Genomic DNA, 144,179 nt, shown 5'->3' with positions numbered 1-144,179 from the left:
TCTCCCATCTCAAAGAAAATCCCAGGACTGGATGGTTTCCCTGCTAAATTTTGGTAAACATTTAATGAAGAACTAATATTACTCTCCTTAAGTAAAATAAAAATTAAAGGGAAATAGCTATTCCACGTACCTTTTATAAGACATTATACTTACATCAAAACTAGACAGACCCACACAAAAAACCATTTCAAGCTAATATCTTCAATGAAGTTAATTGCAAAAATCTACAACAAATTATTAGCAAACCAAATCCAACATCACATTCCAAAGATTCATCCCTGCAATGGAAGCGTACTTTGTTAGACATAAATCAATAAGCATCTTATACCACATAAGCATATTAAAAACCAAAGCCTCACATTACCGTCTAAGTACCAGTAGCGAAAGGATTTGATAGCGTTTGTCTTAGTTAGGTTTTTACTGCTGTGAAGACACACCATGGCCACGGCAACTCTTAAACTCTTATAAAATAAAATATTTAGTTTGAGCTGGTTGACAGTTTCAGAGGCTTGGTGTGTCATCAACACAGCAAGAAGCATGGTGGCAGGCAGATAGACACGGTACTGGAGAAGGAGGTGAGAGTTGTACTTTGTCAAGGGCCATGCAGGAGAAACAGCAAAACAACTCATGGAATGTGGCCAGCTGGTTACCATAGCTAAGATGGGTGTGCCTCAGAGAGGCAGAGCCCTGAGGACAGCGTGTCTTGAGGACTTTATGCTGTTGTGGAGTTTTGCTCTGCTTGTTGTCTTCATAGGCATCACATCCCTCATAACATATAGGGTGGCATGAAAACTCTAAGGGGGCTTCCAGCCCCTCACTGTGCAGTGTCATTGGCACTTGTAATAATAGTGCTTGGTCTTTTTCAAGCATCGCTGCTGGAGCAGATTAATGATTCATCCACCACCCTCAGAAGAAGTTAGAGGTACCTATTGTTAACACTGACCACCACCCTTAGAAAGAATTTGGAAAAACAGAACGCTTAGTAAGGTTAGGTTAAGGTGTTTTTGTCAGGGACTCTGATGTAGAAAATCTTGAGGAACAATTAGAAGTTCAGGAAGTTGAGCTAGGGACTTTTTGAAGTTAGGGAGCAAGAACAATAGCCCAAATTAGCACTGGGTGACATGACTCACTGAAGCTGGGCTGGTGATTGAGATGATGATTAATTTCTTATATCCATTTCTTTGCCCTCAGCTTCCTGATAGTATTTATCAAAAATTGTTAATTAGGAGATGTGAAACTTGAGGATTTAAAGTAGAAATGACTGTCTTTTATACAATAGTTTAGATTTGTTGTAAAGTTTTTTATAAGATTGCTTTTTAAGGTAAATAATATATAATTGATTCTTTCTGTGTAATGGCAGATTGCAACCTGCCAGTAAGAGAAACTGGCTGTAAAAAAACAAAAACAAAAACCTGGCTTGCTTACAGTGTTAATTTATAAGAAGCTGGTTATTTACAAATACATGTGGGTTCTTGGGAATAATTTGTTTTCCACCTATAATACATAAAACATTTGTTCATGTAAGGGTATTGGGGAACATGTTTTTCTAAGTATACTTATTGTAACTGTTGAGTTAAAAAATAGAATGTAACCACATTATGCTTTTTGTAATGCTTAAAAGATTTTGCTGGAATTTATAAGCCATGGGAGACAAAGTATATATATATATATATATATATATATATATATATATATATATATATATGTTGGAGCTCATTCTTTGGAGTTTGCTCCATCCACCCAATGTGTATGTGTGCATATGTACGTAATGTTGATTGGAGCTTTGCTCCATCTCCCCATTGGGTATGTCCATATGTATGTGTCTGTGGTAAGTTGTCAGAGCTTGTTGAAGCTTGCTTTATCCATCAAGTGTGTGTGTGTGTGTGTGTGTGTGTGTGTGTGTGTGTGTAATAGTCATGTTCTCCTTTCTCTCTTTCCCCCACTGGATACAAGCAGTTCTGGCCCAGAGAATTAAGCTTTGTACCCTCAGAGAAAAGTCTGCTGGGTGATCAGTCCCCAACTCTATGCTGAACGAGTTAGCTAAAAATAGGATTTAATTCATGATAAATAAAGCAGGCACCAAATAAATGTACAAAACATAGTAATGCTACTATACTCCTATTGCAACCCCAAAGGAGGACAATTTCATTTATAAAGTAAAAAATAAAAATAATGCTAGCAGTAAATTTAACCAAAGGAATAAAGACCGATGAAATAAAATGAAGAGAACATGATGAAAACAAACAAACAAACACTCCATGCTTATGGATTAGAAGAATGAAGTTCACTAAAATATCTACATTATGCAAAGAAATCTACAGATTAAGTATCTCCTCTATCTGTAAGCCCTTGGAAACCAAAAAGACAGTCCTAGTCCTGAAACTCATATGGACCCACAAGAAATCCCAAATTGCTGTGTACCATGGATTTTGAGAAAAGGAAAAAAAAAAAGAGTTGTAGCTAATGTATTGCTAATATATTGGATAACTTCAATAGACTCTACAAAGTTTAGGCAATCGAGACAGAATGCTGTTCACAGAATATAGATTTTATAGTTAAGAAAACAAATAGAGTCTTAAATGAAGTCTGTATATCTACAGTGACATGATTTTCTGTAAGGGTAGAGTACCCTAAAATGGGACTATAATGTTCCTACTAGACACCACAGGCTAACAAATAAAAAGCTCAGTGGCAGGAATAGATTCTCTGTTTTGGAATTGTGGGTCGGTAAAGTCTCACAGACCCTCAAGCATTACTGGCTATCGCCAATTCTTGTGGTTAATAACTAAAACTTGATGGTAAAACATAACTGTTGAAGACACTGCATAACCCCATAGGCCCATCTGTTTGAATGTTTGTTTCCCAGTTGGCTAAATTGTTTGGAAAGGATTAGGATTTGTAGCCTTGTCGAGGCGGTGTGGCCTTGTTGGAGGAGGTACGTTCCTGGGAATGGGCCTTGAGTTTTCAAAAACCCATGCTAGGCCTAGTGTTTCTCTCTTTGCCTGTTGTCTATGGATCAGGATGCAAAGCTCTCGGCTGTTGTTTCAGTACCATGCCTATCTGGTTCCTGCCATAATGATCATGGACTAATCCTCTAAAATGTAAGCAAGCCCCAAGTTAAATGTGCTTGTTCATAACAGTTGCCTTGGCCTTCTATTCTTCACAGCAATAGAATAGTAACTAAGACACTGAGTCACAGAACATGGAGAAATCAAGTTAGGACTTCTAGGAATCTTCGTCACTCCGGGATAGTTTTCATAGCACTGGAAGTTGCTGTGCACACTGCCAGGGAGAAAAAGCAATCCTCAGTCTGATTCAGCTTTGAACCATACGGGTTCAAAATGTCTTTTCATAGAATGTGTTGAGGAAATTGAATTCACTTGTACAATGAAGCTGGATTCTGAGCTTTAAAAATGTCTAGTCAAATATATTAATTATTACAAATATAAGACCTGAGACTCAGGAACGATTACAACAAAGCATAGCATAAATGCTGTATCATATTGGGATAAAGAATAATATTTGGATAAGCCCTATAGGACAAGAAACAAATGCAAAAAACAAATAGAATGCCATCATTCTAAAATGCTTCTGAGTATCAAAGGATACAATCAACAGAGTTCAGAGATAATCTATAGAATGGGAAAATATTTATGAACTATGTATCTGACATAGAGTTGATATCCATAATACCTGTATGATGCATTTAGACATACAAGCTGTATAATAACGCATATATACATTGTAAAAGCTCAATAATAAATAATATTCCTAAATATCTGATTTTTAAAACGTGTAAAAAAGTAAGACAGATATTTTTCAAAGAAGTCACTCAAATGGCCAAATAGTATAAGACAAAGTGTTCAAGATCACTAAGCAGCAGTTCAATGCAAATAAAAGTCATCCCGGTACATTAAATTCTACATGAAATATAGCATTGCCAAGAAGAAAAAAAAGGTAAGTACTGAAAAGTATGTGGAGAAAGGGAAATTCTTGAATACCGTTGTTGGGTTTGTGAAGTAATAAAGCTATATGGGAACCAATATGAAAAATCCTCATACAATTAGAGTATGATGCTATGATGCAGCAGGGTTACTATAGATGACAGTATTGTGCCACATATTACGAAAACAAAGAAGGAGAAAGAGAAGAAAGAAGGAGAAAAAGAAAGAAGAAACTCTTCCAAGTGAATCATGAAGAAACAGCAAGATAAATACCTTAAATACAATGTTAATATTATGGAAGTTATACATGATACAGTATTAATATTTATAGTGTTTCCATGTTAGGTAGTTTTACAGATAAGTTTAACTTATTTTATGACATCGGGACTTCATGTAAATACTTATATATGATAAGGAAGTACTCTACTGCTGAGCTGCACACCCAGCCCTCCTTCATGTTTTTGTTGTTGTTTTATTTTGTTTTAAGAAAAAAATTCATGAAATGCCCCAATTTTAATAAGGTCACATTCAGTGATGTTGTTAAGTAGGATTTTTACCATATGCTCTTGAGGGTCCAAAATTTAAAATATTCTTGACTGACAATTTCTGATGCCATAGACAACACTATTTTCAGTGACATTGATGATTTCAAATATCGCTCTTTCTTCTGTCAGTTGCCAAAATGCACTGGATTTACATGTCACCATTGCTTAGAGATAAGCTCTCAACGCATCGGAAATTCGCTTATAGAAAACAATTTGTTCCAGGGTAGAGTTAATTAATACACAGTAATAGCTTATTATTTTGGACAGGAATGACAAGCTGGAAGATAACTTTTCAACACCCTCCCCCCCACACACTAATCCTATCAGTGACAAGAAGTTACAAACTATTTTTTGTAAGGTAGAGGGAGCATGCTGGCCCACTGGAGGCAGCTACGGAACAGATTCCGGATTCCGGAGAAGCTGCAGAGATACACTGTTGGATCGTATGCCTTCTGATCCTCTCAGTTAACCCTTCTTAGAAGCAATGTTGCAAAGCATTAAAGAGTATCACAGAGGCAGAGGCAGCTTCCTTGTTCTCTGTCCAAAGTTTACCTTTAAAATATAGGGAGTAAAATTATGTAATAAATACGACAGCATAAGTCCTCTTGGAAATTGAGAAGATCAACTGAACACGCAGAGATTTCATAGTTTAACTCTGAAACATCTGTTAGTGGGAAACGTGGGTGCAATGAATGATTGGCTGTTTTGCACGCTTCCCCAAACCAGAAAACTTGTGATTTGTGAAAAATGTTCTTTAGTATTACTTTTGTTTGTTGTTAGGTTGCACAGTAGTATGGTCTAGTGTATTCTCAGATTCAGTATTTTCAAACTTCCTGACATGCCCACTTGTAGGAACTAATTCCAAAAGTTGTTCTACTAAACAAACAGGCTGAGCATATATATATATATATATATATATATATGTATATATATATATATATATATATATGTACATTTTTTTTTGGCTGTGTACTCTCAGGCTGCAGCAGAATGAGCCACTCTGGCATTGTGAACTTTACTCAAGCCAATCCCAAACAACAGACTTGTGTATGCTTTTGTAAGCATCAGTACTCTTCCAAAAGGAAGGTCTATGGGTTAGGTAGATATAGCCCCTGGCAGCTCAGTGTCCAAGTGGATCCCCTAGTGAGGGGTACAGAGGCTGTCTCTGACATGAACTCAGTGGCAGGCTCTTTGATCACCTCCCACTGGGGTAGGGGGTTCAGCCTTGCCAGGCCACAGAGGAAGATGATGCAGCCAGTCCTGATGAGACCTGATAGGCTGGGGTCAGATAGAAGGGGAGGAGGGCCTCCCTTATCAGGAGACTAGGGGAGGGGCATAGGGGGAGAAGAGGGACTATGAATGGGACTGGGAGGAGACAAGGGAGGGGGCTGCAGTGGAGATACAAAGTGAATAATTGTAATAAATAAATAAAATTGAATTTAAAAAGATTTTTTAAAAGACCTTACATTTAAATACAACTTAAAATTGATATCCTCAAAAGATCTCTGAAATTTATATTTGGACAATTATCAACATTGTATACAATAGTCATTGTCCTGGGTAGTATTAGCAGCCAATTTAACACAGCTTAGAACCACCTTTTTATTTTGCTATTTTATGTCATTCAATCTAATAACTGTCTTCATCAGCAGGGTCTGTTGACATGACTGTGAGAAACCATTTTTCCTTAATTGTGTAGAAAGGACCAGCTAAATTTGGTGGTTCCATTTCCTGGGCAGGTGATCCTGGGCTGTAAAGAAAGCCAGCTAGCTAGGCAGGAACCAGCAAGCAGCATTCTTCCTGGTTCCTACCTCTGGATTCTTGCCTTGAGTTTCTGCCGTGACATCCCTCCACGATGGATTGTGACCCAAAAACATAAGCCAAATAGATAATTTATTCCTATTTGTTCCTGTGTTTTATCACGGTTACAGAATGCAATTAGAACAATCATAAATGCTGCTTTCCTTTCCCGAGATACAGTTTGTTTTACTTTTCTTGAAGATTCGGTATTTCCCTTAGCCTTCATGATACTGAACTCAGGGAAACATTGCAAGGTTTCAACAGTGTAGGTTTCTTGCAAGGTCTAAATTTCCTTTTAACAAAGCAGCCAGGCATTTGCTGGTTTGCATTCATAACATCCTCCAAGATTTTCTGGTCAGCTCTAACCTGCATGCCTCACTTGCTATGCAAGGTTCATCCAAGAATTGACCTGAAGATAAGGAGAAAGCAGAATGGGCCAGAAAAACAAATCTACCCCAAGCGTGAGAAATTCTACCTTTGGAACAGGTTGGATAGGTTGGATGTGCCCCAGACACCAACACCAGGACTTCCTGAGAAGCTATCTGGAGGGAGTGCTCTGTGCCCAGCTCACACTCATATTAAAGACATCTGGTTGTCGTCACGTTAGAGAGATGCTTTTCGCTGCCAGCCCACTGTATGGGACGGAAGTGAATGTGCTGCAAGAGTGGAGTTAGAGGCTACAGACCTGAAGGTGACCTTCTTAGGAAGCCTTTCATGGCATTCTTGCCATTTCAAATAAGCATAAGAAAGCAAGTGCTGCTTTCACTTCCTGTGATTAAATGCAGCATACAGGTTATGCTTTTAATAATAACACTTTATTGTGGTTTTGTACATAATTTTTACACTGTAATGTTTTATTTGTTTAAACAGGTTATTATCACCACAAGAACAATACTCTTATCACTTACATTTCTATATTTATGATAGTGTTATTGAATATAAGGGCCACAACCTGTGTCTCAACTCAGCTCTGGTCACTCTCCTAAATAAGCCAATTAAAAGAGCCAAATCAAAAGTAGAAAGCAGAAAAGCATTTATTCAGTGACCGTATTGAGATGAGGGAGAAAGAGACCCAGAAAACCCCTCAAGTCCACCTTTGAGGTCCTGAAGTGATAACAAAATTTAAATAGTGAGTCAAGGTTTGAACATCTAGGTGGTCCGGGTCAAGGTGTGGTCCTGCCCACTACTGACCCTTCTTTAGCCGGACTTCAGTCTCGTCTTACAAGGTGTTCTGAAAAGTTGTTAGAACTGTTTGCAATCTCTTTGCAGGAGACAAGTTCCCTCTTTGACTGGTACAATTTCCTTCTCACAGCAGAGAATCTTGGAATAATTCCCATTTCTTTGGGGTATATTGTTTCAGTGGCCTGATAGTCTGAGAGACACAAATGTCTATTTAGAATATCTTTATTTCTGCCAGACCATTACAATAGCATCATTAATTCTAATAATGTTTATTCATAAAACACCTGTCATGTTGTAGTTGATATATAATTGTCTGTTTCATATTGTCTTATAGTTTGTGATGCTCTTTCACACATCATGAAAATATAACTGAACAGAAAGACAGCTGTGCCAAATTTATTTCCCAAACTCAGGGAAATAAAGCATTTATTTATAGCAAATAGTTAAGGGACAAAAACCTAAATCAGGACAAGATTCTAGTACTTTTGTCATCTTGATTGCGGGAGAGGGAGCAAGGTGAAGGTCCTTAGGCCACAATGTGATGAGGCTTTCTTCCCTCCTGACCTAATGAGGCCATTCTCCACTCACATTTAAGCTAGATCCTGCTTCCTTTCTGGCCCATGAACTGCTGACATCCTAAACTTCGCCATAAGTCACTGTATCATTGACAGCCTTTGTGTCATGTTAGGGGCCTCTGCTTAAATGACATTACTAAGACTTGGAAAAATGTGCAGTAAGCACAACAGAGACCTGAAATGCAAATGTGAGAACAGATGTGTGTTAGGGGATTCTCATAACATCTCCGTGGGCCCTGAGGCCCTCACTGTGTAATTACTTTCTCTTTTCATGGGACGAAAAGTTCACAAACTCTGAGCTTTGGGTATCAGAAGAACCAGCCTCTTAGTGCCCCTTTCAAGACGTAGTTAAGTCTACACTTCTACTGTTCTAACCTCCTTTTTAAAAATAGCATGTCTCCTTTTTTAAAATAGCTAATTTATATAATATTTTATGAGCTTTATAAAAGTAGCTCCATTCATCAGAAACGTAAATTGAAGGAGACTTGATTGAAAGCCAGCAGAAGTCTGAGCTGGAGATAAGGATTAGTGGCAGAGTGTTCTCATAACACGTGCAACGGCCCAAATTAAATTTCAGTATAAATAAATAAATAAATAAATAAATAAATAAATAAATAGAAGGAAGAAAAAGGGAGGAAGGAAAGAGGGGTAGAGATAAGAAACAAAGGAAAGAAAAAAATGTAAAGAAGGAGACAGACAGCATGCAAGCCAGTGAAATTTTACAGAGTATGCCAAATGAAGGCCATGGAGAAGTCAGGAAACAAATAGCTGTACTTTGGAAAGAGCTCACTAGCCCCACAGAACAGCCTTGGTGACAGGACAGCTTGCAAACATATTCCTTGTGTCACTTCTATTCCAGTGAGAATACCAGGAGCCCTGCACTCAGAATTATTGGGGGGTGGGGGTGGGGCGGGCCCACCAATCCCAGAGCAGTCTGAAGTGGAGACAGTTCCAGTGCATGTTTCATCTTGCTTAGAACCATGGGAAATAAAGACAGCGTATGCCTTTGGCAGGTCGATATTTGTAATTCTCAAGCATGTACCCCCATGCCTTATGCTCTAGCTATAAGAATGGAATCACCCTAATGTTCTGCAAAGAAGATTGCTGTTCTGAGTAGTACCGGGCCTTTTAAGTACAGACTTGTCTTAAGCTCTATCACTTTTATTAAGAGTCTGGTCCCGCCCCTTTCCATCTTCTCTAATCCCTGTGCTGTTTCTCAGTGCTTTATCAGAGGTGTCTAAATGCTCTTTAAAGAGCCCTCTGGATAAAAGTCTCTTCATGTGGAAAATAGGTTTTAGGGATTTAAAGGCTCCTTTTTTTTCTCTTGTCTGATGTGCCAGTTCTCCTTTGCTATAGCAGTTAAACGGAACGAACTAAGGTGATGTCAGCTTTAGCAAGAGGTTTGAGATCAGTGTGTGTCTTTTTCGTACTTCCCACAGAAAAAGTAAGAACATAAAAGCTAGGTACTCGCCAAGATTGTCGTAACAATCCCTGTGTGATGACCGAGACATATGTTTAACTGAGGTAGGTTAAACATATGTCAGAACTCTCCCTTTCAGTGGACTAGGGAAAGGGGATGGGGGGGAAGGAGAGAAGGTGGGACTGGGAGGAGTTGAGGGAGGGGGTTTTAATCGGGATATATAATGAATAGATTGTAAAAATGTTAAAAATAAAATTTATTTTACTTACTAAAAAAATAAAGTAAAGATACAGTCATCTTTACCATCAAATGGACCACCATCCCTGGTTTAGCTGATGGTTCCTAAGAATAAAAAGATAAGAACCTGGGTTTCACCTGTCACATTGTTGAAGGGACCTATTTTAGCAACTTCAGAACAGAAATCAAATCACAACCTTGAAAGTTTCTGTGGCTGTGCTCAAGCTGGGCACTTACTTGATTTAGCTTGTCTGTGTCACTCTTGGCAGAGATTTTTATAAGGCACAGAGAACATGACATCACGAGCACGTGGTGTCCGAACTGAATCCAGACAGTTTGAAGTGGAAAAGAAGGCTTACAGGAGCCTCAGAAACCGCTAAGTTTTAATGAGTAAGGGTAGAGTAAGCAGCATTTGGCAACCAGAGCATGTCAAAGTTTTGCTGCAATGTGACATTTCCTTCCAATCACACACCTGCCTCTGCCTCCTGCCTCCTGCCTCCTGCCTCCTGCCTCCTGCCTCCTGCCTCCTGCCTCCTGCCTCCTGCCTCCTGCCTCCTGCCTCCTGCCTCCTGCCTCCTGCCTCCTGCCTCCTGCCTCCTGCCTCCTGCCTCCTGCCTCCTGCCTCCTGCCTCCTGCCTCCTGCCTCTGCCTTTGCCCCTCTGTCTCCTGTCTCCTACCTCCTGCCTCCCGCCTCCCGCCTCCCGCCTCCCGCCCCCTGCCCCCTCCTCCCTGCCCCCTGCCTCCTGCACTGCATTGCTGGGATTCTATCTGGTAGTCCAGGTCCCCGAGCCCACTGAAAGCAGTGCGCTGGAGCCATTGACAAGAAGCATGCTGTTGGAAAGCCCCCCAAGGGTACAGTATTTATGAATCTAAACTTGGAGAGTTATGAGCAGGTTCTTCCTTGTTAACTGAAAAAAGAGTTCAACGGAGTCTTCCCACACCCTCATTATTCAAAGTACAGTCACTTCTACCCAAACCATTTTTGATGTCTCTTTATTCCTATATGTGTATAGATTTAAGAGAATAAATATATAAACAAAAAAATCTAATTAAAAAAATCCACACTTAGTGGAACATATTTTTTTAATGTGAAAGAGTTTTGACATATTTATGGAAATAAATTTTCTCTTGGAAATTTTGATCTGATTTATAATTCTATTCCAATTATTGGAAGACTTCATAAAATAATGTGGCTTTTTACCCATGCAGGAAGAGCAGGCAACACTTCACTGTCAAATAAAATACAAAACAAAAAGAAAAAAAAAAAAAAAAAACTGTGTTTGGTGAAAGCTCACATTAGGCAGTAAATGGTAAAACAAATGACCGCTCTTGAACTCTTTATACTAGATGCACTTGCTCTCTGTCTTTTTCTGTCTGTCTGTCTCTCCCAGACCCGACCTCTCTGCCATGCCACAGTTTGAGAAGCACATATTTATTTAATTTTGAAAATTACCTTGGGCAGTATAATTTCCCTGATTGATTTTTAGGTACTTAATTATAATGATCAAATGCAAACTATGTACAGGAAGAAATTACAAAAAAAGTTAATGGTAGACGATAGTTTTGAATTGTCTTGTATTCCAAGGAAATAATTATCTCTGTCTTTGGAAAATGAATTGCTTTTCAGAATGGAAAAATGCCCAGTGAATAGAATGTTTTAAGTATGCTTCCCCAATAGAATAATGTGCTGCTATCTGTACATTTGTGCTATTAAAATATAATGTCTATGTCTCTCCATGGTTTTTACTGGAGAAAATGGATAACAAACATATATTTGATAGAAGACATATACCTGTTAAAAGCATAGCCTTGAAAATTGTTATAATGAAATGCATTTTAATTGCTTCTTACATAATATAGAAAAACACTCAAATAATACAGACATCATCCTCAATTATAAGATATTTGTTTTTTTTTCTTTAATAGTGCCACTATGTCTATTTCATGCAGCGATGTCAAAATAATTTGGGTTTTTTTCTTCTTTTTATCATTAACTACGCATTCAGACAATTTACAACAAAATGTAAATTATTAACTAAAACTTCCTCTGCGTGGAGTGCAAAGACAGGGGACTCTTTGTTCTTTCATATTTCAATTTCAGTTTTAACAAAAAAAAAAAAAAGAAAAATCAGGGAGGAAATGAGACACAAGGCTGCCTTGAATAGTTTTTGTCCCAGGAACACAAAATTACATTCATTTCTTCTTACACGATGCTTGCCAAGCCTGCAGTCCTTATTATGCTCTTAACGCGTAAGATGTGCCTGGCAGAATGAACGCCACCCCCTCCTTCCTTCTCATCAAGGGCGTAAGTGAATGGAGTGGTGTGAGTTATAGTTCTGACTAACTTACTGACACAATGCATCGTAGACACCCGAATGTGGGGTTGTATCTGTGGAACCTTGTTAAGTAGTCACCTAGAAAGGGCCGTCATTTTACGCAGTCCTACTGTGTGAAATCCAGTTGGTGCTTTCTTTGGTAATGGTGGTGTTGACGTTGGGTTGCTTGTCACTGAGAATATTCCTCTTTCATCACACACAGCTCTAGCTTAATGTTATTGTCTCCTCTTTCCTTCCGTTATTTAACACCTAAAATGAAAGTTTTGTCAGCATTGCCAATGTTCAAAGAATGAGAAACCAGCTCCTGCTTTCATAGATTGTTGGACCCAAGCACCAAAATGAAATTTGGCTGAAATATTAGCTACCAGTTATTGATCTTTCATTTAATCCGGATATATTCCAAGCCTCTTCATTTGCGTTTCCTTTAATGATCAGTGCGAATGTACAAAACGAGAACTACCATGATCTATATGTAACATCTTAGAGGAGGACTCAGGAGATGTCATGTGTGACCACAGCTAGTAAAATGTCCTGCATCGTGATATTGGCATTGCTTATTTCTGAATGTTTATTTCCTGATATTTTGATGTACGTGCTCTGCCTGCCTTTCCAATACCATCTTAATAATTTTTCACATTATATTCAAAAATATTAGAAAGGTAAAATCCAATGGCCCTGCTTAATGATAATTTTAGTGTTCTTTTAAAAACTTGTTGATTCAAAAGTGTCTGTTTGTGCCAAATTTCTTTACTGATAATGCCACATCCACTCAGACAGTGGTTTTGCCAAAGAGAAGCTATTAGAGAACTACAGTGTTTATCTCCATCCCACCTTGACCCTTTTCTCTTGAACTATAATCCCAGAGATGTGGTGTAGGCCAACCGTGTCAGCTGAGCACTGTACCGTCTTTCCCAAATACAATATTTCACTTAGCCTCTATTCAATAGTGCACGGTATGTTTCCTTCCAATTTCATAAAAATAACAGGTTTTGGAGACAGATACAACCCATACAAAGTCTAACCCCCTCCCTTTCACAAGGTAAGACAATATTTTTGCTTCTCTGTGTTGCTATTGTCATTCTCTCTGTTTTGGTAACCAAGGAGAAGGCTAGTGAACAGGACTCAGTAGAGGATTCCAAGTCCTGAAGGCTAAAGACAGTGCTGGTATTCAGATTCAGCTAGACTTTCACAATTCCTAACAAGCCGCACCACAGGTTAAGGAAGTCTCATTATTGCATGTCTGTAAACGTTATCTTCTCCTCATTCTCGGTAACTATGAAGTATGTCATAAGGAGAGACAGCTCTGAAAAGGTGGTAAGAAAGCATGGCTGGAAAAGCTGGAAGCCTTTTGCACAGTGTTAAGTGTTAGGAGCATGGCTCACCACGTTCCTCCTCTCCTGAACTAAACAAGACTTGCATTTTCCACCAGTGCAGATTTACTGTTATAAACCTGGCAAGCAGGATGCCCTGTTAGGAACCGGAAATTCAAATCTGTTACCAAGTCCCAGCCCAAATCAATTTTCGTTCTTTATATTTGATATTCCATTTTCAAGGTTAACATATTCGATCCCCAGTAGATTGAATCCTTGTACAAGTTTCTGCTCAGAACTAATTCTGAATGTGTTTATCACGAAGAGACTTGGCTGGGTTTTGGACTTGAGTATCGAGATGTGAATAACCCGTGTTGCTTTGCACAACACACTAAATTGTATTTCTTTCAGTGTGATCACTGGCATTGTGAAGCCTAAGTCCTGAGGCACCAAGGGACTATAAAGCTAAGTCGTTTCTTCTCAAATGCTTTGCCATGGATGGAGTTTCCTAGTTCTCAGCAAGAAGGCAGGTCTAATTCAGCCTCAAGCTATTTCCCCAAAGGGGGAACAGAACCATTCTGAGTCGCAGTATGATTGAAAAGGATACTTTAGTTTTGTTTTATATATAAAGCCCCCCACCCAAACTTACATGTTGCAAACTATTTATCAGCAAATGGTGTTATTAAGTAATGACTGGAGTACAAGGGCCCAATATTCAATGTAGTAATCTATTGGTGAGTTTATTAGGGAGTGGGCTACTTGAAAGTGGTATGTACTTTAGAAGGTGTGCCTAGGTGACAGTGAGCCATTGAGGAGTGCCATAGATGTTGTGTTCTTGTCCCCCTTACTTTCTTTTGCTCTCTGCCTCCTATCCACCAAGAGGTGAGTAGCCTTGATCTTAGACCTTCTCATAGACCTTATCATAGTAGCCTTATCATAGAACCATAGTGATGGGATGAGCTGAAAGTCCTGAATTAAAAGAGTATCCTCCTTTAAGTTATGTCTTGACAGAGCAATGCAAAATGACGAAACACATCACCTGAACAAAATGGTAAAATCCAAACAAGGCCAAACCATTTCGCTGCACTCTCTGGCCCTCCAATAGAACTTAAAAGAGCTCTGATACAAGTGCAGTCACAGTTTTAAACACCAGCACTTGGTAAACTAGGGCTAGTGCACTGGAATGATTCGAATAGCATTTAACGGAACTCTTCACTTACACATGATCCACTTCTTGTATTTATTCTAAAAGAGTTTTTTTTTTTTTTTTTTTTTTTTTTTTTTTTTTTTTTTTTTTTTTTTATGAATCCAGTCAACTTGGCTGTGTGAAAACCAACAAAACTTCAAAAGAAGGAATACTCTCAGCAAACAATGACACAAAGACTTACAAAGTCCATTCTTATAAAATAAATCAAGATCCAGACATGAGTAAATTCTTCTTCTTCATTCAAACAAGCAGTCTATAGTGTAAATTTTCCCAGCATATCTGTTTCAATACATTTTAGGAGGAAAACCCTCCAACTGGGTTTCATCATTTCTCCCACATTGTTATATTTTGTTCTTTCTTTTTCCCCCTGTATATACAGAGACTCAGTGAAAACTAAACAACACAATTAGATAATGTATCAGGATTTCATTGGCTTTGGTGTTCTGTTGTCTAAGTCATACAGTCACTGACACTGAGAAATCAATTTCCAACCCTAGGCGACTGGTGGAAGGTTGTGTATCTTCAACATGGTTAATGAAACAGCAAATTAAGTAAGCATAAAGACTTTAGCTCCCTCTACTCTGCTCTTTCAAATGTCTAGCCATTTCCTTTAATATCTTTCACAAGCTCATCTCTAAGTCTCCATCTGCTGGGGAAAGCCTATTCTCTGCACTTCTTCCTAACCAGGGAAGTTCATTCATCCCTAGAACTTTAGTTAACAATCACTTAGGTGTCAATGGTTGACTTACAGTATTTGAGAAACATTGTTCTGGAAGAGGTGCAAAATCCCGGGTTGTTTCAAACTTACAACCCTCCTTATCTCAGCCCAAGGTATCAGAAAGCACAGAGGTCTATCAGTCAAACAGGTGGGGAGCTCTTCTTAGGATTGGCTTGAGCTCTCTTTGGCTTTACAAACTAAATCACTGGGAAGGATTTCCAGAATGATCCCAGCAATTCTAAGCCCACTGTCAGTCGGCGGGCAGAAGCAGGGAGGTTAGTTAAAGAAACAGACAATTGTGCCTCTTGGAAATCTAGGAATCTAGAAAACACATGGTTTTCTGTGATTTAAATCTGAAATATACACTCACACATGAGGTGGGAGGTAACTTCTTCCCTCTTTAGCTAAGCGCTAAATCTTGTTTCATTCAAGGAAGGGTATTAGAATATACACGCCAACCTCTTGATTTGAAATCACTACATTAATTTTCTCTATTTTGAAGCTTGATTTAAGAGACATAAAAGTGTGACTTGAATATTAAATCCTACAGAAAAATGTGGTAGGATTTCAAGGGCTTGCTGCTTGGTGCTTCGATGCAGACTCTGGGCCTCAGTTCAGTTCCTGATGTATGAAAGGGGCTTTTCCTACATTCTAGTGTGATTGCCGTTAGTAAAGTTAGCTAATACAAATGGTACTTGGCCAAGTTTGAATGAGCAAAGCAGAGAAAGAATAGTAACAGGAGAAGAAACATGTCAGGGAAGGTTTTCAGTGATGAAAAGAATTCACTGTATTGAGATAGGTTAAGAAGTTAAGGCACCAGAAAGATGTAAAAGTTATATGAATGTCAAATTGTAGAATAAATTGAATGTATTAGGACATAGCCAAGTTTGTTCACATATTATCGATGGCTGATATATTTTTTTTTTCTATGAGACTTAAATAGTTGCTGCAGACCCTGAACTACAAACCTAAAATGCTTTCAATATGGGGACATTATCGATTTCCATTAGAGATAATGCCATAGCTCAGATATTCCTCAAACCTTCCCAAGGCTACACCAAAATATTTGGTAAAATATAGTATCCCAGTTAGAGCGTCATGTATCAAGACCATATTTTAACAACAGTGCCCCATTTTTACAGTTTTGTTACAAAAATCTATGAAGACCAAGAATGGAAAGCAAAGCATTTCCATGGTCTGCAGGTGATGTTTTCCTTCTTGAGCCATGCAGAAAGGTTTGGGACATGTGACTCTTGGCAGTGTAGAACGGTGAGCTGCTAACATCAGGACAGTGTTTTGTTTAGCTGACATCTGTGTGGCACAGGGATTTCTGGTCCTGTTCCAACTGGAGCAGTTGCCAACTCCCGTATTATAAACATGTCCACTTCTAGCCTAACTTCAGAAGCACAGACCATATGCTAGAATTGGATGAAAGGCGTAGGTATTATGTCCAAGTAATAATTACAAATGATTATTCAAAATTATACATGCAGTTGATTGCCAATAAGAAATAAAAATCATTCCTGGTTTTAACAGCCAGAAATTACAGCAGAAAAATTTGACTGAAAAATTACATTGTCAGAATCATGCTTTCACAGTAATAATTTTACACCTGCTATTCATTTTTAGATTTACTGTTAAATGACTGTCTAATGTGTTTTTATTTCCATTTGCTGACATCTAAATTCAAATATAGTAGTTTAAAACAATTATACAGTTGTACAGTCTTTCTCCAACACCTACCTCTGGTGTGAGAGTGCAATTGGTCAGGATGTTTCTCTTCTCTTTCTCGCTCTCTCTTTTCTTGAGACAGGGTCTCACCATGTAACCCTGGCTGTCCTGAAGCTCACAAGGTACAACAGTCTTTCTTTGAACTCTCAGAGATGCCTTCCTCTGCCTCCCTGTGGGGCTGAGGCACTGTGAAACTGGTCAAGAGCAGGAGTGGGTTCCAGTTAGGTCAAATCCAGGAAATCCTGTCTCAAGAGCAGGAGTGAGGCCCACTCCCTACCCTGCTCTGGGCCTGCATGTTCCAGCACACATACTCCTGTTTCCCTGCCCACCTTTGCCCACACCAGAGAACATCTCATATTTGTGGCCATGTTAATCTTCTCTCCTTAGGAGGTCATATCCAGCAAATTCTTGGATTTTTTTTAACAGTATATTCTTTTTACAGTATGTTAAGATACATAGCCACAGAAGGCTAAGGCACAGAGGTCTTTTTTCTGAACAAATGCATAGACTAGAGAATAGGAGCAAGTTACTAATTTGTATATGATTGTTGACTTATGAATTAGCAAATTCATAACTTGTTAATGCATGCAGTAAGTTATCATTGATGTTATGACCGTGAGACTGAACCAACAATTTGCTTTGTTGCAAATGAAGCATTTCAAGTACTTCATCTTCAATTCTTATTATACTGGGTCACAGAATTTCGGTGTTTATGGCATGGTTGTGTGTAAATAACTCTCCTTGGGAGAACAATGCTCAATTTAACCAATATTCACCTCCAGTGAAAAAGTAAACTTATAACATTAAACTCCTTCCTCAAAATTTAAATCAGAAAAGAAAATCAGGTATTTCTAAATAGTTTTTATGCTTTTGAGTATTTTCAACTTATTATCTGAACAAAACTCACTTCAAAACTTAGTAATCCTCAAACAGGAATTAAAATAGAATTAGCATCTGGTTATGTTTTCTCCTCACCTCAGTGTTGTGTTTTATAACACATTTTTAAAGATATCAATTATTTTTAATAAGATTCTCTGCACTCTGCCCAAAGTTTGGCTATGGGTCTCAGCATCTCTTTTATACCCTGCTTGGTCGAGGCCCTCTGTGATAGGCTCCTGTACTGCTCCTTGTTTTCTCCCTCTTCCGATGTCCATCCTGTTGTCTGCCTTTCTGAATGAGGATTGAGCTTCTTACCCAGGGTCCTCCTTGCTTAGCTTCTTCAGGTATACAGATTTTAGTATGTTTATCCTATATTGTATGTTTAATATCCACTTATAAGTGAGTACAAACCATGTGTGTCTTTCTGTTTGTGGGATGCCTCATTCAGGATGATCTTTCCTAGTTCTCACCATTTGCCTGTAAATTTCATTATTTCCTTGTTTTTAATTGCTGAGTAGTATTCCACTGTGTAAATATATCACCATTTCTGTATCCATTCCTCAGTTGAGGGACATCTGGGTTGTTTCTAGATTCTGTCTATTACAAATAAAGGTGCTACAAACATGGTTGAGATGCTGAGGCTCATAGCCAAACTTTGGGCAGAGTGCAGGGAATCTTATGAAAGAAGGGGGAGATAGAAAGACCTGGAGGAGACAGGAGTTCCACAGGGAGAGCAACAGAACCAAAAAAATGTGGCCACAGCGGTTTTTTCTGAGAACGATACTCCAACCAAGGACCATGCATGTGATAACTAGAACCCCTGCACAGATGTAGCCCATGGCAGCTCAATCTCTAAGTAGGTTCCCTAGTAAGAGGAACAGGGATTCTCTCTTATGTGAACTCAGTGGCCAGCTCTTTGATCAGCTCCTCCTTAGGGGGAAGCAGCCTTACCAGGCCACAGAGGTAGATAGTGAAGACAGTCCTGATGAGACCTGATAGGCTAGGGTCAGATGGAAGGGGAGGAGGACTGCCTCTATCAGGGCCTGGGGGAGGGGCATGGGAAGAGATGAGGGATGGAGGGTGGACTTGGGATGAGGGAGGGGGCTGCAGCTAGGATACAAAGTGATTAAATTATAGTAAATAAAAATAAATAAATACAATTTAAAAAGTAAACAAACAAAAATGCAAAGATAGCAATTAGCTATCCATTTCAATGCATCTCTAAACTTCTTTAAGGCCAGTACTGAATGATAACAAATAAAATTTCATTCCTGATGAATGAAAATGGATTCATTTGAATCCAATAAAACATCTAGTTGTAGAAATATGTAATGGGGAGGACAAGGTGTATTTCTCTTTGACAGAGAAAACAAATTTGCGTTTGCATGAGTATTAAACAGTCCATTTTAATCTCTGATTTGCATCTATCCTTCACAGAAAAAAATAAGATAAATACGAATTAGGAAGAAATCTTGTTTAATCATTTATACATTGATTTGAAGAAAGGGGACTTCAGAGAAAAGTAGAATTGACAGGCTTTAAAAACAAGAACAAAATAATAATAAAACTTCACATGTTCATCAGAACAAAGGAGCATGATGGATACCTAATATTAACTCTTCTGTCTCAATGCATTTGTGGCACCCAAGCATGCTATTTTTCCCATCTCCAATATTAATTAAAGATTTATCGTCTCCAGAACATTGTGCTACCAGTCATATATCCCAAGTGCTTCAAAGTAATTTGGGTGATATAGAGAGGTAAATATGGTTCTCCATTCTAATCTGTGATGGCAAATCAGGCTTGAATAGAGCTGGTGGTTAAGGCAGTAATGATCATACTCAGAACCACAGTCAACTGATCCAGTGAAAGATGATTCACCTTTAAAAGTATTTTGGCGGGGTATAATAATAATAAGACATTGTTAGAAGTGGGGGAGAAAAGCAGGAAGAGAGAGGTCAGAAAGACAGAGGTGATTGAGAATGCCACCTCTTATTAAGTCAAAGAAAGCTCATATCATAGGTATGTAAGTGTGTGGAAGTGCAGACACTAGCGGCTTTTGGAAAGGAGACACGTCATTTCAAAGAGGCACATTTTATTTTACCTTTGTGAAATCTATTCCAGTTAAATGCCATGATTTCAACATTTACTGTAGTAATGCACCCTTTCCTGGAATTCTAAGGGCTCATTTTCTCAGCATCACTAAATGATTTAGTACTAAGTAGTTCTCAAATTTAAATGTGGAGGTTACCTGTGAACACCATCCAGGGACTTACTAGACCCATGGATCGTTGGGCTCCATGGTAGATCTGCTAACTCAAAATAGTTTTCTCATCCCTGGGGGCTAAGATATGGAAACCTATGGGTTACTGTGCTTGCCAAAGAATTTAGGTGTATGACTAAACTCTAAGACATAGAGTTTAGTGTCCAGGGCCTCTGATCTTCACCAAGTCCTCATTAGTGGAGAAATTTGGCAAATCTGTCAGACAACGAGGGAGTAGACAACTAGAGTTTAAGTGAGACATGTTTTCCAAATAGTACTGTTTTTCTGTGTTAATTTTACTCCCTCAACTAAATTAGAGATTTATTTACAGTGTCATATATGTCCTACTTGTGCACTTCAGTAAATTGTACTTAAGTCTTATCTTGGTACCTGGAAGTGATCTAAATCATAGCCAGAAACATTCAAAGTAACTAATATAAGATCACAATACAGGACTCAATATTATTTTCTACATTGCAGGTCATGCTGTCTGGGCTTGATACTCTTTATCAAGTTATGAGAATAAGTTTGTTTCTGGAAAAGATTTTTTTTCTCATATTTCCTTGGATTTTTATAAAGGCTCAAATGTCCACTTACGCCTCTGGTTACTTCCTACTGTTTATAAGAGTGGAATAATTTTTAAGCATATGAGTCAGAGGTAGAGTAACTGGCTAGGGCAACAACAGAGGAGGCCAAGAAGCAGAGAAGGGCAAGGAGGAAGTGGGAAGGACCCAGCTCCTCTTCTTAGTTAGCACTGCTTTTCATTCTAGCCTTGGCAGGAACAGGGGAACTGCTGTCACCATGTCATAACATTCTAATCAGGTGATCACAGAAGGGAGAAGAACTTCACAGAGTGGTGCCTGTTCCAGGCACACATCTGAGCCAGCTGCTGTGAGTAAACCCTGCAGGTCATGGGGACGAATTCTTTGTTGGAACTTTTAAACGTTATATTCTGACTTGGATCATTTCTTATGACCTCCAGTGCCCTAAGTCCCATCATCTTATTATCTCAACAGGAGTAACTATACTCTCCCCAGTACACATCAGAAGCCATTTTATTCCTAGCTCTACATCCTAAATCATTATACCCAATTCCGCTGCAGGTATTTTTTTGTAAATCCAACTCTATTACAAAATATATACCACTATCAGAAAATAATACTAGGAAGAAAGATCTTAAAAAACATAGAAACTTTGAGTATCAGCTTTCATCTTACAAGGTAGCCAGAGAAGGTTCACTTGTTGTGTGTGCGAGTGGAAAACCCAAGGCTGGAAAATCTGGCATTTGCTCTTCTCTCTGTTTTCAACATTTCTACTCTTTTTTTTCTCTTTCTGTTTCTCCCTGCACATAGTCAGGGAGCAATGAACATGTATTATATGCCATTTTCTTTAAAAATAGATTAATTTCAGTTAATTCCAAGACTATTAGCTTTTAAAGCTGCATAATGTTCTTAATTGATATAGGGAACATAGACAATGAGGTTAGGTGTGTCCCCTTGGAGGTGACAAAAGTTCCAAGGTCATCATCCTGAGATATGTGTGAGATATTGACATGAATCAAAACATCACAATAAATATTCACAAATATTATGTGCCAATAAAGACAAAATGATGGGCAAATATAGTTATCAAGTGTGTTCTGTAATGGAAGGCGAATGTATTATTTCATTACCCATTAAAGAGGCCTTGGGCTATCGAAATACCACAACCACTTCCTGGTAGATCTTAAATCTCTGCATTTCCTTCCGATCTGACATTAATATCACTTTCTGAGATATAGAATACCTTCTCAAATTTGAAGGTCATCCACATATAAAAAGCTGTCAAAAATTCTTTAGGGCTTTCAAGACGAAGTGTACCGGTACCTTTTGCCTCAAAACCCTTTTTTTTCTAACAACTTTCTCTTTCTCCTTTGCATTCCCATAAATGCCACTAGCAAACTACAAACTCTTCAAGTATGAACAATGCCTTCTGCCTGCCTGGAGTACTTTCTCTTCAACCCCAAGGGGATCCATACTTTCTTCTGGCCTCTGTAATTATCAGGTGTGCATGTGATGCACAGACATACATACAGGGAAAACACCCATGTTAAAAACGTAAATAAATAACACTTCAAAGACATAGTAGAGGACAATGCAGCCACTTTTGATGTGAACTGATAGACTAAGATCAGAAAGGAGAGGAGAACCTCCCCTATCAGTGGACTTGGGGAGTGGCATGCATGCAGAGGGAGGAGGGAGGGCGGGATTGGGAGGGGAGGGGGAAGGGGCTTATGGGGGGATGCAGAATGAATAAAGTGTAATTGAGGAAAAATTTAAAAAAAAGAAAAAAGAAAGAAAAGATAATTTAAGAACCTTAAATGACTTTCAAAAATGGAGGAAAACACGGAGTTAGTCAATTTACATGGCGCACGTCTCGCCCCTGGGGGCAATAGTCTCCTGAACCTACTCAGACCTCGGACACCACCACTGCTAGTTCTAGAACTGATGCAGAATGTTCCAACAAGGGGTTAAGGCTTCTCATAATATTTCCTATAAGCCCACACCTGTTTGTTTATATCCCCCATTTTTATTCATTACTAGCCAGATAGAGCCAAGTAATTGTGGTAATGATACTTGCTTTTTTGCCCAATGCTGGAATGCTAGTGAATTTAGGTATGCCCTGGTTACTCGCATGCCTCGCTGGGTGCCTGTGCCCATTGATGCCCCTCACGCTATGACTCTCTTCAGACAGAAAAGGGATCTTGGAATTACAGCCGCCATTGTTACTACCATCTCATTGACGGCTGTTGGAGCTACCACCAGGGCATTAGCCATGAGTCATACTGTGCAGACTGCTCAGACCCTGAATAACCTTTTAGCCAATGTAGCTCATGCCTTAGATGTACAAAAAGGAATTAATGCTCAACTAAAAGGAGGCTTGATGGTGTTCAATCAGAGGATTGACCTCGTGCAGGAGCAAATTGATACCCTATGGCAAATTGCTCAACTTGGCTGTCAATGAAAGTATGCTGGACTTTGTGTCACTAGCATACAACATGAGAATTTTTCCTGTGCTGCAAATCTGTCTAAACAATTGTCTAGCTATATTTTAGGTAATCGGACTGGAGAATTCGATACTACGATGGAGCAGCTGAGAGTGGCCATTGTCACGGTAAATTCTACCAGAGTGGACGCAGGACTAGCCACAGGATTATCATCATGGATTGCTGCAGCCATGTCATCATGGATTGCTGCAGCCATGAATCATCTGAAGGACTGGGCGGGCATGGGAGCGTTAGCAGGCCTTCTGGTGTTGGTCTCCTTGGTTTGCCTGTGGTATATATGCAAGATTAGAGTCTCACAACAGTGTGATGCAGCCATGATCATTCAGGCCTTTACAGCCATTGAAGCAGGACAGTCTCCCCAAGCATGCTTGGCTACCATAAAAAGCTAAAATGTTACGCTCAGGATGCGAGGCTAAGCACTGCACTCAGGGTCAGCCGCTTTCAACCCAGAGAAGAGCGTGTCTGATTTCATGCGGGTTGATGCCCCATGTCCTGTCTCTGAGAAAAAGGTATCGGATGGGTCTGATGCTCTTTGGGTGGATGACACCTAAATGAACATCGGTACAAAGTCCCAATTTATTTCTAATATCAGAGATCAGACCTCTACTCTTGCCTGATGCATCTAAAACAAAAAGGGGGAACTATAGAGAGCTGCGTAATGCCATACCTTAAAGATGGAGCTGGATTCCGCCTTCCACCTTCCCGATGTCACAAACAACTCCATATTTGGCTAAGGTTGAGGATCTAGCTTGCTTCCATGTATGTAGACCTATCTGCATTGCCCATGTGGCACTCTGGGGTTGGCTACCCAGAGGCTATTTAAGCTGTGGGCTGGCTTTCCCCAGGGTCAGAAGATTGTTCAAGGTTCCTGAATAAACTGCATTGAAAAAAAAAAGACATTTGGAAGATACATTTGTTTCTATTTACTTATTTGCTATGGGAAGAAAAAATTAAATCTAGGCTCAAAGAAGGTCATACTGTTATTCTACACTTATGTCAGAAGCTATATAGAAATTTCTCATAGCTAGAGCCAAGTCAAACCCCACATGTAATTTCAGGGACATCTCTTTTAAGCACATTGTGCTTAGTGGTTATAAACAAACAAAGTAAACTTAAAATTTTGATGACACCAAGATATAATTGTATTGTAGATCTAGTAGGAGAAAGTCTGTAGAGTTTAGAGACACATAATAAAAGTAGATGTTACTCATGAAATTGTTTCAAAGTAACAAATACACAATGTAGAAAGGCTCTCTAGCATGGCAGTTTCATCAATGGGTTAATAAGTAGGTGGTTCTCCTAGGTATATATCCAAAAGATGCTCAAGTATACAACAAGGACATTTGCTCAACCATGTTTGTAGCAGCTTTATTCACAATAGCCAGAAGCTGGAAAGAACCCTGATGCCCCTCAGTTGAGGAATGGATGCCGAAATTGTGGTATGTCTACACAATGGAATATTACTCAGCAATAAAAATAAAATAAAAAGGAAATCATGAAATTTGCAGGCAAATGGTGGGAATTGAAAAAGATCATCCTGACTGAGGTATCCCAAAATCAGAAAGACACACAAGGTATATACTCACTCATAAGTGGATATTAGATATATAATATAGAATAAACATAATAAAATCTGTATACCTAAAGAAACTAATCAAGAAGGAGGACTCTGGCTAAGATGCTCAATCCCCATTCAGAAAGGCAAAGGGGATGGACATCAGAAGAGGGAACAGGACAGGAGCCTACCAGAGAAGGCCTCTGAAACGCTCTACCCTGCAAGGTATCAAAGCAGATGTTGAAACTTATAGCCAAACTTTGGTCAGAGTGCAGGGAATCTTATGAAAGAATGGGGAGCTAGTAAGACCTGGAGAAGACAGGAATTCCACAAGGAGAGCAACAGAACCAAAAATTCTGGGCACAGGGTCTTTTCTGAGACTGATACTCCAACCAAGGACCATGCATGTAGATAACCTAGAACCCCTGCACAGATGTAGCCCATGGCAGTTCAATGTCCAAGTGGGTTCCCTAGTAATGGGAACAGGGAGTATCTCTGTCATGAACTCAGTGGCTGGCAATTTGATCACCTCCCCCTGATGGGGGAGCAGCCTTACCAGGCCACAGAGGAAGACAATACAACCACTCCTGATGAGACCTGATAGACTAGGATCAGAAGGAAGGAGAGGAGGACCTCCCCTATCAGTGGACTCAGGGAGGGGCATGGGTTGAGAAAGGGGAGGGCAGGTGGGATTAGGAGGGGAGGAAGGAGGAAACTACAGGGGGGATAAAAGTGAATAAAGTGTAATTAATAAAAATAAAAAATGGAAAAAAAGGAAAAGTAAGTAGGTGGGTAGTTTGTGACGGTTCTGAGCTTTCATTCCATTCTCTTCTTTTGTTTTAGTTTTTCAATGTCTGCTGCTGAAGAAAATGTACAATGTTTCAGGTTTTGTTCAAATATTATCTTATACAGTAGGATGATTAATGTATTAGCTTCTGACCTGTGAGTTGCTTATAGTATGAATTGTCAAAGTATATATTAAATACTAAGCATCTCACAAAGCTCCTAGATTTTTAAACATCATTTTGTTGTTACTGTAGTGTTGCTATATGGCTCTAGTCATAAAATAAGCTAAGATGAGTTTTCTGGAATTGCTCTAAGGGGACGAATAACAAAATAGGTCATGAAGAATTCTAAAGTGAGCTAGGAAGGACAGCATATGGCATTATATTTTTTCCTGAGTCTATATATTTGAACAAAACATTACTTTAAAGAAATAACTTGTTTCAAAAAAATAAGTGATATCATTTAAGGAGTGTTTTTTAACCTTACTATAAACATGTGTCTTCTAGAATGTACATTATTTCTACCCTCTATTCTGAGCACACTCATCTGCAATTGTGCATATTTTGACTGTCTCCCCATTTTCACATTCTGATTATTTATTTTTAACTTTGTGACTACAGAGAAACTTTGGCTTCTGTGTGTTCTCTGGTGTCCAAATTCATTCCTTGAATTTTATTGCATTGACTATATTTTTTTTTCTAACTTTTAGTTGAATGCTAGTCTTCATTTCTAAATAGTTTTACTTACTAACAATATTTTATTTGCTAGGCCTTCTGGGATGAGGTCAACTGCAAACAATATATATATATATATATATATATATATATATTCAGCTTAATGATAAAGTCGTATACCATGCAGTCATTCTTGCCACCCATTTCATTTAGTTTCAATTTAGCGGGAACCTCAAACCTAAACTAACTGACCAGATCAAAGTTTAAAATAGGGAAAAACCACATTCTGTTAAGTTCTTGATAGAAACAAACTTCAGAGATTTAGAGTGGTGTGATAGGTATTCACATGTATCACTTCATTTAAAAAATCAAGAGACATGAAAAATAAATATAAGCATGTACCTTGGTATAGTTTCTTCCTTTTTGTATCATTCTTAAATGTTTTTATTTCCACTAAAGTGATGTAAGGACCATGAATACTAAATTCTATAATGTGGAAAGTAGTTTGATAGATATGTGAAAATTTTAATAGCATGCATATTGGATTAAATCCTCAATTTACTACACTGACAGAGGAAGACCAAGATCATGTCTACGTCAGAAAAGAGAGTAAATGAGCAGGTTTGCAAAACCTGACACATAAGTGGCCCTGTGTGATTAGATATTAAGTAATGCTAGAGGGTGCCTTGCCAGAATGTGGATGAGTCAATACGAAGCCCAAAGTGTAAGTGTTCGGAACTAATAGCATTGCACACTATAACAGAGCTTAGCTGCCACACTTTAAAAAGAAGTTTTGCTGTAACTAAACAGAAGTATACCATTTTTGAGGCTGGTGATCTCTCAGACTCCCAAACTTATAAGTTCATGATGCGAAATAGAGGTAAGTTAAAAACAACTTCTTGGGCTCTTTAAAAATGAATAAAGTTTACCAGTCTCTTAAACTAGTGTTTAGAATCCAAATAAGAGGAAATGGACTCTGCCATTGTGCCAGATAAATCGGTTCTTATCCCCACCTCAAGGAAGATACACAGAATCAAGAGGTACAGAGCAGCATGAGCTGTGGCATGCTGCCTGTGGGCCACTCTCTTCTAGCCAGCCCCTGTTTTCTGTTTTCCTGTGACTTGGATCTTATCTTTAAAATTTTTAAACAAATATTTCTTTCTTTCTCTCTTTCTTTCTTTCTCTCTTTCTTTCTTTCTCTCTTTCTTTCTTTCTTTCTTTCTTTCTTTCTTTCTTTCTTCTTTCTTTCTCTCTTTTTTTTCTTTCTCTAATTGCAGTTTATTTACTTTGTATCCCATCTGTAGGCCTCTCTCTCATTCCCTCCCAATCCAACCTCCCTCCCTCATCTCTTTCTTGCCCCTCACTAAGTCCACTGATGTGTGAGGTCCTCCTTCCCTACCAACTGATCCTAGCTTATCAGATCTCTTCAGGGCTGGCTACAATGTCCTCTTCTGTGGCCTAGCATGGCTTCTCCTCCCTCGGGGAAGGTCAAAGAGTCAGCCATTGAGTTCATATCTGAGATAGTCCCTGTTCCCCTAATTAGAAAACCCACTTGGATACTGAGGTGCCATGGGCTATATCTGGGCAGGGGTTCTAGGTTATATCCATTCATGGTCCTTGGTTGGAGAAACATTCTCAGAAAAGACCCCCGGGCCCAGATATATTTGGTCCTTGTGGAGCTCCTGTCCTCTCCAGGTCATACTAACTCCCCCTTCTTTCATATGATTCTCTGTGCTCTGCCCAAGGTTTGGTTATGAGTTGCAGCATCTGTTTTGACACACTGCTAGGAAGAGTCTTTCAGCGGCCCTCTGTGGTAGGTTCCTGTCCTGTTCCTTATTTTCTCCTATTTCCAATGTCCATCCCATTTGTCTTTCTAAGTGATGATTGATCATCTTACCCCAGGTCCTCTTTCTTGCTTATCTTCTTTAGGTGTACAGATTTTAGGATGTTTATCCAATCTTATATGTCCAGTACCCACTTATAAGTGAGTATATACCATGTGTGTCTTTCTGCTTCTGGGATACCTCACTCAGGATGATCTTTTCTAGGTCCCACCATTTGCCTGCAAAGTTCACGATTTCCTTGTTTTTAATTGCTGAGTAGTATTCCATTGTGTAAAAATACCACAATTTCTGTATCCATTCCTCAACTGAGGGACATCTGGTTTGTTTCTAGGTTCTGGCTATTACAAATAAAGCTGCTACAAACATGGTTGTGCAAATGTCCTTGTTAGGTACTTGAGCCTCTTTTGGATATATACCTAGGAGTGGTAGAGCTGGGTCTTGAGGAAGCACTATTCCTAATTGTCTGAGAAAGTGCCAGGCTGATTTCAAAAGTGGTTGTACAAGTTTATATTCCCACCAGCAATGGAGGAGAATTCCCCTTTCTCCACATCCTCTCCAGCATGTGTTGTCACTTGAATTTTTGATCTTAGCCATTCTGATGGGTGTAAGGTGAAATCTCAGGGTCGTTTTGATTTGCATCTCTCTGATGGCTTCAATTGGATGTCTACATGCAGAAAAATGAAAATAGATCCATATGTATCACCCTGCACAAAGCTAAAGTAAAAGTGGATCAATGACCTTAAGAGAAAACCAGACACACTAAATCAGTTAGAAGAAAAAGTGGGGAAGAGCCTAGAACTCATTGGTACAGGAGACAACTTCCTGAAATGACCACCAACAGCACAGGCTCTAAGATCAACAATCAATAAATGGGACCTCATGAAACAGAAATGCTTCTGTAAAGCAAAAGATAATGTTGTTAGAACAAAACGACAGCCTACAAATTGGGAAAGGATCTTCACCAACCCTATATCTGACAGATGGTTGATATCTACAATATATAAAGAACTAAAGAAGTTAAAAAGCAACAAATCAAGCAATCCAATTAAAAAATGGGATACAGAGCTAAACAAGAATTCTCTTTAGAGGGATACAGAATGGCAGAGAAACACAAAGAAATGTTCAACGTCCTTAGCCATCAGAGAGATGTGAATCAAAACGACCCTGAAATATTTGTTTTTTAACAAAATAAAATATAATAAGATAAAACAAACCTCATTATATAACAAGACAAAACAACAGAAGGAAACACACCGCAAGAGGAGTCACAAGAACCAGAGACCCGCTGTTCACACACTCATGAGTCTTATAAAAATACAAACTGAATAGTGTAGTATGTATGCAGGATATGTGAAGGGAAAATCAGGTGGGAAGAGATTGGGGAGATGGGGCTGAAGAGGAAATGCAAGAATTGAGGGGTACTTGAGGGGTGATATGGAAAACTAGTGCAGTTGAAACCTCTTAAAATATAATAAGGAAATCCTAATGAAGTCTCCAAATAATGAGAAAGAGTCTCTACTGGCCATCTCCTGTCACCAAAGAAAGCTGCTAGTACTGGGACTGGATTACAACCAAATAAGTTGTCTGCTAAAGGGGTCCAGTGGAAATCCCCAAACAACCCAGGCTGTTTCCAAGACAATAGGATGCCTTTCACAAACTGACAGCAAGGCCCCCTTTCTGAAGACAACACCTATACAAGTCACTGCACAAGGAGGGGATGAGATGGTGCCAACACAGAAACTTCATCATTATGCTCTAGTGTCTTGGGTATGGGAAGGTACTCTGCAGGTTCCCAAGAACAAAAACCTTTGATCTACAGCTGTGTTTTTGGTTAGACTTTTCAAAGCCATTTAGCCTTTTAAAAATATCCTTGAGCTTGCATCCCAAGTTAAAGCCAATATGTTTGTGCTTCTGTGTGGGGGAAGCTTCAGCCTTAAAATTTAGTAGAAATTTGTCTTTATAGTTATACTTTAGAAGCTACAAATGACATTCACCTTTGACAAGACTCTCAAGTCTATGTATTGTAATACATAGACTTCAACTATGTTGTAATTTGGTATGTCACTTTTTCTACCTATGGAACTTTGAGTTTTAAATAATTTTCAAACTTGCTGTAATACAAATAATCTGCAGAATATTTAATCCAAAGCCAGGTGTTAACAGCTTATGTAAAAGTAAGCTACAAGAATTTCTTTTAAAAATTCTATGAACTTACAGTAAAACATACTTAATGTAACTCTTGCAGCAGAAATGGAAACGAAGAGGATGAGTCATGTCTCTTGTAGCCATGGAGACATATTGCTGTGGAACTTTCTCTGTGAACTTAGACTCCTGGCATAGTCTATAGCTAGGCTACCCATCTTTACAGCATCCTGTAGTACTAAGGACTGTGGCTACACAGTGGCTTTGGTGTAGAGAAACATATCTACATATAGAAAAATATTTTGCAAATGCTGGATAAGAGAAATCTTAAATGCATTTTCAAGTGCGCACATGTACCTGACCCACTGCTGACCAAATGAACACGTCAAGTGACAAGCACTGCTACTGTCAAATATGGAAATGTGCGTTTCAAGCATACTTTAAAGGTTTTAAAGTTGGGGGAAATGTCATCTCGCATGTATATGTGTGAATTCATGTTTGTTAGGTGTACATGTATGTTCTTGATTTTACTCATGTGCATTTGGAGGCCAGAAGTGGACACTGTGGGTCTCCTCGATCATGCTGGGCTTTGCTTACTGAGGCAGAACCTTTCACTGAATCTCAAGCTCATCAACGGATCAAGTCTGTCCAGTCAGCTTGCTTGTGGCTCCCTCCCTAGATTCTTTTCCTCCTGTATTGGGATTACAGGCATGCTAGCACACCCTTCCAGCGTTTATATGGGTGGTGGGGTGGGCGTCTAAACTCTCACCCTCATATGTGTGTGAGTGCTTCATGCACCCATCCAGCTCCTTGCCCCTGAGAAATATTTTTAATAATCATCTAATCCCTGATAATTACTAAAAGGAAGAGTGTACTTGAATAAAGCAACTTAGGGTATTATGATTAAAAAAAACCCAACAATATAGTATTTGTACAAAATTATTTAATATTCATTTATTAATCAAAAGTTAATTTGGACAAATATTTCTTTGTAATAGTGTATGTATATAAAAAGATAACAAGTTGATTTGTTTATAACTTTATCACTTTTGTTTTAAAGAACGTTTGTTTAAAGAACTTTTTAAAAATTTTTGCTTAAAGAACCAAACAAATTTTAATTTTTAAACATAATCCCACATTAATCATGAGTTTAGTTAATACAAAGCAACAATTCTACTTTAAAACCCTTAGCAAAAGGCACATTATTAGTCAACAGACATCCTTACAATGAAAATATCTGTGGAATAGTAGTGGCACAAGATAGTTTTTGAGTAAAGTAAAACTGAATGCACCTAAAATTCAGCCCTTGTCAGTATTTATTCACAAATGAAGACTGATATGTATTCATATTTTAGCACATGAGAGTGAAAGGATAAAAATATATCAGGAGAAGCATCTCTTGTGCTATTCTAATGCCACCTGCAAGAACTAATTAGAAACCATACTCAGTTTCCTTGTGTTTCTGTGTAGAAACTTAATCCCTGTGTAGATGCAAATGTGCATTTGCTAAAGTTTAACATCAAAACATGTGTATGTAACACCTTTCCACCAATATCAATACGGGAAGTAAAAGAGAAAAACGATCATTTGAAATTACATCCACCAAATCTGGGCAAGCATCTAGTTAAAGTTGTAACAATGCTTATTTTTTTTTGAAGTATTAATGTGTTTTCTCAATCTTAACTGAGGGGAGTGTCTCGAAGAAGACATTTTAGAAAAATATGTACACATTTGGACATAAGGGTGCTTTTGGGGAAAGACATTAGTAAGGAGATAATACAAATAAAGAAGCTGAAGAGAATCAACTGGCTGTGCAAAAGCCTAAATTACCCATCAGGCAGGTAGAATGAAGCACCCTCCACTCCCTACTTCCCAAAGAAGAGCACAGTGAAGATCTAAAATGATGTTTCTCCAAGCTAACCATATTTTCAGAAACTATGGGAGTTACTGTATGAGGTGGCACTAACCTTTTGCATATGAACCATTGGTCTTATTATAAGGAAATGCATATTATAAAAGATTGTTTTAAAATCAAAGTTTCTGTGAACTGGTTCTGTTCTCAAGATGAGTAAGAGGACTTTCTCAGCACTCTGCTTTAATATTCTTATTAGTGTGGACGGTTTCAAGTTCATCACGCTTACATTTCCAACAGGATCAGACCAGAACAACAGAACTTGGCAAGTTCCTCAATTACTATGGGAGGTTATAATGCTACTTTTGTAATGATGTGAAACTGAACATCTGTTTGGGATTCCTATTCATAAAATATTATTCATATATTGGTATTAGCATATAGCTGCGGTTTATAAGGTGAGACTGAGCCAAAGAGGGAGGAGATTTAACACTTCCAAAGCATGTTCTGAAAACAAGGCAGAAGAGAAGCCAGCAAAGCAATGAATGCTGTACCAAAATACTAGTTTAGTGCTAAAATCCAGCCTACAGTATCCAGTGCCATGCACATCTCGAAAGTACATAACTTCTGTAAGGTGTAGTTTTGTTTAACCGGATATCCTGGCTAGTACTACTATAAGTGTTCAAAATTGGGCTCCTTTTCCCTCATACCTTCCCTGCCAGTCTTTTCTTCGTCAAAGCCCAAATGAGCCATTCTGGTTCCCTCTCCTTTGCTATCATTGTCACAAGCCAACCAGGAGATCAAAACAGCCACGAAGCTATTAAGACTGGCCCTGCCAAAGTAGGTTACAACTGCATCTCCCCTCAGTATTCTAACTTTACCTACTACAGTAATTCAGTCCCAGTATGTCCTTGCTATCTATTTAATTCAATTAAACTTTTCCTGGTTGACTCCTTGTTAGGAAGTAAAGGCTTTCTTCAGTTCCAATAGAGAAGGTCTTGAACCAATTAGAACAGACATGTGATGGAGCATGAGTTTGCAGGTCATGACCCGGTTATAGTTAAGTGCTCAGAAAATGCTAGGTGTTCTACTCCATAGCCTCTCCTATCCGGATTCTCCTATGGTAAATGATTTTAACAATACAGACATTGGACAGTAGCAATCAAATACTGAATTTTAAAGACAACACAGTATTCTTCTTAGCAAGCTTGAAAGTATTAAATAAGATATTTGATGCATTTTTAAAGCACCTCATGCCTCGCCTCTCACACTATCTTTTGCTTCCTGAATTTTACATTTCATGAATAAAACAGGTTCATGTAAAGGTTTCTACACAAAACAGGAAGCTTTTCATTTCTTGACTTGACTATAACCAAGAAACTAAATATGGAAATGTTTCCATCCAGCCTGGTCCTATAACAATGAGAGACAAGGCCTGGTTCTCACAGCCACCATCTAGCCCTCATGAAACAGTGTGTTAGCACACCACATTCAACCCAAACTTTAAAAAAGCAAACAATTTTCAAACAAAGCATTTCTGCACTGGCATATCAATCACGAGTCTGAAGAATTTCACAGTTTTAGAAGGTTTTTGCATCAGATTTTAATTAAGGAATGATTACGAAAGATGGACAGCTGAGGAGGATGTGCAAAGCAGAACACTGCCCGGTTTTTAAGAGTTAGAAAATAAAGCCTGTGTGTTTGTCCGTAGTATTCAAGGCTGACGCTTAAGGCTGGTGGACAGCACACTTCAGGCTTAATAAAACCTGCTGGCCTATAAAATTCAAATGTTACTCTTTATGTGCAATGTTGCATAGGAAAGATAATAAAACAATGGCATATATTAAGTTATCCTACAGTATTTATCAACAAAAGAGGCTTTATTCTGAAGGAGGAATTTTGGTGTCTAAAAAAAAAAAAAAAACAGTGAAGTGATGTAAACATGTTTGTGTTTTAATTTCAGGTGTGGGATATGGGGCTGCTTCAGATTGTCCACAGCAGCTAACTAGTTGCCTTGTGAGTACACTGGCAGGGGTGGGATTCTGCCAGCTGACGATGGTTTAATTCTGGGAGTTCTAGACAGGGTATAGAAAGACCAGAGCCCAAAGAGGAGTTGTGGGTGTTCCTCCTGCTGGTTCCCATTCTTGCTGCTGCTGGTCTGGAACATGGTCAAGATTAAAGAGACAGGAAGCTGGAGATATCCTTACAAGATGAAGACTGCTCTTGCCCCATGAAACTCAGTGCCTCTAATCAGCAGGAAGTAGTCTAAAAAGAACTCAACACTCTCCCCACCCCAACCTCCTGTTTCTCCTACCTGGTGTTGGGGTGCTGGAAGGGATTGGGGTGGAGAAGGGTGGTAGATATAAGAACCCAAATCAAGTGTGTAAACAAATATGCCAACATGGTTGTGTTTTCCTGTATTTCTGAAAATATGAAAAAAAAAAATCACGAAGGTATATCAAAAAGCACCAGCGATGAGTAATATGAACTGCTTTTAAACAAAGACTTTGGGATGGATGATCAAAAATCCAAATGTGGCCCCTTCACTGTGGTTTCTTCTAATTAAACACAAGAGTTTTAGTAGATAGGAAACAATGGATCTTACATTTTAAAAAAGCTGTTGGCCTTTAAGAGTAAAATTTTAATGTGTTTGCTAGGGTAGTCCTTTGTAGGGTAACCAAGCACAATTGATTTTTGTCACAAAAAAACATCTTCCTTGTATACTGCTATCCATTTCTCCAGTTCTAATACAGAACACTCTTGGCATGGTACAAAAAATTACAGTGTGCTTTGGACAGATATTTACAGCCACATTCATTTAACATCGCAATCGCACTTTGAAACGAAAGCATTTCACTTGTTTTTGTGTATAAAGTTTCCAAACTTTTGCATGAATCCCCGGAACTTGTTTTCGTTGGGGTTGTATGAATGATAAGCACCAGTCTTGTAATTCAGCATCGGGCTGGCCCTGCCATAACCGCCGCCGCCCATAGGTGTGGATTTGACATCTGGGCGGCTGACATGTGTGTTGGTCACGCTGCTCGCTGGCTGAATAGAGTTCTCGATCTTACAGAAAGGCTCAAACCGACTGTAAACTCGCTGGTTGGTTGAATGAGACCTCAGAAGCTCGTTGGACTTGAGCGCCGGAGAAGAGGTTGGCCTTCTTTCGGGGGCCACGGGTGCGCCCATCTCCCTGGAATCGCGGTATTGGATCTGCTCGGTGTTGAATCTCGGGGCAGAGGCGTCTCCGGCCTTCTCGGAAAGCTTCCTCTCGGCAGGACGCGGTGAGGGCGCTATTCTCCTGCTCTCCTCCGCGTGGGCATTTATCCCTGGAGACGTGCTGACCGCTATGTTCTCCTTGCTCTTGTGGACGCTGCCTTGGGAATTCGACGAGGAGGAACGCTTTCTTCTGGGAGATGCATCGACTCTGGGTTCTGACTTCTTAGGCTTCTGATTCTCCTCCCCCTCGGAGACCAAAGTGTCCGAGCTGCTGCACATTCTGTAAAAGGCGGGCGCCTTGTTTTTAGACAGGTTTTCCCTCTTCTCTGGGGTGAGACTAAGCAAGGACCTTAATTTCTGAGACCCCTTTTTCAGAAAGCTTGGGGAGCCTTTGACTTCCTTCTTAGAGGTAAGTTCCTTGCTGGGGTCCTCCTTGTTGACGTCCAGCAAGGCGGCAATGGAAATGGATTTGGTGGCCGGACAACTTGGGGGGTCTCTCCTGACCTCCTCGTCTCCGTCCTCCTCTGAGCTGTGGGTCACATTGTGCATGCTCTTGGAACTCTTGAGCACGTCCTCCTTGGGTTTCTCGGGCTGTCGCACCCGATTTCTGGTTAGGGTACTGTATACGTAATTCTTGCTGCTCGCCTGGTCTAAATGGACTTTTGAGTGGTCGAAGGACGGGAAGCTTCGCCTTTTGAGCAGGTTCTCGCTCTGCTGGCTTTTCCCGTTCTCCACCTGCTTGTTTCCGCACAGCTTGGTGTATATACAGTTGTTGAGCTCCATCCGGCCGTTCGTTGGCTGGTTTAGGACCGCTGGGTGCTTTTCGGGAACCTGCAGGCTCTGTGGTTCCTCTGACTGTGTTGGGAGCTTGGGGACTGACCCGGGCGAGGTCTTTTCAGTCAAGGACGGTGCGTTTTTGGAGCTGTCCGGGTCCTCCCGGGGTGTGTCACTTCCTTGGGAACCAATGATGGTAGAATTTGAGGAGCCGGTCGTGCAGCTGTTGACCTCTTTTTGTTCAGGTAGGGTGGGTTTAAACACAAAGGAGGACCGGAGCCTCGAATGGGTGTAGAGCGCGTTGGCTTTCCCGTTCTCGGGTTTGTCGTAGCCCTCAAACCTGTCCCCCAGGGTGGAGCCGTTCGAATCGGGCGGGGCCTCGGAGTTATCGTTCAAGTAGGACTCGATTCTCCAGCTGCGCAGGAAAGACTTGGTGGTGCTCTCCAGGGTGGGCATCCGCTGCTGCAGAGAGCGGATGTGGCTGTCTGTCCCGTTAAAGGACCTGCGCACGTTTGAATTCCTGTCTGCCAGGTTGGTGGCTTTCCTCTGGGCCAGCCGGTCAGCGAAGCCCGGCGCAGGGGCGTTCTGCTGGCCCGCCCGGCCTCCCCGCAGCGAGGACGCCACACTGAGGCTGTCTGAAGGCCTTCTCCAGGGTCCCGGAGGGTTGTTGGGTCGGTTCAGAGCTCGGCTGAGCAGCAGGTAGGGTGTTGTTTCGGGTTGTTCCCCGGCGTAACTGTGCCGTTTCCAGTTCTCGTTGATCTGACTGGGCTGGAAGTGGCGGATGGCATTCGGCCCGTTGAAGTTTGGAAGGAAATGAGGCTTGTACCCGTGGTTCCTCACGCTGCTCTGTTTGTCATGTTCGTTTAGGGTGTATATCCCTCTGCCTTTGAAGTAACTGGAATCTATTTTGTGAATTTGGTCTTGTCTACCGAAAAGGTTTCTCTGGCTGGAGACGGAAGCTAACGAAGAAATGGAGCGCTGGTAAAGGCCATTCTCCCACAGGGCTTTGCCCGGCTTCACCCTGACTGATTCTTCCTGAGCGAAAGCGCTTGGCACACAGGACCTGGCATAGAGTGTTCGGAATTCTTCGTCAAATAACTCTACAAGGTGTCCTGTGATTACCTGAACCATGCTGAGGTGAGCTTTCTCAAATGACCACATGTAGCTGAAAGCAAAACAAAGAGAAGAAACTTAATTTTGGCCAGAAACTAACACCATACAGTTCTGCTGAAAAAGTCATTAAAAAACGGCCGAAGAACACATGTGCGTTTTGTTTTTCTTGGTAAGCATATTTAGAATATTTTAATAGCTAGATGATTATAATAAATACACATATATCTTATTAATTATCTAAGCAACTCTGACTACTGGTTTGAAGTCCATATTCCAAAAGCTGAAAGAAAGTGGTTGTATGTTTTGAATCTACACCTGCCAAGATGTTAGAGGGTTAAAAACATTATAACTCACATATTCCAACACAGCAGGGTGTGGGGAAAGCTTGTGTGACAGTGGAACTTTAGCGACTTGGCTGCCTCTGCAAAGCTGTAGCTAGGTCTGGGTCTACTTTCCTCATCTCCAAATTGAAGACCTGGGTAGCATCACTGCGGCTGTGGCCTCACAGGTCGTAACACACAGACACGAATGGATATAGTTTGAGCCTCGGCTCCTTCCGACTTTTATCTCTGTGGGTTATTCAGTGTGATTTAGGATGCAGAGGGCTATAAATAGAGCAACTCTGGGCCCCAGCTTCAGTTACTGATACACAGACCTCTCTGTCCTCCGTCCACACGGGGTTACAGTGTTCCTCATAAAGCACACTCTTTAAAACACCAATCAGGATCCCTGAATATAGAGCACTATTCCTATAAATTAAAGGTAGTAATGATTCCACAGTATTTTATACGAATTTCAAGCCCTTTTCTATATAGTTTTGAAGTGCAGGAAAACTTAAAATTCCATGATAATCTTTGATTTTAACTTATGAACACCTAAATTCAATAGAAAGCCAGGTGACTAAAAAAAATAAATTGTTAATATCTTTATATTAAAGAATATATATGACACATTGCAGTTTCTGGAAAAAAAAACAGGGAGATACTCTCTATACTGAATGAATGTAATGTTTATATAGGGAAAACAAATACAAATATAAACATTTCTTAAATGTGCTTATTAAAAATAAATACAATATCATGAGACTCTATATTTGGAAATTTGTCATTCTGATATGCTTAAATTTGTGTGTTATGTCTCATGAATTCATGGGATGAGAAACATACTTACTAGGTACTCTTTATGTGAATATGTAGGTGAGAAGGATGACAGAAGAGAAATGAAATAGAAATCAATAGTTAAAAAAATTTTGGCATGCAGTCGGAAGTGGGGAAATAAAAATAAAGTAAAAAAATAATCTTTTTCAATCAAACTAAAGCCATGAATGAGGCAGTGTTGGAAACAGCAAGCAATGGATAAATGTTAAATTAGCAGGGTCTCGGAGTTCCCCAGAGAAAGTGGGAGTCGAAAGGTTAGGAGCAGGCAGTCTGGAAGAAACACAATGAAAAGCAGAGGAGGCAGGAACTACCACAGTTTAGTCAGCATGTCAGCCAGCCAGTCAGAGACACACACACACACACACACACACACACAGTATGCTTATCTGGAAGAAAAACAGAGGTATGAGGGATGTGTGAAGTTTGTAGGTATGTTTGAAAGCTAAGCAGAAACTTTGGCTGGTTTAGGATTTGTCCCCAAATTCAGATAAATTGTAAGAAAAAGAAACGTTTGCGGATCGCCTTTCTAGTGGTTGTTTGTAGCACACACTAGAAGGATTCGGGACTGAATTTTCTCTAAAAATCAGAGCATCAGAATACGGTACAACCTTAAAGGTTATGAAATAACACAGGCTGCAAGAGTTCATTTCAGGAAACTGAGAATAAAGGACAACCGGATAAACGTTTTCTTTGGAATGCTGTCATAAAAATTGCAAGTTACAGTAAGACTTTCAGTTGAGTGTTTCCAAAGTGAGTCTGAATGGGCCAATAAGGCACTTGCAGGATGCAGGGAGGGACACCTGCTCTTCTCTGCCACTACAAGGCCCAAGGTACATATCTGCACTATTAGCACTTGGTCCTTTTGTGACTGTAGAATCAGCGTCCAGTGGCCGCTTGCAGCATGAACTCCTTCACAGGACTTGTATGTCCGATTTGTGAGCCTTCATCCCACATCACTTTTCCCCAGATCTGTCTTCCTTTTGGTCATATCTGAGACGGTGGTTTAAGCACATTTCATGCAATCTATCCACACAAAGCTCTCTCTACCTTTATCATATTTAAATCACTCTTCCAAGCATCCCTTGAGTGGTCCACACAAAGTGGGGAATCACTTTTGAATATTCTGGTCCTAGAGCTAGCAGTAAAACAAAACACCACCACCACCACCACCAACAACAACAACAACAACAAAAAAACAAGAACAGGATCTGCCAACATTGCTTCCAAAAATTCTCACCATTCCATGTCACCCACGTCATTGTGCCATAAGCCAATTTGAACCTTAGTTTCTCCATTTTTTTTTCATTTGTCAACGGACATAACATAAAAGCCATCTTTACAAAATAAAGACTGGCTCATGTCATATTCCAGTAGAAATTTTTCTAATTTCCCTAAAATAAAATTCAAATCATTGCCTGGCCTTAGAAAATGCTGTCATATGCTTTTATCCCAGGATGGCTTTAGGACTGTCATCCCTCAACCTCTTGATTGCTAGGGTTACAAGCAAGTTCCACCACACCAAGCTTGTTTTTCTGGTTCTTTCTGGATAGCTTACCCCCTGTCTAAGATTTTCAACCATGTATTTTTTTTTCCTTTTGTCCCCCTATCTTTGTAGTTGCCCTTTCCTGGTAATATTGTTCTCCCTCTGACTCTTGACTCATATCCCTTTAGAAATTTGCAGCCATTGTATCTAGAGAACTTATCTAAGCATTCATTACCTTAGTTCCCTGGATTCTTCTAGCATATATTACTAACTGATGCTTCATAGTGTACTTTGACTTTGTTAATCATCTCCTCTCTCCGTTAAAGTAAAATTCATCTCAGAGATCTCATATAGTTTGTTGAGATCTACATCCCCAGGTATGGTACTCTGAAGATGCTTAAAATATTTAATAACAAGTGATAAAATAAATGTATTATTAAAGTAAAAAAATAAACCCTAAAAGTCATAAATGCTTATATTGTCAGAAAATATAGAAAGTTCAATTAAATCTGTTACTGCACACATTGGTTTTTTTCTTTATTATACATTGTTTAAAAAGATAGCAATTTTCACAAGAAAGGCCACAGATGAAAACCAAACAACCAAACCAAACCAAACAACAACAACAACAACAACAACAACAAAAGACACAGTAAAAATAATCCAAAGTAATGGTAAAGTGGGAACTGTATCAGAGAATTTTCATAGGTTGACTGCTAATAATAACAAAGCACTGAAGCAAGGTAGCTAAGAAACCATCTTCACGTTCGGGTGGTAGCTCAAGGAAACCTTAGTACCTGGGAGGCAGAGGCAGGAGGACTTCCATGGAGTCCAGGACAGCCTAGATTACAAACTGAAATCCTGTCCTAAAAAGAGGCAAAACAAAAAGGAAGTATCCACAGAATATAAGAAAAGAGAGGTAAAGGGAATCAAGACACATCCCTACAAAAATGCCAGCACAACAAACAAAAAAAGATCACTGGAGGAAAAGGACTTCCAGCATGCCCTGAAAATAGCAACACCAAAGGTAGCTTCTTGCTAAGAATTTCTTCCAACGTTTCAACCAAAATACATAAATCAAAGGAATGGATAAAAATTCCAGACCCAAGCATTGGCTGACTTCGAGACTCACTTTAGACTAGCCAAAAACAAAAGAGTAGAAAAGAGTATCTTGAAAATGATGCCTAACATAATGAAACAAAAGCATCATGGTATCAGAAAAACACTTTAAAAAGTGTTTTTAAAAGCAATGAGAGACAAACACATGATGACAAAAGGGTCAATCTTAGTTTAGCAAGAAGATAATGTTTGTTAAAATCACAATAATAGTCATACATAATCAATGAGTAAATATCACCATTCATGACAATTGTATTTCTGCACCATGTCTTTGAAGTATATTGAGCATACTTGAATATTTGAGTCTATTCAAGGCAGACTTGAAAGAGTGACTAAAATAATAGGAGCTACTTTCAATAATGGATTTATAAATAGAGAGTTGAAAAACACTACGGAGCAACAGGACATCATAGAAACATTCTGAATATCTAGCAAAACAGAATGCATGTCTGCTCTTCTCAATGTCTATGAAAATGCCTCCCAGACAGACCATCTGTAAACCCAAACCAAGCCTTACTAAGGAAAGGAAGATTTGAATTAACAGAGTATCCTTTCTGAGTATAGTGGAGAAAATTCAACAGCCTGAGAAAAATTAGAAAAATTTATCTTAAGTTGAGCTATAAATAAGTAACTCAGAAAGAGACAAAGAAAGAAAAACAAAGGAAAATGGAATTTAGATATTCATAGATCAAAATACCAGAAATATGGACTGTCCTGGGACCACTGAGCTTGTACTCCTGGCTTAAACCCTGCTAGCCTACATTGCACATAACACATTGTTGTCAGTAGCTGATCATTTGGAAAAGTCATCCGTGTACTGAAAAATCTGTGCAATCAACTGTAAAACGAGAGGGATGCATAGAAGAGAAGGCAATGAATTAGAAAACGAGCAAGCAAGCAAGCTAGCCAGCCAGGCAGCAAACAAACAAACAAAAAACAAACAAAACCAAATTGAGCCTGTTGTAATGGCTTGAGGACAGACACAGACTAACACAGGTTGACTGCCAGGGTGACTTCTGGGATAATGAGATATTCTCTCTCAAGCAAAAAAAAAAAAAGCAAACCCAAACCCAACACACACACGCACACACACACACACACACACACACACACACCATAAAAGATAGAAGTCACCAGAGCAAAGAAAGGTATCCAAAGTTGTCCTTTGGCTTCTTCCACAGGCACATGCGCCTAACTTGCTAACACCTGTGCACACACACACACACACACACACACACACACACACACACACACACAAAATAAATAAATAAATAAAATGGCCATTAAATTTGTGAAGGAAAGTGAAACACTTCACCAAGCTCAGTTTTAAGCCAGTTTCAATAATATAAACCTTCTTGTGGTGGAGAAATTTGTGGCCATACTCTACTGGAAGAATGGGGACAAGAACGGAAAAGTGAACACAGGTGGATGAAAAATACGCCTCAGTCATCATAATGAAACAGTAAGGGATAATAATGGAAACCCATAAATTGGAAAAAGCAGCCTAGTGAGAATACTTAGGCGACTGGAATCGGTGCCAGAAGACCTAGCCAGGAGAACTGAGTAGCTGCATCTGGAGGCCAGGACCAAGGGCAACTAAAGGTTGAAAACAACCGCTACACTTTGAACTGTTATGTTTTTAATATTATTTACATTTAATATTATTGTAATGTAATATTGTTACATTTACATTTGTAATAATATTTACAAAGATATTTACTTGGGTTAAAAACATATTCTCACCCCCTAACACAACATCATACATCAGTCAGGAACTGTTGAATATAGCTATTAATCCATATACCAAAAGCAACTTATGAGGCTGGGTCCAGGCAGTAGGTTAAAAAATAAAGGCCATGGGATTCAAGCAGTAAAAATATATTGGTTGTAACATGAATTTCAAATGTGTCCATCTTCATGCCTGATTAAAAATGGCGCCACAGAGACACAAATTTAGTGAATGCCTTGTAAATTTTACAGGGGTAATATTAAAAAGAAAAAGAAGCTTACAGTATAATTCCTTTTCAGTGTGGTTTGGAGGCTAAATCTGTAACCCCAGTACTGAGCAGACAGATGCAGAAGGACCTCAACAAACAGAAAAATCCATCCTGATTTTAATTTATGGACAATACCTTATAAAGAGCTTCAAAATATCCTTTACAACTTCAGGTGGAGATGCCAAATTCACAATGCTACTTCTATTCATTGACTAAAACACATGTGTTTTATTTCCTCAGGACACATCAAGCTCCCAATTTTCGGGTAAGCCACCTTTATGTATCACATCTGTGACAGTGCTCACTGCAGAGGCTAGGCCTCTCTCCAAATGATGAGATTCTAGAGCCCAAGGGCATGGGAGAGGGCGGGTACTAGTTAATAAAGACATTTTCAGCTGGTTGTAGCGGCGCACACCTGTGATGTCAACATTGGCCACGCAAGATCTGGGAGAGTGAGAATTTAAAGGCAACGGGGGTCTGCATAGCTACATAGCTGCTCACAGGCAACCTGAGTGATAAAGTGACAATTTGACTGAAAAAAACAAACAAAAAGAACTAAAGAAAGAAGAAAATGGAAATGGACAAGGAAAGAAAACAAATACAAGGAAAATGGGAAAATGACACGCTGTGGTAAAAGGCACTCAAGCTGTTTTAACTAGAAGGGAATAGGCTTTGGCCAAAATGGTTCGTAACTACTACATAAAAACGTTGTAGAATATTTTGTACAATATGGAACTCATTGTACAGGGAGGACAAGAAGAGATGGCTTAGCAGGTAAACACCTTTACTGCTCATTTAGGTGGCCTGAGTTTGGTTAGCATGAGGTGAACCAGATCAACAAGAATAGACATGCTACAGTGGATGAGGGGAGGGGAAGTCCATGATGCTTAATGCTACAGAGAGTACTACAGGCAACTAAAGAATGCTAGGAGCAGGGGAATAGCCTTCCCAAGGGAAGAACACACCAACAACTAATTTTTTTTAAAAGAAGCCATGAATTTGAAAGGGAGCAAGGAAGGGTGTATGGGAGGGTATGGAGGGAGGAGAAAAAGGGAAACGATGGAATTTTGTTATAATCTTAAAATGTAAAACAAATGAAAAATCATTTGAGGCGATGAACAGGAACGGTACGGAGAGATGAAAAGGGAGGCTAAGGGAGCAGAGAGGAGACACTCAAGGCACAGTACACACTTGCACTATGTAACAGGTCTTCGCACAGTTAATGACAGAAGGAAATGAAAAGAAACAAAACTGACAACAACTTGCAACTAATAATTTTGAAAAGAAGTGTATTTAAAATGATCTTGAAATAATACAGAGAGTGGAATTGCTAGAAAATGGTTTAGATGAACCGTAATATTCTCTGCTCCTAGAAATTCCATAATCTCCTCCATTCCTCCCCATGGGCTGAGGCTAGAGGAGCTTTCTAGAGCTGGGCTGGCTTGGTTTTGGTTATTCTTTTCTTCTTTTTAATTAAGTACTTTAATCAATATCTCATATCAACCTTACTATCTCAGGTCCAGTCATTACAACATTCAACTCTCAACTCCTAGTGGCAGCAACAAACGAGGTAGATTCAGTATTGAATACAACGTTACACATCAAGTCAAAGAATAAAAATAGAAAGAGTAAATTGTGATGTGCTTAAATAAGAAACACAATCTATAAGTGAAGTAAACTCAAACTTAATTAAAAGTTCAATTAAACACCCTCTAAAACTAAGTGCATCTGAGCAAGTATATACGTATATGAAACCTTAAAATGACTCATTAATTTCAAGTCTAGTTGTAATTTTTGTCTTAACAAGGTTTCATTTGGAACTCCAAACAGCTTTAAAGAAGAGAAAGAAGGAAGGATTAGTGGGAGGGAGGGAGCAAGAGAAGGAGAGGAAGAGGGGGCCTCCCTAAGCCTACAGCAAATACAAGCAGAAAATAATACAAGAAAGTCTTAAAATAATAGTTAACATTGTTTGGGAGGTGTAATTACACAGAAATTACATGTAGCATGTTCTGTGATCATAGTAGTTTTATATAAACAAAGGCAATTGCAAGTTTGAGCCCTTCGCTCAAGACTTCAATAATATATATCAAAGAGCAAAGGCTCTACTCCACTGGCCAGCTCACATCCACAGCTCTCTAGAGCTAGCCCCATGTTTTCTAGGATGGACCTATAGTGCCTCATTGACCTGAGCTTTAGAAGCATTTAGAAGTTTTTATTTGCCTGTTGATACAGATTTATTATGTACCTCACTCAGAAATAATGGCTTTACTGGACATTACTGAGAAATTACTGGCCAAAGTCTATACTCCTGATCAGCCTGACCTAGACTGCCTAGCGTTTCTGGCTTTCTCAGACACTGAACAACCCTACAGGAGATCTCCTGGCAAGGTCTTCAGAGTGCTAAACAAGTTCTATTTATTTATTATTTATTTTTGAGCATCTGTTTTTTTCTGTAGGTGTCTAATATTTAATTTTTCAGATTTTATTAATTTATTTATGTTGTACATGTGTGTGTGTCACAGTAGATAGATAGATAGATAGATAGATAGATAGATAGATAGATAGATAGATATCAGAGGACAACTTGTAGGCATAGTCTATCACCTTCTACCACTGGGGTATTAGGGATCCTATTCAAAGCATCAAGATTAGCAATAAATACCTTTACAGGCTAAATCATCACTCCAGCCTTACTTTTGGTGTCTGAGACAGGATCTTGCTACTATCCTAGCTGAACCTGAACTCACTACATAGACCAGGCTGTCGTGAACTTTTTGATGTCCTCTGGCATGCTGAGATTATAGGCATAAATTACCAATACTGACTTAAGTGATTGTTTCTAAATTCATATTGCCTTTGCAGGAGTTCATCCACTTTTGCCATTATAGAGTTGAAAAGCACCTTGAATGTTAGCCAGCCCCCTTGCTGTTTTGATCAAGACTCTGAAGCCAAGTTACAGGATCGCCCATAGTCATGTGAGCAGCCTAAGTTCCATGAAGATGTTAGCAAGGCCCGAGTCTGCAGACTCCATGCTATAGATTCTGCATCATTTTTCCATTTTTAAAAAGGATTCTTAAAAATTTTTATAATTATGTATATTTATCCGTGTGTGGGTTTATAAACATGAGTGCAGTTCTAGAAGAGGCCAGAAGAGGGCACAGATCCCCGAGGGCTGGAGTTCCTGTTAGTTGTGAGCCTTTTTTTAAGGCAAGTGCTAGGAACCAAACTCAGGTCTTCTGTAAGAGTAATGACTGCTCTGAACTGCTGAGAATCCCCCATGGCCTCTTATTTTTTCTTATTTATAAGGTACGGCTGAGTTAATTCTGCTCAATTCTCAAAACAATAACTTATTTCTGTGGATGGAAATGCTTAAAATAAACACAATATTCTTACCTGTAAGAACCGTACATCACTTTCTGGCAATCAACTAACAAAAATTTCTGCTCCATTTTCCCGTGGAATTTCGCTCCTGTTTTTGAAAGATAATCTTGGCCTTTTACCGTCCGTACTCGAATGTTCTACAATTATATGTAAACAAAAAGTAAAATTATATCTAGAAGTGAGATTTTTTTTCAAAGTAAATAAATGACAATGTAACACAAATCAAAAACACTTATGTGAAACAAACTTTAAACACATAAATATTCATGAAGGAAAATTGCAAACATTTTCCTAAAAGTCGATACTCAAGAAAAAGAACCATTTCAAAAATATATTTAACACAGTTTAAATGGACATATGTTTTCTGTTTACGCAGAACAGTTTCATAAATGATATTGGATTTCACTGTGAGAAACGCTTTCAGATGATAATAGCATGAAAACCTTTCCATGAGTCAAATGTAGCTGTAAACATTATGTCAAATGCTTCAAGAAAGCAACACATACCAAATGGAGTCACTTTCCAGAAGTTTCAAAGATGTACATGTTAAACAGAATCTCTAACTATTCCTGGTGGCAAAGCTAATTCAGAAGAATACATAGGGATCCTCTATCAAGAAGCATATTCCAGGACAAACATGTCTTCCAGTCATTGCTGTCTCATCATTATTTTCTTAATATTTTTACTAGTATATCTTTTTTACTGTTTTATTTTTTCACTTTTTAAAATTTTATTTGTTTTTATAAATTACAGTTTATTTACTTTGCATCCCTGCTGTAGCCCCCTCCCTCATCCCCTCCCAGTCCCACCCTCCCTCATCTCCTCCCCTACCCCTCCCCAAGTCCACTGATAGGGGAGGTCCTCCTTTCCTTTCCTCTTACCCTAGCTTATCAAGTCTCATTAGCACTGGCTGCATTGTGGCCTGGTAAGGCTGTTCCCCCCTTAGGGGGATGTGATCAAAGAGCCAGACTCTGAGTTCATGCCAGAGACAGTTCCTGAGCTGCCATGGGCTACATCTGAGCAGGGGTTTTAGGGGTTCTAGGTTATCTCCATGCATGTTCTTTGGTTGGAGTATCAGTCTCAGAAAAGACTTCTGGGCCCAGAAGTTTTTGATCTGTTGCTTTCTTTGTGGAGCTCCTGTCCCCTCCATGTTTTCCTATCTCTTCCTTCTTTCATAAGATTCCCTGCACTAGTTTATCTTTTGTTTTTTAATTATAAAGCATATCCTCTATTTGACACTGAAGTAATCCAGGACATCATGTGCCCTATTCTGTATCTCTACATGCATAAAATATTTGCATGTAATTTAGAAAAATCAGTTCTGTTGAGTCAGAAAAACAATATCATTTCTTTTTTTCCATTATAATTTTTATTTTTTATACTTTTTATATTAATCATATGAAGTCAATAATTAAAATGGTAAGCAAAAGTACCTGAGAGAAAAAAATTGAATTCTTACCCTGAGACGTTGAATTTGGCAGCCCTGTTTTTCAGTCATAGTAAGAAAGTGATTAAAATTGGACTCATCAAGTAAAATGTATACAGATATTCCTCGTGTTGATGCTTCTACTATTTCTTTGAAAATATCCACATCAGTAAATACATCCATCACTATAGCAACCACCTGTTAAAGACAAAAATATGAGGCAGTTTTAGAAAAGTTATAACCATTGAGAAAAAAACAAACAAACAAACTTAGTTTCAGTAGGAACCAAAGAAAATGGAAGGAAATTAAACATATTACATAGAAATGAATAAACACTGTCACATTAAAATATGTGATAATAAATACAAATAAATATAAAATACGTGCATGTCTATTACTAGTCAACCTTTGTTTTAGTTTAGGTTAATGGGAATCTACATCTCAGTCAAATCTGCAATTAAAGACAAATCCTACTATCGTCTCTAGCGCTGTTTATAAGCTAAACATAGGAAAGCAGTTTTGAAATTTTTCTTAGAAAAATGGGATTGTAGAAATTGTAAGAATGAAGGAGATGGTGCTCTGGGTTACGCTGGACGATTGGCTGAAGAAAGAAGGATGCTGCAGGATGAATTTATGCTTTTTGAATGAAGGTGCTGGAAGACTGGAACAGACCCCTATCTAGGAAAGGACCAAAGACTGCAATGATGGAAATGAAGGGTGTGAAGAACAGGGAAATCTACACTTCACATTAGCTTCACAGACAGAATTAGCAAAAAGTAACAAAAGTAACACAGTCAGCAACAAGAAACACAACAAAGGCCAATAAGACTAAAACAGGCCACTATTTGAGGCAGCTGGTTTGTGTGCCTGTGTGTGCAGACGCCCTGAAGTGCTGAGAGCGAAATCAAGTTTGAAGAAAAAGAAAATCTCTTGATTGACTTAGGACTGACTTACCAACAACTTATAATGTGAGAGGCGGCAGGATAAAAGTCCCCACCCTTCTACATCTTGCCTTAACCTACAGAAAGACTATTTTGAGTGGCATGGAACAGCAGGCATAAGGGATCAAGTTGTGTGACAGGCTAGATTCAGGGATCCCAGGGACAGTGTTAGCTTTAAACAAAGTGAAGCTGTCCATGTGGACATCTTGAGGAAAAGTCATGGAAGAATGAAGTCATTTTTATTTACCCCTACACAAAATTTAGACAGAACACTGGACCATCCTTAAGTCATATGAGACGGTCACAGTCCTTGGACGGCCTAACACATTGCAATCAGGCTTGGGGTCGGGGCATGAATAGACTCTCACCGCAGTAGCATCTCTCCTTGCTTTCCTATACATGGATTGCTAGGAGGGGCCAGAAGAGGAGAAAAACAAGAGAAAACCATCTTACTTGTTGACTTGAGAACATTCCTCCTGATATCAAGTATGTGATGTCTTCAAATCACACTGACAAGTGTTAATTCACTTACTGTGCTTTAATGAATGGTTTGATGAATATCAATGACAAAGAAAGGTTTTAAAACTTTATGTTTCATAAGACAAACCCTAAAATATATTCCTGACATAATCCGACCGTACTTATTAGTGAGGAAAAAAAAGTTTAAATAAAGAAACACTACTGTCCAAAATGATATTTATAACCAGTATGTATGAAGTCATTTTAATTTACCAGAGACTCTCATGTAACAAGTCATTTTAGACTCTGAAAATGGTCAGAAGCCCATTTCATAGGTTCTTGTTTGCAAAAGTAATTGAAGTCACTCAGCCAGTGAACGATTCAATTACACCAAAGGTAGAACAAATGCTGGTTTTCCTGTGTGACAGATAACGGACTAAGCTGAGACCTAGAATGTGAGATTATGAGTCTTCAACAAGCGTATCTGGGGCTCACCACGTGGGCAGCTTCCTGGGTATCCGCTTTCTCTACCCTCACTTGGTGTTTTGAAGTTATACGAGATCTACAAAGCTTCAACTGTGCCATGGAAGGCAGGGTAAAATGAGCTGTTCTGTATGGGATTAGTCTTGATAAGGAACACTGATCAGAAATGATGTATGTCAACTTCACCTGAAAGTACTGCATGACCGCTTACTCACTGTGCTGTAGAAAATGACCACAACGACTAGATTTAACAACCACAAAAATAGTATAGAAATTTTATGTTTAGATTTGATATGACATACAGTACAAAATCTAAAGAGAGAATAGCTGGTTAATGTAGCCTACTGGGAAAAAGTGTCTGATAGAAATAAGCACGTGGAAAACGCCTAGTCTATACATTCATGTGGCGGAGGAGGATTGTGAAGCCTACTGAATGATGCCATGATGTTCATCTTCGTAAGCACATGAAGACGTAAGCATGCTCTCTTAGTTACTGCTCTACTGCTGTGACCGAGAAAGCATTTAATTGGGGGTGTGCTTAATGTTGTAGGAGGTGATTCATTATTAGAATAGTGGGAAGCAGACAGGCATGGCACTAGAGCAGTAGCTGAGAGCGTTGTACCCTGATCCACAGACAGCAGGAAGAGAAGAAGCGAGACTGGTCCGTGCAGGGGTTTTCAAGCCTCAGCCCTTCCCCCAGTGACATGCCTCATCCAATAAGGCCACACCTCTCAGGCCTTCCCATAGAGTTCCACTAGGTAGAAAACAAGCATTCAAACATTAATCTCCAGGGGTCATTTTCATTCAAACCACCACACATGCATAGTTTAAATCAGTGGTAACATATGCATACATACATATATATGAATATATAATATATATTATTTTTTTAAAGAAAATTTGGTAGATTACTGGAAAGAAAAGTGTCAACTTTGATGCTGAAGATAAATGCTTAAATTTCTTTGGAAAAAATGCATCACCATTTCTAGGATTTTCTTTTGAGTTTTATCTTGTTTTCTTTGGGTAACCTGCTAGCAATATGCTTACATAGGAACTAGTTACACAGTAACACATGGCTGTACCCTGAATCAATATTCTTCATGCACTTGGTTGCCACCACTGTCAAAATCCTTCATCTGAAGGGATTCTGACTTCCCTGGTAATTGTCTGAATAGACACAGGAGGAAGAAATAAAATAATTTGTAAAGATAAAATGATTAATGTGATTTTTTAAAAAAAGTATTTATAATAAAATCAGACACAACTGAAAACTTCTTTGTAATGAGTAATAGAAATCAAGGGAAATGCTCACTTAAGGGATATATATTTCTAAGTCTGCAAAAACCTGTCATAAATAAGAGCTAATGGGTTTCAAAAAACCAAATGAAGCTGATATGGGGAACAAATGTGTCTGGCCCTTATTCTTGCACAGCTTAAGTAAGAACTAATAGCCTGTAATTGTACATCAACTACTTAGATTTGTCATAAATTAAATGTTCTTGGAAAACTCACTGAAATAACTCTGTCTATACTAAAACAATTTTACTTAAAAAAAATCTTATATGGGTTAAATTCTGCAATTCTATATTGCAGCAACTCTTTTCTACTCCTGATAATGATGGCTAAAATATAATGTAAAGAGGGCTTCTGTTATGAAATACAATAAATAGCTTCATTTCCACATATTGAATGTAAGAAAGAAATTATCCTAGAGATCTCAGGATCTTATTACTCAAAAGCTGATTTATATACTGCAACCCAAACTTCATGTCTGTAGTCCAAATGATTTACAGCATGTAAGAAACATATTTCATTTTTCTTTATTAACTTAACAAGTTAATAATAATAACTTAAACAGTTAATAACTTAATTGTGCATAGTTTACAAAAGCTTGAACTATCACTGATAGGCAAACGTGAGAAAACTCTACATATAGAATATATAATAAAAATCAAAGAAGAAGGGAAGGGAAAGTAAGCATTGTGGCAATAGCTATAATTTATAAAACTGATACATCTGTAGGCAACTCATGGGAGAAACTGAGTAAGAATTTCTCACATTCCTTACATAACATAGAATCCAAAATGCTTAATGTAAACATGAGATTTTTGCTTTTACCTTTTTTTTTTTACTTAAACATTTATACCAGCTCCATTCAAGTAAGCACCCTTGCTTCTGAAAATAACTTTAGTGGAAACTTGAACAGTAGTTATGAGGAAAAAAGAAGATATCCTAGATGAAGCTGCAAAGGACCTAGAGTCCTTTCTTTGACTTAAAAAAAAAAAATCATCCATTTCACATGTTCCAATTTCTTTCTTAATGCCTCTCTCAATTTGACTTTCTCTGAAATCTGGAGTGGAAACTGTGCTTAGCATGAGCTCTCAAACCAATTGTGTTATAGGCCTTAGACGAAGCAGGAAGTGGAGGGAAAAGAAAACTTACCCCAGGACCCTCCAAGTCTATTTTCCACTAAGATAATCTAGCTATGTAATCACACCGTCTGCCTTACAAAACCTCACAGGGAACTGTGTGGAGAGGCAAAGGTTAGGGAGGCAGAATCGCGGAGGATGGAACACCGAGGCAGATTCTGCTCTACCAAAATCCAATCAATTAAAATGCCTCCAACTGTGTGCACGCCAGTTCTAGGAGCATCAAGGGATGTGCTATAAATAGAGCTCTTTTACCAGTCACAGGATTCAAGTAAAAATGGATAGAAACTTTCAGCATAAGACCATAAAATATAATACTTCCAAAGGAAGGCATGCCAGAATTAAGTCAGAAGCATAGAATGAGCAAGAAATTTTGGGGCAACAACCGAACTACAAATCGTTTTTAAATAGTAACTTTTTAAGATACTGAATATGGCGTGGTTCTCCTACTTTAATCTGTGAAAATGAAGTTCTCCAAATATAGACAAAGAACATTGCATTGCTAAAATAATGAAAACTTTTTCTAAATCCACAAAACTTATACAACAAAAGAAATCAAAATGGAGGAATAATGAAAAAATGAGAGAATATACTTGCCAACTACATGTTTGAAAATGGGCTGTCAACCAGAACATGTAGTCCACTCAAACATTTCAATAGCACAAGGACAAATAGCCTGATTTAAAAGTGGGTAAAAGAATACTCCATAATTTACCAGAAATTAATACAAACATTTAATAGGTATAAATATCAATAGTAATGCATATAAAAACTGCTCAACATTACTAATTATCAAAGAACTGTATATTAAAACTACAAGATATTTCTTCATATCAGTAGAAACTGATATTACCAAAATATTAACCATAGCAAGTACTAGTAAGAATGTGGAGCATACTGCATGGTCTTGGTGGGACTGTAAATCAGTATAGTTGTAATGAAAAACCACATAGGTGAGTGGGGACCCAGGACACCTGGTAGAATATATACAATCAAAGAGTGGGTGAGTACTGACACATGTTGGGGTGTCCGCCTGCAGAAGGACCCACAACAAGTGGCAAAAGTTGAGGAAGCAAGAAGCAAACTATAGCTAAGCAAGGATAATGCACACAGGTACACAGGGCCAACAATATTAGGCAAGGGTAGTGGAAATGGGGAGCAAGCTGGAGCTGACTTGGGGTAGGGTATGCAGGTGTGGAGAGCCACACTACAAGATGATAAAAGCAGAGATAAAAGTCAGAGGTGTGTTGAAGCATAGAAAGTGACTAAGTTAATGCAGATAGTTGGCGACTCAGGCGGAGATTAATGATGGACCCCAAAGACCTAAATACCAGGGGAGAGGACCTAAATTCCTCTGTGGAGAGGAAATCTACAATGGCGTAGACTTCTCCGAAACATTGCAAACCCCAATACAAAAAATAAAATGAGCAACCTGTATTTAAAAAGGATGAAAGTGAGAAGAAAGAGAAAGAAGAAAAGAAGGAAGGAGAGAAAAAAAAAGACTCAGATAACACTAACTCCAGACATAAAAGTGTAAAAAACAAAGATGACACAAAAAGCAAGACAACACCTACCTTCCAAAATGCACCAAACTCATAGTAATGGACTCTAATGATAGTGACTTAAAGGGATTTTTCAAAGATTACCAAAGAACAATAACAAATATGTTCAATCAACACAAAGATAGTATGAAGTACTCCGAGAGAACAACGAACAGCTGAATAAAATAAGAATGCCAATTCAGTGTGAAAGCAGGCTATAAAAAAGAGAACTGCTGCAGAAAAATCAAGTTGAAATGATATAGGAAGGGAAAAACGTCTGTGAAAAGCATCACCAAAAGAACACATCATATGGAGAGAACAAAATATCAGGGCTTAAAGAGGAGACAGAGGAATTGGGTCATTCAGTCAATGAGAAAATATAAAAGTACATGAGTTTAATGTAGGAGAAATAAGGACCTATGTGAAAGGACCAAGCCTTTGAAGTATGGGAACAGAAAAAAAAAAGAAAAAGGAGGATGAAGTAGGAAGGAGGAGGAGGAGGAGGAGGAGGAGGAGGAGGAGGAGGAGAAGGAAAAGGAGAAGTAGGAGAAGGAGAAGGAGAAGGAAAAGGAGAAGGAGGAGAAGGAGAAGGAGAAAAGGAGAAGGGAAAGAAGGGGAGAAGGAGGAGGAGGAGGAGGAGGAGGAGGAGGAGGAGGAGGAGGAGGAGAAGAAGAAGAAGAAGAAGAAGAAGAAGAAGAAGAAGAAGAAGAAGAAGAAGATGACGACTATGACAACAACAACAAAGATGATGATAATGAAGACCAAGAAGTGAAGATTGCTCACATGCTGTTACATGGTAGGGTAGGGTGACTACAGATTATATGCTCTACTTTCTCAAGAGGAAGAGATTTTTAATATTTTCATCATAATGTCAAGTGAGTTTAATTTGATATTGCAACGTATGCATTACATAGTACCCCATTAAGGTGTACAAATCTGTGTCTGTTTCTACCAGTTAAAATGAATGATTTTAAGAATTAAAAAATAGCAATTATTGCTGAACAACTACAGTGCTAAAGCTGACTTTTCAGAAATGCTGCCACAAATTCTAGGAGGACAGGAAACATACGTGGAAAGCTTTGGCTGCACACTCAAAAGCAACAGTTGATGTTACCAGGCAATCATGACACCCTCGTGACTCTTCAAAGCCGGCACCCACTGCTGCATTTTCATATTGCAGCGGGTACAGATGGTAGAGGCAACAGATGTTTGGTAGCCACACCCGACCGCAGATTTCAAGAGCCCAAGTATCACTTTGTAAACTATAATCTATGACCAATATTTTAAAATGTTCTATTTCATTTAACTCTGAAGATAAATGGCATGATTAGGGATCAAAACTTAGAATAAAATAAATAAACATGGTTATTAAATATATTTTTAACAAAGCTTGAAGAGAAGGCATAGAGCAGCTATATAAGGTAATGTGCTAAAAACATATCATTTCTCTTAGAGACTGAAAGCCATTCACTAAAATTAATAAGCATTTCTTTACTTAGCTGCTTGTCACATAATTGTACTGGTAATATTTTAAAAGAAAACTACTATAGAGAAAATAAATATAATGTAATATATTATCTTAAATCATTAATGAAAAAAAAAACAGTTCAAATTGTGACCAATGAGTAAAGAATATAACATTTAAAACTTCATTAATCATATATATAAATAACAGCTCTAAAATTGGAAACTATTAGAATTAACTTAAATATGAGAATAAGTTATGAAGAACACTTAAAAGCAGAAAAATTAAAATACCATTTTAGAGTTACATGAAAACTTCCTGTGTAAAATCATTGTTAGATTAAGTAAGAATTCATTTACAAAACCAGACTGTATTTCTTCAGATGTACCTAGCTTTTGAGGTAAGTATACTTGGCAAAGATCAAATGTTGATAATTTTGTTGGGATATAGGGTATGAATACCATTTCTTCTCAATAAGCATAGTCACATGAGGCATTAATTCATAGAACTATAAAACATGCCATTTATTGTAATAAAATTATAACCAGACCACTATAGTTTGTATGTATTTAATTTTTTTTTCTGTATTTTGCTCTGCTCCATCTACAGCATTAGCATTCCCAAATTACATGTGGCTGGCACTTAAAAATGCATCTCTGCTAATAAGAGAGAGAGAGATCTTCAAAGCTAGAAAGTATTGGAAATATTTTCAGGAGATCATCAAACTAAACTGGACAAGTTTATCCGTGCTACTTAGAATATTAGTTGAATACCCCACACTGTTTCCAGTTTCCAGGATTTTGAATATCTATCTACTGATAGACACTTTAGTGGCAAGCAGTACATTGGCACAGAACACAGCAAATGTTCTGAGCTGCCACCAGACTACAATTCATATTCCCAAAGAAGCTAAGTAACAAGGAGGGCCCAAGGGAGGGTGCTGGAATTTCACTCAGAAGCTGAAATAGAGCAGGCAGCAGAAGTGAATGAGGAGGACGAACAGGAGAGGAAAGGGAATATGGAGGGGAAACAAGCTGAGGGAGCAGATGTGGGAAGATGGGGGCAGGAGGACAGAGAGAAGAGAGACACTGTGGGAGGGAACATTTCTGAGACAAGCTAGAGTGAGGCTGGAGTAGGTTAGGCTCCAGGGAGGATATGGGGAGAGGGGGACTCTAGCTGAAAACCCTTGTAGCAGGGCTCATGGAGACTGAAGAGGGCACCCTGTAACTAGACAGGACTCCTAGTGGAGGGAAGCGGAACATCAAAACCCACCCACAAAACTTCGACCCCAAATTACCCTACTTACAAAATGTGCAGGGATAAAAATAGAAGAGAGATGGTGGGACTGTCCAACCAATCCTTGGCCCAACCTGAGACGCACCCCGTGGGAGAGAGCCAACCCCAGACACTAAGGACGGTCTGCTATGCTTGCAGACGGCAGCTTAGCATAGCTTTCTTCTGAGAGACTCCACACAGTAAAGGATTGAAACTGCTGCTGAGACTCACAGTCAAAGACGGGGTGGAGCTCAGGGAGCCTGGTGGAAGAGTTGGGGGAAGAATCGAAAGAGCCGGACAGGACAGGAACTTAACAAGGAGACCAACAGAATCAACTAACCTGGGCCCAGGGGTGGCCTGCGAAGACTGAAGCACCAACCAAGAACCATGCACAAACTGGATGTAGGTCCCCTGCGCTTAAATACCAGATGGGCAACTTGGCCTTCTTGTGGGTTCCCTATTAAGGGGAGCGGGAGCTATTTCTGACATGGACTCTGTTGCATGTTTTTCGATCACTTTTTCCTGGTGGGGCTGCCTTGCCTTGTCGCTATGGAAGAGGATATCCTCAGGTCTGATGAGGCTTGCAGTACTGGGGTGGGTTAATGGCAGGGGAGAGAGGCTTTCCTGAGGGGTAGTGGAGGAGGGAGGGAGAAAGAGAAGAAAAGGATGGGAGCAGGCGGGGAGAAGGATGGGGACTATGATTAGAATCTAAAGTGAACAACCGAATGAATAAAGTTAAAAGTTAAAAAGACTCTCCCTGTCCAATTCTTAAATTTATCTCACACTGAGTAAATGATAAAATATAACAACTTTCCCTCAACAGGTTCATAAAAATGTTGATGGTCAAAAGGCTGTTTTTGTTTCTTACATAGTCCACACTTAGGAACTGCATCATCAAGTGAGATAACATGCAGTCCAAAGTTCCCGTTGGATTAAACCAAACTGTTTTACTAAAAACAATTAGAGACAGTGTATGCCTATATGCACTGCCCTTCATTGGTATTCTACTTTCATGTAGAATTATCCTTGAAAATAAGTGATCCACATAAACAACCAGGAGCCCACAGTTAAGCCAGAAACATACCAGAGGCGATTGTTACAGAAGAGGAGAGCAAATATGAGACAGAATGGGGGAAGGAAATCTGTATAAAAATTATCTTGCATCAATCACCAAATTTGATTGCTTCAGCACTATAAAATCCAATTTCGGAACTTACTTAACCTCTGAGTGAGTTTCCAAATGATGAATAATTTCAATTTTCATACATATGCAGAAATATCACTTTAAATGTTGCATCTATTCTAGACAGCAAAATTTAAATTGGAATCTCAGTTTGGTCAAGCAGAATCCTTTCAGGGCAATTATAATATGCCTAAAATTTAGGTTATTTGAGTCTTTGTTGGCAAATAAATCAAAGAGTGAAACAGAAATATACAGATATTCTGTAAAGCATTAAGAAGCCAGGGAAGAGGAAAAATTATTCAAATTATTAAAATGTGAAGCAGGGCAGGGAGAAATCTACCCTTCAGCTTGGATTATTGAGCTGATTAAATTCAATGGTAAGCCTGGAAACTCTGGTGAATTAAATACCCAATGGGCTGTATCATTTTCAATAATTTAGTTTTAAGCTAAATTATAATTGATGAGCATGTAAAAAAGATTCCACCTCCATTCATATAGTGATTATAAAGTTCAGAGAGAATCTCACTGCTGTTACAGGCCTAATACTATGCCAGATTGTTCTTTGTTTATTTAACATTGAATGCAAAACACATATGTAAAATACAGAACACTTCTTTCAACTCTAGAAAGCCAAATATGTTCTAGTAACATTCTTAAGACATGGAAAACAAAAAATACTTCTAATACTCACCATGCAGTATGCCCTTCCCCCTCCCTTCCTCTCCTGAGCATGCAGATTCTATTAAGAGCAAAACACTTAAAAAAGAAGCATATCAAAGAAAAGAAACATATCCTTATTTTCTCAAAGAATAGTGTCTTGTATGCATTCATTTTTAAATGGGTAAAATAATTTTGTATAATAGTTTATATTGTGTATTTGTCATTATAGAGTATTTTCTTCTCATTAAAAGCTGCTGGAATGATCACACGTGGAAAAGCCTTTCCTTGAATGCAGTGTGAAGAATGCAGCCTGCAGATAAAGATGAGTCAAAACTTGTTGCAAACATGCAGAACAGAGCTCAGAACCTAACTGGCGCAGAAGATTTTGCAATTCAGAGTTCTGGAAGGAATCCAAATTTACCTAAGCGCTTTCATAGTTGAGACATTTACGGGAGGAAAAAAAATACTTACAGAAATGCATGCATTATTAAGGAAGAGGGTAAATGAGAGAACTCTAGCCCTTGGCCAGTAAGAGGGCAAAGGAAAACAAAGAAATTTCTCTCTGGCTGATGCCTCCCATTGGACAAGTTTCTCCACAGTAGGAAGACACGCCCCAAGGAAAGTGATGGTGGGGCTTCAAAACCACAAAGAAAGGCAGAGATAGATAGGCAGTAAATACATCCCACCACAAGGCTGGGGAGAGGCTGTAGAGAAACACACCCAGGGACTGTGAGCACAAGAAAAGCAACAGTGGCATTTGGGAAAGAGGTGGTGAAAACTTGACGGTCAACAGGATGGAGAGGCTTCAGGGGAGAATGTGCTCCCAGACAATGTCCACATTTTTGGAATGAGAAACCAAATGGTCGTGGAGACGTCAGTGACAGGAATATCGAGATTCAAGGATGGGAAAGGGAGCTTGGCTTTGAGTTTGTTAAGGCTCAGCTGTCTATGATCCGGGTAGGCGGAGGTCCTTTTAGCTACTTGTGATTAGGAAGAAAGCTCTTAGCCTTGGCTTTTAAAATTAGTTTTATTATGAGCATGTGTTGCATGCACAAGGAGGGAGGTTTCATCATGCTATTCCTACGAACGTGCACAGTGCACTTAAATCATTCTGACCCTCCTTCACCCTCTTCTGTCCTCTTTTCAGCCTCCAAATGCTTTCTTTTTCATGGCACAAAGGCCTTCCTCCATTTACAAAAATGTTTTCCATTTATGTGCATGTGTGTGTGTGTATCTGTCTCTGTCTCTGCCTCTGTCTCTCTCTTTCTGTGTGTGTGTGTGTGTGTGTGTGTGTGTGTGTGTGTGTGTGTGTGTCTGGATGTATGTGTCACTGAAGTTATATGAAATTATGAACTGTCTGCTATGGTGGTGAGAACTAGACTCAGCCTTTTCAAGAGTATCAGGCAGTCTGAACCACATTTCTCTGGACACCTTCAACTGCTTTCTTTTGAGAAAGAAAAAAAGAATGAAAGAAAGCACAATATTTGTCTATCTGAATCTTTGATCTTCAATTTTTCACCTAACTATCAACTATTTAAAAGTAATATATGAAATAATATGTAAATTCTTACATTTGGAATTGCTAGTCTGAATGCCTTTGTTCTTGGTTTAATACTGGTGTGGTTTGATACTGTGTTTAATATGAACTCTCTATAGTGGAAGTTTTGGTTATGTTACGTGAGTATGTGTTTGTTTTAATCCCAAGTGTGTGGTGTGGGAATGTTTTTAGTTTATCCACATCTGACAGTCTCATGAGAGGGTGAGTGATCTTTGCCAGCTGATAACAGCTCCTGGGAGGGCTTGTGATCTTTGCTGGCTGGGAACTGCCTAGTGTGTTTGTGTGTGTGTGTGTGTGTGTGTGTGTGTGTGTGTGTGTGTTGGGGGGGTGCCAGCTGAAAACCATCCTTGTGTGTACCTGAATATGGGATAAATAGAGGCTCCTAGAGAGAAAGGAAGGAGGCTGCTGTTGATTCTTGCTGCTGCTGTTGCTGCCATTTGCTGTTTGCTGTTTGCTGTTAACTGTCCTGTTGGAATCCTGACAATTAAGAGTGAAATTGCCCTCTCTCTTGCTTAGTTTCTTTAGATGCACAGGTTTTAGTGGGTTTGTCCTATGTTGTATGTCTATATGAGTGAGTATATACCATGTGTGTCTTTTTGCTTCTGGGACAACTCACTCAGGATGATCCTTTCCAGATCCCACCATTTACCTGCGAATTTCATGATTTCCTTATTTTTCATTGCTGAGTAATATTCCATTGTGTAGATGTACCACAATTTCTGCATCCATTCTTCAGTTGAGGGGCATCTGGGTTGTTTCCAGCTTCTGGCTATTACAAATAAAGCTGCTACAAACATGGTTGAGCAAATGTCATTTTGTGTACTTGAGCCTCTTTTGGATATATGCCCAGTAGTGGTATGGCTGGATCTTGAGGAAGCGCTATTCCTAGTTGTCTGAGAAAGCGCCACTTTGATTTCCAGAGTGGTTGTACAAGTTTACATTCCCACCAGCAGTGGAGAAGGGTTCCCCTTTCTCCACAACCTCTCCAGCATGTGTTGTCACTTGAGTTTTTGATCTTGGCCATTCTCATGGGTGTAAGGTGAAATCTCAGGGTTGTTTTGATTTGCATTTCCCTAACTAAAATGTCCAATCCCCATCCGGAAAGGCAAAGAGGATGGACATCAGAAGAAGAAGAAAACAGGAAACAACCTAGGAACCTACCACAGAGGGCCTCTGAAAGCCTCTGCCCTTCAGACTATCAAAGCAGATGCTGAGCCTGATGGGCAACTGTTGGGCAGGTGAACGGAATTTTACGTAAGAACTGGGAAATAGTAAGAGCTGGAGAGGACAGGGTCTCCACAAGGAGAGCAACAGAACAAGAAAATTTGAACACAGGGAACTTCCCAGAGACTCATACTCCAACCAAGGACTATTCATGGAGATAACCCAGAACCCCTGCACAGATGTAGCCCATGGCAGTTCAGAGTCCAATTGGGTTACATAGTAATGTGAAGAGGGACTGCCTCTGACATAATCTGATTGGCCTGCTCTTTGATCACCTCCCTCTGGGGGGGAGCATCCTTACCAGGCCATAGTAGAGGACAATACAGCCACTTTTGATGTGAACTGACAGACTAAGATCAGAAAGGAGAGGAGAACCTCCCCTATTAGTGGACTTGGGGAGTGGCATGCAAGCAGAGGGAGGAGGGAGGGTGGGATTGGGAGGGGAGGAGGGAGGGGCTTATGGGGGGATGCAGAATGAATAAAGTGTAATTGATGAAAAATTTAAAAAAAAATAAAGAAAACAAGTGATACAAAAAAAAAAAAAAAGAGTGAAATTACCCCAAGGAACTAAGTATTAAAAGGTCCATATGCCCTGTTTTTCTAACCTTATTTCTTTCCTACCTAGGGTCGGGGGTTGGAAGGGAGATAGAAGCAATTATCAACCCCAAATTAAATAGGTTTAAAAAAATTAAAGGTGACAACTCTCCCCCACAAACTGCTATGTTTGGACCATTATTCCCCAGCAAGTTGCACTATTTGAAATGGTTGTGGAACCAGGTGTAGAAGTTTGAGAGGAAAGAGCAAAAGAGAACAAAGACAACAAAGGCAGAGATACAGTGTTGGAGTAAAAGAATGTCACCTATTATTCGCCAGAAAGTTGACACTTCTGACTCTTTTCAAATTTCTATTTTTACCAATTATTAATGATGCTTTATGGTTATTTTGCTACTTTCCAATAGTAGCATTTCCAAACCATAGAACAGTGACAGCACTCATTTAGTTTGACTTAAAATATAAGATAAATCCAGATAATGCCTTTCTTTCCAAGGAACAGTTTTTAAAGGCTGGATTATATTTCTAGATAAAATTTTTGTTTTCATTTTGCTTTGTTGGAGCAAAGTTTTAGACTGGACTGTCATTTAGTTAGGGGCACAGAGGAAAATGGTTACACATCACATAGTAGGAGTAGACATTCTCCACATTAATAGCTGAGATTTCCCTCTCTTGGAACACATCACAGTATCAGAAGACAAGCCGACGAGTTTCAATGAATTGGTAACCATAAAAGAAGGTCTAACTACAAATGTTCACTAATATACACTCGGTGAAAGAGACTGTATACTACCCAGCTGTTCCCTGAGTGTCTGTTTTTGTATGTTAGTTATATTATAGTAGCATTTAGTTATAATGTAGCGGCAGAGTTTACATACAATTGTGAGCAATATCCTCTATCTGTATAATCATCATCCTTTAGGACAACTATTAACTGCAGAAATACTTAATAGCTTTGCATATTTAACTATACCAAAATTGTATTTTTAATTAAGAAAAATACTTTTTCTATCTTGGATGACAAAATCATATGAAATATATATTAAAACACCAACTCAATTGACTCCATATATCCTCTCCATATGGTGTCACTGGTATAGGTTTGGGCACTTTTGTAATATCTTAGTACTATAAATATTTAATCTTTTTCTAAGCAAATTATGCATTTTATATGTTGTGACTTTTTTTTGTAAAAAAACCAGTTATGTAGGATTTTAATTCTCTATAGAGATAAAAGAGCATGGCAAGTTGAAACAAAACACCTTCAGTTGAATGTCATCTGTGATTTCAACAAGTATGTGTTATGAATATGCACACACACACACACACACATATATATATATTCTACAATATATGTACACATACATGCAGAATAGTAGGTATATTGGGATGAGTAGAAAATGAGAAAGGAATTATATATATATATATATATATATATATATATATATATATGTATGTATGTATAAGCTACCCTTTAGGGAATGTTAATTATGAGATGAAAGTGCAAAGGTCATTTTAATAAACACAGTATGAGTAAGAGGCATTTGTTTTTCTACACAGGAAAAATATGTTTAGCTGTGCAAATAGAATTAGAAGTGGCTGGGTGTGGTGACACATACCTTTATACTGCCAGCACTCAGGGGGCAGAAGACAGTGGATCTCTGTGAGTCAGAAGCCAGTCTGATCTAAAGAGTTAGTTTAAGGACAAGGTAGGGCTACATAAATAACACACTATCTCAACATATAGATTGACAAATAAACAAATAAAGTAAGCTTCATAGTAGAGCAAGAACCATTTGTGAGGAAGGTTGTGAGGTTATATCAAATCTTGATACTGTTTTAGTTTTATGGCAATTTCTAAAATCTACCCAGATTATTTACCTTCTTACAAGTTTTGGGTTTGAACTTATTACACAGATTCTCCAAAGCTGAAATTATATAGAAGCAACAGATGTTTGAGAGCTACTGTACATCACAGTGATTATACTTCATAATAATATTTTGTATTATTATATAGATTTTAAATTATTTAACCAATGTCTAATTTATCCATAAGTCTCAAGTATTATATTGTAAATATCTAAATTATTTATAAAAACAAAAATTTTTATATCAGATAATGGCTGAAGACAAGGGAAAGGTGTAAAGAGGAATGTTTAAGTGTTTTTGTGGAGAGTAGCGATGATCTACATTAGACTAATGCTTAGTATTTGGATAGCTGTACTTATAATGGAAGGACATACCCATGGATTCCGTCCACAGGGTACCTCCAGACTCTTGGACCATGATGCTCCTTCCTGGTTTTGAACAGGCTTTATTCTAAGATAGACTTTTTGATAACTGGCTTCATGTCAGCTCATGTCCTTGGTTGTTCACTGCCTCCTAAGCCATTAAATGTCCGTGAGGATGAAACACATTCTTCTAAAGTGTTTTAGAAGAAATAGCATTTCATCTGTAATTAAAAAAAAAATAGTGACCTATTGTTTAATCAGGCATTGAACAAAATCTAAACAGAATTTAAACTATCTGGGGTTGGTCAAAACAGACATAAGGTGTATAGAAAGCTGTGTTGACCTGCTAGATGGAAACAAAAACAATGTTGCATAGTTCCCGATATCCCCTAAATACCAAGGATGAGTGCTGAGGATTCATGGGTGAAGCTCCGTGACTGTGCACACTGATAATAGAATATGTACATGTTTCTGATGTATGAACACACAGAGCAACTATTCTGATATTGTAATGGATAATGTATGAATATACAGAAAATGTCAAAGAAATTTTTATTGAAAAGGATTATGTTAAATAAGACAGTATGCTACAGGAATGCGAAAGCACAGGGGTAGAAAGTAATGTAGAAAAAGTAGAGTAAGTAAAAAACTTGTTCAGTGTGAGCTTTCTTGCTGATTTTTTCCTTCCTTTCTTTCCTTCCTTCCTTCCTTCTTTTCTTCCTTCTTTCCTTCCTTTCTTCTTTCCTTCCTTCCTTTCATTCATTTTTGAGACAGGATCCTATTCTGCAGCAAGACTGTATTTGAACCACTCACAGCAATTATTTTGCATTACACTCCTGACTGTAGGGATCACAACTCTCATGGTTAGGATGATTTTAGACTGGTTAGGATAAAATATACTGCACTAATAGAAATAATAAAATAAAGACCATCCCTCCCACAGAAAACTGGTGAAGAATAATACATGAGCCTCAGAAGTGAGACTCAGGGAGTGCAAACACAAAGGGAGCAAAAAAACTGTACGAGCAAAGGGACCAGTTCATCTGTGACAAGAAAGAACCATCTAGAAATGACAGGGAGTTGTATGATCACCTAAAGAAGACCTTCATGATGACATCAGTCAACATGCCAGCATGGATGGGGAAGCTTCATAAGACCCAGCCCTAGATGAGGAGATAAATGATGCTGAGAGACAGAGGGTAAATTTTCTCCAGGGAAAAATTATCTGATGGGATGTCTAATCCCATGTGGTCAGTGGTAAACACTTACACAAATAAGCAACACTAAATGGATTATTTAACTATAGATGGATATATGGATATAGATGATATAGTTATAATTACAGGAGAAGAAATCATGAGTTTGACAAAGAGTAGGGAGGCACAAGAGGAGCAAGGGTCATGGGGGTTAGAAATTATGTAAATACATTATTTATATATAAAATTCTCAAAATATTTAAATTAGCAAAGAAAGGTACCCATCACCTTCCAAAAGGAAAAAGAGATAACTGAGCAGAATTGTTAGGATCCCTCTAATCAAAACAGAGTTGAGAACTGAAATGGCACCTGGAGAGTCTGTAATGACATCTTCAGATAAGAAACATCCCAATAGTAAACCTCTTGACAAGGATCACAGTGCCAACATCAGATACAAAATACTGAACTACAGGTAGTGCATTTAACCCCTCAAATTCAACCCAAGGGGCGCAATTAAAAGCTACTTCTGAAAGTGATCCAGGTATATGACAGCAAACTGATTACAGATCGAAAGTAGGTTTTATCTGTAAATAAAGAGACTCAGGGATGGAAAGAGAATTGGTAGAGGAAATTCATGGCTTAAAGAAGAGAAATATAATCTTTAAGCTGTCCTCTAGTTTTAAACAGTATCGCTATTATTACATATCAACCTGTCAAAGTACAAAATTACTTGCATTACTTCTCTATATACCTGCTTAATAAAAACCATCTGTGTGCTCAATATGCAATCGTCTTCCAGGTCATGTCAAGAAACAACTTAGTATCTCTGTGGCATTCTTCCACAGAAGCTCCTGTTGTTTTCCTTCTGTTCCAGTTTCGTGGGAATGAATAAAGAAAGCAAGGCCATTTTTAAGAAGAACCCCCATATTACTGCTCATTACCTCGCAATGTTGAGTCACCATGGCTTTTTTAAATGTTTCTTTCTGTCAACATGTGATTCATTATACATATATATATATTTACATATTAGGAAATTCTTTAACAAGATGGGGTATAAGAATAAATTCTATTTGCTATCTTATAACAGACACAAAATTTTTGAAAAAGAGGATAACTGTGCAGAGACAGAAAGACAGAGAGAGACAGTTTTGTAAATACGAATACCATTGTTAAGTTAGATACATTTTACTTTACATTTACTTTGCAGACTTTTTTACATGGACATTTGAGTTTACTAGATTTCCCTCCTGCATCAATGATGTAATATAGGAGCACACACAGAGAATGGATTCAGAGAAACAGTATCTCTGTTAGGCTGAAAGTAGGAGCAATTAAAGTATATTTTGAAATATTTGCAATCTTTAGCCTCAGGGTCTGTTCAAACTATTCAAGAACCCTAGCTGGGTTTCCCAGACAGATGCCCTGTTCTTCTCCACATGAGAAAAGATGAGGTTGTCATTAAGTCAGCAAAGTTTTCCAGTGTCAAAGAAGTGTCATGCTCTATCGAAAAAATGTAAATTTTGACCTATGATTGCCTTTTAATGTCCAAATACAGAACTATAGCTGCATTCAATATCCAGCACTCTGCAGACAGCAAGTACTGATTAGCTGCACATGTGGCTACGGTTCTTGCAGTTCAGCACGCATATCTCCATCCTTTCTTAGCAGTAGCACGGGGTTGAGAAGGGAAGGCCTATCACATCCATCAGTGCAGGCATCACTCACTTTTCAGTTTGAGGAAATTATTTACAGTTTCTCACATTTGGCTATGAGCTATGGAGTCTATTAAGTCTTCCTAAGGCAAGCAACAGCAATCCGAGGCGCCCACGTGTGTGTGTGTATGTTTAAGTATGCATTCCCACACTTTCTCACTGACATACTCAAATCTACAGCAAATCTATAGCACTCATCGTTCACCAACAATTAATGGCAAAGATAGAATATCCAGCACGTATCCAGTATGTGATACGTACTCCACTTTGAGTGTAAAAATAATTTTGTGCTTGATAAATATAAAATAAAACTGTAAATTAAACAATTAAACTAAGGATTTTTCTTCAGGAATACCCCCTCTCTCTTCTCTCTCTCTCTCTCTCTCTCTCTCTCTCTCTCTCTCTCTCTCTATATATATATATATATATATATATATATATATATACATACATATATATATATATATCCCTGTAATCTTTAAGAAGAGCACAGTTCCATCAACTAAAGCTCTCATTACAACTGGTCTTCCTGCTGAGGCCAAAGAGATGGAGCAATTTGATGGTATCCCCAGAGACTCTGATGTGCTGGCATGGGGTCAGATGAGGTTGGGATTGCTCTCTTCTTCACTCATCACTCCATTCCACTGAAAGGCATCAATCTAAAAATAGACTGGCTCTTTGTTCTTGTTTTCTTGCATCCTTTTAAAGATTTGTTCCTGTGTATATGTGCATGCTTGAATGAGTTTAGTTTCACCACATGTATGCATGTGCCTTTTCCTAGGGAGGCAGACATTAGATCCTTTGGAACTTGATTTACACATGGTTGTGAGAAACTTGATGTGGGGGACGGGACCCAAACTTTGGTACTGTGAAAGAGAACCAAATGCTGTTAATCATTGAGCCATCTCACTTGCTCATATGTGCACTTTTTGTATTAAGATATCTGAAGGAAAGCCTCATCAGTAAATTCAAATGTGCTCTAACAGTGATATCATTCATGTCTTCATATATATATATATAATATATATATAACATATATATTATGCAAAGCTGCACCTCTATAATTGTTAAAGGTTTTAGAAGATTGATCGGTTAGTTAGAATTTCTACAGCTATGGAGAGCTGGGGTGTTATAGGTCCCTAGCTAGCGAGGAACACATATTATGTTGTGCCATATTTAGCTCACTAACTACTAGTTATTGTCACCTCTTGATTTGACCTAACATTCTCATTACTATAAACTAAAATCCTTCTGGGAATGAAGAAACATATCTCTAACCTCTACCATCCAAAGGCTAAGAATATCATCAAATAATATCCAGGGCCTCTGTCAGAGCTTTTCTGCATCCCTATAATGTATCTGATCTTCTCATTCATGTACTTTTAAGTACTTTGATTTATGACTTTCTTTGTTCTATTAATATACCAAGCTGATAAAACTGCAACCATGTTGGAACATTGTATTTGGGGCAACCTGAATTGGCTACGCTGAGATATGACCTCTCATATTTGGCTTGAGAATTAATGGATCTCTATTATCTTTGCAATATGAACTGTGCTTTTGAAATTATAAAATGTCATTGCTTTGTATATATCTAATTCGAATTTCTGGCACCAGGCAGTTTATTGGCTCCTTCCACTATGAGTAGATGCAGTAAGAAGATGGCAAGTAACAAACCATGGCTGACATTTACTTCTGATGTTACAGTGTATGGAAAAGTGAGAGTGTGTCCCCTATTTGTGTTCAACCCTGCTGCTTGCTGGAGGGCATCTGCACTGTTCACCCCACTGAACTCTTCTCCAATGTAGTAGAGATACAGCTAGAGTTCCTGATCCCTGGCTCTCAGTTACCCCTTCCCTCAAGCCCTTTCTTTCTTTCAAATTATTCTGATTTATTGCCTTGATATGTATATACATTTATTTATATTCAATTAACTGGTAGTGGCAAGATAAAGTTTTTTAAATTTAATTTTGTTTATATGTTTATTTATTACAATTTATTCACTTTGTATCCCTGCTCTGCAGCCCCCTCCCTTGTCTCCTCCCAGTCCCACCACCCCTCTTTCTTCTCCCCCTGTACTCTTTCCCAAACCTTTGATCTGGGAGGACCTCCTCCCCCTCTATCTGACCCTAGCTTATCAGGGTCGCATCAAGACTGGCTATATGACCTTCCTCTGTGGCCTGGCAAGGCTGTACCTCCCCCCAAGGGGGAGGTGATCAGAGAGTCAGCTACTAGTTCATGTCAGAGACAGCCCCTGTACCCCTTACTAGGGAACACACTTGGAAACTGAGCAGCCAATGGGCTTCCTTTGAACAGCGGTTCTAGGTCCTCTCCATGCATGGTCTTTGGTTGTAGTATTGGTCTCTGCAGGCTCCCCTGGGTCCAGGTTTTTGGGCTCTGTTGTTCTCCTTATGGAGTTCCTGTTCCCTCTAGGTCTTTCTATCTCCCTCTTCTTCCATAAGGATTATGGCACTCTGTCCAAAGTTTGGCTATGAGTGTCAGTATCTCCTTCGATACATTAGAAACAAAGAGAAAAAAAAAATGAAAGAATCAACAAAACCAAGAGCATTTTTTTTGAGAAAATCAGTAAGATAGACAAACCCTTAGCTGAACTAACTAAAAGGCAGAGACACACTGTCCAAATCAGCAAAATCAGAAATGAAAAGGGGGACATAACAACAGACCCGGAGAAAATCCAAAGAATCATTAGCTCCTACTTCAAAAGCCCATATGCAACAAAATCTGAAAATGTAAATAAAATGGACAATTTTCTTGATAGACTCCATTTACCAAAACTAAATCAAAATCAGATAAATAAATTAAATGGTCCTATATCTCCTAAGGAAATGAAGCTGTCATCAAAAGTCTCCCATTCAAAAAAAGCCCAGGGCCAGGAGTTTTCAGTGAAGAATTCTACCAGACCTTCAAAGAAGAGCTAACACCAATACTCTTCAAAGTATTCCACAAAATAGAAACAGAAGGAACATTACCAAATTCATTCCATGAGGCCATAGTCACCTTGAGATCTAAACTGCACAAAGGTCCTACAAATAAAGAGAACTTCAGACCAATTTTGCTTATGAACATTAACACAAAAATACTCAATAAAATACTAACAAAGTGAAACCAAGAATGCATTAAAGATATCATCCACTATGACCAAGTAGACTTCATACCATGCAGGAGTGGTTCAATATACGGAAATCCATCAATGTAATCCACCATATAAAGAAACCGAAAGAAAGAAAACCACACGATCATCTCCTTAGATGCTGAAAAAGCATTTAACAAAATCAACACCTGTACACCTAAACATAGTAGAGGCAATATACAGCAAGCCTATAGCCAACATCAAACTCAATGGAGAGAAACTTAAATCAAACCCACTGAAATCAGGGAGAAGGCAAGGCTGCCCACTCTCTCCTTATCTCTTCAACATAGTTCTTGAAGTCCTAGCTAGAGCAATAAGGCAACTAAAGGAGATCAAAGGGATTCAAATCGGAAAGGAAGAAATCAAAGTATCACTATTTGCAGATGTGATACTATACTTGAGTGACTCCAAAAATTCAGCCAGAGAACTCCTTCAGCTGATAAACACCTTCAGCAAAGTGACTGGATACAAAATTAACTCAAAAAAATCTGAAGCCCTCTGTATACAAAAGACAAAGAAATTAGGGAAACAACACCCTTCACAATAGCCACAAATAACATAAAGTACCTTGGTATAAGTCTAACCAAGCAAGTGAAAGACCTATATGAAAAAATCTTCAAGTCTCTGAAAAAAGAATTCAATGAAGATATCAGAAGATGGAAAGATTTTCCATGCTCATGGATTGGTAGGATTTAGTAAAAATAGCTCTCCTACCAAAAGCAATCTACAGCGCCAATGAAATTCCCATCAAAATACCAACATTTTTTTTTTTTACAGATATTGAAAGAACAATTCTCAATTTTATATGGAAAAACAAATAACCCAGAATAGCTAAAACAATTCTGTACAATAAAAGATCTTCTGGAGGTAGCTCCATCCCAGTTCTCAAGCTGTACTATAGAGCAACAGTAATAAAAACAGAATGGTACTAGCATAGAAATATACTGGTGTGATACCTTTTTCTCAGAGGCGGGACCTGGGGCATCAACCCGCATGATATCAGACATGCTCTTCTCTGGGTCTACAGCGGCTGACCCTGAGTGCAGTGCTTAGCCTTGCATCCTGAGCATAACATTTTAGCTTTTTATGGTAGCCAACCATGCTTTGGGAGACTGTCCTGCTTCAATGGCTGTAAAGGCCTGAATGATCATGGCTGCATTACGCTGTTGTGAGACTCTAATCTTGCATATACACCACAGGTCTGATCCTCTTTGGGTGGATGACACCTAAATGAACATCGGTACAAAGTCCCAATTTATTTCTAATATCAGAGATCAGACCTCTACTCTTGCCTGATGCGTCTAAAACAAAAAGGGGGAACTGTAGAGAGCTGCGTAATGCCGCGCCTTAAAGATGGAGCTGGTTTCCGCCTTCCACTTTCCCGATGGTGAGTGCTCTCTGTCACAAACAACTCCACATTTGGCTAAGGCTGAGGATCTGGCTTGCTTCCATGTATGTGGACCTATCTGCATTGCCCACGTGGCACGCTGGGGTTGGCTACCCAGAGGCTATTTAAGCTGTGGGCTGGCTTTCCCCAGGGTCAGATGATTGTTCAAGGTTCCTGAATAAACTGCATTGAAAAAAAAAAAGAAATATACTGGTGGACCAATGGAATTGAATTGAAGATCCAGAAATAGACCCACACACCTATGGAGACTTAATTTTTGACAAGGAAGCCAAAACCATACAATGGCAAAAAGGGAGCATCTTCAACAAATGGTACTGGCTTAACTGGATTTCAAACCTTTTCTTACCAAAGAAGTTCAGTGGCATGATAGCCCCAGTTTGCAGTCTGAACTCCACACTGAACTCTCTTGAGAACTTGGTAAAAGGCCCTTTGGAATTTTGTTTGTGGTCTGGGTGAGGACAGGCATTAGTAATTTTAAAAGTTCTCAAGGTTGATCCTGCTGTGCAGCTACAATGTGACCCACAGCTGTTTCCAAATTTCATCTGATCACCACCTGTTTAAACATTGGCCAGCTCATAAAACCATAGCACTCAAGAGGGAGAAGCACAAAGATCAGGAGATCAAGACCACCATTGACGGCTTCGTGGTAACTTCAAGTCCACCCTAGGCTACATGTTTCTAACAAGTGCCTGGGTGGTGTTGGAGCGTCAAGTTGGGGGACAGTATTTTGAAGTAATATCATTGGATTCTCAAGAATCTGTAAATGTGAACTCTGAGTGCCAGCCTTGGTGAACTGCCCCAGGGCTTTAGATTCTGAGAGTGCCTTTCTCAGGGGTCCTGCTTGCTGCTGGTAGTCAGAGAAGGGGAAACAGACTTGATAACTGGTGACACATCCTTGTACTTTGTGCTTGGATGGGATGGGCTCAAAGCATAACACCTCAAGCATTTCCTGGCTTCAGGTGCTTATCAAAAACACTGAGATTTTTTCTGAACCCTAGAAGAAATCAAACAAGCAAGGGACAAGTTTTCACAGATAAAGGATAGGATCTGTATTTATTCCTCTCTCCAGTGAGGCCACATTGAATAAATCTCCTTTCTTTGGTTTTCATAATAATTTGTCTAATTAATTGGTATACTGAGGACAGTGAGCTGTGCCTCTTTTTTAAGGTTACTAGGGGTCAGGATCTGACTCTAACAATGTCAGTGATAAGGACTGTGAGCCCAGAACCAATTAGACACATGTGAGAGATATAATTAATTAGTCTTGAGAAAACTTTGCATGAGGTTATGGGAAGATAAAGGGGATGGAAAGACATTAAGCAAATTACTTTAAGGTTAGTAATTTGAAGGTGTGGTTAGACAGTGATGACATGATCGTACTGAGAAAAAAAAATCAGTCTCTAGTTAGGAAGTAGAGACCAGCAGCTCAGTTGAGGATGTATTAAGTTGAGGGTGTCTGGGACACTCCAGTGCAACTGTATTGAAGATACTGGACATGAAGCAAGATTGTGGACAGTGCTTCATCCTTTCTGGCCATTGTCCCAATTCTCAACACATGATAAGTAGCAGCAAAGACTAACCTTCACTTCTCTGACTCCCCTGGAGTGGCCAGTGGTATTTTGCACCTAAACAGAAGTAGTGATAACTGTCAGGGGTCAAAGTTGTCCCTATACTATCCTGGGGCTCACAGAGAATCCCACTTTGAGTGGGATACACCTTCAAAAGATAAAAACACAAGAAAGCAGTAATGGGCAGGATCGAGGATGCCAGATGCCTCTTGTAAAAGGGGAATACAGAGAGAGCTGTGGTAAATATAAACATATGTTAGCTAAATGTATATATTTATAAGCATATATAAGTATATTTAGTTAAATATTTATTATATATTTAAGTTAGGTAAACTCTCCAAAATGAGAAGAAGAATATATTATCGAAATACCAACCAGGAGAGAGGAGGAAAAGAAGTTATGCGTTACTTGTAGGTAATCAAACAAGAACAAGTGTCATAACCTTTGAAACTCCTGATAATATAGATTAAAATTATGTAATAATAATTCAGATATTGCCTTTATTCACTTATATCTTCTCTTTGACTCTATCTATCCTATAATTGTCCAATCCTTACCCATTTTGGGTAGGCTGGCACATGGATTGCTTCTTGAGTTGTTTATATTTTCATTTCAATGGCACAGTATACTATAATTACAGAAAAAAATACAAAGAGTGGCTAAGGAATTCTATACTATAAATCTGCCAAATCATAAGTTAGACACTCTGACCTAAAAGGTAAAGAACATGTATAAACAATGTAAACAAGTGCTTAAATCGCTTTGTCTTGTCTGAGACACTTGCAGGAGTTTTCAGCCCTTCTGACAAACTCTGAAAAGTCGTTTGAACTCTCTTCCCCTACTCTGCATTTCTAGAGAATAAAACAACGTATAGATGGCTGGTAGAAATCTTAATCTCATTTTAATGGCTTCCCTGTGAAATAGTTAAAGTACCCAGAACAGGACCGGGGAAATAATGACGTCCCTTATCAGCAAGGAGGTTATAACTACTTGTGACTATTCATGATATTCAAGGTTGTATTCCAGCTGTGAATGCACCACTATCCAGATAGTATGTGTGTGGTTATACATACACATTATATTATATCTGTATCTCCTCTATTCGTTTAGGCCATTGGTACTACAATACCAGTACGATAGAAGATTAGCCAGGATAGTGTCCCACCTCTGCTGAAAGTTAGTGACTTACCTAAGGGTCTCAGATAAAAGACCTTGAAAGGATATGGCAGTGGTCACAGCAGCAACAACAAAGGATCCTAGAAAGGAATACTATTGTAGCTTCCAGGGGAATACAGTCAGGGTTATGTCAAATGTGTTTCACACTCTTTTGAAATCTTACTATTTCATTACGACCTCTAAAACCTAGAAATTCTATCTATGATCTTCAGTTATGTTTAATTAGCATATTGATTATTAAACCAGTTCCAAGGACTTTGACTGACATGTGTAATCTCGAACCTGGTGAGTTTTCCAGACGGTATTAAAAACGTGAATTCAAGTATCAAAATATTTTGGCATTTTTATTCTGTCAGCTTTAATGGAAAAAAAAGTGCTTGTAAATGTGTACTTTTCCACAACTTATAGAAACTACTACACGGAAGTTGTTCTAAAAGAGAATGACAATTGTAAATGTCTCAGCACTGCCAGTATGCTTGGACCTTCCTCAGAGAAACAGCCATTGTACATTGTACACACACACACACATGAAAATAAGGTGATTTGTTTTTAAGAATGAGTAGTTGTCAAAACTTCTCAAAGGAGCAAGTGTGTCTGCGCACACACTACTTACACAGCTTAAAGCAGAACACAACCTGACACAGCTGCCCAGGAATATGAAAACATAAACAGGATATAGACATAAATGTACAAGTCTCAAGGAAGCAGAGAGAGAACTGTAGAACTTTTCCAAGAATGAAGGGAGTTTTAAATGTCACTGGAATATCTCTCTGTGGTCCCCAGTTCACAATAGTTCCACCTTAATCAACCTTATTTTTTCTAGGCTGAAGAGTAATAATTTATTCAAGATCTCTTTATAATGTTCCTTCTCAGTGTTAGGCTTTGGATGTTGTCATAGTTAGAATTTCTATTGCTGTGATGAAGCACCATGACCAAAGAAACTTGGAGAGGAAAGGGTTTATTTGGCTCACACTTCCATATTGCTGTTCATCAACTGAAGGAAGTCAGGACAGGAACTCAAACAGGGTAGGAACCTGGAGGCATGGAGGGGTGCTGCTTACTGGCTTGCTTCCTGTGGTTTGCTCCGCCTGCTTTCTTATTACATTCTGGACCACTAATCTAGGCATGGCACCACCTGCAATGGCCTGGGCCCTCCCCTATCCATCACTGATTAAGAAAATGCCCTACATGCTTACCTACAGCCTGATTTTACACAGACATTTTAATTGAGGTTCTCTCCTCTGAGGAATTTAGCACGTGTTGACATAAAACTACCCAACACAGTTGTTTTTTTCCTTTTTTTTTTTTTTTTTTTTTTTTTTTTTGCATTTCCTCACTTTCCTTCTCTGTCTACACGATGAAGCATTTTTTAAAGGCACACGGCATAGCTGAGTTAAACTCTAACCTTTGGATTCAGGGAGTACTTTCCTTTCTTGAGCAACACACTTGCCCCACAAAGTTTTGCAGTGAATGTGAATATTCCTTGATGCTCACAGCCCACCCCCAACAGAGAATTGAGGCAGGGGGGTGGAACTAAGACATAAAATCAGGTAAAGTTACCCAGAAACCCAGGTTTCATGTATGTATGAACGAGCAAGAACTTCTTTCTAAAAGGTATAATAACAAGTTTGCCTCTTTTCATTTCTAATACTCTCTGGCCAAACAAATCATTTTTTTTTCTTTTCACTTTAATCCTGATTTCTAGGGACTTGCGACTTTTTCATGAGCCATTTATTAAATAAAAACACCTAAGGAACAGGCTTCATATTCTACTCCAGCAAATAACCCACAAAAAATATTAAGCTAAACACCAGATGGCTGAGGACAAACCCCCGTAGAGTTCTATTTCTTAGGTTCTTAATTAAAATCACTTCAAGTGACTCCTCTCAAAGTTGACACCTGAATTGACTACATCATGGTTTTACATCCTGCATGGCATAGACACCATAAACATATGTTGAAGTCATACAAAGTTGATTTTCTTCTCCTAATTTACCCGCGAGGTTGTCAGTCTACATAAAATCAACAGATGATCACAGGCTAAATCAGGGACTGCGGGGAGCCTATACTTACAAATCCATGACACATCTATTCCTCCATCGGATACTGAACAGTTGGGAAAGGCATGTAAATCAGTGGAGCCCATGCCATGTACAGCATTTACGTGACTCAAGTTAATATGTGTCTGAAGTACCATTCATTGTGTTAAATACAAAGTCCTGGAAATATCTCCCCTATCCCAAAAATATAATCCTTTAGATATGAAAATAAATGACAAAGTGAGACAGAACATGCTGTACTTCACGCACTACCAGAGGAGTGCATAACTGCACTCTGTAACTTCAGGTTTAATTTAGAAACTGGTTCTGCATAGAATTTATATTACAAGACTAATAATACTTTAATATACCCATGTATGTTATCCACGTGTCAGAATGAGATATATGCCGTTTACGTGTGATGTGATGGTAAACTTTTTTTGTCAGTAAATACCTTAAAATATTTAAATAAAATAGCAAACTGATAAATAGAACAGGCTGCCCTTGAACTCACAGAAATCCACTTGCCTCTGCTTGTGAAGTGCTGGGGTTAAAAGTGTGTTGCCACCACCACTCAGCTGAACATTAAGATTTTAAATGAGAGTCCAGAAGAGTTACACACATGTGGAATAAGTGAAAAGGGAAATAGACCATTATGTGATGACAGCATCATAAAACTCCAATCTTTATCTGGAAAATGGTGATCCATCTTAACATTAACAGTCATGCCTTCCCTAAATCCCTCATATTTTCCATACTAAATTCCCCAAAGCACTACAAACTCCCAGGCATGTGAGAAGACTGAGCTAAAGCACCAAAAGCTAAGAGAACAAATGAAGAGATTGAAAATACACGGACGTTAAAGCTTCCATATGAAAAGCAATGACTGGGGCAATGAGTAAGTGATATTCATAATGGGAAGATACCAAGGCACCATCCTGGAATAATATATACCTCGGCCATTAAAACACCAGAGGACTTCCTTGCTGCTTTTCTTACCTGGGTTTGTGAACTGCAGTATGTTTATCCTGTACTATATGGTTAAAATTTACTTATAAGTGAGCACACAGCACGTATGTCTTTTTAGGTGTGGGTTACATCGCTCAGGATGATCTTTTCTCATTCCATCCATTTGCCTGAAATTTTCATAATTTCCTCGTTTTCAACAGCTGAGTAGTATTCCACTGTGTAAATGTACCCTTTATTTATATTGCTTAAATCTCACGCAGAAAGGAAAATAGAATAGCGAGCAGAAGTGGTTCAAATGACACAAAGAGAAACGAAGGTGAAGGTCAGACCTGGGGAGGGTGGGGGCTGGAGGACAGAGGGCCTGCAGAGAAGAGAAACCATGGATGAAGGCATCTCTGAGACAAGCTGGAGACTCAGGACAAGGTAGGCTTCTGGGAGAATATGGGGGTGACTCTAGCTGAGACTCCTAGTAGCAGGGGTCATGGAAACTGAAGAGGCCACCCTCTAACTAGGCAAGAGCCCTAGTGGAGGGAGGGGAACGCTAACCCACCCACAAAACCTTCAACCCAAAATTTACCCTGCCTACAAGATGTGCAGGAATAAGGACAGTGCAGACATGGAGTGAATGTTCAACCAATGCCTGGCCCAACTTCAGACCCACCCCATGGGAGAGAACCAACTTCTAACACTATGAACAACGTACTGCTATGCTTTCAGACAGGAGCTTAGCACAGATGTTCTCTGAGAGCCTATACCCAGGAACTGACAGAAACCAATGCTGAGACCCATAGCCAAACACTGGGCAAAGTGTGGGGAATCTTGTGGGAAAATGTGGGGAAGGGTAGAAGGACATGGAGGGGACAGGAGTCCAGAAGAAGAGAAAAGAGCCAACTAACCAGGGCCCAGGGGACTTGCTAAGAGTGAAGCACCAACCAAGGATCCTTCCATGGTCTTGCATGCATGGGCCTAGGCCCCCTACACAGATGTAGCTTATGGGTAGCTCAGCCTTCCTGTGGGTTCCCTAGTAAGAGGAGCAGGCTGTCTCTGACATGAACCCTGTTGCCAGCTTTCTGATCACTTTCCCCCGGTGGGCAACTATGCCAGACAACAGAGGAAGAGAACACACTCAGTCCTGATGCAACTTGATAAACTGGGGTACACTGAGGGGGGGGCTTTTCTGAGGAGAAGGAGAGTGAAAGGGAGAAAGAGGTAGAGAGAATGGCACCAGGAGGAAAGGAGAGAGGGGGCTAACGATCAGGATGTAAATTGAATAAGCAAATAAATTATTTTTTTTTAAAGTTCAGAGAACATTGCTAGAGAGAGAATTCAGTTCTTGCAAAGATCTGGGTTCAGTTCCTAACATCCACATGGTTGCTCATTCAGGTATATGCAAATAAAGCACTCACACTGTGTGTATACACAGGATCAAGCATATCTAAATGATGATGATGATGATGATGATGATGATAAAAGTTAAAAGATCCAGAATTCTGAGTCTACTAGCTAGACGCAATGTTCAAGGCTTCATTTTCTCTTTCTTAAGGCTTAAGCATGACACTGCCTCAGTGGAGGAAGGGCACAGTGATGAGGAAGAACCTAGGAATCTTAAGCTAGCTCATGGTTCCTGGTTAGCTGGGTAACTTCGGACTTTTGGACTTCCTTTTTGCTCTCTCTGCCTGTTTGTAAAAACAGAAGCATCATGTTTGCTTTGACTATCAATTGCTCTAGCATTTCTGCCAGCTGAAATATGACTCCTGTGATGCTGATGTTTTCCATTATGGATTTTTCAGTAGTGCATATTGGATTGATATTTAGCCAAATGGCAATGCTCTTGCCTTTCACATTTATTTGCTTGTTTAAGATATTCCCCACATTCCAATCCAAGAGGAAAAAAAAATCAAAATGAATATTAGTGAGAAATTAGTTAAGTCTTAAAGGAAAGTTCTGCCTCGTTAAAGAAGGCAAGGAAACCACGTTGTCTGCTTTCTTAAGATTCAAAAGGCCAGTAATTAATTAGCAGCAAACATTTATGCACAGTTAGGAGACTTTCCTCATGCCGTGAGGCTCTCTCATCTCAGAACTGTTATTGCGCAGGACACTGATGAGTAAGAGATGGGTGGAGGGGCCATGATGAGTATCAACAATGCTTATCACCAATGCTGTTCTCGGTTGTCACTGCTACACCATAATGAAAAGCCAGGGGCCATCCAAGCAGCCAGATCACTAGCAATTTTAAGCTCTCAACACAACAGGGAGCCTCTTATCACTCATACCCAGCGTGGGCGCCATCCTGTTACGTCATCACGTCACTGTGCAGAAACTCTACTATTTTATTATGGAAAAAAATCAGAAGTGAAAAAGGACAGGGGTGGCAGTTTTATAGTATTTATGTTATGTGTATGTATCTAGTACTTAACTACTGACACTCTTTTTAAAGATCTATGCAAGGCAACGAGATACACACAAGCACATACTGTGGGCGCCGCTGCTTTACATTTGCTTATTTAGCTAATAGGGAAAAAATTTTTCTCATCTGGCAGCAGTTGCTATCTCTACCCAGAAGCTGGATTTCTTACCCCACTTGGTATTATTTTTCAATGTTTTCCACAGGGATGTAAGTATTCCGAAAACACTTAAGAAAATGAATCTTAAACATATATATTTATAAAACTAATAAGCTCGCCAATACCTATTTTTTTGTTTTATCACACATAAATTATATGGTATTTTTTTCTTATCTCTTTTTAAAACTGTTTTCTGTAAAAGTAACTTTTATTTGACTATTGTAAATGTTGTCCTCAAGGCTTATTGCCTCCATTTGCTAATCTAGGCCTAGTCCTCGAAGCTTCTAGTCTCTGTACAATCTAATCTAGGCCTACAATGTTTCAGCTTCTGGTATTTACTGCTGAATAAGCTCTCCCTTTCTAGTTCTTTCTGAACTCTGGCTGGATGGTTCAACTCAGCTGTCTGGCTCAAAACTCTTCTCTAAGCTGACTGATTCAAACTGGCTTCTCTCAGTTTCTGACTGCAGTGGTCTGCTTGGCCTCATACTACCTGTAGCAAGCCGTTCTAATTCTCTGGCTGCCTCTGTCTTCACCTGTATCTAGCTTGTTTTCTCTTCAACCTGTTGCCATAAAACTATCCTGGTAAAACTGCTTCTGAATTACATTAAAAGAATTGCCACAAAACCAACGGACTCAACCCAACTGCCTGAACAGAACTCAGAGGTCTGCATGCTTCTGTCTCCTAGGGCTAGGATTAAAAATGTGTACCACCACACTTGAACTTAAACTTTTCTTTACCTGAAACATGTTCTATACCAGGCTGGCCTTGAACTCAGAAGATATCTTCTTGCCTTCATCTCCCAGGATTAAAGTTATGTCTATATTCCAGCTAGAGTAGCCATGTTGCTGGATTAAAATTCCTCTACAGTTTTCTTTTTTTTTTTTTTTTTTAATGTTTGAGACTAAGGTTTTACTATGTAGCACTGGATGACCTGGTATTCACCATGTACACCAAAAGATCCTTGAGTTCCCATCAGTATTTTTGACTCAGGCTCCAGAGCACTGAGATTATGTATATAAACTATATCATAGTTTTCCTACTCTGAATTTTCAGAAAATGTCATTTCTAGGCCTGATGGTCAAAGCACAAGTGTTTCTAAATCATTTGGAGTGACTACTTGAAAGACCCCCGTAACTGACATAGAGGCATATGACAAACGGCGAAATAGCAACGTCCTGCAATAGGAATGTCATGTTGCACACTCATGGCGCCCTCAAGACTCCCTTGAACCCCTGCATCGCGCCATCTCACAGAGGAGACTGGCAGGCAAATCAGAGCAATTATTTTTTTGATGTTGTTCCTTTTGCCTGACTGGCAGGCAAATCAGAGTCAACAATTATTTTTGATGTTGTTCCTTTCATTTTGTTGCTGTTGGTGACGGTGGTTTGGGGTGGTAGTGTCTACTTGTGTAGCCTTTGCTGCTTTGGAACTCCAATGAGACGGGGCTACCTCTGCTTCTCACTACAGGCATGTACTACCACACCCAGCCTGAAAATTAACCTTTGATAAGAGGCCTCAGTGAATACAAGGACTGTAGCTTATCAAATTTATAGCATTTTAATTGGGCATGCCTATAATCAGGACATGTTATCTCTGATTTGTCAATGTTCTTTCATTCCCTTGTGGAAAGCCACCTGCTCCTTCCTCTTTGTCCTTACTATTTATTTATTTTTCCTTATCTAATCATTTATTTTCATTGTTACTGTCATGAAAGTATCTAACTTTGTAAAGTTGCTAAAATCTGGTCCTATAAAATATAGGTACAGGCAGGAAAGGTGGCCCACACTTTTAATCCCAGCACTCAAGAGGGATAGGCAGATTTCTGCGTTCAAGGCCAGCCTGGTCTACAGAGTGAGTTCCAAGATATCCATGGCTACACAGAGAAGTCTTGTCTTGTAAAAACCAAACATAAATAAATAAATAAATAAATAAATAAATAAATAAAATGCAGTTGCTACTTAGGCCTGTGAAAACTTAGTATTTTTTATGACACTATTTTATAATGACAACTACTGCTTACCATTCCAAGAAGTTATCATAGATTATACAATCAATGAGTAACCAAGGGTCTGGCTTTATTCTAAGACTATGGCAAAAAGGAAAATGAGCAAATGCAAATAATGACAAAACAAGAGGCACTTTCCTCCAGAGATGCCAAAACATATAGAACTAATTTTTATTCCATAGTCAGCAATAGTCCCTTGAAACCTTGGACAATGACTGTAAAGTCAGGTGTAATCCCCACATGAATTGTTTCTCAGAGCAGAGTGTGTCAAACAGGACATATTAATAACCTAACACCAATAACTGATTAAAGCAAAGTGTTCTTTAAAACGCCTTCTGTGGTAAGATGGCTCACAGGCAGTCCTGAGCAGTGCAGTGTTAAGGTCCACTAGTATTCACAGCACAGAGCATTAGCATCAGCAAGGAAAAGGATCCCCCATATTTGCTATTCCATGTACAGATAACTGTAAACATTCTTTGTAAAGGGCTTTTTCTTTTTAAGTTAGTTAGTTTGTTTGTTTTGGTGTTAGTTGGATCCAGAGTCTTAAAACACACTTGCCAAGTAAGCACTTTCCCCTTAGCTGCACTCCAATCTCTAAATTGCCAGTTTTCAGTGAAAATATGTTGAAAAGCAATTTCAAGAATGATCTTTAGAATTTGTCTAATGAAGCATCAAAGTTAAATTACTGGTGATTTGAGTGTGCAATCAGCAGGGAGGGTCCCATACAACAATTATTTTCATATATATCCCAAATTTTTTTTCCATAAAGCCTATGACAGTCCCACTGTCGTTAAAGCATAATTTTGGAGGAGGGCCATTTTGCAGATGTGGAGCTAAGCAGTTGTTCTATCACTGAACTGTATTGCTCAACCTAAAAGCAGCTAAGCATTTGTTAGGAAAAGGCACTAATTTTGGGAGACCCTGATAATGTACTCTGTTACCTTTAAAAAGTCTAAATATACTGCAAATAACAATGCAAGTTAGGAGTCTAGGTTTTGCCACAGACCTATCACAGAGCTAAGGCAATAGAAACTTTCTACACACAGACCATAGGCCCGTAATGAGTAAGTTTTCGTCTAGAACCTTAGATACATTTTTGAAGATGTAGTAAAGAAAGTTCTGTTTCCTTTCAGATCCAGAGAAAGCATATTTTTTTCTTCACACCCTCACAGTTTCCCACAAATGGAAATACCTTTACACATATGATGAGCATAAAGAGTGATCTTAATTAAATAAACTAGGCTTTATTTAATTATTCTCATGTTGAATCAGTATCTTGCCAGTTTGAACCTTTTAGGTATTTGTGAGCCATTATGTTGCTCTATGGCCAGTGTGGTATAAACAAGCTTCAAACACATTAGCAATAGTCCCATCTCAAATGATCCCAGCTGGTATTTCCATTAAAATGCCGTCTTACTAAACACTGAGGTTGGCTAAAGTCTGTTCTCATTTTGAAAGGACAAATGACAAATCACTGATGCAAAAACCTAAGTTGGTGAGGAATTCTTGGCACCATATGTGATTCTAAATACATAGAAAGCTTCATGTCAGGAGATAGTCCTTACAAGCATCCCCTGGATTATGGATGGTGGCCGTCTCCATGCCCTTTCCACAAAAAAACACCAATAACAAAAATAATAATAATAACAAAACAACCTAAGAAGAAATATTTGTAATATCAAGTACAAGTAAAGGCAAGCGAATGTGGGATTTAAGGAAACCCCAAGAGCCTGACCTTGTATACCATCCCCAGATGCCCCTTTTCCAACATTGTATTATTCATATTAGAGCCACTAAAAAGCTGGTGGCAACCTCTGCCCATTAAGTCTATTCAGTCAATCAATGAAACACAAACCTACCCCCATGGCCAGTCTCAAAGTTCTCCAGGTGGCCCCTCCCTTAAGAAACTAAAGGGTTAGTGGTTGTGGAAGAAGCAAGTGGGTGGATGACTAAAAAAAAATGCTATGGTCCACCTTATCTTTCAGTAAAACACCAGGATATTAGCATAAAAAGGTTTCCCATATAGACCAACCAGTAGTCAAATGGTTGAAGTCAGGACAGAAAATCACTTGTTTTGGATATAAGAAACTGAACCCCAAAACTGTGGAAGCTATCAAGGGCCCTACATACCACAGCCTCACGTGTCCATCAGAGTCAGCACTATTTTAACAATGTCTCCTCTTTCTCTACCCTTTCCCATTCTTCCTTCCTTTCCCTTCCTCCCTTCCTACTCCTCCTTCTCCCTCCCTCCCTTCCTTCTTTCTTTAGTCTTCCACACTCTATCTCCATCCTTCTCCCCTCTTTCCTTCTCAGTTTTTTTTCACATCTCTCCCTTCCTTACTCTTTTTCTCTCACATATATTCTCAAACATAAATATGCACTACCATAGAATGGACTTCATCCCAGGAAAAGATACTCAATTTAATGTCACTGAGAAGTGATGTCATTAAATCTGATGAAGCAAAAATATACTTCCAGGAAGGAACTAATTTTGAGTGAAATTCAATGAAAGTGTTCACAGTGAGAGTCAGAACAGAGGTCAGAGAGGAAATTATTTACAAAGACTGAAGTCATTGGGAGAGAGATGATCCTATGTAATGAAGGTGCTGATGAATACTTAAGTGTCTCTTGGCTAGACAAGACATGTTTGCAAAGTGATGCAAAGGGGAGTAACGCTTTGACACAATGATGCTCCCTCACACCAGATGCTAACTCAGCCAGGAGAAGAGCACATTATAATAATCTGGAATTGGTGAGAACTGTCAGAGGTTTAGAAAGAGATACTGGACTTTTAAAAAAATTGAACCAAAAAATGCATATTCTTTACAAAACAAGGGAAGGGAGAAGGTTGTATAGTTACTGCATGAAAACTCATTCAGGGAATGTGTAAAGGAAAACCTTTCTTTGCTCTAAGAGAAAAAAAGTTGTGAAATTTATCTTAAACGGAGACTTTGCTACAGCATGTTTTAGAGTAATCTGGATGAATGTGCCTTGTATTTTAGGCAGACAGAGAAACCGTTCCTTGTATAAAACCAGTCTAATAAAGCTAGTTGTGCGGTTAAAAAAATAATCTGGAAAAGGGACAATACTAGTCCAGTGTTAGAACTAGTTAGTGTAGGTTCCTGGTGACCAAATATCTAATTTAGCACTGATTTTATACAATCAGTTGATTTCCAGGAAAAAAAAAAAGCACCCATCATTTGCTCCCCTTCCACTTGGCATTTGTGGAGCCACTGATGGGTGACAGTCTGTATCACTAACAACTAACAATGCCAAACAAACACTCCTAGGAACAGTGACTCCGGGTGGAGCTGGGACCTGAACCTCAGGGATGTGGCGCTGCAGAAAGGACTCCACCCTAACTCAAACCACACTCTGGCTCATGAGTCTTCCTGATTCCATATGCCTAGGAGCAAGATTGCCATCTCACCAAATAAGCTATGTGAGCATGAGGGCACACAAGGGAGCAGAGATGTGAACAGCATTCTGATACACATAGAACCAATAGGACCAGACAGAACAGCTCCCTGAATACGTACCACCGAATGACTAGGAAATAGACTACAGTAATCAGCAGGAGTGTTTCATAAGAGGAGCTTATGGTAATTAGCATATATGCATATGTAATCTTGTGAACTCCTCTTGAGATGTTAATAATTGCCTGGGAAAAGTCATGCTAGACACTATCAGAGTATATGAAGCCAATCCAACTGCAACTATGGCAACAGCACAGAGCAGCATAGAAAGGAGTTTAGGAAGTTGAGATTTCTGACTTTAGAGAGCATACATGAGAGCAGCTACACTTGGCTTTTCCAAAGTGGCAATTCAGAAGAGAACAAAATAAGCAAAGATATAAAATAAAGGGGAGGGATCATAAAACAACTTCTAAACAACAGCTTCAAATTGATGAAAATGATATGTGTAACATTTTTAAAACAGATAATTAAATGCTATAAGATAATATTCTAGTTAAAAAAGCAAAGTGATTCATATAAGACATAGAAATCTAAAAAGAAAAGCTTAATTGTAACATTCAAAAGCGCCGAGGAACTGGGATCAACAGTGCAAGGGCAGATGGTGTGTGCTCAGTGCATGTGAGACCCTGGCTTCAATCCCAAACACAAAACAACTGTAAAAGTAAAGTTAACATGAAAGGTATGTGTAAATACATCATACGCACAAACACACACACATACACGCACAGTCATGTGTTTATTCTGAGTAAAGACAGACAAGATATAGTGGCAGTGTCATCACTTTGTCCAAAATTGGGAAGGAGAGCTTGGTGTCCCCTAGAGACCTCAGCTGTCTGGCCACTGCAGCAGGCAGGATTTATACCCTCTTCCTGAATGTAAGATGTCTGTGTAACAAGGCACTTATTTCCGAAGTGTCTTAGCAGAGTTGCTAACGGGTTAGTAAACAGGGGTTTAACTTACTTTGGGACCACATCCTGGCTCTGCTGTCCCTTATCCCAGCCTTATTTATTTAGCATTGTATTTCTATAGAACGTTTCAAGCCTGATTACCAGGAGACTCTCCTGAGAAGCCCCGAAGCAAGAAAGTTGTTTCTACTCACTTAAATCTATGTTATTCCACAGCATCATGATGAAAGGTCATCCCATGCAGCATTATGACTATATACTGAGTTATTAATAAAGAAAATTAGTCCTCTGAAAAAAATCCAAACCATTAAGTTTATCATTGATTAGCAGGCTCCCAAGGACTCTGAAGGATAAGAACAGGGCATGATTTTCTTTTGTTCAGCTGACAGGCATGAAGACCACAATTCATATTTAAAAACCCATGTGTCAGCTTCTATGTTTTCTTTCTCATTATATGTTGATTAACTTGGTCTTTTGACACAGTATCACACTTATAGAGCCCAGGCTGGTCTCAAGCTCACAGTACTCTTGCCTCAGTGTCCGGGATTTGGGGGTTACGTGTGTGTGATGCTGTATCTGACTAATATTTGCTCTTATGTGGAAACTTTTAACAGGACCCTGGCCAGTTATAGGGTGAAACACATTAAAAAAAAAAAAAAGAGAGATACTACAAAATCTGGCAGAAGATTGGGTCTTTTTAGAATCTTTAAATAAATGGAGTGATCTCCAAAGAAACTTTAAAATCCTTGAGATACAGTTCCCCAGATGCAGCAGCCCTTAAGCATGTGGTCAAAAAGACCTCGATAGTCACTGCGTCTAAGGAAAGATGAGAACATTTCATCTCCTGAAATATTACCTCCTGTGAGTTACGCTCACTGCAATATATGCATTTTGTAAGATCAAATAATTCTCTTTAACTCAGCCTGCATATAAATATGCTGAACTGCTTTTTAATTTTATGCCATTTTGCTTATACAGACAAGAAGCAGAATATTACCTTGTTTTATAATATAGACCTTTATCAGTTCCTCTGGAAGTCCCAATTCAAGTGGAGCTACCAGAGAGAGATGTTACTTCAGAGGCTCATTACCCACACAGTGTTACATGAGGAAGGATAATATGTTAAGAGGGCGGGAGCTCAGTTTCTGTGGTGGCAGGGGGTGGAGAGGGAGGCTGGCCAAAAATCTTGACCTTCCTCACTGCATTATGCTTATGGTCCCCCACAGCTCTGGGGAGGCAGGTCAATGTGTGGACACCTACTCTGACTCAGTCACATTTTCCTTTCACAATGTGGCCCAAAGCATATTATGTCTCCTGGTAGAAATTAGCAAAAATTAGTAAGTGGCGCTTGTTATTATGCTTTTTCGAGTCTCTTTCGATTGATAAAATGTAATCATATCGTTTGTTGCTCGCCCAGAAGAAAGGATGTTTTTTAAAACCTACCAGTTCAGAAAATCTGACTGGCCGCTTTAATTCATTCACTAAAATCCTGCTTCACTACTACGTTCTCATTGGATAGCTACTGTTTAGTAATTTAAACAGATAAACATTTTTTTTTTCTTTTTTGGTCAACAAAATACGACTAGTGGGGTCAGTGCCTCTGAAATGTGAGGTTATCTGAATTCACAGGGGAGGGGCCTGCCTTAGTCGCAAAGCCTATACCCAACACTAGTGGAAGAACACTGTGTCTCCCTCGTGTGACTTTTAGGTCTTTAGCTGTCTATCTTGCACATTGTAATGTCGCTGAGGACTCTGAGGGCCTTATATTTCTTACACTTCATAAAGCTGTATTTTTCAAGCATCTTTGTGTCATGTGGACAAGAAAAATAAATGACAATTTTATGTATTTCCTCAGTCCCTTTCTGTCATAAAATTCTCTGTTAGATAGGCTGGATCCTAATAAATACTTTATAAATAAAAAAATGATATTTTTGTCTATTTTTTTCATTTTTTTTAAACTTTGAGTCAGTTTACTAACTCTTTCTGGCCTAGAATTCACTATATAGACAAGGATGGCCCCAAAGATGGCTCAAGATCCTGCTAAATCTCTCTCTCTCTCTCTTGAATCATGACATTACAGACATGTTACTGCTGTGCCCAGACTGGCCCACATATTTTAAACATGAGAAATGTTGTCATAGTCTTGAAAACATCTTCCATGGTTATCATCACATTTAAAAAAACAGATAAAAGACACAAGAAACTCTTAATAATTTTTGATTAAAAGGATGTGTTTACAGTTTAAAGTGAACTCTACCATAAGTTTTAAGATTTATAAAGCAATGTAAGAACTTGATGAAGAGTACAAGACCTCAAAATGCTAAATGCTTCAGAACTTTCCTTGGAAAAAACTGTCATAATGTTTTACATTATTAACATATAATTCAGGAAAAGCTCCAAGTAGAACTCCAGTTTACATACCATAATATGGACCATCCTGCCAGCACGAGTTTGTTTGTAGTTCTACAGAAAGCAGAGACTCGACACTATATATATATATATATTTTTTTTTTTTTTCAAAGACTAAGAAAACTTGAAGTCCTTTAAACACATGAATAGGTTGAAAATCATCTTATTTCAGTCCATGTACCCATCTCTAAGGGCAAAACATTTCTTGGGTCCATTCTGGTTCTTCAGTGGGGGTCTCCTGATACTGTCTCAGATACACTTAAGAGATGGTGAGTGTAGGGGCTGGAGAGGTGGCTGAGCAGTTAAGAGCACTTGCTGCTCTTCCAGAGGACCCAAGCTCAGGTCCTCATTCCCATGCTGAGAAGCTCACAATCTCCTGCAACTCTAATTCCGGGGGATTTGTCACTTTCTTTGGTCCTGCATACAGGTGCACATTAGCATGCATACACACACACACACACATACACACACACACACACACACATACACACACACACACACACACACACACCTTAAAAAAATTAGAAGATTCCTGTAAATGCCCATGTGCATATTTTCTGAAAATAACAGGCAGGATCCACACCCTGAGATGTTTAAAATAGCCTATGTTTCCGTCACACACCGCACTGCCCTGCCCACATTTCAAAATGGATAATACCACTACCTTTCTTGCGTCCTTTATCATCTTCCGAATGGTTTCCTTGATGGTGAGTAGCTGTGCTCTCGGCGGGTGAAAGAGGAGGTCAATGTGGGTGCTCCCTAGGAGTCCGGGCATCACATAGGGCCAGCCTAAATCAAGATTCGGAGCCTCCACATCGGACTGCATGGGCCAGTACGTCCCTGAAGACGAGCCGTCGTCACAGCAATTATCGGAACCACGTTCCGTGTTCTGTGAGAACTTCTGGACATTTTTCAAAATGTAGTTAATTTCCTCCTCGGCTAGGAAGTCTGACACTCGCTCCTTGACGAGGAACTCTTGGTAGGCTTCCAGCCCGTGTTCGATGAGAGCATCCACCGCCACACGGTACCACTCCTTGTAGTGAGGCTCGATGTAGTTGTCAGACCTGCACTCATCATTTAGTGAGGAGAGCAGCGAGGAGGTCTCCATGCTCGCGGGCGCTGGACGAGGACGCTTTCAAATGTTCATCTGTGCGGGGCCAAGAGGTACCTGGGGGTGTGATAAGAAAGTGAAGGTCAACTAGAAGTCTGTGTGCAAATGTTTGTGATCTGCGCCATGGATCACCTTTGATAGTATTTACACTAGCTACTGTTGGTTGAGTGGCTATCGAGGCAAGCTGACACACGTCATATCCAAAATGACGTTAATAGATGCACGATTGAATATCTATAAATGGATTTCCCTTACAAACTCAAGGCGTTCCAGTTCCAGTGTCACGTGTGACATGATGAACCTATCTTTCTCGGGTGATGCAGAACATCTACTCTATTTAAACCTCAGAACCGGGTGTGCTTATGAGGCACGAATCCCTACAAGCCACTTCTGTTTTGACATTAAAATAGTGCTGGAATAGGATTAAAGCCTGGCTACGCATTAATACAAATACGTTAATATGCCAGATGAAATATAAAAAAAGCACAAAATATGTATCTTTCGGGAGTTTACTATTTAGTCAAAGTGGAAAGACATCCATACAAAACTATGAATGATTATTCCAAACAAAGCGATAGCCAGGTATTAAAAGGGCCAGATTAGTAAGTATTCATGCCTATTAATTAATATGTCATACTCACTGGTTTAAGAATAAAAGCAAGTAGAGATTGGTACATAATAGATGAGCTACGGTCAGCCTTGAGCAGGAAGAACGCTTCTACAGCTGAAGGTAGGGCTATGAGAAAAAACAACAACAACAACAACAACAACAACAAAAACTCATCCTGCAGAAAATACTTTCATACCAGACGAAGCCAAAAAACACAGGCAAAAGAACAAGAAATGAAGAGGGTACTCAGGATTCAGGGAGAAAAAACTCTGCTATTCAGGAAAACAGGCTTAGTTTAGGAGTAAGAGACTAAGCTGAGCAGATAAGCCTGAGCCAGGTGTGGAGGTCAGACTTCCTGTCCTTCTGTAGCTGGAGGCGCCATGGCTGACTCCTTGCTCCCTGCTCCACGGAAAGACACACGGGGCTTCATCTCAGTCAGGCCAGGGGTGTCTATACTGGTTTGAAGTCCTGATGTCCATGGTAGGGCTCACAGCACAGCTTCATCCTGGGTTACGAGAACCACAAAGCTGACTTGACCAAAGCAGTTCTGTCAGTGGTTCTGACCTACTTTAACATTCTGCACTTAGCTGATGTGCTCAGTCTTCCTCCCGCTCCAATCCAGATTCAATCTGTGAGGGGCGAGCCTGGAAACCATTACCATTCCTCACAACACTCGCTCATGCTTCACTCTGCCCAGCACACACAGAAGTTGTGAGGGCACAGACAATAGCGTCTGTGGATGAGCGAGAATCAGAAGATCGGGCTTTCACTGTTGGGGATGGGGGTGGGGGTGTGGAGCTCATTGTCATTTTACTGGAGCTGATCTTGTCCCCCCAAACCTTGGATCAGATCTGTTCAAAGACACTCTGCCTAGCAAGTGTACAGGTTAATCACAGACCAAAACCAAAACCAAAAAAACAAAAAGCCCACCACCACCAAAACAGATTAGCCAGGCTTGTGTAGGTCTGTATTTCTAGAGCTCAGGACATGACTGATGGCATGCATTGGAAGTCAAATTAGGCAGCACAGTGACACTCTGTCTCAAAGAACCAAGTGTTGGAGAACAGGTCAGCAGCTTGTGCCAAGCCCAGGGTATAGCCTTCAGCCTTCGGCTTCAGGCTGGACATGCTCCTATCTGCTTCCTGGAGTCTCTTTTACTTGAGTAGTGACTTAACCCAAGCCTAGAACGCCAGAATTGTCACTGGATTCTTGCATTGTGCCAGCATCTAAACTCTAAAGGAAGTCTCTTGCCTCAGATGCTATTATAATGGATCAGTGTCCACTTATTCCTCCCATGAGGGTAGAGCTAGGAACCATTACAGGCCAACTATTAGAATGGGGCTATAACATGGAGATATAAAACATGCTTCCTTCATAACTAAATTAAACCTGTCTTGATCTATTGCTACGGTCCAGTATTATGTAGCAAATGTTAATAAATTTCTCAATTACTGTATGTCTCTATTTTTTTTCCTGATCAGATTTTACTCAGGTTCACTATTTAACAGAGACTTACACCAGTGAACAATATACAGAAAAGTTTTTAAGTGCAACTACTTGCAGGAAGGGATGCTACTGGCATCTAGTGGGAAGAGAGATCAAGCATCCTTCTATGCATACCTCAGGCACAGAACGGACACTCACAACAAGGAACGACATGGCACAAATTGCCAATGCTGGGAAGTTGAAAAGTTACCACATTGTTCGCTTCATACATGCTCTATGGTTTGGATATGTTTTTCCTCCTGAAAGTTTCATGTATTGAAAGTCTAGTCCTTAATAAGACAGTTAAAAAAAATTGTTAGGACCTTTAAGAGATGAGCCAGCCAACAGTGATTAGAGCTCATCAAGAGAAGAAGAGAAGAGTTTCTCCTGCCAGGGCAGTGGTGGCCCACACTTTTAATCTCAGCACTCTAGAGGCAAAGGCGGGTGACTTTCTGAGTTAGAGGCCAACCTGGTCTACAGAGTGAGTTCCAGAAGAGCAAGAGCTACAGAGAAACCCTATCTAGACCTCCTCCCCGAAAAGTAGACTGAGTTGATGATAAGGGTGGAGATAAATTTAGATCACATGTAATTAAACTCTTTACCATAAAAGTGGGTTGCTGCAAAGCAGTCAGCCTACTCTGGCCACAGCTGCTCCTCCCACACACTCCCTTTCTCTCTCACCTTTTCTCTAAGATCTTGCCAGCCCTAATGGGAAACCAATCTCTGCTTGTGGTGCATGGAGCATTTTGACTAACACTGCCATACTAAGTGAAGAAATGTGTACAGTCTGGGGGGTGGTTTTCAAGTAGGTAGTGAGGATAGAGAAAATGTGGGTCAGGAAAACCAGAGCTGTCTAAGTGAGCAGGAACATGCTGTAAGGATTCTTACGGAGACACATGCACAGAAAGGGGAGAAATGGCAGCAGTGTGCACTTCATAGAATTCTAAGGTGCTGTCAAACACATGGAGATCTGCAAACTATAAAATGGAACACCTTACAATTTCCACGCACACGGAAGCTTAGGAAGAAAACAAGATAGTGTGTCTTGGAGTTAGAAGGGGAAATGTTAAACAAATGCCACGCAGCTAATCAAGGAAGACAACGTGAGAAAGTGTGGAAGCAGAGTGCGCCCCACGGGCTCTTCACTGCGCAGCTGTCATGAAGGTGAATTCAAGTTAGAACCATCCCTAAAGGGGAAAGGCCATAAACACATATGCTTTTTAATCTTGAACACGCTGACCTGTCTCGTACATAAGTAAGTTCAAAACTGATCTACAAACTTCATCACAACTCCAGGAAGCCCGTTTCAAAACGCCGACGTATCTGTAGGGAATACAATGGTGGATGGAATCATACACTTATGTTATTGAATGAGCCCTGAAAATAAACCAATCAGTCCCAAGACAATTTAGCTTTATTTAGAATCACTCTTGTTAAAATTTATTTGGATTTAATATATAAATACATAAATCCATTGGTATTTATGCCTGTGGCCACTTAATGCCAATGGTTATTTTGAGTATTTTTGAAAACTTTGTAAGTTTGAACATATTCTAAATATAACACTGGATAATGTTTTCTTAGTATAGGCAGATAAAGTTTATATCAATAGGCAAAACATAGTTCCTGATACTGTATAATTCAGTGCAAAAATTTTGTTTGAATGAAAACTCATATGGGACCATCTTTCTGTTAGGTCAAAACCACCAACATTCTTTGAATCAATAAAGTATATTTTAAAACAGAAAATTAAGAACAACCCTTCAGATTCCTTCTAACTTTAAAATTTTTATGTATAAGGATTATGTTTTTCTTCAAATATGATTACTAAAAACATTCGAATGATAATACCTTCAAGATGGTACAATTAAATTACAAACTTATTATAATAAGCTGTCAAGTGTAAGTAATATCTACTTCTAACATCCAATGTCATTATGACTTTAGAGTGGCTTCATAATTACACCTATGGTGAAATGGCTCAGAAGCATGCATTAGGCAGTACAAGGACCACCATAAGTAGACCCCACTTTGCCACAGCAGCTGGTACAAACATCCCAGTGAGCAGAGTTCCTTATCTTCTTGAGGTCATGGAGAGGCCAAACCAAAACACATTAGATTCACTTTATTAACTTCAAATCAAAGTCCAGTTGCTCAATATCTAATTATTATTTTTTAATTTTCTTAACTTCTTAAATTAAAAGACGGGGATGGCAATATTGCTTTCATATCAATTATAATATAATATAATTTCAGGGTTTATTTATATTTGTTGTTATTCAATACATTTGCCATGCCTGATCTGATATAGTAATTTCAGGGAGGAGGAAATCTCCAGTAAATACTGGTAACATTAAAACATAAGCATTATTTGGAAGTCCACACTGAGGAATTCCTATAAAGTAATTAATAATATTAATATTAACATGGTGGTATAGAGAGTTTATATCAGATGAGCAATTACCCAGGATTTGTCCACACTAAGTTTAGAAGGAAAATAAGGTAAACCAATCTTTTACCAATCCCTAAACTATTCCTGAGTTTCTGTCTGCCAGCCTTTCAGTACTGCACCAGCTGCAATGAACGGAACATGGCCGTCCTGATGCCATCAACTGTTGTGCTATGCTCCCCTATTGGTCTGCCCTTACTAAGAGGAGCAGCCATTTGGGTGGATAAACACAAACACAGCAATTCAACATTAGGACCTAAATGCCGGGAAAACACTCAAAACAATAGTGCTAACATAGCAAAAGAATAAAGATTAACAGTAGTGAGTTGTGGGTGGGGTTTAATCAGTAATAGAGCATTTGCATGACTCATGTCCCCACATGCCCCCAAAAAGAACAATAAAACAGTGTCAAAGTCAGCTAAAGCAAATCCAGAGGTGTGAACTAACACCCAAAAGTTACACAAATACAGAACTGTACAAGTTGTGTGGCTCATTATTTAATGTACACTCGTTGAAAATAAGAATGCTTGAGATCAATTATATGAAATAAAGAATTAGAATTGTTCTAAGGCTCAAATTAGAAAATACAGCAGGTATAGTGGGTTACGTGGCTTTGGTCTGACTTCTGCTGAGACCTCAGTTTCAGTGATGTAAGGGCTCCAAGACTCAAGGTGCTCACCAGGGAAATGGGTAAATTTAACAGTTTTTACCTAAAAATGTTACCATAAAGATTCATGAGGTGCAACTCCTCAACTTTTTTTCCTGCCACGAAATATTGTTTAACGTTGTTAGGCAATGACCTAATGAATTATTTCATGTAATAATAAATCAAAATGGCAGGGATGGGGAAATTCTTCAGTTGGATTTCAGGCTTAAAATCAGTGCTAAAAAGTACTAGGCAAGACAGACCGTGCTTATGCTTATGGTCTCAGCACCCAGAAAACAAAGACTGGTAGAACACCAGGAATCCATGAAAGCCAATCTAGCTCTTGTGGATAATTGCAGATGAGAGACCTTGTCAATAATAATAACAATAATAGTAATATTAAAAGTGGTGGATCTTCTATGAAGAAAGATACACGCATGCACACATACAAACACATATGTATGCGTGCTTACACTTACACACACACATGTACAATGAAAACAAAACACTGTAACAAAACTCTTCATTTTGTACAGTGAATATTTTTAAATGGAAAATAAATCTATATCAAAATATAATGGGCAGCTTCCACTTCTTTTTCCTCACCAAGGCCTTTCTTTTTCTATTTTTTTCTATACCTGGCAGGTATCATGGTGACTCATGCTAGGTGAGAACTCAGGACTGTTGCTGACTGGCCAGTTAGAGTGCTCAAGCATTGTGGTAGGACCTAGATCCTCCCTGTTGTCTGTTGGGCTGTGCATTTGTGCTCCATGATAGGTTATACCTTCCTTAGCTGTTCCCTTCCCAGGTGTTGTAAAGGTTCCGGCCACAGCACACCTGTAATCTACACCAACAGCCTCAAAACCCCGTGACCTCAGATAAAATTCCAGGCCATCTGCTTCTAGATCTTAAACATTTCATTCAGGGGTCATTACTTCCTCCAACGTTTTACAGATTATTTACACAGACTATTTACAAACAGAAGAATCCAAGTGAGATTTAGTGGATTAACATTGCCCCCTGAATTTTATAAGTATTGGATTTTTTACAAGACCTGTTCTACATATTTCAGTACAATGTAGAGAACTAAACATTAGTTGCCCACCTAATTTAAGTCTGGTTCATAACATGAGTCATTCTGGCATCCTTGTGAACTAAAGGGCATCAAGGAAGGACAAGGAAAATGGATCAAAAGGCAAGGAAATCCGCAGTAATTCACAGAATGTGATTTTATGTCTTTCTCTAAGCAGATGACAGCCTTAGCACCTACATTTTAGGTCTATGGTTCATCTTGAATTAACTTCTGTATATAGTGTAAGAGTGCATTTGTTTTTCATGTGCATATTCATTTGTTCCAAGAATATTTCTTGAAAAGACATGTTCCCCAATAGAGTCTCCAAACCCTGGAATGCTTAACTGTCAACTGAAAATCTCACAGTGAAGAAAAGACCTTCTCTGGGTGTTTGTTTGTTTCTTTGTTTGTTTCTCTTTCATGGATGCTTTCATTGATTCATATGTCAGTGTTTGGATACTGTAGCTTAAAGTCAAATAATAAAAGTTCTCAGCATTTTTTTGTTTTTGTTTTTATTTTTTTCTCTCTTTCAAGATTGTTCAGTATATTCTGGGACTTTTGGATTTTCATTAGTATTTTTAAATCAACTTGAAAACTTTCACAATGGCTTATCACAAAGGATGCAACTTAGGATCAGCTAAATGGAAGAGACACACAGGGCAAGATACAGGGAAACAGGGGAGAGGGGATCTTGTGGGCCCTGGGGCCTGTCTGTCCTTAGCAAGTCAACACCTCGCCAAAAGGATGCAATTTAGGAACAGCCAAATTGAAGAGAGACATAGGGCAAGACACAGGGAAATAGGGGAAAGGGAAGCTTGCAGGCCCTGGGGCTTGTCTGTCCCTTGCAAGTCAACGCCTCCTAAGGAGGATGCAACTTAGGAACAGCCAAATGGAAGAGAGACACAGGGTAGGACACAGGGAAAGAGGAGAAAGGGGAGCTGGAAGGGCAGGCTGTGGGGCCTGTCTGACCCTAGCAAGTTATCACTTCCCAAGGAGGAAGTGCAAGTTTCACTTCTGGTTTGGTTGTTGGCATATGGACATTAACTAAACACGATAGCCTCCAAATGCAAAAAGCAGGAGGGTCAGAAGCTGTGTGTATGCCCTTTAACAACACTCAGCAACACCCAGTAAGGTACTAATCCTAGAAAAGAAAAGGTCTGCATAGTATAAAAAATTATAACTGAAGAAAAGTTTTCTAAAAACAAAATGAATAAACAAAATGAATAATTCCCAAAATTAAAGTGGATTTTTTTGGGGGGTGGAGTCTCACATATTGTAGAGAGCAATGAGCAAGAAGGGTGCTCCTTATTTAATCCTTACTTAACAACAAGACCATTTAATACCAGAGAGGCGGGGTATAAAGAAAGAAGGAGAATTTCTGAGACCATTCAGAAAAGCAAGAAGGGGAGAGAGGGTGTTGAACTGTGTGTAAGTGTGTAAGGAATCTAGCTTGTCGGGGAGGCACAGAGGACGTGTGTCCACTGGCCGGTCTAAGGATGAGACTTCGCCCTTTGAGATCTGAGGCCTCTAAGTTCCCAGGGGCCTCTCATTCTCCAAGAGTCAGGAGTTTGCTTTAGGAACTCAAAGGGACTGTGTACCTTTCCCTGTAGGAACGAGCTCCCACAATCAGCAGTGAGGAAAGGCTGCTGGAGAAGGGGAGATAAAGCTACCTGGTCTGTGGGATTTAGCATTCCTTCCCAGAGTACCTTTGTCCTGGGAGCCTGCCAAGGGCTGAAAGACAACCTTGGCAAGGTGCCTGATGGTGCCTGTAAGGCGGAAGGAGATGTGCTCTGCCTAGCTCCTAGCTGCAACCTAAAATCAAGTAGCCCAGGGTGACCTAGTGATCTAGAAACTGCTCCTGTGCAGACCCTGGTCTTGAACTCTGGCTCCTCCTGCTTTTAATCTTCTGTGTTCTAAGATTACAGAGTTGTAGCTGCACAGGCAGCTCATGGAGGTGGTTTTCTGTAAGTAGTACGTCTGCAGAAGATTTTAATTTTTGAAACCTCTTCCCACATTGTTATTAACTGAAGAAGTTTATTGATGACTATATACTATTTTGCAATGGATAAAAAAAATAAATTTTAAAATAAGTGCCTTAGAAGTTATTTTTAACTTTAGCCACCTTGATAATTCATGCACTTAACTTGGCAATCTGTGATTCAGAATCCTACATATAAAACTGTTTAATAATCCTTAACTTACACAGCAATGCAAACAGTATAGAGTATCCAGAGCATAAAGCTACTGTGATATTTCAACCCCAAAGGAATGAAAGGAAGGAAGACAGGGAGGGAAGAAGGGAGGGAGAGAAGGAGGGAAGGTGGAAGGGAGGGAGGGAGGGAAGAAGGAAGGAAGCAACAAAACAAGAGAAAGAAGCAGAGAGAAAGGCAGGGAGGGAGAGAAAGAAGAAGGAACAGAACAGAATAGGATGTTTTTTTTTTTTTTTGGAACTTAACACGCAGCTCCCTATATAGAGCTGTCATGGTGCTCCTTGCCCAGGTCAATATACCAACTGTCCTCTTCATGTGCTTTATGAGGGCAACAATTGTGTCTGTCTAGCAAAATTCCTAATGTTCACTACTGACTGTTAAATACTTGGGTAATGATTAATAATAATAACAGTAACAATGAGACACTGCCTTAGTAATCTAAGTATGACACATTAGAAAATAGTGCAGCCTAACTTAAAAATCAAACCATCCATGCAGAACTTCTTAAGATTCAAGCACACAGCTGTCTGCATTAAATGGGTGTGCTGTGCTAATACAAAGCACAGGACTTCTTAAAAAAAAAAAAAAAGTGAAAAGACACCGGGCAGCTGAAAGCAGCCCTGTGAATCAGTAAAGTGGACTCAAAGGGCCAGTATTAACATCAATGGAACCTTCTCGGCATAACAGGGACATCACTTATCCTTTTGAGAATTCTGCAGAGAACCTATGTTTTCACTTCCTAATTACATTAAAGTCATTCTTCAAACAGCTTTTGTACATTTAAGTTAATCATGACAATGGCTCTAAACTGTGTTTTCAATACAAGTAGTGATACCAATGAGATGTGAGTATGACTCCTTTTGTTTTTGTTTTTTCTTTTCTTCTTGTTGCTTGCATGGGTTTTGTTTCTACATAAACTTATCTCAATGGGAAGACTGAGAATTAAAATTAATTACAGTCATGAAGTTTGGTGTACCAGTAAGAGGAAACTATATTGGATTCTATTTTGACACCCTGCACTTTGGTTATAGGACACAGAGATATTAAGAAGGAAAAGATTTAGATACCCCTATTGGCTAGCTTTCATGGTGCCAAAGATTCTGGTGGAGGGGGAGGTGCAGAAAAATAGTCTGGGATCTTTCCTAGGTGTATAATACAAATGCTACAGTGCTTACCCAGTGGGCAAAGTATGTCCACTTTAGAGATAACCAACTGCTCTGTTGTTGAGCTGCCTTCCAAATACTTACGCTTACACTCACACACCAGCACAACCCTCAGCTTGAAGCAGTCCTTTTTGAAGAGGATAGTTAATGCAGAGACTAAAACCTAGTCAAGGTTTGTTTGTTTGTTTTGTTTTTCTTTTTGTTGTTTTGTTTTGTTTTCTCTAAAATGAAAACAGGCAAAAGTGAGAACAGGATGATGAAGAAGGATATCTTTTCCTTGAAGACACTGCACGTGTGGAGAACTGGTTTTTAAATAGTGATAAACTAGAGTGCCAAAGGTCTCTGAAAAGCCACTGACTCATATCCTAACGCTAGGATCTGGGAAAGGTTAAGAATTCCTTCCAAGCTCATCAGCAGAGGTGCCTGTTTCCTAGTTGCCACTGTTTGGAAGAAGGGACTCCGGTTTCCTCCGTTTCCCTCATCTCATTGCTCACCCAGGACAACCCCACCCAGAGTTACAACCACAGACCACTGCTGTCTGCTCTGCTGAGCTCCCCCACCATTGTGTCCATTGGCCTTGGACCCTTCCCTGGACATGCAACAAAGATACCTTCTTTCTACTTACCCTCCCGGTTAATCACTATTGTACTAGCTGTTCCATGGGCCTGGAATGGTTTCCACTGCTTTCTTAGTGACCGCTACTACCCTCCTGAGAGAGGTCTCCTAGACCACTCATTTTAAAGGGGACCCAGGCTTACCCTGTGCTTAGGCTCATCACCTCGCTTTATTTAATACGTAGTATTTGCTGCGTGAAGTGGCTGTCGCATGCACTGGCTCACCAGGACAGGAGCTCTCTAAGAGCCTCTGAGGGGTGTGTGCTAAACTATTGGTGAGCTGGCAATGCTGTCTTAGATAAGGACTGTTCTCTTGCATAACAACTTTCAATTTTATTCGGTGTGCAGTTATACAGGAAAAGTGAGGAGTGAGTCTTGTGTCTCCCATGTTGTTTTGCCTTGGCTCTCTTCCCTGCTTTACAAAACCCTCTATAATTCCCCAAATGCCAGAACCTTAATAAACTTACATGTTTAGACAAAAACCACCACAGGCAAGAAGTGGCCTTTGCTTTTAAAATGTTTGACACATGTCATGAGCACTGTTTCCCCAACTTTTGAATCTACTTAAGAAAATGTCGTTTTAGGGACATGTTGGCATTTACAGACAAATGATATAGGGAGGCATAGCAAGTATATGCTCTAACAAGACTCCCAAAGTGCATTTAAAAAGAATTTGAACAGAAGCAATGCATCACATCTATGAAAAAGTGAAAGTCAACAAATTACATGTCAAATGTGCAGGGTCATACAAAACAACTGCAGGCTCTGTTTTATTGTATTTTAACATAATTATGCTACATGTATGAGCGTTCTGCATGCATGTCTGTCTGTGCAGTGCTTGCGATTGTTGCCTGCAGAGCCCAGAAGAGGATCTCCTGGAACTGGAGTTACAGACAATTGTGAACCACCATGCAGGTGCTAAAATCTGAAGCCTGGTCCTCTGGAAAATCAGCTAGTGCTCCTGCCTGCTGAGCCATTTCTCTAGACCAATCTCTGGCTCTTAAAAAGAAGCTTGAAATTATGTTGGTGACGACAAATTTGCATAACTAAAAAGTCAAGAAAAGTGTAGATGTTAGTATTATGTTTCCCGCAGAAAGACTTGAGAGATATGAGAGAACAGTCATGCATGTAACAAGGATATCACCCAGAGGCTACTGCTCCCTGCTAGCCACTGACCTCAGGACTCAGTTTAATTCAGGCTCACTGAGGCAGCTGTGCCATAATTGAAAACAAACAAACAAACAAACCAAAACAAACAAACGTGGTTTTCATTTTCTTTTTCTTTCCAGAAATTCTCAATGGAAATCTGAAAACTAGCCTCCTCTACTTCTGACTTGTTTTCCCAACAACCTTACTTGTTTCTTTTACTTGTTTACAGTCTACTCATACACACATAAGTGTTAGTTAATAAAATACAGTCTTTAAGTGTGTAAACTGGTGCTGGGTTTGGATGTATAGGCCTACGGGTTCCTGAGGACAGAGCTACCTTGAGAGACCATGACGTGATGCTGAAACAAAGCTCGTGTTCAGAGACTCCTGTCACAAATCTAAACCATCCACACTCAATGCTTCTGTCTCACTGTCATCTGTTCTTATAACCCAGGTCAGACTGACAGTGACAGAGGGGACAGCATTGTCACAGTTTTCCAGTTCTGGCTTCTTGCTGTTTGCTTTGAAAAACTTGCCTACACACATACATTTTAATGCAAATATTTAAAGTCTTGCTTTTTTTATGGTTTGTTTGTTTTCTCTTTTGCTGTTCAAAGTTCTGATTTCACAACAAGGTCATGTGTCTGCAGCACAAACTGAATTAGGATGCTCAGAGGCTCTGGTCATCCATTTCGGAATCTCACGTTGTACCACTTGACCTTGGAAAGGTTTCATTCATTTCTTCGCTTGCATTTCATATTGCAGCTCTTTGACACACAAGATTTAACATGCTGAATGAGAGGGACTCCACCACACAGAGCATGTAATGTCAAGCTGTTGGAAGATCCAATATTCACAGGAGAACTGAGTCATGGCTTTTGATTTAAATCAAGGTGACTGATTTCCCTTTGTAAAATTTGCTTTGCATTTGACTTCTGTACAAATGTTATACATTTTTTTGAAACCTATTGTTTGTTAAAGTAAAATATTTCTGATAGAGATGGCAGGCAGGCATAAAAAAAGGAAACGTAGAAATAAATAAATAGGTGCCATGATGGAGCAAAGAGGAAAAAAATAATAACAGTTAGGATAGGCAAAAATAATGAAATACAAAAAAATATGGGAAAGGAGACAGAGCAAGAAGAAACAAAAGAAGTTAGAAAAACAAGAGGGTTTTTGTTTGTTTGTTTGTTTGTTTGTTTTTTTAACTGTAGAAGCAGAAATCAAGAAGGGATGAGTGGCAACGTAGAGGAAACCACAGGGAACACAGCGATGTTCCCTTAGCTACACATCTCTCTAGCAAGCAAATAAGAAATTATATTTATTTGAGGAAAACACAGTTCTTTCAAAACATCAAGAAACAGCTGCTAAATGAGTCAGAAGAGACCACTTGGAGTGACTACGCAGAGCTCAGTGCTGTTAAAAATTAAAGCCGTCATTGCTTGTGTGTGCATATAGGTGACAGCCCAGGCAAAAAAAAAAAAAAAAAAAAAAAAAAAAAAGCCGTGGTCAATGATTCTAGCACAGCCACTGGGGAGGAGGAGGCCACTTTCGGGTGCTCTGAACATTCCCTTACACCATCACAGAAGCAGCCTTATTTTAAAAAGAGCTAAACCTTCTGAGATGAAAATATGAAAAAGGAGAGAAGAAATCAGGAGCTTCCCAGTGATTCTTTGGGGGAGATTGTTCACAGCAGTTTAGAGTGCTCACAGAGAGAAAAGATCACAGAGAATTTCAGAGCAGAGTGGGGCAAAGGAGTGATCCCATGGTACAAATATTTCACAACCGTGGAAAAACCTGAAAGTCAGTAAAATTAAGTGCCTTATCCAAAACTGTAACTAACCCCAATCTGCTAATGTTCAGTTTGACAAATGATTAATGAATCCATGCAATTTCCACAGGGACCTGAAGCATGCATCTGTGTGTACTTAACGTCACTCTTAGGCTCGTCAACGGGGAGCCTCCGATATCTGTGAATAGCGTCTCCTTTCATCTTCCCAGGGGGAACAGACCAGTTGGAATACAATTGGGAATATTTTAAAGGAATGGATAGTGTGAACAGCACAAATAGTATCCATTTGATATCATCATCATGGTAACATGTTTATATGAACCTTCTAAAGTAGACCCCTGCCAGGACAAAGACTACACTTGATGCTATGCCTGTGTTCAAAGGAAGCTAATCATTCATTTCTACTTCTCTTTCGCCAGGGATGAGCAGTCTAAAAATTAAAGGGTATACAGCTCAAGTGATAAATATCATGTGCCCCGGGGAATATCTTCTGCCTCTCCTAAGGGCAATGAGACAATAAAACAATATTTAAAAATCACATAATAATTAGATGTCCCCAGAGGAAACTTTTCCTCAAATCATCCATGATCATGTAATTAAAGAATTCCCCAGCATAGACATGTCCAGTGAATACAGCTTCTGTTAGTGTCTTTCGACCTGGTGATAAGAAGTTTGCTCAGTGATTACCGTAAAGTACCTGCCACCAAGCAAGGGTTGGGATTCCCAGCACCAAAGTGAAAAACAGGTGTGGTGGCTTTTACCCTTATGCTGGAAGATTAGCTCCTCAGAGTTTACTGGCCAGATAGTCTAGCACAATTTGTGAGCTTCAGCATAAGAGAAAAACTTTTTCTGGAAAAAAAAAAAAAAAAGAGTGGGAAGTGGAGATACCTGAGATTTACCTCTGTCCTCCACATGAAGATGCAACATGCAACACACACACACACACACACACACACACACACACACACACACTTAACTCTATTCACCTTCCACAGAATCCCAGACACTGAAAAGTCCTTTTCCTCCCCAAACCCCATTTTGTGTCCCTCTATGTATGTCAGCCTTCAGGATTCCTTAATATAACACTTTCCCAACTTGTCCCTCTACCTCCACACATACTTTTGCCACTGGAGTCCCCATTGCCCCAGCTCCTGTCTCAGGAGGACACAGAAAATAGCCTGACAATGACTGGCAGAACCCTCTCCCTGCTAACTGTACCCTACTCGTGGGGGCTGGGATGCTTCAAAGCAGAGGCCACTGTCTCATGAAGAGGGGCATTCCCTCTGAAGGCCCTAATGCATTTTCTCATAAAAATGTCGATTTTCATTTCAATATGACTTAAGTGATATTTGTACAAAACTTTATCCACAGCATCCTTAAGCCTTGCTTTCTGTTTAAAAATGTTTTAAAGGGGGATATATTCTTACCTGCAAGTAATAAATTCATCAACAAAGCTCTAAAACACAACTCACAGACTCTCACTTATGTGAACAAAGGTGCATTTCAGACTTGACAATGACATGCTATTTAACAGATACGATTTGTAGACAGTAACATCTTACAAGAAGCAAAGAGGTAAGTAAGCACACTTACCCAACTAGCTAGACAAGGATAACTTGTCGCTTTGCAAATAATCTGTCAAACTAAGTGGCCCTTTTTGAAAGGGGTCCTTCAAAGGGCTTTATACTTGTGAAGAGCAAGGCTTCCCTGGGACCACAGGTTCACCCACTGTTTTCTGTGGGTCAGTGTAGAACAATGCTACATCTTATGAACTTGTTATGATTTAGTATAATGAGTGGGGTGTAAGTCGGGGAGGGACACAGGGTGAGACAGTCAGCTTGAGAAAATACTAATAAGGGCCATGAGATGTCTTAGCCAGTGAAAGCCTTGCAGTACAAGTCTGACTACCTGGGTAAACTCAGGATCCCACAATGAAAGGGGACTACCTTCTCAGAGTTGTCCTCTCCCCTCCATACAAAAAAAGCACCCAATAAAATGAAATACATTTAAAAAAAATATTCTGAATGAACAAGCTTTCACCATAAACTATAAGGGATGCGACCTCAGGAAGGGACAAACAGAAATAAATAATTATTCCACCCCAAGAATTTGTCGGTTATGAAAGAAACTCAAGAGCACAATCGCAAAGGCATCACTGAGTCAGCACCAGGGGTGTGGTGTGTCTCTGTATCTATGCAATCCCTTTCACGAACTGTTCAACTTAGCTACTTCCCACAATAAATTCTGAGCAGCTGCAGTCTCCACCTGCCAGGCTTAAAAAGGTGACCCACCCATTCCCCCAGGCAAGCTCTGCAGGGAGCACCAAGCACCCTTAATAGACGTATACACCCCGAGAGTCCTAGCTCCAAAAGCAAAGAGGTGGAATTAGCAATTTGATGCTGTGGGGACAGCTACCATGCTTGGAACTAACACTGGGAGCCAGGAGAAGACAGACAGGTCTCTGCCCCACCTCTCAGTCACCCTCATTCTTTACTTTGGAAAACTACAGGGCGCTTTCTCTGCCTCTCGTCACCTGTGTCCTTTCCCTGTTGCCTGTCAGCACTGATTCAGCATCAGTCAGATGTCCTTGGGCTCTTGGGCTTGTTGGGATGAGAAAGGAAAAGAAGGGAGGTGCCTGCCAGTAACCTGGGATGATTTTAGTAGGCTGAGTCTGAAAATGGGCTGTGGGAAATTATGATTTTTTGCTTCAACTGCTTGCAGCATGCATGTCTTCTTGTCAGTGTTCTTGTCTCTTGATACACAGTTATCTTGTCTCCACCTCTAAGAGAACTTGTAATCTATAACCTTATCACAGTAACCATAGCCAACAAGACACCCGCGTTCCCATAACCTCCCTGTCTCTGTCCTAAAAAGCCCTATTGTCTTTTTACATACTCAAAGTTCCAGCAAGAAACATGCACTTTCCACCCCCTCAATCACAGGAAACCTATCGGAGGGAACAGGCCTCAGGTCTCCAATACCCCTTCCAGAAGCCAACTCCAGCAGCCACACTCTCCTCTTAAGGTCACAACCCTCGCAGGAGCAGATTTCCAAAGTATCAGAATCACCTAAGGAGCTCAGTGAGGTCACTGACCCAAACTGAAATCATAAAAGCACCATCCAGCAGACAGAAAGTAAATCATTGAAAAACTCTTTCTCTTCAACTTCTGCTTGGCTCCTGGGCTCTCTGCAGCTTAGCTCTGGGTTTCTTTCCTGGTACCCCTGTCCTCCTCCTCCCTCCTTCTCCCCAGACCCACTCCCTTAGTCCTCTCCAAGGGTCCTTCTCAACAGCAGGAAATCCATCAAGCGATCCCTGTGGGCGGTGCCTGATCTCCACACCGCACCTCCAATACAAGGCACCTCACTTTCCAAACTTTCCAACTCCCTCTCCCGGCGTCCAGGAAAGAGCCCTGGAGCGGCCCCGCGCTCGGCAGGAAGCTCCTGGACCCCGCGCTCCACTCACCCGCCACTGCCACCGCCGCCGCCGCCGCCGCCGCTGCGAAGGTGGCGCCCAGGAAGCTGGGAGGAGGGAGGCGCACCTGCGCGGGCGGGAGCTGGCCGCACCTCCCGGGCGGTGCCGAGCGTGTCACCAGGGGGCGGCGAGTTGCAACAGGTACCGGTTCTTCCCACGGCGCGGCCCGCGCGCCCCAGCGCCCCGTCTGAACGAACTCAGAATCCCAACCAAGAACACAGCACTCTTTCTTTTCCTCCTCGCCCGCCGGGCTGGGAAGCTAGAGCAAGTCCGGACACCTGCGCGCTGCGAGCAGGGACCCGGAAAAGGCCAAGCACACCTGGGAAGAAGGTGGACCTTTGAGAAGGACGAGGGTGCTGTCCGCCTGGCTTTTGGACTCCGGAATTCACCCTGGAGGCCCAGGCTTGGAGAGGGACTTGGGTCTGTCCGGCCCGCTGCCCGCAGCCCGCAGCCCGCAGCAGCTAGCAGTGCAGACCCCTGGAGGGTTTGGAAAAGACACAGACGCAGAGGTGAACTATGCTTTAAAAGAAAGAAGGATTTTAACAACAACAAACCCATCAGTTTGGGTATGGATATTCGACTGTCCGGATTACTGGGGAGGAGAGGACAGGGTTTAAAACAAGAATGTAAGCAATGCACGAGACAATGGAAGAAGCAGAAACTGCAGTTTGATTTTAACGGAAACACAACCTTAAACAAAAGTCACATGCCCTCACCCCTCAGGTAAGAGTAACCTGTAACAAAGCCAAGATATCACGGTGGTAAAATGGCAGCCTATGAGGCTTGAGAAGCAGCTGAGCCGGCTGCTCTTCTAAAAGACCTAGGTTCAATTCCCAGCACCCACAGGGCAGCTCACAACCATCTATAACTCAAGTTTGGGGGGTGCAGCGCCCTCTTCTGGCTTCTGCAGTCACCATGAACCCATAGGTTGTACATACATACATACAGGCAGGCAGACAAAATGCTCATATACATAAAAACATTTTCTTTCAACGCTGGCTAGTGCAGGAGCGTGCTGTCTTAGGGTCAAGACAGGCACACTTTCATCTTCAAGCAAGACACTTCAATTATCACAAAACGGAATTAACCCTCAAATGACTCTTACAGGAAATTCCAAACTGTTAGGGTTTGAGTTTGGCCAGGACTGCTGAACAGTTTTAGGCAGAAGGATGAAACTTACGTAGTCTAGAACTGTGAGACAGCCCAACCTATGGCAAAAGTCGGAGCAGCACACCCAGAGGTTTTCAGATCCTGGCAGCCAACCTCTATAGTCTCCTTTCTTCAAAAGAACAGAGAGAACTATCTTACTTTCCACATTGAAGTTTTTCTTCTGTTCCTGCTATTTCACACACACACACACACACACACACACACACACACACACACACACACATCATTCTGATTTATTGTCATAACACCATCTTTTTACTCAAGTTACTCACTGAGAAGTGTGTATCCACTGCCTTCATAAACAGGTCAATGTTGGGACTCAGGCCAAGTTATTAGTTACCTCTCATCCCCAAGATGTCAATCTTGTCACTCCTCCCTCTCTCTCTCTTGCTCTCATTCTCCCTCTTCCTTTTGCTCTCCCTCACGGTCTCACTCTCTTGCTCTTTCTCATTTTCTCATTAACTTGCTCTCCTTGTTTGTTTATTTCGAGTCAGGGTTTCTTGTAGCCTAAGCTAGCCTTCTGGACCTCTATCTAGTCAAGGCTGACCCTGAACTGCTGCTTTTTACTGCCTCTGTTCTAGAATGAGAATGACTGGCTTTACAAGTTTGTGCCGCCATGGCCAGCCCAAAGATGCTCCTTAAGGCTATAACTTAAAAAAAAAAAAAAAAAAAAAAAAAAAAAAATTATTCATTGGGTAGGAGGCCACATGTGTATGGAGGAAGCACATGAAGACTGCATGGAACCTATGTCTAGGCTGTGTGTGTGTGTGTGTGTGTGTGTGTGTGTGTGTTGTCAACTTAACATATGCTAGTGTCATTTGGAAAAAAGAACCTTAATTGAGGAAATGCCTCCTACAGATTGTCTGTGGGCAAATCTTTGGATATTTTCTAAATTAATATGGGAAGGTCCTGAAAAAGTAGAATTAAGAGTAATCCAGGAAAATTAAACAAATTTCTGGACCATATCAACCCATTATCACACACACACACACACACACACACACACACAGTGGTGAAAGAATGCCAAGCATGGGAGCCTTCAAAAGGGAAAGGCAAATGTCCAGCTAATGAGGCTGAAAAACACTATGACTGAGTAAGAGTCAGTGTAGGAGCAAAAGAAGCCCTTCAAGCCTGCACAGTGGAGACAGAAATCCCATGAATGGGAAGGGAAGGATGAGAGGGTATGGTCACTGTGTCAGGACCCTCTATAATCTGTAACCACTCAGAAAAATATTTTGGGAAGGAAGTACCAGAGGCAGAAAGAATAGCAGATACTGCGCAGGACCCACCTTGGATGTCTCTGCATGTAAAAGCTAAAATTAATTCTCCCTGTTTTCATCTTTAATCATTTTTTAAGTCAACCTAAATTAGAGTTTTATATGTTAAACTCAGAAAAGTCAAAGGATGGTTGAGAAGTCAGAAATCCCGATTAAAGAGCTTCCAAGATAAGACTTCTAATAAAAAAGGAAGTCTAATAAATAGCTTTACCGAATCTATAAAGCTCAGTCTGGATCGAATAACAGATCAGTGAAATTATCATGTCCAGCAAATCTTCATGGATTTCTTATACTGAGCCAAGCACACAGAGGGAATGAACAACAGTGTTGAAGATTTCTCTCTCCTTAGGGTACTTACTCTTTAATCGAAAAAAATGACAAATAACGTATCAGAATCCAGGGAGGAGTAGACATGCATCCAAAACACAGAATTCAAGAGAGAGAAATCATAGAAGAGGGAAGCCAAAACTTATGAAAAAAGGAAGCTATGTTTTGAGTAGCATTTACTGCTTTAATTATTTTGTTTTCGACAAACATAAATCCCTTTAAAAATTCTTCCCTATGTAACACATTGCTCTTCCAGTTTGTTACCAGTTCTTAGTCATTATTTGCACACAAGTGCTGACAATGCTTTGTAGGCAAGCAGATAAAGACTAGCATAGCAAGAAGCCATATTAAAAGCAGCAAAATAGACACTGTTTTGTTTTTTCAAAATCACAAGTACTGGGGGGGGGGGCGGGGGATTAGTAGCAAGCATAAAGCATAGTTCCTACCAGTGTTGGCAAAATCTGCTGCTGGATGAATCATCACCTTAGTTTAAGAAGGTTACTACACTTCACTGGCAGACTTCTGGGAAAAGTATTTAAGTGAATGTCACAATCAATTCATGCATCTCTTACATTTAAATTGTTACATAAAGTGTTACCCATTATTGATTCAGCAAATTTGTTGAGAGTTTTCTATAGGCAAGTCATCATACCTCTTTGGGTAAGGATGGAAGATTAGCAAAGCAGAGTAGAAAACATCCAATAAATAAATGGCATGCATGACAATCATGTTACCAACTGAGCTATGCAATTCCCATCAAAGTACCAGTATAATTCTTTATAGACCTTTAAAGAACAATTCTCAACTTCATATTGAAAAACAAGCAAACAAACAAACAAACAAACCCAGAATAGCTAAAGCAATCTGTACAATAAAAGAACTCCTGGAGGTATTTCCATTCCTGAACTCAAGTTGTACTATAGAGCAACAGTAATAAAAACAGCATGCTACTGGCATAGAAACAGACTGGAGGATCATTGGAACAGAATTGAAGACCCAGAAATAAACCCACACACCTACAGACACCTGAGTTTTTACAAAGAAGCCAAAACCATACAATGGTAAAAAGACAGCATTTTCAACAAATGGTGCTGGTCTAACTGGATGTCTACACGTAGAAAAATGCAAATAGATCCATTTTTATCACCCTGATCAAAACTAAAGTCCAAGTGGATCAAAGACCTCAATATAAAACTAGACACACTAAATATGTTAGAAAAAAAAAGTGAGGAAGAGCCTTGAATGCATTGGCATAAGAGACAACTTCCTGAACAGAACACAAATAGCTCATGTTCTAGATCAACGATCAATAAATGGGACCTCATGAAATTGAAAAGTTTCTGTAATGCAAAGGACACTGTCAACAGAACAAAACAACAGCCTACAGACTGGGAAAAGGTCTTCACCAACTCGACGTCTGACAGAGGGCTAATATCCAGAATATACAAAGAATTCAAGAAATTAAACCCAACAAACCAAATAATCCAATTAAAAATGGAGTACAGATGAGATTGGGCACATTTAGGGTGATATCATCTATTTCATGGAATGAAAGACAAAAGAAACAATTCAGATATAAAACAATACAAGTGTAAGCAAACAGGCAATGTCACTATCAGCTCTTAGACAGCACAGCTCTGGTTAATTGTGCAAATAAAGTATTTCTAATTACTGTCCTGTGTTTGCCAAAAGACTTCACTTGTAAAGGCCATCATATTTACAGTTTGTATTATGACATTTTAAGAGAATGAATGTGTTTATAAATTATTTTTATCCTAACATCAACAGTCTAAGATTAAAGCTATAAAAGAATAAAAAGTAAAAGCATACATTATTTAAATAAAAAAATGTGGTACAGATCTAAAAGAATTCTCAGCAGAGAAATATTGAGTGGCAGAGAAAGACTTAATAAAATGTTCCTTAGTCATCAGGAAAATGCAAATCAAAATAACTCTGAGATTCCAGCTCAGACCCATCAGGAATGGCTAAGATCAAAAATTCAAGTGACAACACATGCTGGAGAAAATGTGGAGAAAGGGAAACCCTCCTCCATTGCTGGTGGGAATGTAAACTTGTACAACCACTTTGAAAATCAATTTGGTTCTTTCTCAGAAAACTGGGAACAGAGTAACCTCATGACCCAGCTCTCCCACTCCTGAGCATATATCCAAAATATGCTCAACTATACAACAAGGACATTTGATAAAGTATGTTCATAGCAGCTTTATTCGTAATTGCCAGAATCTTGAAACAACCAAGATGTCCCTCAACTGAAGAATGGATACAGGGATTATTTTGCATTTACACAAAGGATACTACTCAGCTGTTAAAAAGAAGGAAATCATGAAATTTGCAGGCAAATGGATAGAACTAGAAAAAATAATGATGAGTGAAGTCATCCAGAAGCAGAAAGACAGGCATGATATGTACTCACTTTTAAGTGTATATTAGTCATAAAAAAATGGGATAAACACACAGACATCTATAGACCTAAAGAAGATGAACAAAAAGGAGGATCCTAGAAAAGATGCTTAACTCTCATTCAGAACCAGTGGAAGATAGGGAAGCTGATGGGAGCCTACCACAGATGTCCTCTAAAAGACTCCACCCAGCAGGGTTCGAAGCAGATGTAGAGACTCACAGCCAAACTTTGGACAGAGCACAAGGAGTCTTATAGAAGAAGGGGAATATAGGGGTGATATAGAAGGACCTGGAGGAAACAGGAGCTCCACATGGAGACCAAGAATGCCAAAAAAGCTGGGCCCAAGGGGGGGGGGGCTACAGGGACTGATGTATCAACCAAAGACCATGCATAGAGAGGACCTAGACCCTCTTCTCAGATGTAGCCCATAGGCAGCAGTCTGCTTGTTGGCTCCCTAATAAGGGGAGAGACAATCTCTGACATGAACTCAGTTGCCTGCTCCTTGATCGTGTCTCCCTGGTGAGGTGACCTAGCCAGCCCACAGAGAAAGAGGATCCAGGCAGTCCTGATGGGACCTGATAGGCTAGGGTCAGACAGTAGAGGAGGAGAACTTCCCCTATTAGTGGACCAGGGCCAAGAGATAGGAGAGGAAGAGGAAGGGAGGGTGGGAGTGGGAGGAGATGAGGGAGGGTAGTATAATCTGGATATAAGTGAATAAATTGTAAATAATAGTAATGAAAAAGGAAAATGGGATACAGAGCTAAATAAGGAACCTTGATTGGTGGAGAAGCACTCAAAGAAATGCTCAAAATCCTTTGTCATCATGGAAATGCAAATCAAAAGGACACTGAAATTCCATTGTTCGCCTGTCAGAATGACTAAGATAAAAAACTCAATTTGACAACAGATGCTGGAGAAGATGTGGAGAAAGGGGAGCACTACTCAGTTGCTGGTGTGAGTGCAAACTTGTACAATCACTTTGTAAATCAATCTGGCACTTTCTCAGAAAACTGGGAATAGCCAAACCTCAAGACTCAGCAATACCACTCCTGGATATACACCAGAAAGATACTCCACCATAACAACAATGGCATTCGTTCAACCATGTTCACAGCAGCTTTATTCCTAGTAGCCAGGAACTGGAACCAACCTAGATGTCTCACAACCAAAGAATGGGTAAGAAAACTGTACATTTACACAATGGAATAGTAGTCATCCATTAAAAACAGGAAAATCGGGGCATACATGCAAAAAGGGGGAAGGGGGAGGGTGGGACCGGGAGGGGAGGAGGAAGAGGCTTATGGGGGGATACAAAATGAATAAAGTGTAATTAATAAAAGTTAAATAAAATATTAAAAAAAAAAACAGGAAAATCATGAAATTTGCAGGCAAATGAATGGAACTTCCTGAGGGAAGTAATGCAGACCCAGAAAGACAGGCGTGGTGTATCCTCACTTATAAACATAGTTTAGTCATATAATACAGGATAGACAATACTGCAATGCACAGACCCCAAGAAGATAAGTCTGATGAGCATCTTAGGCTCCGTGTGGGCCCTCTTGTTAAGGGGGTGGGGGATATCTATGACATGGACTATGTTGCCTGCTTTTTGATCACTTCCCCCTTATGGGACTTCCCTACCAGGCCACAGGGGAGGAGGATGAACTCAGTCCTCATGGGAATTGATGACCTAGATAGGGGGGCTTCCCTATTCTGAGGAAAAAGAGGAATTGGGGAGGAGGGTGGGACTGAGAGGAGAGGAAATCATGAAATTTCCTAAATTTCATAAATTTAAGTCAATTTATGACTTAAATTGAATTAATTAAAATCCAAAAATATAATGCAAAATATTTCTGAAAGCAGGTGTGGAATCAAATGTAATTAAGTAGGATTAAGTAGATACATAGACTAAGAATTTCTACCCTTCTAATTTTTCTTCAATCACTAAGGTCTTTATAAAAAATGAGAAAACTTTTTAGGTTGGGCTGCATCCAATCCTTATATTTATAATACAGCACTGGAAATTTTTTTTTTAATCTGCAAGCATCTGTAGAAGATTAAGTAATATTAACAAATGATTTTAGGGAGGAGGTAAAGGATAAAATGATTTAATTAAAACTACAAAAAAAATCATTGTAATTTCTTTTTAATAGGTAAAATCATTAGCTCCTGTAAATGCATTCTTCTTTCTCTGGGATAGATCAAACACACACACAAAACATTATATTGCTCATATTTTTCATCATACGGATAAACTACTTTCTGAGTCTTGCCAGTATTTATTGGTGTAATCCATAATAAAATAATTAAAAGGCGTGACAAAACTTGTAGTAAAAATAAGATATTTAATATGAAGTCCTGATGCTTTTAATTATTTGCCTTTAAGCATACACATTACTCTTCCATTAAAATGACCTGAAAAGTTTCTTCTTTAAATATGCTTTAAAATATTAAATGTAATTTCCAGGAAGTCGCTAGCTTTTTATAGCTCATTGTTGTGAGTTAGTATGAATAGTCATTTTAAGGTTATTTTAAAAAGATGTAGCAATATGTAAAAATATCAACAGCCAACAATACTAGCGTTGCAACAGGCACTCTGCATTACCTTCTGTTGTATTGATTATGTAGAAATACATCAGTGATAATCAAGCCTGTTGTCCTTAGAGTCACTCAATCCTTGCCTCCACTTTAGAGTCTGCTAAGGTCTTAGAAACTTCCCTTTATAATTAAAAGGGAAGGCAGAAAAGGTGCACACATCAAAGAAAATAAAGAACAGTAGTAAGCTGTCAATGTCAACTGCTCTTTCTGGAAGGTGTGGTTTAGGGATGTCTGTGTGGGACCAGCTTGAAGGTGGAAGAGCTTTTCCACCTCTGATCAATGGGTGTGCAGCTAAGATGCTGTTTCCTCTTCTGTCTCTGGATAATAGTCACCTTCCTTAAGACCCATTTTTATTGTTACATTGTGAAGTTTCAGGCTTGACTAACAGATTTATTGTCTTTATGACCTCTATGCTAACAATATGTGACTGTTGGTAGTTATTTTATTGTTTTCTGGGACTATCATGTAAGTTCCCAGGAGTGTTTTAGCCTGCCCAGGTTTTCTGCCCCCGTCAGATTGGTGCCATTCAGTATACCATCTCACTGTATTTACAAAATATTGCAACAATTGGAGAATTTTCTGGTGTTTGTAGGATGGGAGACTACAAGCCTTATAATGTGCCTTTCAAGCGGAAACTTATTTTGTGTCTTGTGTGGTACTACCAGATGTAGTGCAGGTGAGCCAGGCCTGTAATTATCTACATGACAGTCTTCGGTTTACCTACAAGGACTATGGAGTTTTGTGTGTCCTTTACACTGTACAGATTTTAAACATTTGCTAAGATTTTTCCCAATTTGCTGTAGTGAATTAAAGTCTTAAAAAAACACCTCAAAGTTACCAATCCTAGTCCTGCTGCACATCTAACACTCCTTCTCCCTACCCCTAATTCCAGTGTTCAAGCAGTCGCCTAACATTTCCTTCTTGTGCTGACTATTTTTATGTCAACTTGACACAAATTATTGTCATCTGAGAAGAGGGAACATCCAGTGAGAAAAATGACTCCCTAAGATCAGACTGCAGGCAAGACTGTAGAACATTTTTTTTTAATTAGAGATCAATGGGTAAATCAATGTAGGTAGTACCTGCCCTGGGCTGGTAGTCCTGGGGTCTATAAAAGAAAGAAAGAAAGAAAAAAGGCTGACTGAGAAAGCCAGGGGAAGCATGCCAGTAAAACACACTCCTCCATGGCCTCTCCTGGCTCCAGTTCCTATTTGAGTTCCTGTCCTGACTTCCTTCAGTGATGAAAAGAGATGTGGATGTGTAAATCGAACAAACCCTCCCCCACAAGTTGATTTCCTCATAGTGTTTAATCACAGCGATAGAAACCCTAATTCTCCAAAGAAGGAGTCCCCTTATCACTTTATAAAGAACATTCCATCAAGGGATTGGCAGGAGGAAGAAGTGAGGTGGGTCATGATAATAAAAGCTCCTCTCTCACCCCCTTGTCACCCATCTGCAGTCTATGGCCAAGCTCAATCAGCAGAAAAATTAGAATGATTGAGCCTTCGCAATAGTTCATCATCACAGGCAGAGGCACTTCCATGGTAAAAACAGGAATTGGGGAATCTTTGCAAACAGTGCTGAGTTTCAAGATGGTATGAAACTGAGCAACAGTGAATCTTGAAGGGGAATCGTAGCCTTTTAGTTCATCTGAAGATCCAAACTCTCACATCACAAAGGAAATGAAGTGATATTTTCATAACTTCACTTGCACGCAATCACAAACACTCTCACAGCAAAACCTTCCTTACGCTTACATTGAGTCAGCCTTGAATGGCACCACATAAGGGAAGATTAAAATCTATTTTAAAAAGAAATAATCATTTCTGTTATCCACCATTATCTAGTGCTTTCCATACTTAAATTGTTTAGCTATAATACATAAAGTGGGGAGAATCCATACAAGAGCAGATTGAGAAAGAAGTAGATGCAGAAAACTAGGAGAAAACCAACACAGAAGGTAATGGTCCTTGTTTGATTTTGTCTGACACACAGGCTTTTCTTAGAGTACAAACATTTCCCCTGCATACAATGCAGCTGGAAACCATAGTATTTTCTTACCTTATGGGACACCCATGGATGTAACCTTCGATGTTTTACTAGGAAAAAGGATGGGAAGCTAGGATGCTTAAATTATTTAATAATGCCAACCAGAGATTATATCTGAAACATAAATCCCAACATTTATAACATTACTTATTTTTTTATACTTGCAGTATATCTTGGACATATTGAATGCATCAGTAAAAACATGCATCCACATAACTACCAAGTAGTTTAAGGACCATGGCATTATCTAGAGAGCTAACATTCCCATGTAAGAACTGTATTCACCGCCTGAAGTCTTTGCAGGGTTCATTGCTCTCCTCAGTTTAGACTTCATCATTCCTGTCTCTACTAAATATTCTAAGTATACATTGGGCTGGAGAGATGGCTCAGAGGTTAAGAACACTAGGTGCTCCTTCAGAAGACCTGGGTTCATTGATTCCCAAGTACCCTCATGGTAGGTTATGATCATCTATAACTTCAGCCCCAGGGGATGCATTTTGTGTGTGTGTGTTTGTTAGCTGGCTTCAACATTGCGGTATACCTCTTTTTGTAGTGTTTTCTTGGAGGATGCTGGACGTGGGCAAGACTTTGGCATCATCATCTTGGTTAGGGATATTACTGCTGAGATAACCCAGGTCCTCCTTGAGAAACAGACATGTGTGTGCGTGCACACACACACACACACAGGCAAAACACTAACACACATAAAGTCAAATGAAATAAAAATATTAAAAACTGTACATCCCCAAATCATTCATAGGATTATTTTATGACTTTATTCCTTAGTATATGAGTATATATTAACATGTCATATTGCAACTGGAAGCTGTGTTTCACCTGAGATTAGTTGATATAACCTGGAATGTGTGCCTCCATATTTTCTGACTTCATGGAGAAACGTTTTGCAAAAGATGAGATAATGCCCATCTGTAATCCTAGCACTCAGGGAGGCAGAGGCAGGCGGATCTCTCTGAGTTTGAGGCCAACCTCATCTACAAAGCCAGTCCAGGACAGCTAAGGCTACACAGAAAGCCCTGTCTCTCCAAACCAAAGAGAGGAGGAAGGGAAAGAGAGAGGAAGAATGAGGGAGAGAGAGAGAGGGAGAGAGGGAGAGAGGGAGGGAGACAACAAGGGAGTGGGACAGGAAGAGAGAGATATTGAGAGAAAGAGGTCAATTTATGAATGGAAACAAACTGTGAAGGTGGGAGGAAGAGAGAGGGAAAGAGAAAGACACAGAGGGAGAGAGGGAAAGAGGAAAAGGGAGGGAAGGAGGGAAGAGAGAGACAGAGAGAGATTGGGTTGAGTTTTAGATTTAATAAAGTTCCTGATGTGCTAGCTAGTTTATGTCAACTTGACACAATTGAGAGTCATCCAAAAGGAGAAAACCTCAATTGAGAAGAGAAAATTGCTCCATAAAATCAGGCTGTATGGTATTGTCTTAATTACTGACTGATGGTAGTGTCTATCTCATTGTGGGTGGGGCTGTCTGTGGACTGGTGGTCTTGAGTTCTATAAGAGCAAGCCATGATGAGCAAGCCAGTAAGCAGCACTCTTCCATGGCCTCTCATATTGGCTCCTGCCTCCAGGTTTCTGCCCCTCTTATTTTGATGTTGAACTATGATATGGAACTGTGCATGAAATTAATTCTTTTCTCTTTAAGCTGCTTTTGGTTATTACCGCAATAGTAACCCTAACTAAAACACCTGACATGGAAATTGTCCCCTTGTTAGATAAAACCATAGGTAGAAGACCCCAACTGTCATCACGTAGCATGAGAATATCAGATTCTCCATGTAGGATGGTCACATCATCATGATCTCTTTGAACTCAGATTCCATGCCTTCTTCATGCGTAACCATGAGGGAAACACTCCAAGAAAGAGGCCCCATGAAATGCTAAAGCCAGCTATCTGAAAGCAGAAGGAAAACAATGGCTCACCGTGAAAATAAAGCACAGCACAAGATTCTGAGATGGCAGAGAATACAAACACCAGTAAGTTGCAATTAATATACAAAAATGTGTAATGCACTCTAAAGCAAAGGTTGGGTAAACAAAACCCATGAGGGAAAATAAACGTAACAAGCAAGATAAAGACCTCCACAGCAAAAATTACCAAATGACCCCAAGAAGTTTAAAACAGATCTACTGAAATAGTTCCAATTAAAAAAAAAAAATTAACCTAACCTTTTTTTTTCTAACCATTAATTGTGTTTTACTTGAGCTACACTGGTTTTGTTTATTAAATAGTAGTTGTTATTGTTAATATTTAAAACAAATATACAAAATTCATTATGTATGAAAGCAAAGAATATCACTGAGATGCTTTCTGTACAGATTCCATCCTTGGAGGCTGACTTTAAGTGACTTCTAGAAAGTTCCCAGGTGCTTGTTCCTTATGCAGAAGTCTGCTGTAAACAAACAGCTGAGTACGGTTACCTCATCCACCTACAGAACTCTGGTACATGGTCCAGGCTTTGACCTCATCTTACTTTTATAGTTAACCTCATGATCTTTTGACTCATGTCAATCTTGATATAACTTTTCCTCTTGTAACTTTGCCTCTTAATGCTCCCCACAAAGTTGCACAGTTATTACTTCCTGGCTTATGTTCTGAATCTTTGCCAATGGTTAGGTTTTATCACGGCCCCTTGGATGAACTCCTTAACTGCTGTTGCCCTCATTGACTTTCCATCAGCCTAGAAGCAGTTACCAAGAGATGGGGCACCCCAAAACGCCTAAAAGCCATCCAGGTGGCCTCTAAAATGGGGACTAATAAGCCATGAGCCATCTAACTAATCTACTCATCCTTCTTATTGCCACTCTGGACATTATTTTGGGGACTCAGAACTAAAACAGTGGACTGAAGCCTTCTTTGCATCAATTAACCTTTCTCTCTTAACAGTTCTGCTCAACTTCACACCCTTCCTGACTAGCTCAACTCCTTCACCACTGCAGTACTCAGAAATTCAAAAGGAAAAATCTGACTAACACTAAGGATGGAATTTTTGCCCTCTTCAATCAAGGCTGCTTCCAGGCCAATCAATCCTAACTGTTTTTGAAAAGGTCCTTAAAGACACAGGGGCCCAACAAAAAATTTCTTCTGTACCACGCCCACTATGGCTTCTGCTTTGATCACAAATTTCTTGTTGTTATCCTCATACTTATGTTTACACCCTGATTTCTAAAATTCTTGAATAGTGGAAATCATACCCATTTTACATAATTGATTAAGATGTATCATCTCTTGACCAAGAAAACAGCTTACATGATTTCCTTCTTTTCTCTGTTGGCACCATCAGTTAATTCAATATTTACAGGCTGGATGACAGAAGCTGCCTAGAGTAAACCAGCTCATTCTGGGGACTAGTTACACATATATTCTGATTTCTTTGTCCTTAACACAAAGTAACATACCTTTGTTTAAAAAATATTTTACTTCAGAAATAAAATTATTTTTTTTTTCAGGATGAAATTCTGCTGATTTTTTTTTCAATGCAGTTTATTCAGGAACCTTGAACAATCATCTGACCCTGGGGAAAGCCAGCCCACAGCTTAAATAGCCTCTGGGTAGCCAACCCCAGCGTGCCATGTGAGCAATGCAGATAGGTCCACATACATGGAAGCAAGCCAGATCCTCGGCCTTAGCCAAATGTGGAGTTGTTCGTGACAGAGAGCACTCACCATCGGGAAGGTGGAAGGCAGAAACCAGCTCCATCTTTAAGGCACGGCATTACGCAGATCTCTACAGTTCCCCCTTTTTGTTTTAGATGCATTAGGGAAGAGTAGAGGTCTGATCTCTGATATTAGAAATAAATTGGGACTTTGTACCGATGTTCATTTAGGTGTCATCCACCCAAAGAGCATCAGACCCGTCTGATACCTTTTTCTCAGAGGTGGGACCTGGGGCATCAACCCACATGCAATCAGACATGCTCTTCTCTGGGTCCAAAGCGGCTGACCCTGAGTGCAGTGCTTAACCTCGCATCCTGAGCTTAACATTTTAGCTTTTTATGGTATCCAACCATGCTTGGGGAGACTGTCCTGCTTCAATGGCTGTAAAGGCCTGAATGATCATGGCTGCATTACGCTGTTGTGAGACTCTAATCTTGCATATATACCACAGGCAAACCAAGGAGACCAACACCAGAAGGCCTGCTAATGCTCCCATGCCCGCCCATTCCTTCAGATGATTCATGGCTGCAGGGATCCATGATGGTAATCCTGTGGCTAGTCCTGCATCCACTCTGGTAGAATTTACTGTGACAATGGCCACTCTCAGCTGCTCCATCGTAGTATCGAATTCTCCAGTCCAATTACCTAAAATATAGCTAGACAATTTTTAAAGACAGAAAAAAATAGATCAAGTGGATGTGATATGGCAACCTCACAACTTGGTAAATAGCCCAACAAGATGACACGTACATTTCTGTGTTTATTCCAACAGTATTTTCAAAAACTGAGATACGGAGTCAGCATAATTTCCATCAATAGATGGCTGGATAATGATGACTGGGAATGATGGCTGTATGCGAAAAGAAGAAAGCATTCAGCTCCAGAGGGCAGTGCATGTTGCATTCACAGCAAAATGATTATAACTAGACAAGGAGGCCCAGATACACAAAGGTTGCCCATTGTTTCTCACCTATAAAAGACAAGATGGCTCATCTGAAAGTGCAGTGGTGCTTGCTAGAGGCTCAAAGAGTGGGAGGGAAGAGAAATATGTGGGGTTTAGATTACAGAGACCCAAATCCTGCTGATACAGTAAGTTTTAGTGTTCAGGGCAGTGGGCTGACTACATTTAATAACAGCAAGCAACTATTACCCAGATGCTTAAAGACTTCAAGCATACATGAGCTGGAATTACTCTGAATTAATTGGCACATATTCCTTATATATTTTAAAATAGCATATTTTAGTCCATTAAATAATATTATAACATGTTAACTAAAATACTTAAAATTTAGTGTATCCATATAGATTAAGCCCTAGAGTGTATTTAGACAGTTAATATTTACTCCTAGACTGACAGAGATAGTTCTCTGTCCAGGTATTTTAAAGGACCACCCACTGCAGTGTTACAGAACAGGTTAGAGAGAAATTTATCCAACCCTCACCAGTTTGGGGCTCAGCAGGAGCCAGACAGGAGAGGCTGTGATCAGCAGGGCACAAAGGACAATTATTGGCACAAATATCATTTAGGTTTCACTGCTCTTGATCCAGGATTTATAATGCAGATTATTATACTGTAAAGATCTCAAAAATAAATTAACAGGAAAAGGAATGGATAGTTTTCTTGTCAAGTATCCCTTTTCCTCAAGCCTGGGGGAAAATGTTAAATCAACATTTAGTTCATTAAAATCACATTAACAGAAATGGATGAAGTAAGCAATTAGATAGGTCTACTGAAAAAAATCCTATTATTTGCCCCTTTCAGACATATCTATAGGGGGAAATGAAGCATGAATATTCTCCTTTTAGAGTAAGTAGAAATATATATGTGGCCTAGAATTTACTCTGTGGCCAGGCTGGAGACCCTATTTCTTTTTATAGAAAATAATTCATGTTAAAGTTAAAACAAGTGTTTTCCCCTTTCCCCCTCTCTACCTCTGCTCAAACAACAGACTAATAATATCTAACTTTCCCATATGTACATTAATGGTGAATTCTCAGTAGCTAAAACACAAATATGTCAGGGAGGACTACTTCTGGGTGTGATCATAGGATACATATAAGCAGATGTATCATTTAGAAATGATGCTTAATTTGTTATCTTTAGGGGGAACTCAGCTTCTCATAAGTGGTCCTTGGAATGAGTGTTCAGTGGAAACCTTTAGTAACTACCCACCATGTAAACACTGGACGCTGCACTGTTGAGTTGAAATGTTGCAATGAATAGGAGAAAGGTTCTATCAGTGCTTCCGCTATTGTGGGCTTACCTCTATCTATTTACATGCTTCTAAAAGAAATGCCAATCATAGGGCATATTCTTATTTCACCCTGTGTACCCCAACCTCAAATGTAAGTGCATGGATTAGGCTTAGCTAAAGTTGGGATCGCTTCTCTTAAACACCTCCAGGGAATAATGGACTCTGAACAGGCTTGTTACATGGGATTGTGGTCTTTCTATAGGCTTGTTATAAAAATAAGATCAAGTTCCTCATGGTGCAAAGAGTATTGAGTGTTTGTTGTTCTGCCTAAATTAGATAGAGCATAGATGGGGTGGCTTTAGAGTCATGGAAAGAAAGAGTGCAGAGAAATCAGGAGTAAGCTTGCTTGCCTGCTCTTTGATCACCTCCTCCTTCATCCCTGGTAAGGCAACAGGGGAAGAGGATCCAGGCAGCCCTGATGAGAATTGATAGGCTAGGGTCAGATAGTAGTTAGGGGAGGAGGACTCACCCTTTTCAGTGGACTAGGAGAGGGGGATGGCGGGAAGAAGAAGGGAGGGTGGGACCAGAAGGAGATGAGGGAGGGGGCTACATTCGAGATACAAAGTGAATAAATTGCAAAAAAAAGAGAAAGAAATATAAATTAAAGAGAGAGTGTGTGTGTGTGCAGGAATTTCTCCTGATGCAGGAAGTATTCCTTTATCTTGAAACACTTTCAAGCATTATGAGGAAGGGATGGTCATCAGTTTAAAATCATGCCCCATAACCCCCAGCCTAACTAGGTCAAGAAAATACTACTTAAAATTAAACTTTAATTTGGGCTCTATAGGTGGCTGTTGCTCTTCCTGATGGCCCAAGTACGGTTCCCAGAACCCACATCAGGTGGCTCACAACTAACTGCCTGTAACCCCAGCTTCTTGGGTAAATGACATCTCGGACCTCTGTGAGCACTTGCATTCATGTGCACATACCCACAACACATACACATAATTAAATAATAAAAATAAATCTTTAGAAAAAATTTATATTCTCTCTTCTATACAGTAAGTAGTTAGTTGTGTCATGTGACAGGAAGTACAACAGGAGCTGTGGTAATTTTTCCCCAGGGATAGCCAGGCAGAAGTCACTAAATAGATGAAAAGCTGCAACAAGTGTGTGTAAATGCACAAGAGAGGTGGAAGGAGAGTTCTGAATGCCCTCCTGGTACAGGTTCCATTGATTTCCAAGTCTCCAAACCAAGTTCTCAATCACTCTCTATCTCTGTGAGCTCAATTAAATTTCCCTGTGTGCTTACACTGTAACCCTGCTGGGTTCCGTTCTTTAAAAGATGTACCAAAGTAAAAAACCTGCGTAGGTATAATAGTTCTTATAGCTAATATTTGTAATAATTAGCACAATTAATAACAATGATTGCTAATGTATATTGAGCATTTCATCACTTTACATGAATCATTTAATATTACTATACCTCATGAGATAGTGTTTTTATCTTATGTTTTAATATGATAAAAGTGACTAGTATCATATTCTGTTACGCATTTAACCAGAACTTACTCAGCACATTTTTACTGCAAACCAAAACCTGGAAGTGATGATAAGCATCTGTGTAAACAATTTTAATTTAGATGTTGAGGTTCAGCAGGCTGAAGGCAACATGTTTTCTTCTTGACGTTGGCTGTTTACTAGTTTGATGGTTAAAAGCATTCTGAGCGACTCTGACAGCTCCTATTTTATCCAGGCTTTCTCCTTAGACAAAGTCATTCAAAACAACAATAAAACACCCAATGTTACCACAATACTATCATTTTGAAGTTCTTAGAGTAAACCATATAAAAATTTCAAAGAAAAAGCTGCATAGGTTCCAGCAGAACCTATGGGTTTAAACTTCACACACAAGCACATATGACTCAGACAACTTGATATAACGTGAAAGAAGCATTTTGTTTCAAGCAGAACAGAACTCACATGACTGTCTGAACAGAATGTCTAGAAAATATTAACCACATGGAGTCTTACCTATGACATGATTTATCATAATGTAACCCAATAGACAGGATTAGAAAACACTGTGTCACTGATACTCCCAATGCACTTTGAACAGTTTTATGAACTCTCTCTCCAATAGCTATTGTCAGAAGAGCCAATGTATGGTGGACCTAATTTTATGTGAATCCAGGGACAATTCATATCATCCAGAAGGTTTTCATTTTCACCAGCTCATCACTCAGACAATTTCTGTTACTTATTTTCATAAACTTCTGACAAGCATTTTCACTGTCACTGTTTGTCCCATGTCTTTCTCCTTTATTGAACTGACTTCCTTCGTATCTAAAAACATGCCACATTTATTCAACAATCTTTCTTTCCTAACTAGGACATTATAATGTGATTTAAAAAAAGTGAATCAATATTATTCCAACACAGGAATTTTTAAAGGTTATCATAATTCAGTTACACAAAAGCATTCACGTTTAAGAAACATGTGAGGGATTTAGGCACATACTTTCTTTGTTGCTCTCACCTATAGATCTCTAGACCATTCTTTCTAATTCCGTCCTTTTAATACCTAATTTCCTTCTTAATTTCTGGTCAGTGCAGTATCTACATATGTTAATTTTTGAATATGTTTGCCAGTAGGCTTTTAAATTCTTATTTAGTGATATTTTTACTCCCTGACCCTATTAGTTACTTTCATATTTCTGTGATAAGTAACCATGACCATAGGAACTTATGAGAAAAACAAAACAAACAACAAAACCAGAGTTTATTTGTTCTTACAGTTCTAGAAGATTAGAGTTCATGATGGAAAGGCAGAGACAGAGTTTTAGTAACTTCTGTTTCTGCTACGTAAATTCAGAAAAGTCAGTATAAGGAGGATCTAATTTTATGTGAATCCAGGAAACAAAGAGCAAACACTAGAAACAGCGCAAAGGCTTTGAAACATCAATGCCCAACCCAAGTGACATACTTCCTTCAACGAGGCCACACCTCTTAAAACTCCCAGACAGTGCTATGAATTGAGACTATGTGTTTATCATTAACCCCTCCCATTTTTAGACCTAAATCTGGTTAATCCAGATTTAAAACGTGATACTTCAGCTTTCTGAATCCTAGAAAAGCCAAGCCCTGTTTTCATCCAATCATTTTAGCCTCTCACCTAACTCAGGTAACCATTCTTCAGTTTGCCATTACCAATATAAAATCTTTACCATAATATTAAATCTAAACCTCTACTTTCTAATCACTACTTTCACTCTCTCCCATTTGTTTGTTTGAATATGTGTCTAACATCTAGTATTTCCCCAGGTAGCCTGGAATCCATCCACTCTAACACTAGTCCTTGCCTTATACATGACCAGTTTCCTCTGGTAGATTCTACATTGCTATCATTGCCTTGGGGTTAATTGCAATACCATTAGCATTACCTCTGGTTTCCCCTCTTTTTCATTGTCAGCCTCTCTCCCGCCACACATGCACAATGTCCATCAACACACATATTGCCCCCCTGTGGATGCTGTGTTTCTGTGTTCACCTCAACACCTTTGCCAGCAGATTTTACACGGATGTGATCTCATTAAGAGATGTTGTCCTCCTTCTTGCTTATCTCCCTTATGTGTAGAGATTTTTCTATTATTACCCTATATTTTATGTCTAATATTGACTTGTAAGTGAGTATATACCCTGTGTGTCTTTCTGTTTCTGGGATGCCTCACTCAGGATGATCTTTTCCAGTTCCCACCATTTACCTGCACATTTCATGATTTCCTTTTTTTTTTTTTTTTTTATTGCTGAGTAGTATTCCATTGTGTAGATGTACCACAATTTCTGTATCCATTCCTCAACTGAGGGGCATCTGGACTGTTTCTGGCTTCTGACTATTACAAACAAAGCTGCTACAAACATGGTTAAGCAAATGTCCTTGTTGTATACTTGAGCATCTTTTGGATATATGCCTAGGAGTGGTATGGCTGGAACTTGAGGAAACGCTATTTCAAATTGTCTGAGAAAGTGCCAGATTGATTTCCAAAATGGTTGTAAAAGTTTACATTCCCACTAGCAACGGAGGAGAGTTCCCCTTCCTCCAAATCCTCTCCAGCATGTGTCACTTGAGTTTTTGATATTTGCCATGCTGATGGGTGTAAGGTGAAATCTCAGGGTGGTTTTGATTTGCATTTCCCTGATGACTAAGGACATCGAACATTTCTCTAAGTGTTTCTCTGCCATTCAATATTCCTCTATTGAGAATTCTCTGTTGAGCTCTGTACCTCATTTTTTTAATTGGATTACTTGATTTGTTGCTGTTTAACTTCTTAACTTCTTTGAGTTCTTGAAGGACTCTGGCTAAGATGCTTAATCCCCATTCAGAAAGGCAAAGAGGATGGACAACTAAGGAAGGAGATAACAGGAAACAGGACAGTAGCCTACCACAGAGGGCCTCTGAAAGACTCTACCCTGCAGGGTATGGAGGACTCATAGCCAAACTTTGGGCAGAGTGCGGGAAATCTTATGAAAGAAGTGGGAGATAGTAAGAGCTGGAGAAGATAGGAGCTCCACAAGGAGAGCAACAGATCCAAAAAGTCTCAGCACAGGGGTCTTTTCTGAAACTGATACTCCAGCCAAGGACCACTCATGGAGATGGCCTGGAACCCCTGCACAGAGGTAGCCCATGGCAGTTCAGTATCCAAGCGGGTTCCCTAGGAAGGAGAACAGGGGCTGTCTCTAACATGAACTCAGTGGCTGGCTCTTTGATCACCTTTCCCTGATGGGGGAGCAGCCTTACCAGGCCACAGAGGAAGACAATGTGGCCACTCCTGATGAGAACTGCTAGACTAAGATCAGAAGGAAGGGGAGGAGGACCTTCCCTATCAGTGGACTGGGGGAGGGCACAGGTGGAGAAGAGGGATTGGGTGGGAAAGAGGGAGGGAGTTACAGGGGGATACAAAGTGAATAAACTGTAATTAATAAAAATAAAAATAAATTTATAAAAAGAAAAAAGAAGAGATGTTGTCCTTCACAACCACTGGAGATTATGCTTTTAATTCTTCTATTTAAAAAAAATATATATACCTTTTTCATACAAGTCTTTGACTTGCTTGGTTAGGGTTACAGCAAGGTACTTTATGTCATTTGTGGCTATTGTGAAGGGTGTTGTTTCTCTAATTTCTTTCTCACCACTTTTGTCTTTTGCATACAGGAGGGCTACTGATTTTTTTTTTTAGTTAATTTTGTATCCAGCCAATTTGCTGAAGGTGTTTATCCACTGTAGGAGTTCCCTGGTAGAGTTTTTGGGGTCACTCACGTATACTATCATATCATCTGCAAATAGTGATAATTTGACTTCTTCCTTTCCAATTTGTATCTCCTTGATCTCCTTCAACTGTCTTATTGCTCTAGCAAGGACTTCCAGCACTATGTTGAAGAGATATGGAGAGAGTGGGCAGCCTTGTCTTGTCCCTGATTTCAGTGGGATTGCTTTAAGTTTCTCTCCGTTCAGTTTGATGTTGGCTATAGGCTTGCTGTATATCGCCTTTACTATGTTTAGATATGTGCCTTGTGTCCCTAATCTGTCCAATACTTTAAATGTGAATGGATGTTGGATTTTGTCAAAGGCTTTTTCAGCATCTAGGAAGATTATCAGGTGGTTTTTTTCTTTCAGTTTGTTAATATGGTGAATCACATTGATGAATTTTCATATATTAAACCACCCCTGCATACCTGGGATGAAGCCTACTTGGTCGTAGTGGATGATATCTTTGATGTGTTCTTGTATTCGGTTTGCAAGTATTTTGTTGAGTATTTTTGCATCAATGTTCATAAGGGAGATTGGCCTGAAATTCTCTTTCTTTGTTGGGTCTTTGTGAGGTTTAGGTACCAAGGTGACTGTGCCTTCACAGAATGAGTTTGGTATTGTTCCTTCTGTTTCTATTTTGTGGAATAGTTTGAAGAGAATTGGAGTTAGTTCTTCTTTGATGGTCTGGTAGAATTCTGCGCTGAAACCATCTGGTTCCGGGCTCTTTTTGGATGGGAGACTTTCAATGACCTCTTCTATTTCCTTGGGGGAAGACCCTGAGATTTCACCTTACACCCATCAGAATGGCCAAGATAAAACCTCAAGTGACAACACATGCTGGAGAGGCTATGGAGAAAGGGGAACCCTTCTCCACTGCTGGTGGGAATCTAAACTTGTACACCCACTCTGGAAAGCAATCTGGTGCTTCCTCAAGACCCAGCCATAACACTCCTAGGCATATAACCAAAAGAGGCTCAAGTACACAATAAGGACATTTGCTCAACCATGTTTGTAGCAGCCTTATTTGTAACAGTCAGAAGCCGGAAATAACCCAGATGCCCCTCAACTGAAGAATGGATGCAGAAATTGTGGTACATCTACACAATGGAATATTACTCAGCAATGAAAAATAAGGAAATCATGAAATTTGCAGGTAAATGGTGGGATCTGGAAAGGATCATCCTGAGTGAGTTGTCCCAGAAGCAAAATGACACACATGGTATATACTCACTCATATAGACATATAACATAGGATAAACCTAATAAATCTGTACATCTAAAGAAACTAATCAAGGGAGAGGACCCTGACTAAAATGCTCAATTCCCGAAAGGCAAAGAGGATGGACATCAGAAGAAGAAGAAAACAGTAAACAAGTTAGGAACCTGCCACAGAGGGCCTCTTAAAGACTCTGCCCTGCAGACTGTCAAAGCAGATGCTGAGACTTATGGCCAACTGTTCGGCGGAGTGCATGGAATCTTATGTAAGAAGTGGGAAATAGTAAGATCTGGAGAGGACAGGAACTCCACAAAGAGAGCAACAGAACAAGAAAATTTGAATACAGGGTCTTCCCTGAGATTCATACTGTAACCAAGTAGCATGTATGGAGATAACCTAGAACCCCTGCACAGATGTAGCACATGACAGTTCAGTGTCCAAGTGGGTTCCATAGTAATGGGAAGAGGGACTGCCTCTGACATTATCTGATTGGCCTGCTCTTTGATCACCTCCCCCTAATGGGGGAGCAGCCTTACCAGGCCACAGAAGATAACAATGCAGCCACTCCTGATGAGGTCTGATAGAATAAGATCAAAAGGAAGGAGAGGAGGACCTCCCCTATCAGTGGACTTGGGGAGGGGCATGCGTGAAGAAAGGGAAGGAGGGTGGGATCGGGAGGGGAAGAGGGAGAGGCTTATCGGGGGATACAAAGTGAATAAAGTGTAATTAATAAAATAAAATAAACATAAACATAAAAATATCTAATTGCTCAACTGCTCAAATTGATTGCTTATGAATGTGTTAGTTGTTTTAATATTGGTGAAATAAAGCAAAACACAATAACTACTGAAATAAATAAATAAAACGCAACGGCCAAGGCAAGTTATAGAAGAAGAAGTTTATTTCAGCTTTTCATCTCTAAGGGATGATTTCACTCTGGTGGGGAAGCATGGAAGCAAGGAGCAGGCTTGGAGTCTGGAACCTGAGAGCTCATACAGTCAGCCTCAGGAATGAAGCTAGACATGAAGGCAGAAAACCGGAAGAGACATAAAGTCTTAACACCTAAAGCCTGGCTCCATCCAGTGACGCATGTCTCCTAAACCTCTTCAAACAGTGCCACCACTTGAGTACCATGCAGTCAAATGCTCAAGACTGTGGGGGACATCCCATTCCATCCAGCACCCTGACGTCCTATCTCTAGCATTTAAGAAGCTCTTTCTTTTCACTTGTGCTTCTTCTCCTTCAAATTCAGTCCATTCATCAGATGAACTCTCAGTTCATCAGATTCTCAGTCGCCGCACCTGGCTGACCTAGCCTAGCCAAGCCAATAGTGAAGTGAACTCCTGTTAATAAGCCAAACAGTTTATGGCCTTTAGAAAGGAAATGCTTAAAACACTGAATGAAATGAAAGAAATAGAGTTGAAGGAACTAAAAGAAAAACAGGAAAGTACAATCAGACAGGTGAAGGAAGTAAACAAAACAACTCAAGACCTGAAGATAGAATTGGAAAAATTAAAGAAAACACAAATGGAAGAAATAATGGAAAGGAAGAATCTAGGGAAGAAAACAGGAACTACAGAGGTAAGCATAACCAACAGACTACAAGAGATGGAAGAAAGAATCTCAGGTGTAGAAGATACAATGGAAGAAATCGATGTATCTGTCAAAGAAAATGTTAAATCCGAAAAATTCCTGACACAGAACGTCCAAGAAATGCAAGACAATATGAAAAGACAAAACCTAAGAATAATAGGTATAGAGGAAAAAGAAGACTCCCTTCTCCAAGGCCCAGAAAATATTTTCAACAAAATTATTGAAGAAAATTTCCCCAAGCTAAAGGAGAGGCCAATTAGAATACATGAGGCCTACAGAACACCCAACAAATTTGACCAGAAAAGAAAATCCTCCCGCCACATAATAATCAAAACAGTAAGTATACAGAACAAAGAAAAAATACTAAAAGCTGCAAGGGAAAAAGGCCAAGTAACATATAATGGCAAACCCATTAGAATCACACCTGACGTTTCAACAGAGACTATGAAAGCCAGAAGGGCCTGGATGGATATCATGCAGACCCTAAGAGAACACAGATGTCAGCCCAGGCTACTATACCTCGCAAAACTCTCAGTCCTCATAGATGGAGAAAACAAGATATTCAATGACAAAAACAAATTTCAACAATACCTACAAACAAATCCAGCATTACAGAAGACACTGGAAGGGAAAATACAACCCAAGAAAGCTAGCTACATTCAAGAAAACACAGGAAATAAATAACCTCACTTCAGTAAAACAAAAAGCAACCAAGCACACAACCTCATGACCACAGCCAACATCAAAATCAAGAGATCTAACAGCCACTGGTCATTAATCTCTCTCAACATCAATGGACTCAACTCTCCAATAAAAAGACACAGATTAACAGAATGGATACGTAAACAAAACCCAGCAATCTGTTGCATACAAGAAACACACCTAAGACACAAAGATAGACATTACCTGAGGGTAAAGGGTTGGAAGACGACTTTCCAAGCAAACGGACCCAAGAAGCAAGCAGGAGTAGCCATTCTAATATCTGATAAAATAGACTTTCAACCAAAATTAATAAAAAGAGATGGGGAAGGACACTTCATACCCATCAGGGGAAAAATCCACCAGGAAGACATCACAATCCTGAACATCTATGCCCCAAATACAAGGGCACCCACATTTGTGAAAGAAACATTGATAAAATTTAAAGCACATATAGATCCCCACACATTAATAGTGGGAGACTTCAACACCCCACTCTCAACAAAGGACAGGTCAACAAAACAGAAATTAAACAAAGAAACAATGTCTCTGACAGAGGTCATGAATCAAATGGACCTAACAGACATTTACAGAATTTTACACCCAAACACAAAAGAATTTACCTTCTTCTCAGCACCTCATGGAACCTTCTCCAAAATAGACCATATAGTGGGTCACAAAGCAAGCCTCAACAGATACAAGAAGATTGAAATAATCCCATGTATCTTGTCTGATCACCATGGAATAAAGCTGGACCTCAACAATAACAGAAATAACAAAAAGCCTACACACACATGGAAACTGAACAACTTGTTACTAAATGACAGCTGGGTCAGGGAAGAAATAAAGAAAGAAATTAAAGTCTTTCTAGAAATCAATGAAAATGAAGACACAACATACCCAAATGTGGGACACAATGAAAGCATTGCTAAGAGGAAAGTTCATAGCACTAAGTGCCTTCAAGAAGAAATTCGAGACAGCTCATTCAAGCACCCTAATGGCTCACTTAAAAACCCTAGAAAAAGAAGAAGCAGACACAACAAGAAGGAGTAGACGGCTGGAAATAATCAAACTCAGGGCTGAAATCAATCAATTGGAAACAAATAAAACAATTCAAAGAATCAATGAAACCAAGAGCTGGTTCTTTGAGAAAATCAACAAGATCAACAAACCCTTAGCCAGGCTAACTAAAAGGCAGAGAGACACCACTCAAATCAACAAAATCAGAAATGAAAAGGGGGATATAACTACAGACACTGAGGAAATCCAAACAATCATTAGGACTTACTTCAAAAGTCTACATGCCACAAAATTTGAAAATCTAAATGAAATGGACAATTTCTTGATCGATTTGACTTACCAAAGCTGAATCCGGACCAGGTAAATCAACTAAATAGTCCTATATCCCCCTAAGAAATAGAAGTGGTCATCAAAAGTCTCCCATCCAAAAAAAGCCCAGGACCAGATGGCTTCAGCGCAGAATTCTACCAGACCTTCAAAAAAGAGCTAACACCAATTCTCTTCAAACTATTCCACAAAATAGAAACAGAAGGAATATTACCAAATTCATTCTATGAAGCCACAGTCACCTTGGTACCTAAACCTCACAAAGACTCAACAAAGAAAGAGAATTTCCGGCCAATCTCCCTTATGAACATTGATGCAAAAATACTTAATAAAATACTTGCAAACCGAATCCAAGAACACATCAAAGATATTATCCACTATGACCAAGTAGGCTTCATCCCAGGTATGCAGGGGTGGTTCAATATACGGAAATCCATCAATGTGATCCACCATATTAACAAACTGAAAGAAAAAAACCACATGATAATCTCCCTAGATGCTGAAAAAGCCTTTGACAAAATCCAACATCCATTCATGTTAAAAGTATTGGAGAGATCAGGGATACAAGGCACATAGCTAAACATAGTAAAGGCGATATACAGCAAGCCTATAGCCAACATCAAACTGAACGGAGAGAAACTTAAAGCAATCCCACTGAAATCAGGGACAAGACAAGGCTGCCCACTCTCTCCATATCTCTTCAACATAGTGCTGGAAGTCCTTGCTAGAGCAATAAGACTGTTGAAGGAGATCAAGGGGATACAAATTGGAAAGGAAGAAGTCAAATTATCACTATTTGCAGATGATATGATAGTAAACGTGAGTAACCCCAAAAACTCTACCAGGGAACTCCTACAGCTGATAAACACCTTCAGCAAACTGGCCGTATACAAAATTAACTCAAAAAAATCAGTAGCCCTCCTGTATACAAAAGACAAAAGGGCTGAGAAAGAAATTAGGGAAACAACACCCTTCACAATAGCCACAAATGACATAAGGTACCTCGGAGTAACCCTAACCAAGGAAGTCAAAGACTTGTATGAAAAAAATTTCAAATCTCTGAAGAAAGAATTAGAAGAAGATATGAGAAGATGGAAAGAACTCCCATGCTCATGGCTTGGCAAGATTAACATAGTAAAAATGGCCATCTTACCAAAAGCAATCTACAGATTCAATGCAATGCCCATCAAATTACCAACACAATTCTTTACAGACCTGGAAAGAAAAATTCTCAACTTCATATGGAATAACAAGAAACCCAGAATTGCTAAAATAATCCTCTACAATAAAAGATCTTCCGGAGGTATCTCCATCCCTGATCTTAAGTTGTACTATAGAGCAACAGTTTTAAAAACTGCATGGTACTGGCATAGAAACAGAATGGTGGATCAATGGAACCGAACAGAGGACCGAGAAATAAACCCACACACTTATGGACACCTGATCTTTGACAAAGACGCCAAAACCATACAATGGAAAAAACATAGCATCTTCAACAAATGGTGCTGGTCTAACTGGATGTCTACATGTAGAAAAATGAAAATAGATCCATACTTGTCACCCTGCACAAAACTGAAGTCCAAGTGGATCAAAGACCTCAACATAAAACCAGACACATAAAATTGGCTTGAAAAAAAAGTGGGAAATACCCTAGAACTCATTGGTACAGGAGAAAACTTCCTGAACAGAACACCAACAGCACAGGCTCTAAGAGCAACAGTCAATAAATGGGACCTCATGAAACTGAAAAGCTTCTGTAAAGCAAAGGACACCGTCATCAAAACAAAGCTACCACCTACAGATTGGGAAAGAATCTTCACCAACCCTTTATCTGACAGAGGACTCATATCCAGTATATATAAAGAACTAAAGAAGCTGAAAAGCAGCAAACCAAGTAATCCACTTAAAAAATGGGGAACAGAGCTAAACAGAGAATTTTCTGTAGAGGAATACCGAATGGCAGAGAAGCACTTAAAGAAATGCTCAACCTCACTAGCCATTAGGGAAATGCAAATCAAAACAACCCTGAGATTTCACCTTACACCCATGAGAACGGGCAAGATCAAAAACTCAAGTGACAACACATGCTGGAGAGGTTGTGGAGAAAGGGGAACCCTTCTCCACTGCTGGTGGGAATGTAAACTTGTACAACCACTCTGGAAATCAATCTGGCGCTTTCTCAGACAACTAGGAATAGCGCTTCCTCAAGATCCAGCCATACCAGTACTGGGCATATATCCAAAAGAGGCTCAAATACACAAAAAGGGCATTTGCTCAACCATGTTTGTAGCAGCTTTATTTGTAATAGCCAGAAGCTGGAAACAACCCAGATGCCCCTCAACTGAAGAATGGATGCAGAAATTGTGGTACATCTACACAATGGAATATTACTCAGCAATGAAAAATAAGGAAATCATGAAATTTGCAGGTAAATGGTGGGATCTGGAAAGGATCATCCTGAGTGAGTTGTCCCAGAAGCAAAAAGACACACATGGTATATACTCACTCATATAGACATACAACATAGGACAAACCCACTAAAACCTGTGCATCTAAAGAAACTAAGCAAGAGAGAGGACCCTAACTAAAATGTCCAATCCCCATCCGGAAAGGTAAAGAGGATGCACATCAGAAGAAGAAGAAAAAGGAAACAACCTTGGAACCTACCACAGAGGGCCTCTGAAAGGCTCTGCCCTTCAAACCATCAAAGCAGATGCTGAGCCTGATGGGCAACTGTTGGGCAGAGTGAATGGAATTTTAGGTAAGAACTGGGAAATAGTAAGAGCTGGAGAGGACAGGGTCTCCACAAGGAGAGCAACAGAACAAGAAAATTTGAACACAGGGAACTTCCCAGAGACTCATACTCCAACCAAGGACTATTCATGGAGATAACCCAGAACCCCTGCACAGATGTAGCCCAGGGCAGTTCAGAGTCCAATTGGGTTACATAGTAATGTGAAGAGGGACTGCCTCTGACATAATCTGATTGGCCTGCTCTTTGACCACCTCCCCCTGGGGGGGAGCAGCCTTACCAGGCCATAGTAGAGGACAATGCAGCCACTTTTGATGTGAACTGACAGACTAAGATCAGAAAGGAGAGATAACCTCCCCTATTAGTGGACTTGGGGAGTGGCATGCATGCAGAAAGAGGAGGGAGGGTGGGATTGGGAGGGGAGGAGGGAGGGGCTTATGGGGGGATGCAGAATGAATAAAGTGTAATTGATGAAAAATTTTAAAAAAAGGGAAAAAAATAATTCAAGAACCTTAAATGTCTTTCAAAAGTGGAGGAAAACATGGAGTTAGTCAATTGGCATGGAGCATGTCTCGCCCCTGGGGGCAATGGTCTCCTGAACTTACTCAGACCTCGGACACCACCACTGCTAGTTCTAGAACTGACGCAGGATGTTCCAACGAGGGGGTTAAGGCTTCTCATAATATTTCCTATAAGCCCACACCTCTTTGTCTATATCCCCCATTTTTATTCATTATTAGCCAGATAGAGCCAAGTAATTGTAGTAATGATACTTGTTTTTTTGCCCAATGCTGGAATGTTAGTAAATTTAGGTATGCCCTGGTTACTCGCATGCCTCGCTGGGTGCCTGTGCCCGTTGATGCCCCTCACGCTATGACTCTCTTCAGACAGTAAAGGGATCTTGGAACTACAGCCACCATTGTTACTACCATCTCATTGGCGGCTGTTGGAGCTACCACTGGGGCGTTAGCCATGAGTCATAGTGGGCAGACTGCTCAGACCCTGAACAATCATTTAGCCAATGTAGCTCATGCCTTAGTTGTACATGAAAGAACTAATGCTCAACTAAAAGGAAGCTTGATGGTGTTCAATCAGAGGATTGACCTCGTGCAGGAGCAAATTGATACCCTATGGCAAATCGCTCAACTTGGCTGTCAATGAAAATATGCTGGACTTATTTCACTAGCATATAACATGAGAATTTTTCCTGTGCTGCAAATCTGTCTAAACAATTGTCGAGCTATATTTTAGGTAATTGGACTGGAGAATTCGATACTACGATGGAGCAGCTGAGAGTGGCCATTGTCACAGTAAATTCTACCAGAGTGGACGCAGAACTAGCCACAGGATTACCATCATGGATCCCTGCAGCCTTGAATCATCTGAAGGAATGGGCGGGCATGGGAGCGTTAGCAGGCCTTCTGGTGTTGGTCTCCTTGGTTTGCCTGTGGTATATATGCAAGATTAGAGTCTCACAACAGTGTGATGCAGCCATGATCATTCAGGCCTTTACAGCCATTGAAGCAGGACATTCTCCCCAAGCATGGTTGGATACCATAAAAAGCTAAAATGTTAAGCTCAGGATGCGAGGCTAAGCACTGCACTCAGGGTCAGCTGCTTTGGACCCAGAGAAGAGCATGTCTGCTTGCATGCGGGTTGATGCCCCAGGTCCCGCCTCTGAGAAAAAGGTATCAGACGGGTCTGATGCTCTTTGGGTGGATGACACCTAAATGAACATCAGTACAAAGTCCCAATTTATTTCTAATATCAGAGATCAGACCTCTACTCTTGCCTGATGTGTCTAAAACAAAAAGGGGGAACTGTAGAGAGCTGCGGAATGCTGTGCTTTAAAGATGGAGCTGGTTTCCACCTTCCACCTTCCCGATGGTGAGCGCTCTCTGTCACGAACAATTCCACATTTGGCTAAGGCTGAGGATCTGGCTTGCTTCCATGTATGTGGACCTATCTGCCTTGCTCACGTGGCACGCCTGGGTTGGCTACCCAGAGGCTATTTAAGCTGTGGGCTGGCTTTCCCCAGGGTCCGAGGATTGTTCAAGGTTCCTGAATAAACTGCATTGAAAAAATAAATAAATAAATAAAAATAAGTTTTTGCGTTTTTGTCTATTTTCTCTGGGATAGTATTGTAGAGGATGTGGGAAAATGTAGACGTTGAACAATGGAAAACTGTAGGAGAGTTCCTCAAAGGAAATAAAGAAGCGATCCAACAATTCCACTTCCAGCACATATGAAATTAATGGTAAGATTTCACTTATTTTATACAAATTTCCATGCTAGCTTTATTTGCAACAACCAAACATTGACAAAATGAAAAACACATGTTTTTAGTAAAGTATTTTTTAGTATTTAATATTTTTAAAAATATTTTAAAATAATTTTAGAGATTATTAGACGTTCAGAAAAAATGAAATTCTAATATATATATATACATATATAATATATATATATTACACCACGGATTGCTTCTTTATTTCCTTTGAGGAACTCTCCCTACGGTCCTCCTTGTTGTTTAGCTTCTTTAGGTCTGTAGATGTCTGTATATTTATCTTATATTATATGGCTGACATCCACTTTTAAGTGAATATATACTATATGTGTCTTTCTGATTCTGGGTTACCTCAACTAGAATGATCTATTCTAGTTCCATCCATTTGCCTGCAAATTTCATGAATTTCTTATTTTTAATTGCTGAGTAGTATTCCATTGTATAAATGTATCACAATCACAATTTCTGTATTTATTCTTTGGTTGAAGGACATCTAGGATTTTTCCAGATACTGGCTATTATGACTAAAACTGCTATGAACATAGCGGAGCAAATGTCCTTGTTGTATGGTTGAGCATCTTTCAGGTATATGCCTAGGAGTGGTATATCTAAGTCCTGAGGTAGCACTATTCCAAGTTTTCTGAGAAAGTACCAGATTAATTTTCAAAGTGGTTGTACAAGCTTACATTCCCACCAGCACTGAAACTAGAGATTGAACATTGGTCCTTGAGCTTTTTGAGTAAGTTTTCTACGAATTACCTAAAACGCTTGCTTTAGAGTTTACTTGTATTAGTTTTAAAAATGATTTAGCTTTGAGAAAAGGCAAGATGTAGCTACCTTTGAGGTCATGTTATATAAAATATTACTAAAATTTACATTGGATAATCTTATACCAACAATAATTCAGCATCATTTTTTAATTCATAAGCATTCTCTCTTTAGAAGGTACCAATTCACCAATATCTCTGGTATTGTCTTTATTAGTGGTACACATGTCTACCTTAAATAAATTATTTTCAAGACCAATAAGAAAAATTGAGAATAACCTTTAAATTCTGCTTCTTACAAAAGATGAGTGTATGCTTTCTCCTTGGGAACATCACCCAAGTGTTTGTTGGTTTGTTTGTTTTGTTTTGTTTTTTAAAGAAGGTTCCGTTTTATTTTGCCTTTATGCTTCAGGGCTTCATATATTAAAATGAGTTGCATTTTTATACATCATTACTGAACACATGTCTGATAAAGTCCCATGTTGCTAGTGCAACATGGGCAAAAAAAGAGTAGAAAGAGATAAGAGGATAAAGGAAATTGGATTTTAGAGACCAAATTACATAATGCAGTTCAGTATCTGGTAAAGCCTCAGGAAATTCTACACTGCACGAAACAGGCGGACAGCAGGGGCATTTTAGAACTAGGCTAACCAGAGGATGGCATGTTTGACTGGTGTTTGGACGATTCCTTAGAAGGGCAAGGGTGGAGGCAGTTGGACCAGTTAGTCAGCTCTATCAGTGTTTCAAAAGCTGTGATAGGTATTGGCTTCAGGGTGGTAGTAAACACGTTAAGAATTGATTGGGTTTGTCTGATCTGACCTCAGAGAAGTGGGGCTTGCTGAGAGACAGGTTACAAGATGTCAGCAAAATGGGGAGTCAAGGTTTTGGAGATCTGTGTTTGGAAAGAATAGATGATTAGGTAAATATGATAGAATAAATAAAACAAACAAAAAACTCCCAAAGGTTCTTCAGTGCCAGATGGAGTAGTTTGGACTTGCTCCTGTGAGGATAATGAAGTCATCCTAGGTTCTGGAGTAGGAGAAAAACATGATGTAAGAAATGCTTTAGACAAATGGCCTGGCAGCTTTGTGTTGCTGGGCTGAGAGAGGCCAGGCTAAGAAAAGAGGATGCTGTTTCTATCTTAGGGTGTAGGACTGATCTCCTGGGCACTGGGAACCATACACAATGGTTCTTTCCTTCTTTCTTTCTTTCTTTCTTTCTTTCTTTCTTTCTTTCTTTCTTTCTTTCTTTCCTTCCTTCCTTCCTTCCTTCTTTCTTTCCTTCCTTTCTTCCTTCCTTCTCTACTCCCTCCCTCTTTCTTCCCCTCCTCCCTTGCTTCCTCCCTTTCTTCCTTCTTTCCTCCCCACTTCCTCACTCCTCCTTTCTTTCCTTCATTCCTCCCTTCCTCCGTCCCCCATCCTCCCTCTTTCCTTTCTTTCTCTTCCTGCCTTCCTTTCTTTTTTCCTTTTTTCCTTCCTTCTTCCCTCCCTCCTTCCTTTCCTCTCCCTCTTCTTCCCTCCTTCCTTTCTCTTTCCCTTCCCTCCCTTCCTCCCTCCTTTATTTCTTTCCTCCCTCCTTCCTTCCTTCCTTTCTCTCTCCCTTCTTACCTTCCTCCCTCCCTCTCTCCCTCCCTTCCTTCCTTCCCTCCTTCCATCCTCTTCACTCCAGTTCCTTGGATTATGGGAGAGAATGAAAACATACCAAATTTAATGTCCTAGTTCTCATAAACCTCAAACATATAAATGTGTTTGACTCCCCTAAACTGCCCACTTAGCAAAACAGGCACTTAGGTTCACAGAGTCAACCAAGATTGTGAGTTCAAGCTTTGCTACTTGCATCTGTCCAATCTTGGTGAAATTATTTAACTTTCTTATGATTCAGTTTTCTCATCTGTACATTACATTAACAGTAGTTCTTAATATGGTCAAAATGACAGCTAGAAGGCTGTTAAATTTTAAGTATCTAGAATGCTAATATGTAGTGTGTTCAACAAATATGAATTAAATCTCAATACTTCTTAAAATAAGACAACCACTATAGGCTGATCCTTAAAATATTTTTCTGGTAGGAATCCTGTAGTGGGTTGATTAAGGTTAGTGGTAGGCAACAGTGAAAAATATAATGTTCGGGCTGCAGATACTCCTCAGAAGTTAAGAACACCTGCTGCTCTTGCGGAGAATCTGTGCTGGCTTAGCACCCATGAAGTCTTTTTTTTTTTTATTGTTTGTTATTATTATTTACATTTTATCAACTCTGCATCCCAGCTGCATCCCACTCCCCCATTCCCTCCCAATCCTACCCTCCCTTCCTCAGCTTCTCCCTGGCCCTTTCCAAGTCCACAGACTTGGGAGGACCTCCTCCCCTTTGTCTGGCCCTGTTTAATCAGGTATCTTCAGGGCTGGCTGAGAAGACCTAAAAATATGGAACGCTTCACAAATTTGCGTGTCATCCTTGCGCAGGGACCATGCTAATCTTCTCTGTATCGTTCCAATTTTAGTATACATGTTGCTGAAGTCATCTGTAACTCCTGTCCCAGAGGGTTGGATGCTCTCTTCTGGCCTCAGCAGGCACCAGGCACATATGTGATGCACATACATCTCTGGGTCCAAAATACACATATACATAAAATACACAAATAAATCCCTAAAAATATTTTACATGTATTTGCCTGCATATGTATCTGTGTACCACACTCACACATGGGGTCAGAGGAGGTTAGAAAAGGGCATCTGATCCTTCAGAACTGGAGTTATGGATGATTGTTAGATACCGTGTTGATCCTCTCAATCAAACCCAGGCTTTCTTGAACAGTCAGTGTTGCTTACTGCTGAGCTGTCTCGCTAGCCCAAAATAAATAGGTTTTAACAAAAGAAAGATTAGATTTTTTTTTTTCAATGCAGTTTATTCAGGAACCTTGAACAATCATCTGACCCTGGGGAAAGCCAGCCCACAGCTTAAATAGCCTCTGGGTAACCAACCCCAGCGTGCCATGTGGGCAATGCAGATAGGTCCACATACATGGAAGCAAGCCAGATCCTCAGCCTTAGCCAAATGTGGAGTTGTTTGTGACAGAGAGCACTCACCATCGGGAAGGTGGAAGGCGGAAGCCAGCTCCATCCTTAAGGCGCGGCATTCCGCAGCTCTCTACAGTTCCCCCTTTTTGTTTTAGATGCATCAGGCAAGAGTAGAGGTCTGATCTCTGATATTAGAAATAAATTGGGAATTTTTTTAAATAAGATGATATGACATACATATTTTAAAATAAGAATGTTATGGTTTAAGTTCATTTCTACTTAAAATGGTTTGTCTTTAGCAAAGTTTAAACCAGAGGAGTACCTCTAAAGTGAAAGATATCACTAAGAGAGCACAAGTATGTTTCCACTTTCCCACTGACGTGTCTGTGAAAGGGGCCACTCAGCACTGTGAGGTGGTTGTGCCTTTCACAATGCACAAAGGTTCTCCTGCAGCCATTGCCATTCTTGTACTCAGCTGTTTTTATGTTCTGTGTATTTTTTGCTCCCTGAATGATGCCATTCTTGTTCATATCTAATTACATAATTTGGTTCATTGTATGGTTTCCAATAATTATGAGCCAAGATTATTTTTATCTCCATTAATGACAAAAGACAGTTTCAAATAGAAAAGCTTTGATTTTGGTAATGTTTATAAATAAAAATAAGCCAGAATTTTGAAATTTTTCATATACTCTCTATTTTGGAGGGAGAGAAACTATAATTTCTTTACTTCTGTGTTAAACTGGATAATGTTTTCTAGAGATTTTCATGATCTTCTCCAAATACATGCTGCCATATGTGGTAAGTGACTAATTAAAGTTAACTTTGAGATTTTAAGAGGCATTATCCAAGATGGAAAACAATCCAGTCCTAAGACTTATGAGCATGAAAGAAACCAAAAAAGAAGAAAATAGATCAATGTCAAACATTGAAGGCCCAACCGTGTCATGTGGGATTTGAACACAGAGGGAATCATGATGCTAAGAATGCAGAAAGCTACCAGAAACCTAGATGCAGGTTACCACAGAGGTCTACCAGAAGGATTCCAGACAGCCCTACAGAAACTTCTATTTTAGTCCAGGAAGTCTGTCTTGGATTCTTTGCCTCTCTCTGGGCCTGTACATGCTTTACAGTCATTGGGCAATAGAGGATACATTGTCCCTTTTTTATATTATTACTTCCAACACGTAATGTAACTTCATTATTTCTCTTCCAGATTATTAAAGAATTAGAGCAAATGTCCTTGTTGTGCAGTTGAGCATCTTTCAGGCGCATACCCAGGAGTGGTACAGCTGAGTCTTGAGGTATGGCTATTCCCAGTTTTCAGAGAAAGTGCCAGATTGATTTCCAAAGGGGTTGTACAAGTTTACATTTCCACCAGCAATGGAGGAGAGTTCCCCTTTCTCTACATCCTCACCAGCATATATTGTCACTTGAGTTTTTGATCTTAGTTAGCCATTCTGATGGGTGTAAGGTGAAATCTCAGGGGCTTTTTATTGTTCTTTTTTTTCCTTTTTCATATTTTTTATTTATTATAATTTATTCACTTTGAATACCAGCTGTAGCCCTCTCCTTCCTTCCCTCCTAATCCTGCCCTCCCTCCCTTCTCAGGATCTTTTTGATTTGCATTTCCATTATGACTAAGGACATTGAGAAACATTAAATGTTTCCCTGGCATTTGAGATTCCTCTGTTGAGAATTCTCTGCTTAGCACCGTCTCCCATTTTTTAATTAGATTATTTGGTTTGTTGGTGTTTAATTTCTTGAGTTCTTTTTATATTCTGTCTATTAACCTTTTGTCAGGTGTAGGATTGGTGAAGATCTTTCCCAAGACGTAGACTGCCATTTCATTCTATTCATAGTGTCCTTTGCTTTACAGAAGCTTTTCAGTTTCAAGAAGTTCCATTTATTAGTTGTAGATCTTAGAGCTTGAGTTGTTGGTGTTTTGCTCAGGAAGTTGTCTCCTGTGCCAATGATTTCAAGGCTCATACCCAGGTTTGTTTTTTTTTTTTTTTTTCTTTAGCAGATCTCGTATATCTGGTTTTATGTTGAGGACTTTGATCACTTGGATTTGAGTTTTGTGCAGAGCGATAAACATGGTTGTATTTGTAGTTTTTTTCACCTGTAGACATCCAAGTTAGACCAGCACCATTTGTTGAAGATCCTGTCTTTTTTTTCCATTGTATGGTTTTGGCTCCTTTGTCAAAAAGGTGGTGTGCATAGGTTGTGGGTTTATTTTTGACTTTTATTTTTTTGGGGGGGGTGTTGCACTATTTTTTTTTACAGTTTATTCACTTTGTATCCCAGCTGTAGCTCCTTCCCTTATTCCCTCCCAATCCTACCCACCCCCTCTCTCATCTCCTCCCATCCCCTTCTCCAAATCCTCTGATAGAGGAGGTCCTCCTCCCCTTCCACCTAACCCTAACCTATCAGGTCTCATCAGGACTGGCTACATTGTCTTTGATTCGATTCTATTAATCAATCAGCCTATTTTTATTATTATTATTGCTCTGTACTATAGCTTGGGTCAGGTATGGAGATACTTCCAAAGGTTCTCTTATTGTATAGGATTGCTTTTGCTATTCTGAGTTTTTTGTTTTCCATGTGAAATTTAGAATTGTTCTTTCAAGGTCTGTGACAAATTGTGTTGATATTTTGATGGGGACTGCATTTTATCTGTAGATACAACAAGAACATTTGCTCAACCATGCTCATAGCAGCTTTATTCACAATAGCCAGAAACTGGAAACAACCTTGATGTTCCTCAACTGAAGAATGGGTAAGGACACTGTAGTACATTTACACAATGGAATACTTTTCAGCCATTAAAAACAAGGAGATCATTAATTTGCAGGCAAATGGATGAAACTAGAGAAGATTATCCTAAGTGTGATATACAGACCCAGAAAGATACACATGGTATAGACTCAATTATAAGCAGATGTTGGTCATATAGTACAGGATAGACATACTAAAATGCTCATATTCCAAGAAGGTAAGCCTGATGAGCATCTTAGGCTTCAGGTGGGCCCACTAGTTAGGGGAGTGGGGGATATCTCTGACATGGACTATGTTGCCTGTTTTTTGATCAGTTCCCCCTGATGGGACTTCCCTACCAGGCCACAGGGGAGGAAGATGAACTCAGTCCTCATGTTAATAGATGAGCTGGTATTTGTGGGTGAGGGAGTGTTCCCCTATTCTGAGGAGTGAGTGTGGGGCTTGAGAAGAGGGAGGGGACTATGACCAAGATGTAAATTGCATGAATTAATAAAAAGGAAATGAGATACTTACCTGAAGAGTGAAGCTAGATTGTACCTGGAATATTGAAAATGTCTGCCTCATTAGAACGTGTCTATAAAATATTCCATATACCAAATAACATTTTTAATTAGAGCCTAGTCTATAAACAGTAGTGTACATT

General features: G+C 39.6%; 1 protein-coding gene and 1 non-coding gene across 3 annotated transcripts; both read right to left on the bottom strand.

The window, feature by feature from the left end:
* Positions 1 to 31,178: 31,178 nt before the first annotated feature.
* On the bottom strand, positions 31,179 to 106,154 carry Fam83b (family with sequence similarity 83 member B). Of its 2 annotated transcripts, none has more exons than XM_021661263.2 (5): positions 106,060 to 106,154; positions 88,960 to 89,463; positions 47,749 to 47,913; positions 46,302 to 46,426; positions 31,179 to 37,204 (listed from the first exon to the last, which is right to left on the bottom strand). In XM_021661263.2, the coding sequence occupies exons 2-5, from the start codon at positions 89,401 to 89,403 to the stop codon at positions 34,900 to 34,902; spliced, it is 3,039 nt and encodes a 1,012-aa protein (XP_021516938.1). In that variant the 5' UTR covers positions 89,404 to 89,463; positions 106,060 to 106,154; the 3' UTR covers positions 31,179 to 34,899. The 2 variants fall into 2 exon arrangements, with proteins under 2 accessions (XP_021516938.1, XP_021516939.1); XM_021661264.2 differs by lacking the exon at positions 106,060 to 106,154 and adding an exon at positions 90,048 to 90,668.
* A 34,004-nt stretch (positions 106,155 to 140,158) lies between these two features.
* On the bottom strand, positions 140,159 to 140,262 carry LOC132655029 (U6 spliceosomal RNA). Its single transcript, XR_009592612.1, has one exon. It is a non-coding gene; the product is annotated as a U6 spliceosomal RNA (small nuclear RNA).
* Positions 140,263 to 144,179: the final 3,917 nt, after the last annotated feature.

Source organism: Meriones unguiculatus, chromosome 6 (genome assembly GCF_030254825.1).
Source record: "Meriones unguiculatus strain TT.TT164.6M chromosome 6, Bangor_MerUng_6.1, whole genome shotgun sequence".
NCBI classification, from domain to species: domain Eukaryota; kingdom Metazoa; phylum Chordata; class Mammalia; order Rodentia; family Muridae; genus Meriones; species Meriones unguiculatus.
Note: the sequence above shows the minus strand (reverse complement) of the source record. Positions and strands in the feature narration are given on the sequence as shown.

Coding starts and splice junctions, on each gene's coding strand:
- Fam83b (XM_021661263.2), bottom strand. CDS start 89,403: ATGGAGACCTCCTCGCTGCTCTCCTCACTAAATGATGAGTGCAGGTCT. Junction 47,914..88,959: donor TGATAAAGGACGCAAGAAAG/GTAGTGGTATTA, acceptor TGTCTTTAACAG/GTGGTTGCTATAGTGATGGA. Junction 37,205..46,301: donor GTGATGTACGGTTCTTACAG/GTAAGAATATTG, acceptor TTTTGCTTTCAG/CTACATGTGGTCATTTGAGA.